Source organism: Homo sapiens, chromosome 16 (assembly GCF_000001405.40).
Source record: "Homo sapiens chromosome 16, GRCh38.p14 Primary Assembly".
NCBI lineage: Eukaryota > Metazoa > Chordata > Mammalia > Primates > Hominidae > Homo > Homo sapiens.
Genome location: NC_000016.10, coordinates 86,209,989 through 86,350,809, shown reverse-complemented (window position 1 = coordinate 86,350,809; position 140,821 = coordinate 86,209,989). Strand labels below are relative to the sequence as shown.

The 140,821-nt window shown below is 47.8% G+C and overlaps 5 long non-coding RNA genes across 5 annotated transcripts, besides 15 other annotated features; 4 read left to right on the top strand and 1 right to left on the bottom strand.

Moving 5' to 3' along the window:
• The first annotated feature begins 5,130 nt into the window (after nucleotides 1–5,130).
• Nucleotides 5,131–18,960, top strand: LINC00917 (long intergenic non-protein coding RNA 917). The gene is made up of 7 exons (NR_024406.1): nucleotides 5,131–5,318; nucleotides 11,978–12,060; nucleotides 12,149–13,128; nucleotides 13,218–13,449; nucleotides 16,903–17,122; nucleotides 17,766–17,851; nucleotides 18,132–18,960. It is a non-coding gene; the product is annotated as a long intergenic non-protein coding RNA 917 (long non-coding RNA).
• Nucleotides 12,537–13,468: an enhancer, noted in NCBI's record as "H3K4me1 hESC enhancer chr16:86370948-86371879 (GRCh37/hg19 assembly coordinates)". NCBI's record gives its function as "activates a minimal SCP1, AML or CMV promoter by ChIP-STARR-seq in naive H9 embryonic stem cells {active_cell/tissue: H9 hESC(naive)}" and the evidence as "EXISTENCE:reporter gene assay evidence [ECO:0000049][PMID:30033119]".
• Nucleotides 12,537–13,587: a biological region, named in NCBI's record as "Sharpr-MPRA regulatory region 8769".
• Nucleotides 13,293–13,587: a silencer, noted in NCBI's record as "tiled region #8769; K562 Repressive non-DNase unmatched - State 22:ReprW". NCBI's record gives its function as "represses a minimal TATA promoter and a strong SV40 promoter by Sharpr-MPRA in K562 cells {active_cell/tissue: K562}" and the evidence as "EXISTENCE:reporter gene assay evidence [ECO:0000049][PMID:27701403]".
• Nucleotides 18,961–32,274: 13,314 nt separating the features above from the next.
• LOC124903745 (uncharacterized) lies at nucleotides 32,275–33,261 on the top strand. The gene is made up of 2 exons (XR_007065166.1): nucleotides 32,275–32,519; nucleotides 32,755–33,261. It is a non-coding gene; the product is annotated as an uncharacterized LOC124903745 (long non-coding RNA).
• Nucleotides 41,693–42,210: an enhancer, noted in NCBI's record as "H3K4me1 hESC enhancer chr16:86342206-86342723 (GRCh37/hg19 assembly coordinates)". NCBI's record gives its function as "activates a minimal SCP1, AML or CMV promoter by ChIP-STARR-seq in naive H9 embryonic stem cells {active_cell/tissue: H9 hESC(naive)}" and the evidence as "EXISTENCE:reporter gene assay evidence [ECO:0000049][PMID:30033119]".
• Nucleotides 42,270–43,469: an enhancer, noted in NCBI's record as "BRD4-independent group 4 enhancer chr16:86340947-86342146 (GRCh37/hg19 assembly coordinates)". NCBI's record gives its function as "activates an origin of replication core promoter dependent on BRD2, P300/CBP, MED14 and CDK7 cofactors, and independent of BRD4, by STARR-seq in HCT116 cells {active_cell/tissue: HCT116}" and the evidence as "EXISTENCE:reporter gene assay evidence [ECO:0000049][PMID:35650434]".
• Nucleotides 49,090–49,641: an enhancer, noted in NCBI's record as "H3K27ac-H3K4me1 hESC enhancer chr16:86334775-86335326 (GRCh37/hg19 assembly coordinates)". NCBI's record gives its function as "activates a minimal SCP1, AML or CMV promoter by ChIP-STARR-seq in naive H9 embryonic stem cells {active_cell/tissue: H9 hESC(naive)}" and the evidence as "EXISTENCE:reporter gene assay evidence [ECO:0000049][PMID:30033119]".
• Nucleotides 49,090–49,787: a biological region, named in NCBI's record as "Sharpr-MPRA regulatory region 7763".
• Nucleotides 49,493–49,787: a silencer, noted in NCBI's record as "tiled region #7763; K562 Repressive non-DNase unmatched - State 20:ReprD". NCBI's record gives its function as "represses a minimal TATA promoter and a strong SV40 promoter by Sharpr-MPRA in K562 cells {active_cell/tissue: K562}" and the evidence as "EXISTENCE:reporter gene assay evidence [ECO:0000049][PMID:27701403]".
• Nucleotides 51,846–52,419: an enhancer, noted in NCBI's record as "H3K27ac-H3K4me1 hESC enhancer chr16:86331997-86332570 (GRCh37/hg19 assembly coordinates)". NCBI's record gives its function as "activates a minimal SCP1, AML or CMV promoter by ChIP-STARR-seq in primed H9 embryonic stem cells {active_cell/tissue: H9 hESC(primed)}" and the evidence as "EXISTENCE:reporter gene assay evidence [ECO:0000049][PMID:30033119]".
• Nucleotides 54,368–54,869: an enhancer, noted in NCBI's record as "H3K4me1 hESC enhancer chr16:86329547-86330048 (GRCh37/hg19 assembly coordinates)". NCBI's record gives its function as "activates a minimal SCP1, AML or CMV promoter by ChIP-STARR-seq in primed H9 embryonic stem cells {active_cell/tissue: H9 hESC(primed)}" and the evidence as "EXISTENCE:reporter gene assay evidence [ECO:0000049][PMID:30033119]".
• On the bottom strand, nucleotides 57,421–64,379 carry LINC02135 (long intergenic non-protein coding RNA 2135). The gene is made up of 3 exons (NR_038438.1): nucleotides 64,261–64,379; nucleotides 60,066–60,145; nucleotides 57,421–59,282 (listed from the first exon to the last, which is right to left on the bottom strand). It is a non-coding gene; the product is annotated as a long intergenic non-protein coding RNA 2135 (long non-coding RNA).
• A 183-nt stretch (nucleotides 64,380–64,562) lies between these two features.
• LINC01081 (long intergenic non-protein coding RNA 1081) lies at nucleotides 64,563–125,230 on the top strand. Its single transcript, NR_104139.1, has 6 exons — nucleotides 64,563–64,756; nucleotides 74,988–75,107; nucleotides 81,727–81,806; nucleotides 124,033–124,170; nucleotides 124,848–124,963; nucleotides 125,143–125,230. It is a non-coding gene; the product is annotated as a long intergenic non-protein coding RNA 1081 (long non-coding RNA).
• Nucleotides 64,974–65,659: an enhancer, noted in NCBI's record as "H3K4me1 hESC enhancer chr16:86318757-86319442 (GRCh37/hg19 assembly coordinates)". NCBI's record gives its function as "activates a minimal SCP1, AML or CMV promoter by ChIP-STARR-seq in primed H9 embryonic stem cells {active_cell/tissue: H9 hESC(primed)}" and the evidence as "EXISTENCE:reporter gene assay evidence [ECO:0000049][PMID:30033119]".
• Nucleotides 68,663–69,163: an enhancer, noted in NCBI's record as "H3K4me1 hESC enhancer chr16:86315253-86315753 (GRCh37/hg19 assembly coordinates)". NCBI's record gives its function as "activates a minimal SCP1, AML or CMV promoter by ChIP-STARR-seq in primed H9 embryonic stem cells {active_cell/tissue: H9 hESC(primed)}" and the evidence as "EXISTENCE:reporter gene assay evidence [ECO:0000049][PMID:30033119]".
• Nucleotides 69,164–69,664: an enhancer, noted in NCBI's record as "H3K4me1 hESC enhancer chr16:86314752-86315252 (GRCh37/hg19 assembly coordinates)". NCBI's record gives its function as "activates a minimal SCP1, AML or CMV promoter by ChIP-STARR-seq in primed H9 embryonic stem cells {active_cell/tissue: H9 hESC(primed)}" and the evidence as "EXISTENCE:reporter gene assay evidence [ECO:0000049][PMID:30033119]".
• Nucleotides 87,866–88,425: an enhancer, noted in NCBI's record as "NANOG-H3K27ac-H3K4me1 hESC enhancer chr16:86295991-86296550 (GRCh37/hg19 assembly coordinates)". NCBI's record gives its function as "activates a minimal SCP1, AML or CMV promoter by ChIP-STARR-seq in naive H9 embryonic stem cells {active_cell/tissue: H9 hESC(naive)}" and the evidence as "EXISTENCE:reporter gene assay evidence [ECO:0000049][PMID:30033119]".
• Nucleotides 116,686–117,185: an enhancer, noted in NCBI's record as "NANOG-H3K4me1 hESC enhancer chr16:86267231-86267730 (GRCh37/hg19 assembly coordinates)". NCBI's record gives its function as "activates a minimal SCP1, AML or CMV promoter by ChIP-STARR-seq in naive H9 embryonic stem cells {active_cell/tissue: H9 hESC(naive)}" and the evidence as "EXISTENCE:reporter gene assay evidence [ECO:0000049][PMID:30033119]".
• Nucleotides 125,231–127,737: 2,507 nt separating the features above from the next.
• On the top strand, nucleotides 127,738–132,451 carry LOC124903744 (uncharacterized). Its single transcript, XR_007065165.1, has 3 exons — nucleotides 127,738–127,876; nucleotides 127,953–128,293; nucleotides 129,037–132,451. It is a non-coding gene; the product is annotated as an uncharacterized LOC124903744 (long non-coding RNA).
• Nucleotides 132,452–140,821: the final 8,370 nt, after the last annotated feature.

Here is a 140,821-nt window from a genome sequence, read left to right as displayed (position 1 = left end):
GAGCTGGTGGGCTTGATTTCACGTTTGTCCCTGGGAAGCTGATTGAGGCAGCGTCGGCAGTGAGGGCAGGGGTAGGTTGCGTAGAAAGTAAATGGCCGCAGATCAGATCCAATCCTTATCCCACAGAATGAACCTTGTTTCCTTGATTAAAAATAATAATAATAACAAAATGAATGTTGGGGTTAAGTAAATGTGAGTTAATTACTAAGTTGTGACCACGTTCACAGTTTCTGAGGCTAAACACTTCAACGCTCCTTGTCAGTTTATGTTAGGCAATAATTTGAATGACTACTGGTTAGCTGTTTCACTTCATTCATATTAAGAAACAATATACAAAGGGTATAAAGTGATCAGCTCTGTTTACGCTGAGGAGGAGGGTTATAAAATCAGCTAACAGGGAGCAGGGCAGAGGGGAGAGTGCTCAGGGTTTTTGATGTGCTTCTGATGATCGTTTACGAAGGAAAATCTTTGGAGAAACTTTTAAATGTAGACACTCTGGGAACAGTGAAATGATGCAAAGCCCTCAACGGCATTTTCAGCATGGACCAGGGAGAGAGGAGAGAGTTTCCCTGGAACACACAGCTTGTCGATAAGAAAGAGCCTACAAAATACTCCAGGTCAAAAGGAGCGAGATCCAGGATCAGTTGAACTCCTGCAAGACCTGCCAGTGCCGAATTACAGCAATCTTGGTGCCTGCTGAGGTGGGAGTCAGGGAGGCTGTGGAATTCTGAGCTTCCTGGTTGGCTGAGGAGAGAGGGCTCAGGGGAGAGGTCTTCCTCCCACCACTGCCTTAGAGAAACCCCAAAACCTCATAGCTTCGAACCCCAGAATTCTCTGGTCTTCTGCAAAAATGCAGACATGCTGGTGTCAGGAATCAGCCTGGAGTCCCAGGAGCAGCATCTCACATCTTTACGGCAACACAAAACAAAGCAACACAAAAACAACAAATGCAAAGATATCTTCTTGAGGAGAGGCCTCAACTGAATGAGCAGGGAGGGGCGTGTTCCTTAAACCAGTGGTTCTCAAAAGGTGGTATCTGGACCAGCAGCAGCAGCAGTGCCACCTGGGTGCAGACCAGAGGATTCCAGAGCCCTGAGGGCTCCTAGAAGGAACACAGTGACATCACAGAGTCATTGTGGGGGAGGGGTTGGGCCAGCCAGGGCAGGCAGGGACAGCCCCTCTGATGAGGAGGCCACTGGGCTGAGACCAATGAATGAGATGGAGCCAGCCACGTGGTGAGCCAGAAGAGGGCATCACAGGTAGTGGGTCCAGCATGTGCAAAGGTCCTGGGGCAGGACAGTTCTTGGGGGTATTTGAGGTACAGGATGATCCCTGGATGAGCGCCTGGGTGCATGAAGCATGTGTGGAGAGTGTCAGCTCCCAGCGTGGCTGCAGGAGGGAGTTGTTTAATGAGTACTGAGTTTCAGCTCTGCAGGATGAAAGGAGTTTGTGTGTTAGAAATGCACATTCTCAGCCCCACCCCGGCCCCGTCACAGACCCTCCAGGGAACCCTCATGCAAGCCCAAGTCTGAGATCTGCTGCTCTCAACAACTGGGTGTTTCCCCAAGGGCCCCTCTGGGTGAATCTCAGATGTAGCGTGGGGAGAGAGGATACAGAGGCTGACCCCTGGCAAACTCTTCCCTCTGATACTCAGTGTTCAGGTCCATGAAATGGGCTCCCGAAGTCCAACCTCACAGACCCCATAGGAAAGCAGATGGAATCTCCAAGGGCACCAGCTATACATGGTGGTGGAAGGACCAACGCATGCTCTGAATGCCACTGCGGACCACAGGCCAGTGCCCTCCATGAGCCTGACCTCAGGCCTCAGTAATCGCTCCTTCTCTGTCCAACACGGGCCCTTTTTCTGTCCTCCTCTTTCTTTAGGCCTTTCTCTGTCCCTCACGACTGGCCTCACCCCGTCCTGGGCTCTGCAGAACTGGTGCATGGCTCTGCCAGGGGGTGAACCCTGGCTCTGCCCCTTTTCTGACTGAGGAAGCTGCTTGGCCTTTCTGTGTCTCAGCTGATCTCTAAAATGGGAGTGAAAATCTCTAAACTCATTGGCCGCAGTGAGAATTAGAGAAGACGCAGCACCCTGCTATATGCCTGGCATGGTTGCCGTCCGCCAACAGTGCCTACCAGTTATTATCAACCAGTCATGCTCTGAAACTCTCCACCCACCTAAACATGTGAGACCTCTGTGACACCCCCATCCTAGAGCTCCTTACGACCTCATTGGTTGAGCCCATGGATTCCTCTGTTTCTTAGATATCACCATTTTCCTTTCATGCGTGACTGTATAGAACCAGGTACCTGTAAACAGGAGCGTCTGCTCTGGAGCATCCTCTATTCTAATTTCTTAGCATCTCCCATTTGTGGTTTGCCATGAGAAATGAGCTTGTGGCTGTGGGCAGCCTCCCTGGGCTGTCTTCTTCCTGCTCATGTGGGATCAGGCTCGGAGCTGGAGGTCACTGCCTGCAGGGCTCCCCGGGAGAAGCACTGCACAGGATGCTCTGGGGTGATGAAAAGTTCCAGATTGGGCCATCCAGGGTTCCAGTCAGCAGCCATTAGCCACGAGTGGCTGTGCTCTTGAAGGGTGGCTCAGAAGCCTAAGAGCTGCATGTGTATCTTATGTGATCTGAATTGAAGTGTAAGCAGACACCTGTGGTGAGCAGCTTCCGAGGTGGACTGCAGCCCTGGGGAGTATCCCCCTGCTTCCAGGCTGTGCTCCCTGAGCCCCAAAGGTTCCAGCAGGTGCTTTCGGGGTTGCACCTTAGAGGCAGAAGGCAGGAAAGGTCGGTCGGCAGGGCTTTGTGGCCCCACCTTCTACAGAGCACGTGTGTCCTCATCCACGCACCATGCTGTTTGAAGAAAGCTTAGGAAAGGAATGATGAGACCCGTGACTTCAGTCAAGCCTTTGCTGAACATATAAGGAAACAGAGAGGGTCATGAAGTGGAAGGACTCACACAGCCACCCCTCCTTCAGTGGGGAAAGCGAGCCTGGGAACATGCTCAAGCCCCTTTGGGGTGGGGGGTGGGAAGATGGCGACAAGCAGTTCCTTGTGGACCCCGGTCCCTGACCCCACAGAGTGGGGACCCCAAGGGCAGTGAGGGGCAGAGTGAGTTTGTACCAGGCACTGGGACCCCAAGCTCCCTCTCTCTGGCCATGGCTGTGGGGGTCCCCAAGTGGAAGTGGAAGAGGGAAACTGAGGAAAACAAAATGGTCCTGCTTGAGAGAGGGAACATGGGCTGCTTTCTCCTCCCCCACCAGCTAGTCCAGTGAGCCTCATCTGTTCTCACGCTACTAATAAAGACATACCTGAGAATGGGGAATTTATAAAGAAGGAGGTTTAATGGACTCACAGTTCCACATGGCTGGGGAGGCCTCACACTCATGGCAGAGGACAAAGGAGAGGCAAAGGCAGGTCTTACATGGTGGCAGGCAGGAGAGCTTGTGACAGGGAATTCCCATTTAAAAAACCATCAAATCACGTGAGACTTACTCACTACCATGAGAACAGCATGGGGGAAACCACCTCCATGATTCAATGATCTCCACTTGGCCCTGCCCTTGACATGCTGGGATTATTACAATTCAAGGTGAAATTTGGGTGGGGACACAGCCAAACCGTATCAGAGCCTTTGAGATGTGTCGAGGCTGCCACCCCAGCTGAATTCATCAGCAGGACAGGAAGGGGGCTGGGAAGGGCTGTAACTTTCTTGCTCTGTGATCCAAGCTGAGACAGAAATGTTTGTTGAAAGGGGCTGGGGTCAAACAAGCCTGGGTTCAAATCCTGTCCCACCCTTGCTTGTTCTGTGACCTCGGAAGTCAGTTCCCCTCTCTGAGCTTCCTTTGTCTCATCTGTAAAATGGGGACAAAATATAAAATGTAAAAATACAAACCAGGAAGTTGGAAGTCATACACTTTCTGATTTCAAAAGTTACTAGAAAACTATGACAATCAAAACACTGTGGTCCTGACCTACATACAGACAGATAGACCAATGGGACAGAACACAGAGCCCAGAAAGAAGCCCTTTGACTTATTTGACATTCAAGTGTCTTGAGCCAAGACCCTTCAGTGGGGAAAGGGCAGTCTTTTCAAAAAATGGTATTTGGAAAACCAAATACCACACGCAGAAGAATGAAGTTGAGCCCTTCTCTTACACCAGATACAAAAAATTAACTCAAAAAGGATCAAAGGCATTACCATAATAACTAAATGTAAAAAAACTACAAAACTCTTAGAAGAAAACATAGGGGGAAAGCTTCACAATGTTGGACTCGGCAGTGGCTTCTTGGCCACGACACCCAAGAACAGGCAAGAAAAGGAAAAACAATTAAATCCATGCAAACACGTGTGCACAAATGTCCTCAGAGCGCTATTCCTAACAGCCAAATGCTGAGAGCAACGAAAATGTTCATTGACAGGAGAATGGATAAACAAAACGTGGTCCATCCATACAGTGGAATATTATTCAGCCTTAAAAAGGAAGGAAGTTCTGACACCTGCTATGACATGAGTGAGCCTTGAGGATATGGTGCCGAGTGAAACAAACCACTCATAAAAGGACAAACATTGTATAATTCCACAGACATGACTTGCCTAATGTCAGCAAATTCTCAGAGATAGAAAATAGCAGGTGGCGGAGGGCTGCTCAGGGTTACGGGGATGGGGGTGGTGTTTAACAGGGACCTTCCTGAGCTATTTCCTGATAGCAGCTGGGAGCCTTTTGAACAGCCTGCAGCGGGATTCTGGAACAATCTAAACTGGCCATGGCAGTTCCAGGGGCAGGGCTGACTTTGAACTCCAGCAGGAAGTGCAGTGCGAGGCCAGCTCACCCACTTCAGCGTCTCTTTCCTTTGTGTTGTTTAGACCCCCAAAAACACCCCCAAGTCCTGTCTCCCCTTGTGGAGGAAAGGCTGGTGGGAGGAAAGAAGGCTTGTTGAGTATCTACTGCACACCCGGCCCTGGGGCTACGGCTGGAAGCTGGACAGGCCGGGTCCTTGCCCTCCTGAGACCTGCCTTCTAGTGGGGAGAGAGATAGAGACGGAGGAAACAAAACACAGACCAGAGGATTTCAGAGGGTCTGAGGGCTCCGAGGAGAAGGAACACGATGATGTCATAGAGTCATTGTGGGGGAGGGGCCGGCCAGCCAGGGCAGGCAGGGGCGGCCTCTCTGACGAGAAGGAGGCCACTGGGCTGAGGCCAATGAATGGGAAAGAGCCAGCCATGTGGTGAGCTGGGAGAGGGCATCCCAGGCCGTGCGACCTGCGCTTGCAAAGGCCCTGGGGCCGGACAGTTCTTGGCAGAGTCTGAGGTACAGGATGATCCCTGGATGAGCGCCTGAGTGCACGAAGCATGGGTGGAGAGGGTCAGCTCCCAGCGTGGCTGCAGGAGGGGGTCGTGTAATGAATACTAAGTGCCAGTTCTGCAGGATGGAAACAGTTTTGAAATTGGACGGTGGCGATGGTGGTGCGATAATGCGAATGGACCCAATGCCACTGAAATATTCACTTTAAAAAAGTTAAAATGGCAAGGTTTACATTAACTAGACTTTGCCATAATAAAAGAAAAAGGAAAAAATATAATAACTGTGTGAAGTTGAGATGAAATGATGCAACTAATAATTTAGTTTGGTTAGCAAAGAGTAGGCACTCACATAGTTCAATATAACCATCATTATGACGGTACCCTGTCAGTGCTGGGGGATGCTTTATGAGGGAGGTGGAAGACGAGGAGGAGGCGGAGAGAGAAAGAGAATCAGCTTCTGTTATCCACAGCAGGATGCCTCTGGAGTTGTTTGAAGTAGAAAGGTAGTCCATGTGATCCCGTTTATATTGTAATATTGCTTGAGTAGGTCTTTAAAATTACAAAGTACTAGATAGAGCTAACTCAGCCCAGTCCTAATAATCACGACTCCTTGAGTATCTGTGAGGCTTCTGGTACGTTCTCTACAGTCCCAACATTGGGACCGACTGAACCATGTGTTGCACATTAAATCCAGGGTCCGGGACACCTCCCAGGCCACCTCTGTCATTTCACAAGTGCCAGGCCATCTTCTCAGTGCTTGTGAGCATCCCTTCACACTCAATCCTTCCCACACACCTGCCAAAGGGAAGGAGGCAGGAACCACCTACGGATGCCAAGAAACAGGCGGCATGGTCCTCCCGCCCTCGAGGCTGTTACCACCTGGAACACCCCACCCCAAAAGTAAGACCACCTACCATCTGGGCTTCTGTCTCACACAGGATATAGCCTCTCAGTGGCCAACTGTTTTTAATAAGGGTCTGCCAGTTCTAATGATATTGCACAGACACGGGGAAGGGGAGAGAGGAGACAGGACTTTGTCATGAGCTGTTCATCCCTCCAACAGCAGTGCTGGTGTCACGGCTGATGGGCAAAATTCCTACAGATGCCTTCTCTTAGAAACTCACTTCCCTCTGGAACCAGACGCAGGCTTCTCCAGGAAACAGCTCACTACCTGACACAATCCCCAACCCCCCTCTGTCTTCTTTTCCCTTTTGCTTGGGAGAGCGTTTTGGGCCACTGCCAAGAGAGAGAGACCTTAGGCTGCGCACCGAGTCCAGGCATCTATGTTTACTAAGGAACCAAGAGTCCCTCTCTTGAAAAAGAAAGAGAAGAGAATTTTTTTTTCTTTCCTGTGAAAGCCATTGCTGTGGCTAGGGCCATCAGAAGCGTACTCGCTTTATCTAAAGCCCCCAGAGGGCCTGCATAGCCCACTTTGCTTCTCCATGGCATAAGGGAACTCCTCAGGCACCCTGGGCTTTTCCTCTGGCCTGAAACAAACTCCTGCTGTCCATGCAGATCTGGACTGTCACCCAATCCCCTGTCTGCTGAGACCCCTAATAGGATATCTGGCAGTGAGAGACGGCATCTGATCTTATCAGCTTCTTCTCTGGCAAGCCTGGCTCCACCAAAATAACTTTTATCTGGAAATAAAATAATGCAATTAATGTCCTGACTGTCTGATACCCTCTCGAGTGATCTCAGCTCTGATGATTTCATGGGGGGCCCCCTGTCTGCTAATTGCCCAGAGCATTTATTAAGTCAAAGGCATTTGGTTGGAAAACAAAGCCAGTGAGTGAACAAGGATCTTATGCAATGAAATGAATACACAGCACAGGGTTTTTTTTTTTTTTTCGTTTTCTCTTTCTCTATTTGGATCTAAAATGGCTCCGTTCCCCGCACCCCACCCCTTCCCGGGGCAGGAAAAGTGCATGCCCCTCGCAAGCGTCGTGACTGCATTTACGTCACCTAGGAATTTTCTTTTTCTGGCTTACTCTCTGGCATCACCCGGCCGAGAGGCTCCAGGAAAATCGTAAACCCTGTTGAATGGCACCGCAGTAACGGCCAGTCCCATCGCAACATGCTGTGCTTTTTGTCTTGTAATGTCAAAATGAACTTGGCCGGGAACCTGAAGCCGCCAGCTGTGTGCCAGCTTGGCTTTCCGTGTTTCTGATGGGGGGTGGGCTCCAAAGTGGGGAGGACTGAGCAGGCCCCAGCAAGCTCGCTCCGGGACCTTGGGGGGCTCAAATCAGGCTGCCCGGCATGGGATTGTCTCGACGGCTCCGAGAGCCCATCCAGAACCTTCTTATACTCACGTAGGGCTGGTGCAGCGCACACAGGAAGCCCTGGATCCAGATGAACTCAGTCTGCCTGCCTCTGCCAGGAATAGCTGTGTGACCTTCAGGGAAGCAGTTTGTCTCTCTGGGCTTTAGTTTCCTTGTCTGTAAAATGAGGAGAGACTGGAATGGGTTAGGAGTTTTTAGCTCATCTCATCCTGGGACCTTATTTTCTAAGGAAACCTTCCCAAGATGTGTCCTTTGTAAAATAGAAAACAGTTGAGATCTTCTGCTTGAAGCAGACGGCTGGTACCTCAGTCCCAACTGCTAAGTGCTCCTGGCTTCTTTTCCAGGAAGATTCTGGGGGTCAGACCACCAAATGCTCTCTGAGGGGAATTTCAAGCTTGTGCTTCTGTGTTCTACGATTTGCCAAAACCAGCTTCATTCAATCAGTCAATCTGTATCTATTGATCCACCTATATCAAGCTTGTCCAACCCAAGGCTCTAGGGCCACATGTGGCCAAGGAGAGCTTTGAATGTGGCCCAACAGAAATTCCTAAACTTTCTTAAAACATTATGAAATTTTTTGTCATTTTCTTTTTTTAGCTCATCAGCTATGGTGAGTGTTAGTGTATTTTAGGTATGGCCCAAGACAATTCTTCTCCTTTCCATGTGGCCCAGCCAGAGAAGCCAAAAGAGGACACCCCTGATGTATATCTCCTACCTAGATATCAACTAGGCTTGCCCTTATTTATCGCCAAACTTCAACATGTCTGAGAGTCCCCCAGAGACTTGTTCAAACATGGACTTCCGGGCCCCACCTCTGCAGTTTCTGATTGATTGGGGTCTGGGCTGTGGATTTCTAGCAAACTCCCAGATGAGACCGATGCTGTGGTTCCAGCTCACCCCCTGGGGATCCCCAAATCCTCTTCCATATTTGCTCACAGAGAGGGTTTCTTCACCTTGATTTTAGATATTTGAGCAGAAACTAAAGTGTGAAGGACAAGAACGGTGCTCTCTATTTCCGACATGCACAGAGAGGAATAGTCAGAAGGGATTGTGTCCAGTTTTGAAGGCTCTGTGCTGCCCTTTGGGGCCCAAAAGCATTTGCGTCATGGGATACTTGCATTTACTAAACTAATCTTTTCTCTTACAATTAGGGCATAAAAGTCTGACTAGTTGTAGTTAATCTGATTAACACACCCTACAGCCCAGTTCCATCCCATCCTGGGTGAGCAGCTAGTGGAATTCTCACACATCCATAAGGGACATGTGCCTCCATGTCCCTCATGGTGTCGTTTATGATGGTGAGAGCTGAGGAGCTTACCACTGGGACAGTGGACAGTACAGCGTGGGGCGCCCCCCATGGAGTGAGGGGTGCCAGCTAGGGACAGTGCATATGGACCCAATACAGTGGGTGTGTCTTAATACCTTGCTGAGGGTTGGGGTGGGGTGGGGAGGGGAGAAAAATAGAACGAAATATCTAACACAAGACCATTTATGCAAATTGTTTCCACACTAAGAGCACCCTTTAGACCCGTTGGAACCGTTGCCCACAGGCAGAGAAGGAATGGGAGTAGGAAACCCTCAGGAGGGGGCTGGAGAAATAAAACGAGAGAGGGGTTCCGTCGGGCCAGGGACGAAAATGGTGCACCAGCAGCCGAGGGCTGCCGTTTGTTGGCCGTCTGCACCTGAGGTAAGAAACCAGCACAGAAAAAGTGGAAAAATTAAAATGTGCGTCTTGGGCATCCACAGACAGCACTAACGACTTCTTTCCCTCCAGCCTCTTTACCTTTGTTAACCTCACATTGCCTGTTCTCATCACAGCAGGACAACTAAGCCCTGGCTCCGTCCTGGCGCCCGCGCTCCCTGTGTGTCCACAGTGGCCGGGGAACTTGGGGGCATGGCCAGTGGAAAATTAGAGAAAAGAATGACTCATCTAGGTTCCTTTTTCCTTTGTTCTCATTCCCCTCATGATCAGGGATGACTGTGGCTAATTTCCTTTGTGCGGTTTTAGGGCAAAGTCGGTTTGTAGTGAACTCACGCACGGTTCACGGACCTGGCTACATCAGTTGCAATCAAGGCACTTGTTTAAAAAACCAACACAACCACTAAATTCCCAGGGTCCACTCCATACCAGATTCTCTGGGACGGGGGTTAAAGAATCTGCAGGTGTGTGTGTGTGTGTGTGTGTGTGTGTGTGTGTGTGTGTGTGTGTGAAGTTTCCTTAAGTTTTCCAGGTGTTGGGGATGAAACCCAAGTGGGAGCTGGGCTTGTGCCCCCAACCTGTGCACTCTGCAGGTGCTGAGATGGGGCTCCCCTGCGCCCCCTGGTGGTGAGGACGAGGGGCGCGCCGCTCTCCCGGATGGGAGAGCCCAGCCTGGGGGCAGGTAGGAGCCCCACAGAAACCAGGTCTGCCATGACACCAGCTGGATGGGGCGAAACCACCACTCCACTGCAAGAACATTCGAGACCTTGTTTTTTTTTTATGCCGCCGTGTATTTCACTGCCACAGGCATTATCTCCTTCAATCTCATTTGTCTTCCACTGGTGCCTTTCCAGAGTCCCGAGGAGTGATTTTTATGGTGGAATTTAAGCCCCGTGTCAGGATATTAGGGAGATGCTTTGCGGGAGACACTGTTTCTCCCTTTCCCTCACATCTGTTCAAGCCTATGCTCAGGCCAAGTTCCCTGATCCCACATCACTGCGCAGAGGCCTCCCTGGTGAGGCCTAAGAAACAGGACAGTGATTGTGCCGACATCTTGGCTAATGGGAAGGCACCAGTGCTCCATGGGAGAGAGGCTTCTAAACGTCTTGTCGCAGGGGCTAGATCACTACTACGTTGTTTGTTATGTCCAAAAATATGCAGAGACTCCACATGAGCCAGGGCAGTGCTGGGGGCAGGTATTCACCCATGGGTGAGCAGACATGGCCCTGCCCTCCGGAAGCTTAGAGTCTACTGGGGAAATGGTCAAATAACCACACAAACAGATCATTAGAATTGGAAGGTCTGATGAAGTTTAATCTGAGACCTGAAGGTGAGGAGCTGGCTACAGTGATAGCTGGGAAAAGAGCACCTGGGAGGGAATAGCATATTTGAAGGCCCTGTGGCAGGCCTTCAAGTGGAGTGTGGCTGCAGCAGAGGCTGGAGAGGGAGGTGGGGCCAGGCCAGCATGGCTCAGAGTCCACAAGGAGGACCGGAGATCTGCTCTGTGAGCCCCAGGGTCATTGGAGGGGACTCAGTGGGGAGTGGCGTAATCCCATTTGTACTATTCTTTTTCCTGATCTAATAAATGCACGTGGTTAAGAAAGATCAAATAATCCTCAACAGCCTTTCATGGAAAACACACTGTCGATGGGAATGTAAATTAGTGCAGCCGCTGTGGAAAGCAGTTTGGAGATTTCTCAGAGAACTCAGAACTTCCATGTGAACCAGCAATTCCATCACTGGGTATAGACAGGAATAGACACACATGCATGTGTGTGTTCATCGTGGCACTATTGACAATAACAAAGACGTGGAATCAACCTAAACGCCTATTGACAGTAGACTACAGAAAATGTGGTATACACGCACTGTGGAATACTATGCCACCATAACAAGAATGAGATCATGTCCTTTGCTGCAACACGGGTGCAGGTGGAGGCCATTAGCCTCAGCAAAGTAACACAGGAACGGAAAATTAAATACAGCATGTTCTCACGTATAAGCGGGAGTTAATGATGAGAACATATGGACCCACAGAGGGGAACAACAGACACTGGGCCTCCTCAAGGGTGGCGGGTAGGAGGAGGGTGAGGATGGACACACTGCCTAGCAGGTACTATGCTGATTACCTGGGTGAAGAAATAATCGCACACCAGCCCCCTGCGACATGCACTTCACCCACATAACAAACCTGCACATGCACCCTCTGAACCTAAAATAAAAGTTGGGAAGAAAATGAAAACACCGGCTTCCTGCTTTACTCCTCCCCATGCCCAGTGCCACTCTCCAGAGCAACTATTTTGGGTTTTTTTGTTTTTGTCTGTTGGTCCTCAACTGTGTATTTTCACTCTCCTCATTAAAGTAGAGAATATTTGTCATCATTAAATGAATGAATGAATGGACTCCCACCCAAAACCCACCTGGGCAAGCTCAGGAAGAATGTCTGGAGGCCTGGAAGACTGGGGGCAGCCAGCAGCCTCCCTGCTGAGCGGTTCCAAGCACTGCCCATTGGCATGTGGGAAAGGGCACCTGGTGTATAAGTAGGAGCGCTGCCACCTCTTGGGGGCTGAATGCCAGAGGGGCAGAGGGAGCTGTGGGTCCCATGAGGTCTGGTGTCTGAAGCCCATGCTGGGACAGGTGGGCTGTGCCAGGTGAGGTGGTTCAGGTCCTACCCTCTCTTTGCAGGGCTTGAGTCTGGGGGAGCCTGGCTGCCCAGAGGTGGCAGATGACATGAAGAAATAACCATGTAAGGGCTGGCTGTGTATGAGGTAAGGAGAAAGGAGATGGGGTTGGGGAGGAGGGGGACTCAGAGGAGGGAGGGAATGGAAGAGCAAACATCATGGCTTCCTCGTCTAGAGCAAGCATTGGGAAGGATGAATGCCAACTATGTTCCAGGAACTTCCACTGTTCTCACACACCCAGGTGAGTGGTGTTCAGGTGGGTGGCACCCAGGTGAGTGACATCCCAGTTGAGTGGCACCCAGGTGAGTAGCATCCAGGTGAGTGACACCTAGGTGAGTGACATTCAGGTTAGTGGCGTCTGTGTGAGTGGCATCATCCAGGTGAGTAGCTTCCAGGTGAGTGGCACCCAGGTGAGTGGCATTCGGGTGAGTGGCATTATCCAGGTGACACCTGGGTGAGTGGCATCCAGGTGAGTGATATCATCCAGGTAAGTGGCACCTAGGTGACATCCAGGTGAGTGACGACATCCAGGTGAGTGACATCATCCAGGTAAATGGCACCCAGGTGAGTAGCATTCAGGTGAGTGACACCCAGGCGAGTGGCATCCACGTGACTAGCATTGTCCAGGTGCATAACACCCAGGTGAGTGGCACCCAGTTGAGTGGTGCCCAAGTGAGTCACATCCAGGTAAGTGGGGTCCAGGTGGTGGCACCCAGGCGAGTGGTGCCCAGGTGAGTGACAGCCAGGTGAATGGTGTCCAGGTGAGTGGCATCACCCAGGTGAATGGTGTCCAGGTGAGTGGCATCCAGGTAAGTGGTGTCCAGGTGGTGGCACCCAGGTGAGTGGTGTCCAGGTGAGGGGCATCACCCAGGTGAATGGTGTCCAGGTGAGTGGCATCCAGGTGGGTGGTACCGTCGACGTGACAATAGCTAAAAATTATTGGGCTCATTGTGGACAGGCACTGTGCCGAGCTTGACATCACTGAACTCAGTTCATCCTCGCCAGGAGCTTGTGGGCCGTCCCTAGATCAGAATCCGAGGAGAAAGGACTTCCACACGGCAGCCAGCGAGCTGGAGGGCGGCCTCCTGCCACCACCAGGCTCCCTAACCCAGTCCTGGATATCTGTGAAAGAATGAGTGGATCCCCACAGGCCAGGTGGGCGGGGACGGAGGGCTATTGTTTCCTGGGACAAACGTGTGTGGGGAGCTGAGTGTTTCTCCTTTCTCAGCCCTGACTTCCCACAGCTATCCCCAAACACACTCGTTTACACTGAAGCACCAGGAGATCAGAACCTTCTGGAATCTTAATATGCGAGGACTCGGTGGAGAAGGCGGCACTGAAGAAGAGTCGTCCCTAGGCCAGGCTGGAGGGAAACTCAAGACGGCGGCCTGGCCCTCCTGGGTGGCGGAAGTGGGAGCAGCAGGAGCCCTGGCGGATCCGGGAGGCCAGAAGAGCGGAAGCTTCCTCCCCTCTCAGGTGCGTCTCAGCCTCTGCTGGCAGCGCTGTGCCCCACTCCCCGCCCCTGCATCTCCTAGCTCAGGAAATGAGCCCCCGGGTGTCACCCCCTGAATCTCCCAGCACGGCCTTAAGGCCCGCACAACCTTCAGTGTCTGGGGTCAGCCTGCAGCGGGTCAGGGGTTTGCTTCCTGCAGCCCAGGCTGAACCCCCTCTGCGTGGGGATGAGGAGGCTGAGCCCCCTCTGCGTGGGGATGAGGAGGCTGAGCCCTCTCTGCGTGGGGATGAGGAGGCTGAACCCTCTCTGCGTGGGGATGAGGAGGCTGAACCCTCTCTGCGTAGGGATCAAGGGGCTGAACCCTCTCTGCGTGGGACTGAGGAGGCTGAGCCCTCTCTGCGTGCGGATGAGGAGGCTGAGCCCTCTCTGCGTGGGGATGAGGAGGCTGAACCCCCTCTGCGTGGGGATGAGGAGGCTGAACCCCCTCTGCGTGGGGATGAGGAGGCTGAACCCCCTCTGCGTGGGGATGAGGAGGCTGAGCCCTCTCTGCGTGGGGATGAGGAGGCTGAGCCCTCTCTGCGTGGGGATGAGGAGGCTGAACCCCCTCTGCGTGGGGATGAGGAGGCTGAGCCCTCTCTGCGTGGGGATGAGGAGGCTGAGCCCCCTCTGCGTAGGGATCAAGGGGCTGAACCCTCTCTGCGTGGGACTGAGGAGGCTGAGCCCTCTCTGCGTGCGGATGAGGAGGTTGAACCCCCTCTGCGTGGGGATGAGGAGGCCGACCCCTCTCTGCGTGGGGATGAGGAGACCGAACCCTCTCTGCGTGGGGATGAAGGGGCTGAGCCCTCTCTGCGTGGGGATGAAGGGGCTGAGCACTCTTTGCGTGGGGATGAGGAGGCTGACTCCCCTGTTGCTGTTCCCTGTGGCTTGGGGGCCCAGGCTCCCCATGGAGGCCGAGGGCTTCCAGCCCAGCGGAGACTGGAATAGGTTCTGCTGTCCCCACAGGAGGAAGCAGACAGAAGATGAAAAGGGGTGGGAGACAGGCAGGGGAAGGGAAGGGAGAGAAAGAGGGAAAGCACAGAGCAGAAGGAGACCGGGAGGGAGGGACCCTGTGCTCAGATCCTACTCAAAGTTTGCAGACAACTCACTGCCGTCCACCCTTCCCTGAAAAGCTTTGCAAAGATGAGGGGGTTGGCTGGTTTCAGAGTAGAGGTTTATGAGGAAAGGGTGATAAAGGCTTTAACAGTCACCAGGTCCCAGGGTGTTCGCCCTTCATAAGCCTGTGTGCTGGGAGGGATGGCAAGTGGGCCAGAGGCCCTTTTGTCTCGGGAACACAGGCCCTTGGAAGTCTAGCAGGAAAAGGCGGCTCCCAGGAGACCATCTATTCACATTCATCGGAAATGGCAGCCACTGGCCCAGAGGCCGGGGAGGGTGGGTGGAGGGAGCAAGGGGCGGGGCAAGGATGAATCATTCATTCATTCATTCATTCATTAGGCCAGCAAATATTTCTTTAGCAGCTACAGTGCATTCCAGGCCCTGGTCTCTATGCGGGAGAAGCCAGCAAAGACCCTGTCCTCAGGAAGCTTCCATTTCAGTGCGGGAGGACCCACAATCCATGAGGCCCCGGGCCTGCGGGTGTCAAGTCCTGCGAAGGAAAATAAGGCAGGGAAACAGGCTGGAGACTGCGGGTGCTGCGTGATGTTGTTTAGGTAGGGCCTGAAGGGAGGGAGGGGTGGCCACTACTGGATCCCCAGATCTCCGCACTCCTGCAGAGACAAGAGGAGCCAGTGCAGAGATGGTGCCGTGGCCAGAGGTGCAGGGGCCATCCAGGGGCAGGCAGGAGGCCGGAGTGGACGCAGCGAGGGGGAGGGGCAGGTGGGATTGGCTCGGGGAGGCCTTGGGCCCTGTTAAGAGCCTCAGATTACACCTGGCTGAGTTGGAAGCTGTTGGAGGGTTCGGAGCAGGGCCGAGATGGGACCCAACTCAGGTGTTAAAGAATCACATTGGCTGCTGTGTTAGAACTGACCAGTGGCAGGCCAGGCGCTAGCAGGGAGGCGCGTTCTGGGCTACTGTGATGACCCAGGTGACAGAGGGTGGCACCAGGACCTGCACAGAAAGTAGAGAAGGTGGTAAAAAATAAATATACAAAGTATGCAAATATATGTATAGATATGTAATTACATATTAATTATATATAAAATCTAACATATGTATATTAATTATATAAAAAATTATATATGTAATTTGCAGAGAAACTTATTTTGTATTCCTTCCTAGACAGGGATCCTTGGGAGATACAGGTTTGTCCATTTTGGCCGAGAAAGAACAGCCCCTGACCCATAGCAATCCTCTTTCAGTAACTGTTGAAGAAACAAAAGCCATTTCTTAGCAGGAAGCTGAGACCCCAGAGGCTGAAATTTCACTCAGACCCAGGAGAGCCAGAGTCCGGAGAATCCCCCTGGTCTCCGCCCCTCAATCCCAAAGTGAGGGTCTTTCTCAGGGTCCCTGGAAGAGCTGGTGGGAAAGCGGTTTATGAGTTTCTGAGTGCCGTCCCTTGCTCTGGGCAATGTCCTCTGAGATAAGAGACTCTTAAAATGGAAAGGACAAGCCACTCAAGGCTCTCCTCCCGAAGAGATGGGAACCATCCCTTCCCCATCCCCGTCTTCCCTCCTCCCAGGCCCCCTCTGACCCAGGCCCCCTCTGTACCGGTTCCCCCGCTGTGTGCACCCAGCCTCCTCACAGTGGCCTTCACTGAGCCCCACCCTGGGTTAGGGGCAGTCAGGCCCTGGGAATTCACAGAAGATAAGGCGGTCCCTGCCCTGCTCATCCCAGCCCAGGAGTCTGGCAGACTCATCAAGTGAAACCATTTTCTGTGCCTTCTGCCTCTGTTTTGGGAACTTAATATGCATCATGATAAAAGTGACTGTGATAGCAAAACACCCTTTAAAACACCCTTTAAAGATTGCATGTTGAAATACAACAAAAATACAGACAAGTATGCAAATCACAGGCATGCAGCTTAGTGAATTTTTGTGAAATCATCCCTGCCCTGGAGCCAGCCCCTCAGCCCAGAGGCTCCGGTGCCCCTCCTGGCTGCCACTCCCACCTCCTGATAACGCCTGTGACGCCCCAGCCAATGAGGGAGGCAGAACTACTACGAGTGGTGTGGAATAACAGATTTATGACAGGGATTTAGACCCTCCGCAATTGTGGGAGGAACTAGGGGGGTTCAGAAGCAAGTTCCTCCCCAAGGAGGCTTCCAGAAACATCAGTGAGTGCAGCTTGCAGGGAAATCCAGAAAGCCGGCTGGCACGTGGAGAATGGGGACGGGAGGCAGTGGAGGGGTCTGCGGGGCACAGCTGCTTCTGTGACTGGTGGTCCCTGGGTCACTGGTGGTCAGTGAGGCTTACAGTTGGGGAGACAGGGAGAACAAGAGCAAGTTGTCATCAATCAGCACCTCCTTGCCTGTCTCTCCCCAGGACAGCCACAAGGACTTTCGGGGGTCGTGGCAGCTGCTCCACTTCCAACTTCCAGATCCCTCTCACTTTCCTCTTCCCACCAACTCCAACCTGGGACCAAGCAGGGGAAAGCAGCTGCAGCCCAGCTTGACGCCCCTGCAAATGGAGACCTGTGCACCTGGTTGTGAGCATTTTAAAGGGTGTCACACAGGGCATACCCTTCGGTGCCTGGATTCCTTTGGTAAGTGTTATATTAGGGAGACGCACCCTTGCTGTTGTGTGTGGCAAGATTTGTGCATTCTCATTTTTCCATGATATTCCTCTGCATACCTATCCCATAATTCACTGATCCATCCTAGTGTTGAAAAGCATTGAAGGAGTTTCTGGTCATTGGCTGTTACAAACAGTGATGCCCGAATGCTCTGGTGATGGTCCTTTTGTGGACGTGGACACATTTTTCTTGCAATTGTGCCTAAATGTGGAATCTCCAGGTGGGAGGCTGTGCTCATATTCAGCTTCAGTAGAGAGTTCGTGTCCCATGGGAGCTGCACCCCCGATTATGTTTCCTGTTGCAAGCCCTTTTTACTCCTGGTCTTGGGTTCAAATGTTGATTCCCTTCCTTTCTAGCCATTTGACCTGGAACCATCTAGGTAACCATGCAGAGCAACAATTTCCTGCTTATCTGTAAAATAGGGATAAGAATAGTACCTCCCACCCGGGTCCCTGTAAGGAAATGCGGCAGTCCAGGAAAATTGCTTAGAATAGTGACTGTCACGTACAAATTCTCAACATATTAGGTGTTATTACTCTTTTTATTTATAATAATAATGATGGCCTTATCAAATTATTTGGAGGCAATCTGACTTTATCTGTAATTTGCATAGATGAAAGGGCAAAGCCTTGAACCTAAGTCATCTTCGAGTCCTCAGCACTTCACCCAGAGCCTGGCACACAGTAGGAGCACAGAAAGGTTTGTTGCATGGAATTAAGCACTCACGCTGGAGAGTGGATGTTCTTTGCTCAGTGCACTCAATCCCTCCCACAGCACAGCACACACCACAAGGATCGTGCCCCACAGACACATGGGGAAGACTGGGTGCAGAGTCTTAATCTTGACTCCCGTTTGCTGAGGCTCTCAATGTCTCAGGAAACCCTTAGATAACCTCATTTAATCCTCACAACAACCCGGCAAGGTGGGCTATGGACCCCCGGTTGATGGATGACGAACCCCCCCATCCCCTGTCCCCCAGGTTTACATCCAGCAGGAGTTGGCCCTGAGCTCTGAGTCCAGATCATTGCTCTTGGCTGAAGCAGCCTGTCTACTCACAAAGATGAGCATGGTCCCTGCCACGAGGAAACTCGTGGTCCTGTGGACTGCGGTGTGGAGGGAAAGCTTGGGATTCTGAGCCTGATAATGCACCATTACATCCCCACTCACTCGGGCTGTGTGAACCCAGCAAGTCACAGGATCACTGGGTGGTGAAAGAAAGAAACACTCACAGAAGCGTCTGTGCTTGGAGAGCCATCTGGTCCGTCATTGTGACTGCTGCTCTCATTGCTATCATGGGTGTCACCATTGCCATCACTCAAGGACTTCTCTCCAGGCCCCGAAGCCAAGCTGGTGCCTGGTTCCTCTGGGTTGGGAGAGGGGCTGGGCATGGACAGGAGGAGGGAAAAGGGACCTGTGCTAGCAGGTGATGCCATCCAAGACATCTGCATCCTAATCCCTGGAACCTGGGATTCCACTAGGTGCCATGGCAAAGAGGGATTAAGGTGGCAGGTGGAGTGAAGGTTGCTAATCAGCCGACCTTAAAGTAGGGAGATGATCCTGAATGAGACAAAAGAGAGAACCAGTCATGGTGTCATGAGAAGGACTCAAAATGCAACTGCTGACTTTGAAGATTAAGGGGCTACAAACCAAGGAACGTGGTAGTCTCTGGAAAAGACAAGGAATAGACGCTGCGTTGGGGCCACCAGAAGGAACCAGCCCTGTCAACACCCTAATTTTAGCCCAGTGAGGCCTGTGCTGGACTTCTGACCTCCAGAACTGTAAACTAATAAATGTGTGTTGTTTCTGCCACTAGATTTGTGGGAATTTGTTAGGGCAGGCATAAGAAACTGATACTGTGGTATTCCCTGCTGTGTCCCCAGGACCTCGTGGCCAGTAGGCTCACAAAAAATATCTATTTAATGGACAAACATCGTGAAGGAAATGCTTTTCTGTGAGCCTACCGTGTGCCAGTTTTTTGACACTGTGTGAGTTGTCAGATTCAGCAAATAAAAATACAGAATGCCCAGGTAGAGTTGAATTTTAGATAAACAACACACCACATTTATAAAAGTATGTTTCATGCTATTGTAAGAAACGTTTATTATTACTTGAAATGCAGATGTACCTGGGCGTCCTTATTTCGTCAGGCAACCCGTGCGGTCCCTTCCCAGATAACCCAGCAAGCCTCAATCCGTAGCCAGAAGGGAGAGCGGAAGTTCGACAGCAGACCCCATGCCCTTGCTTCCGCCCTGATGCACCCTGCAACTTCCCAAAGTGGTGGGTAATGAGCCAAACACCTCATCAAAGGGTCCTCCATGGGACAGGCAGGATGCACCACCTCCCATCAGGTCCCTAGATGCTTGGAGGAAGCACATTTGAGGGGCATCTTCCTTGAGCTAAAGCTGAGACCATCCGATCTCTGATGATTCTACGGGGCAAAGCCCTCTCCGCTCCTTCCAGAGGAACGGAAAGGATTCAAGTGGGATCCACGGTCAGATAGCGAGGGCCTGGGGCAGGCCTTGGTCGCGGGTGTCTTCCTGCGGAGTCGGCATTCCCCTGAGCGAGGGCCTGAGGAAATCTGCTAAGGAAGCAAGAGGCCAAGGGAAGTCCTTCCTTCAGAGGGTGGGAGTGCTCGCGGGAGGGAAAGCCACCAGCATGCAACATGAGACAGAATCTTGCCTTCCTATTTCAGGGAAAATGCTACAAAAATAGGGTCCATGTGGAATTCTCTTTCCCCTACGGCACTCTGCTGGAGGAGGGGCTGGTCAGTTCCTGAGGTTCAGCGACCCCCTGGCTTGGATGGACTTTCGCAAACACCTCCAGGAAATACCTTATCAAATATGGTCGCATGCATGCACTGGCACACAAAAATAACCTCGGAAAAAAGCACCGAGAATGGGATTGAACTTGCTTTGGCAAAGGTCTTTACGTGTATTGTTATTAGTGGAGTCTCCAACCCACCTCAGATTTTTTCCAAGGAAATTAAAATGCAAGATATCAAGGGATTTGCCCAAGGTCACGGCGCACAATAGACACTGCCCCAGTCTTCCAGTTTCCAGGCAATTGCTCGCTCTGAGAAGTGGGTTGGCCTCTCCTTCCAAACTTTATTTTTTTGTACTATTTGTATTATTCTTATTTTTTGAGAATTATTAATTTTTGAGAATATTATTATATTCTATTGCCCAGGCTGGAGTGCAATGGCACGATCTCAGCTCACTGCAACCTCCGCCTCCCAAGTTCAAGTGATTCTCCTGCCTCAGCCTCCCAAGTAGCTGGAATTACAAGCACCCACCACCATGCCTGGCTAATTTTTGTATTTTGGGTAGAGACAGGGTTTCACTATGTTGGCCAGGCTGGTCTCGAACTCGTGACCTCAAGAGATCCACCTGCCTCAACCTCCCAAAGTGCTGGGATTACAGATGTGAGCCACCGCCCCCGACCCAAACTTTAAATATAGTAAACATTTGAAGCCCCCTCCTCCCAGCCTTCCATTCAGGTCACCTGACCCAGGCACAATGATTCTGACATGATGCCAATTTCAAACACTATTTTGCTTTTTGTGAGCTCTACTGCACATATGATCTTCTTGGAGTTGGACAAGTTAAATTTGAATCTTTGCCCAATGAGCAAGGTGAGGGCCAGCAGCGAACTGTCTAGCTTCTGGACAGAAATGGCATGGTGGTGAAGTCAAATTGGGAAATTTGAAGAGAGTTGGACAAAAGACCGTGTACAAAGTTGTGAGTGAGGTATGTGAATGGTAATGCCCAGTTCAGCCCCTTACAGGTGGCATATGGGGACGGGTTCTACCACTGGGCATGAAGAAGGGAAAGAAGGAAGGACTGAAGCTTAGCAGGAGGGACTGCTGAGCCAGAGATGGGGCACAGATGGGGGACTCCACAGGGAGGGGGCTGGGAAGATGGTGCCACAGACAGCTCTACTCCTGCCTCGAATGATCCCCTAATCACTGCTCTTAAGTTACAGAGTAGGTTGCAAGCGGAGAATACCCATCACATTGGTCTTCCCCAGAAACCATTCTTTGTCCCATTTATTCAGCAAACATTTCCTGAGCATCTATCTATAAAGTGCCTGCCAAGATAAAGTTGGAACTTTCACCTTGACCTTCACCTGAAATGATGTTCCAAAACTATAAACCACAGTGCCATTTGTGACATTTTCCCATTATATTGAAATGAGGGAAATCATGGTCCTATGGGGCAATATTTTCACAAAAGCTAATGAAATTCAAATGCACAAGAAGGGCTCAGGGCAAGAAATCCAGGGCGAGGAGAATGAGAGCCTAAAGAATTTTACATTCAGAGGGAGATTGAATTTTATCTATGGAGCTGTAATTATTTTAAGCATCGAAGAGAATTGATCCAGAAGTAAGAAATTTACCTAATGTAGGATCTTGGCTCTTCCATCTGTTAGTCTATTCCAGGATGCCTTTGCTTTGGATAATTTTATTACCCATCTCACAGACATTGCTTCCTGAGAAGATGTCCTATTTCTATTAGATACTCATGCTCTCGGTTTGCTATGGGTGTACTCATTTCAATAACAAGAACAACGAAACAAAATGGAACAAATGTCTGTATTCATCAAACTGTCTTTCTCTTTTACTTTCAAAATTACTGAAAATTTATTCTGTATTTTCTGAGTCAAGTTCTCCGCATTGCATTTACCCTCCTACTTTATGAGAACACTGGAGGCAACTTCTGTAGGGACCACGGGGACAATAATAATATCTGGATGATGGACACCCATAGATCAAATGCAGTGAGTGGTTTTCCATGCTACAAACACCCTGACGGCATAGAATAATATTACAGAGTTCAACTGAGGCAAATGTAATACTGGTTTCCTCAGGACCTTCCTGAATTACGGCTGCGGTCCCGGCACACTCATCACAGTGGGCCCTTTACTTGAAAAATGTCTCACTTTGATGATAAATTATAAGATAACCTTAGCTATACATTGCTTATTTTACTAAATCACGTATTTTAAAGTAAATACTATGTCACTTATTTTATTTATTTATTTAATGAGATGGAGTTTTACTCTTGTTGCCCAGGCTGAAGTGCGGTGGCATGATCTTGGCTCACTGCAGCCTCATGCCCCAAATCCCCACAACATGCTTTCAATGCTTGCTTTCAATTTGGAAACCTCCATCAACAAAAAGAGGTAGAAACCACACAAAGACAGGGGGCTTACCAGCCAGTGATCTAAGCCGGCTGCCAGTAGCCCCTATGGCATCTTTGTGCAAATTAGAAAAAGGTGCTTTTTCTCCTGACATATCTAGCCCTGAGCCAGGTGCAAGGCCTGGGGAGTGCAGGATGGGCTGGCCTTCAACCCCCACGTGTCTCCTTGGCCAGGCACCTTGGGCAGTAAACAACCTGCACAACCAAACCCAGCAGCCCAGAGTCCAAGAGAGTCCTGGATGTTTTCTTACTGCCTTTCACAAAGAGTTTTACTGTCAGTTCACAAAGAATAATGAAAGGCAATTGCAGGGCCAACTGGTAGCATTTGGCTGTGTGTCTGATGTCGGTTCCTTGACATCCTGGCTTTCATGAATTGGTATCACTTGGGCGGGCTCACCCTTTTGCTACAGAAGAACCAAGTTAAAAGGCGGGCCATGGTGGCTCACGCCTGTAATCCCAGCACTTTGGGAGGCAGAGGCGGGTGGATCATGAGGTCAGGAGTTCAAGACCAGCCTGGCCAAGATGGTGAAACACTGTTTCTACTAAAAATACAAAAATCAGCCAGGCGTAGTGACAGGCACCGATAATCCCAGCTATTCAGGAGGCTGAGGCAGGAAATTGCTGGAATCTGGGAGGCAGAGGTTGCAGTGAGCCAAAATTGTGGCACTGCACTCCAGCCTGGGTGAAAGAGCGAGACTCTGTCTCAAAAGAAAAAAAAAAAAGAAAAGAAAAGAGGCCTCTTGTTGGTTCCTTCCCTTTCTTTGCATTGCTGAGGGAGTGGAAAGAGTAAAGAACGGCCCCATCTGAAACCCACTCTCAGTGGGAAGCTCTGGCATGGATGCTGGTGTTTGTGGGGCTGCTGTGATGACTCCATGGCCAGGGCGTTGGTCAGGTGCAACTCCGGGAATGGGGAGTGTTCTGGCCTCAGGCCGTGAACGTCTGGGAATGTGGGAGGCACCATGGAACCTTAGACGGCAGAGACAAGCTGCGAGGAAAAGCATGGAGGAGGTGGGCGTGCGCAGAGGCAGCTTGGACTCCAGGCAAGGAGGTGGCCCCACTGTCTCATGCACGTTCATTTTTAACTCTGTTTCACAGAAGAAGAAACTGAGGCTCAGGAGGTGATGAGGCAGCTTGGCTAAAGTCCCATGGAAGTGGCCACACAGCAAGTAAGTGGCCAGGATTTGAATCCAGAGCCAGCACATTTAGCCCTTGGCTGCCGTCCTCTGGCCGTGGCATTGCTGTGAGCCCTCTTAGGATTCTTTTCACCAGTTAGAGCTGTGGCCCCGCATCTTTGGTTTATCTTGAGTAACAAAGTCGGAAATAGACAAATGTGATCTTTGAAGTCCTGGGGACAACATTCAGCATGGCATCTACTATGTCAAGGGCTTCCTCTCGGATTGCAGTGTCGGGCATGAGGGTACATTGCATGTATGCCAAGCAACATTTTTGTTTTCTATATTTAAACTTTGCGCCCCCCCGCCCCCCACAGACACACACACTGAAATCCTGGAAGAAGCTACCTTATTTCTCTTGTGTTTTGGCTCTTAGGAAACTCAGAGGCGAATTTATGACCATTTGGAAATTGTATATAACTTTAAATTAGGAACTTCTATGTCTACATTATCCCAAACTTCATTCTACTATTCAATTCTCATCTCCCTTATTTCCACAGTGCTTATTTCTCATAGATTGATAGATAGATAGATGATTGATAGATAGATAATGATATGAAAGTGAATGGTGTATTTTTAAGTATTCAAATAACAGATAAAGTGATAGACTAAAATTTCCTACAAATAAAAACAATTTTAATCCTACTGTGCACTAGGGTAAGGTTACAATTTAAATAGCACAGCCAGGCACGGTGGCTCATGCCTGTAATCCCAGTACTTTGTGGGGCCGAGGCAGGTGGATCGCTTGAGGTCAGGAGTTCAAGACCAGCCTGACCAACATGATGAAACCTCGTCTCTACTAAAAATACAAAAATCAGCCAGGCGTAGTGGTGGGTGCCTGTAATCCCAGCCACTTGGGAGGCTGAGGCAGGAGAATTGCTTGAACCCAAGAGGCGGAGGTTGCAGTGAGCTGAGAACATGTCACTGCACTCCAGCTCCAGGTGACAGAGCGAGACATTATCTCAAAAAAAAAAAAATAATTAAATAACACAAGAACCCTGTCACTGAGAAAAAAAGACATAATTAAATAAGAAAGAGAAGCATGTGAGCAATGTAACAGAGTGCAGAAGCTCTGGCATAGGCTGTATTTGGCTGCTGCTATGTACTGTATGCTTTACATGTATCATCACACCTCACTTTACACGTGTCATCCTGCCTCACTTTATACGTGTCATCCCATCTCACTTTACACGTGTCATCCCAACTCACTTTACACGTGTCATCCTGCCTCACGTTACACGTGTCACCCTGCCTCATTTTACATGTATCATCCAGCATCACTTTACATGTATTATCCTGCCTCACTTTACACATATCATCCTGCTTCACTTTAGATGTATTATCATGCCTCACTTTACATATATCATACCACCTCAGTTAATTGTTGCAGGGTTCCTACTTTTTTATGGATAAGGAATTTAGTTGGTAGCACTAGGTGCCAATACATTTAATAAAAAAACCAAAATAATGGTGGTTTTAAAAACTATAGTTTTCTTTATTATTTTATATATTGAGTCTAGGGTCACTACAGTGGCCGCACAGCCACAGGGACTCAAACTTCTTCCTTCTCTTGCTTTAACATCCCTAACACCTCATGGCTGAAGATGGTTGCTGAAACTCCAGCCATCATATCTACATCCCAGGCAGCAGGAGGGAAAAGGGATTGAGCTAACACTTGTCGGTTTTTTTCTCAGGAAGGTTTGTTAGAGGTCTTCCCAGCAATGTTAACTCACATGCCATTGACCAACCCTAGCTGCAAGGGAGGCTGTCACATTATCATCCCCTAGCTGAAAATGTTAGCTTCTGAGATAAACGTGGGGTTCAGCTCCTAAGTGCATGAGTCAGAGTAGGCCAAGTGCTAAACAAGTGCTAAACATCCAAGTCTCAACATTAAATATACCTAACCTAATCTGAATGACTTAACTAAATAATGTTACCTTGTGCTCACATAGCCTATAACACAGGTTGGGGTGCTGTGGTTATCTGCACTCCCCAGAGTCACCTGGGGCCAGGCTTCCTCCATCCTGTACCCCTGCCCCCTGCTCCTGGAATCCTTCCAATTTGGTGGCAAGTGGGGAAAGATGCTGAGGATTGGTCACAGGGGCTTCTATGGGCCAGGCCCAGAGGTGACACACCCCTGGCTCACAGGCCATGACCAGAACTGGGTTACATGGTCACCCAACTGCAAAGGAGGCTGGGAAATGTGGGCTCCTCATGGGCATGGCAGGCCCGGGGAGCCTGGGTATTGGGGACCATAGCCGACCCTAGAGAGCACCGCCCTGGGGTAGACAGTGAGCACTGGCCAAGCTGCAGACAAGACACCCTAGAATTCAGACCCAGGGCCCAAGAAAGGATGTTTCCATCCTCAGGTGCCCAGAGAGCCAGAAGCCTGGACCTCACTGAGAAGGATGCCCAGGATACGGTGCCATCCTTTCCCCTGGGGGCACATGGCACAAAGGGTCTCCCTCGAAACTTCACCCTGTGCAAACCTCTGCCAAACTGCGCCTAAAGGATACAATTAGTGGAACTCTCCAGACAGGGGCTGCACAGGCAGCCTCCCCTCCGTGACCTGAATGGATCATTTGTGGCTCCAGTGACAGACGAATGCAATAATTAGGCCTATTTAGTAGAGAGGAGGTGAAAGGTCAAATGCGAGGCCACCGTCTCCCGTTTCCAGCCTGGTCACCGCGCCAGAGACTTGCAAAGGCTGCCGCTTCTGCAACCACCCAACACTGGCCAGCGCCGCCCAATGGGCCTCACTGCTGGTCGCTTCCCCGGGCTTTCAGAGTCCGTGGGGCTTCCAGGAGGCCGACACCACAGCCTACGGGTCCAGCTTTCAGTCTCCCTTGCAGGATTTCAGCCCTGAGCAGGCGAGGGCCGGGAGGTGGATCTCTCTGAAAGTGACCGTAGTGGTGCCATGAAGAGTGGGGCCAGGAAAAACAAGCTCGGGCCATCCCCAAGAGATGGGCTCGGCCCCCACCCTGCACGCCATGTCCCTAGCTTACCTCTTTCTTTCCCTCCCTAAAATTCTGATTTTGTTTTATTTTAACCCAAAGCAGATAATCTAGCTCCTCTCAGCCTGTCAGCATTCGCTGCCTGGGAGGTTTTCCTGGGGTCCATGGGGCCTGAGGGGTGGGAAGGGCAGGAGCTGCTGGGAATGAGTTGCAATCAGGCCTGAAACCCATATCCTGGAAGCAGGTGGCCCTAGACTCGCCTGCCTTCCCTGCACATGCCCGGGAGTCGGTTCTTCCAGTAGCCCCTCCTTCTGCACTTCCCCTTCCCTTCCCTCCATCCTGGAGCCTTTCAGATGACAAAGCCAGTAGAGTCCTCAGTGCCCCGCCTCTGCCACTCGCTCCTGAACCTGTAGGGTCCCAGAGAAGGGTTGTTTGATGGGCCTAGAAAAGGGATTCTCAGTAGCACCTTGGCAAGGTGAAAACGATCCTTAGAAAACTGAATTTAGCATCTTAGGCCAGAGGACAGGAAGATGGGGCACCCAGGATCCAGCCCCATCCTTTGACAGCCAGCAGCAAGCCCCCTCTCCTCTTCCCGCCTCTCCTCCCTGGCTTTCCCAGGGTCCACACAAGCTGGGGTGGAGGAAATCCCATGTTAGAGAAGAAAGGAGCACACCCAATGCTAGAGGGCATTCCTCGTCAACCTGGCAGATAGGGGTGCTCTAAATGCAATTGCAATTTCCCGCTTAGAGCCAGGAACTCAGAGGCTTGGTAGACAGCGCTTCTAAGAATAAACCAGACATGATCTTCCTCTCAAGCCCTCCTCTGGGACGGTGGGTCATTGGCAGAATCCCTCATTCCGCGATTGGATCCACACGCCCAGCGGGGTCCCCATGCATAGCACTGAGGGGCTCATGGCTCTGGGGTCAGACTCTCAGTAGCAGGTAGTGGGCAGGTCTCCCAACTCTCTGGGTCTCAGTTTCCCCCTCTGTGAAATGGGGATGAATGCAGAACTCAGGTCCCAGCGTGGATGTCAGGGTCAAAGGCAGGCCATGACCCCCCAGCCCCTGGATTCACAGGAGCTCTGATTCTCTTTGAATGATGGTGCGAAACATTCCCAGGACGAGGCTTGTTCCTTCTTGCTTTAGGGCACCTCCTTTGAAAACTCCGTGGCCTTCTCTCCCCTTTCCTACCTGCTCATTCCTACCTACAAAGGTGAGCTCAGCTGGGGAGTGGGCAGGGGAGAGGTCGCCATCCCTGAGGGGAGGGCTTCTCAGGCCTGGTCACTCAGGAAGAGTGGCTGAGAGCAGAGGGGCGAGTGCCTGACATTTCAGCCTCTCAGCAGCCAGGAGACAGAAGGCGCCGGCCAGAGCTGGGCTCCGTCCAGTTTGGCAGATTCTGCTTCTGAACGTGGAGTCTTTGGGGGATCCAGTACATTTGCCATTGGACGAGTGCAACATCCTGGTTCACAAAACAAAATGCTTTAAACATAGATATGTATATTTGAAAGTCTCAACCCCCTTCTTGCCTGTCACCGTCCAAAGCAGTGGAGGGTGAGGGGTGAATTAACGGTACAGAGATCAGAAATCAATGGACATATTTTCCTTTAGGATGATGGGGGTGGGGGTGCTGGGCACACCAGATGTCTTTTCTTGGAGTATGGGAGACCCACAGGCACTGAGAAAATAGTTGCGGGATGGGCTGAGATGTTTGCCAGACAGTCCAGGCAAACCTCCCGCTGAGACTGGTAGAAGCTGCGGGAGCCTCCAACGCCCTGGCCAGGGAGGCTGGCACTGTTTATGCACCGTTGTTGGAAGGAGAACCGGAAGGAGGCCTGATTTATTTGTTTGTTTGTGGAGGAGGTCATTGTGTGCCCTCCAAAGCTTGACTCCAGGGGAACTTCTGGGACAAGCCTGGTCCCTTGGGAGGGATTCTTTTGTTTTATTGTGCAATTAGAGCCCTAGTGTTGAAGCCACCAAAATATATAGCCCTTGAGAATGAAAACACTGGAGATAAATTGGGCTAAGGGGGAAAAGACAAACTTGTCCCCCACTCCACCCCCCAAAAAATGAAACCCAAGTGAAGAGATGGCTGACAGGAGCTCCAGAACAGTCTGGGCTGAACATAGCAAGTCTCCCCATCAAAGAAAAGAAAAGGGAAGAGAGGAGACAAGAAGAAAAGAAAAGAAAAGGGAAAAGAAGGAAGGAGAGAGAAAGAGAGACAGATGAAAGAAAGAAAGAGACAGAGAGAAGAAGGAAGCAAGGGAGGAAGGAAGAAGGGAAGGAAGGAAGAAAGTTGTTCTAAAAAATAAAGTTTAGAAATTAAAATAAAAGCGACAGCTGAGACCCTCCTCAAATGAGTGAGGGTTTGCCCTCCTGCAGAAAATAAAAATCATCTCAGTAAATATTTCTGTCATGCAAAAATGCAAGATTATTTTTATACCTGGCAACCAAATTAGCTTCTCGTATTCAGGGACTCGCCTTTGATCCTTGTGTAACACCAGGGACTTAAATCACCTCAGAAAGTATCGAGGAACTCAGGTGTTTGGGTGTTGGCTGATCAACATGGTCAGGCCAAGGGGAAGGGAAGTCCTCAGGCCCCAGCTCCACGAATCTGAAGGACAGAGGCAGCTGCGTGTGGTGAAGGGGGCTGGAAGGTTTATCTGAGCAGCATGCTCCTTGGCTGGAAGGAGTGGAGAGATGTCGAGCAAGCCACCGGCATGGTGTCCTCTGGTCTCGGAACTGTTGTGGGCTTGCTGGCTCCTGTAGCACTGGGTGACATCCTAAGTTCTGCACCTCCACCACCACTTCTTTCACTCATCACACCCTCCCCATGACACCGGTGCCCCTGTTACCTCCATTTCACAGATGGGGAAACTGAGGCACGGTGACTCAAGGTCACATGCTGAAGGCTACAAGGTAAGTTTTTTGGTTTTTGGTTTTTGGTTTTTTTTGAGACGGAGTCTCGCTCTGTCGCCCAGGCTGGAGTGCAGTGGTGCGATCTCGGCTCATTGCAAGCTCCGCCTCCCGGGTTCACACCATTCTCCTGCCTCAGCCTCCCAAGTAGCTGGGACTACAGGCGCCCACCACCACGCCCGGCTAATTTTTTGTATTTTTATTTCGCAGTGTTGACCAGGATGGTCTTGATCTCCTGATCTTGTGATCCGCCCGTCTCGGCTTCCCAAAGTGCTGGGATTACAGGTGTGAGCCACCGCACCCGGCCTACAAGGTAAGTTTTAAGCCGGGCATCAAAGCACATCATAACCTGAGTGCCAAACCGTCTTTTGGAAACACATAGGCTCTTCTTTCTGTGCCTGGCACCCATTTGTTTGAACCCTACAATACTGCCAACCTCCAACTGCTTTTGACCAACAAAAAATGGCAATTTCGTGTAGTCCGACCTAATAGCAAGCATCCGGTAAATGGAACCTCTAACAGAGGAACAGGCTGTGGGCTATTCTCCAGATAGCTATTCTCCAAACTGGGTGTGGGCTATGTCCAAAAAGTGCCGGGCCAGCTGGTGGCCCAGCATATACTGAGGGTGTGGGCAGGAATATCAGAGGAATTATGGCAGATGACGGAGGAACACAGTGACCCTGGAGAAAGAGGGTCATTAGCAGAGAAAAGGAATCAGCTGGGGCTATAGGTGACTAAGCCCCTTTTTGAGCTAACAATTTGAAAAGACAACCTCATCTTGGAATTTGCAGGTCTTTTATTTTGCTTAATCTATAGCATTAAGAAAGCAGACTCTTAGGGGGAGTTAAAAGATATTAATACTTATTAAGCAAGCTACATATATTTTGATTTTGGTTCCTTGCATCTTACATGAGTGTTATATGATCAAAGTCTTTGCAGCTTTGAGGAAATAATTGGATATTTCTGTCACAGTTTTAAAGATGATGACATTGAGAGGCGGAAGATGTCTGATCTCTCATTCCAATGAGTCATAACCGCTTTCTTTTCTGCTATTAATTTTTCCTAAAAAGTTGTTTCTGGCACAAGGTCACCGAAATCAATTAAAACCCTTAAGCTGATACCTCACTCTGAGCCTACTGCAAATCAGATTTAGCAATAATCTGATCCCAGCTCTCCTGTCATGGGTAAAAAAGAAAACCCTCCTTACTGTGAGATTTTGTTTTCGGTGCCTAATTAGCTTGGTTCCACCATTATTGCATTTTAAAAGTAAAACATGATTTCATAATGAACAGTGAAACCACAGACGAGATGGTGTTGCAATTGGAATCATTCAGATAAGCAAGAAAGTCAAACCAGATGCTCACATGCCGAAGGTGGGAGGGGGCGGGTGCCAGATGCAGCAGATGCTCCGATGACAGGGTTGTCCCCAGAACTCCATGTTTCAATGGCTGGCCCCTCCCTCGATGTTTCATTCTATTTGAGAAGAACGTTGGAATTGGGAGGGCAAGGATGGGTCCAATTAATCAGAATCCTCTCCAGAATCCAGCTCTGGTTGCGTCTTTCTTTTCCAACTTAAGCTCACTGGGCTCGTTCTCGGCGGCTCTCATCCCCACCTTCCCCATGGCCCCTGGATTTCGCCCTGGTGCAGACGCTTCTGCAAAGGTCCTCAAAGAATTGAACTCTGCTCCTCACTGGGAGAAAGTTGCACAGCAGCTGCTTTGCATGGAGGACCTTCTGCTCAGACCTGCAGCCTGGATGGGGCAGTGTCTCAGTTATGGGATTTCTGTAAGGTGGAATTTCCTGGAACCTAGGAATGTGCACACCTCCAGAGCTCACTTTGCTTTGAGAACACAGGAAAATTTGACCTGAGAGCTATGATGAGAGTGGAGGTGAATGCAGCTGGTAAGAAAGCCAGCTCTACCTAGGGCAGGAGGAGGTGGAAGGGAGGGTGACCACAGTGGGAGTCAGATTTAAAATTTCCTCACGCATGTGAATGTAACAATTTAAAATATACTACAGCAACCACCCTTTTCTCACTCTTTTCCTGCTTCTGGATTAGAACTTTACGCCCAAAGGTGTAAAGTCTCCAGAAAAGGAGTTCTTTAGAATAAAGAACTTTCCAAATAAAATGCATTAATTTATTATTATTAATTATATAAATAATAATATTTATATATTTATATATTATTTATATATTATTATTATATATATTATATAATATATCATTATTATATATTATATATATTATATTATATATTATATAATATATTATTATATATATTATATTATATATTATATAATATATAATTATTATATATTATTTATATATAATATATACATATTATATATAATATGTGTATATTATTAATTATTAATATTAATATTATTAAATTATTAATAATATTAAATATCATTAAATTATTAATATTAATATCATTAAATTATTAATATTAATGTCATTAAATTATTAATAATATTAATATCATTAAATTATTAATAATATTAAATATCATTAAATTATTAATAATATTAAATATCATTAAATTAATAATATTAAATATCATTAAATTAATAATATTAAATACCATTAAATTATTAATAATATTAAATACCATTAAATTATTAATAATATTAAATATCATTAAATTATTAATAATATTAAATATCATTAAATTATTAATAATATTAAATATCATTAAATTATTAATAATATTAAATATCATTAAATTATTAATAATATTAAATATTATTAAATTATTAATAATATTAAATATTATTATTCATTGCAAGTTGATTTAACAATTACCTTGTAGATACACTATGATACGATGTAACAACAGCCTAGCTAATCTTTTGTTTATTTCCCAGTCATTTATTGTGCATCTACCATGTGCCGGACACTGCACTGGGCACTGGAGATACAGGAGAGGATAAAACAGACAAAAGTCCCCGTCCTTGCGGAAATCTCCTTGCAGGGATGGATGGACAGGAGGAGATTATAAAGAGATAAATACGATGAGGCTGGATGGTAATGCCTGGAGAAGAAGGAAGTAAATAGAGGAGGGGCAGGAGACACAGTTGGAGATAGGGTGCTTGGAGAATGTGTACGGATGCCTGGCATGTGCTCTGAGGTGAGGGTAGTTATTTCTGCCCATTTTACAAGTGAGGGAACTGATGTTCAGCTGTTAGTTGAATGAATAGCCTAAGGTCACCCAGATCGTGGCAGGATTCAGATTGTAATAATTTAGATTTGCCTGATGCAGTATTTAAGCTCTCAACTGTTTGTATTTGGCACATTATGTTTTTACCTAATACTTTAACTTGCTTTCTCACATCGTGGCTGCCCCACCCCAACCCCCCCGGCAGAAATGATTGTCCCTTTTATGGATGAGGAGATGGAGGCCCAGGAAGTAATCTGCCAACAGCCCTACCAAGCCCAGGCAGCCGGCTGGACCTCCGTGTCTGCATGTGAGGTCAGAGATGGTCCCACTGACTCCGTCCTGCTGGGGCCACTGGGGACATCTGATAGGGAGGGATCCGTCCACAGCTCTGCCCAGAGTGACCTCTGACATGGTTCAGTCTGCAAAGCTCCAGCATGGGCAGCCATAAAGCTGAGAGAGTGCAGATTCCAGGGAAGATTGAGCCGTTTATCGCAGGAAAGCCTCCATCATTGTTGTCAACCTAAACCTCTGGCACCGTGCGTGACCCGCAGCTCCAGATTCTGATCTGAGCCTCTAGGCTCCGGGATGGAGAAAGGGGACCCGATCCTCCCAGGCAGAGGCGAGAGGAGACCAGCGGTGAGCACTTGGTGTCTCTGCCACTCGCCTCTTGGTTTGTTTTTGATTTTTCTATTAAAAAAAAAAAAAAAAGAAACAGTCTTAAATTGGGCCTGTTGTGCTCAGGTCACCAGCGCCTACTTTCAGGGGCAGGGCTGGTTTAGGGGAGCCAAAGGCAGCCTCCTCCTTTGCAGCCTTTTTCAGCGTCTCATGCAGCAGAAGGGCCCTGCCCTTTGCACTTGGCCGTGGGAAGCCTGAAGCCCTTCTCGGGGTGGCTCACCAAGGCCTAACCCACCTCCACTCTGAGAAGTGTCTCGGGGGAAGCTTTCTTCCCCTCGTATATACTGTTTGCAGGTGTATTTCCCCTGTTTGATTTTTTTTTTCTAATTAGGAAAGGAAGAGATGTCTGAACAAATTGACCAGTAGAGATGAATACAAGGAAAAGGTCCAGGCCTCCTCCCCGAAGCTACGCCCTGCAGGGAGCGCTGCTGTTGGCAGGCTGGGGAGCAGCCATTTGGAATTGTTCTCCAGGTGCTCAAAACTTTTTATTTTGTGCTTTCAAGGAGGGGATTACCTTACATGTTGTTCTTCAACTTACTTTTTTCACTTATTTATTATGGAAAACTCTCAAAATCACTACGAGAACATCATTTTTTTTTTTTTGCAGTCGGAGTATTTGATCAATTTAGTGAACCAGTCAGTTTATGCAATTTCTTAAAGTCCAGTCATTTTCTTTGAGCAATGAGAATTATAAAACCCAACCCAACCCATTTCATCTTTTCCTTGGGCTGCCAGGAAGCTCAAAGTTAAATTTCATTAAGAGCTGAAGTTATGAATTCCCTTCTCTGTTCTCTCGTGGAATTAGATAGGTAGCCCGACCCAGCCCTTCCATGTTATAACAACAGATTTATTTTTAAATGCTTCTCCTTCCCACTCTGGATTATCAGTGTCTCACCAAGAAGAGACATGTTTCTTTGTTTATTTTATAGTTGTACTTTCTCCATCCAGTGCCCAGCATTTGCCCAGTGGGTTTTGCTTAATGATTAATGCTGGTGCCCAGGAAGCCCAGAGTCACTGCTCCTTTCTGCTTTTTCACTGGCTTTGGGTCTGGCAGAACTTTCCAATTATCCTGATTTCTATTCTGCTTTGTTTTAAAGGATGTGCAAAATTATTCTTGGCACCAGATGGGACATAAAACTTAAATATATTTAAAAGCAAAGAAAGAGCCATCAAAATGATGGAATGAACTGATAGATCAATTTTAAATCATCCCGGAGGGCTGGGCACTCCTGCTTCTGCATTTTTTTTTTCAATTTAGAGAATTATGTCACAAGAAAGCAAGCAATGACATTTATAAACCCTTAATTTTTCTATACTAAAGAGCTATACCAAGAAAGTAGAAAGCAGAGGAGAGTTTCCACTGGGCAAAAACAGGTTGAAGGTTGACTAAATGCAGTAAAATGAAGGAAGGAAATAATCATAGAAATTGCTCCCCAAATGGTGATATGATCCCGATACCAGGCCAGCCTGAGCAGACAGGGGCCCAGTCATGCTCTGTCATTTATTCAAGAGACAAGATGGCCCGGCACAGTGGCTCATACCTGCAATTCTAGTATTTTGGGAGGCTGAGGAGGGGGGATCACTTGAGGCCAGGAGTTCAAGACCAGACTGGCCAACATGGTGAAACCCCATCTGTACTAAAAAAAAAAAAAAAAAAAAAAAAAAAAAGCTGGATGCACAATCCCAGCTACTCAGAGGCTGAGGCACAAGAATTGCCTGAACTTGGGAGATGGAGGTTGCAGTGAGTCGAGATTGTGCCACTACACGCCAGCCCAGGCGACAACCAGACAGATTCATGGTCTCTGGTGGATGGGCCCCTCCCTCTCAACCAACTTATCTCTACAGAGAAGGCCTGGGGCATTGTCAGCCCAGGACCACACTCCCAACCACTTTTCCGTCACCACCCCTTACAGTCGCCTGCCCCTGTGCACGTCTCCTCACTGTAAGCATCAATGACCCAACTGTATTGAAAAGTCAAAGCCGGGTCAGAGGATTCCTCCTCCTGGGCAGGTCTCCAGCTTCTCACAGCCTTGACGCACCCGTCAATGACGCAAGGTCCAGTGATGCTCAATGATACCCAGAGATATCCAGATGCCCAGTGAAGCCCAGTGATGCCCAGTAAAACCCAGTGATACCCAGATGTCTAGTAAAGCCCCGTGATATACAGTGATGCCCGGTGATGCCCAGTGACACCCAGTGATGCCCTAATGATGCCCTAGGGATGCCCAGTGGTGCCCGGAGATATCCAGATGCCCACTAAAGCCCAGTGATGTCCAGTGATCACCAATGATACCCAGCAACATCCAGTGGTGCCCAGTAAGACCCAGTGATATGTAGTGGTGCCCAGTGATGTCCAGAGATGCCCAGTGATGCCCTAGTGATGCCCAGTGGTGCCCAGTAAGACCCAATGATATGTAGTGGTGCCCAGTGGTGTCCAGTGATGCCAGGTGATGGACATGTCCAGTGATACACAGAGATGTCCAGAGATATCCAGATGCCCAGGAAAGCCCAGTGATGTGCAGTGATGCCCAGAAATATCCAGTGATGCCCGGTAGAGCCCAGTGGTATCTAGTGAGGCCCAGTGATATCTAGTAAAGTGCAGTGATACCCAGAGTTGCCCAGTGTTGTTCAGTGATGTCCAGTGATGCCCAGTGATGCCCAGCAAAGCCCAATGATGCCTGTGACGGCCGGTGGGAATGGTTCTTCCACAGTCCCAGTGCCAGCCCATTCTGAGCACACTTCCCTTCCTCTACAGCCAGGAAGCTGCTGGTCTGTCCTGCGAGCTTCCCTGGGGTCTTCTCCATGCGAGCGCAGCAGTGCCCCTCCCGTGCTCCGGTGCCCAACCCCTGTCCTACTTGCAGACTGTTGTCATCACTGCAAGCCTCGTGTTTAGCTTTCATAAAGCCATCCTGACAAATCCGTTCCGCTCTTTCCTTAATCATTCCTGCTGCGATTCTCTAAACAACGCCCGATTTGTTGACATCTCCAGGGATGTTCAGCTAAGAGCTGTACATAGAATCCAGGTGCAGTTTCAACAGCCCCAGATAAAGAGGGATCAAGGCAGCCTCTCTCCTCGGAGGCCAGGGGGCTCCATGGCCCATGTCCACACCCTGAAAGCTGGGTGGGTGGAGCCAAGCTATCACAGACATTTTTTGTTTTATAATTTTTTTTTTTTTTTAGACGGAGTCTCGCTTTGTCACCCAGGCTGGAGTGCAGTGGCATGATCTCGGCTCACTGCAACCTCTGCCTCCCAAGTTCAAGTGATTCTCCTGCCTCAGCCTCCCCAGTAGCTGGGATTACAGGTGCCCACCATCACGCCCGGCTAATTTTTGTATTTTTAGCAGAGACGAGGTTTCACCATGTTGGCCAGGATGATCTCGATCTCCTGACCTCGTATCACAGTAATTTCTACCAGTGTGACAGCACTGTGGATAATGCTGGCCAAGGAGGCTTCACTTGCCCTCAGTGCTTAGATCGTTTTATTGTTTCTTTGCTTATTATTCTGTTGGTGTATGCTCACCATTAAAAAAAAAAAAGAGTACATATATACAAAAAGAAAAAGGGAAAAAACACCATCTGTAATCCCAACCCCCGGGGACAACAACTTATCTTAGCAAATAGCGCCTGTCATCTGATCAAGGGTAGGGCTAAGCACGTAGATTCTGGAGTTAACCACAGGAGTCCAGGTCATTTAATCTCTCTCTGCCTCAGTTTTCTCATTTCAAACAAGATGCTAATAATAGTACCCACTGCTGTGAAAGTAAACAGTTCCTACTATAGATACGACAGGAAGACCCCAAGATAACAAGATAAACGGCGTTCAGAGGCTCCTACGGGTGGTCAGGAATCAATGCTTTCCTCCTTCCAAGAGGCTTTCTCTGTGCATTTGTCACTTAAAAAATTGGATTACACTGTTTGTAGTTTCTTGCTCAACCTGGCTTTCGTTTTCTTTTTTTTCTTTTTCTTTTTTTTTTATCTTTATGCCACATTGTGGGAGCTGGTGCTGTGAGTCTAGGCACTTAATGCAATCCGCAAAGATTCCGCCATCAGGCGGATCATGAGGTCAGGAGTTCAAGACCAGCCTGTCCAGCCTGATGAAATCCCATCTCTACGAAAAATACAAAAAATTAGCCGGGCATGGTGGCGCACGCTTGTAATCCCAGCTACTCAGGAGGCTGAGGCAGGAGAATTGCTTGAACCCAGCAGGTGGAGGTTGCAGTGAGCCGAGATCATCGCACCATTGCACTCCAGACTGGGCGACAAGAGTGAAACTCCATCCCAAAAAAAGAAAAAAAATCTGCCACCAGCTGCCAAGCGGTCATGCTCCCGAGACACCCTCACTGTTAGACCCTGCACGCTTGTGCATGGCAAGGAGAGGCTCCAGAAATGTTAACTTTTTCTTTAGAATTTTCCTCAGTTGACTTCTCCTCCAAACATTAAACACAACAAGCCCACATATCTGAGCTTCAGCTGCAAGTGCACAATGCATCCCTTGGTTGATGCAGGAGACACGTTTTGCTAGAAGAAAGTCCAGTGTTGGCCTGGCGTGGCGGCTCACGCCTGTAATCCCAGCACTTTGGGAGGCCGAGGCGGGCAGATCGCCTGAGGTCGAGAGTTCAAGACAAGCCTGACCAACATGGAGAAACCCCGTCTCTACTAAAAATACAAAAATTAGCTGGATGTGGTGATGCATGCCTGTAATCCCAGCTACTCAGGAGGCTGAGGCGGGAGGATCGCTTGAACCCGGGAGGCGGAGGTTTTGGTAAGCCGAGATCGCGACATTGCACTCCAGCCTGGGCAACAAGAGCGAAACTCTGTCTCAAAAAAAAAAAAAAAAAAAAAAGCAAAAGAAAGAAAAGAAAGTCCAGTGTTAACAGAGACACATGAGTTTATTTCTTTTTTCTGTAATGTATTATTCTCCTGTGAGTGAGTGGTTTGTGCATTTTTGGACTGGATGGAGTTGGCCAGAGCCAAGGCGAGAGCTGTCCAAACTTCACTCATTTCCACATGAAGCCTCCTGTATTAGTGTAGGCAGCTGTGGGGCTCCAGGGACTCATATGCTGGCGGCCAGGATAGAGTGTGTTGAAGAAGTCAGGGGACTCTAGATCTGAAGTTTGATGCATGGTATCAGAGGGTGGAACAGACTGTCAGAGAGACGGGAGAGAGGCTCAGGGAGACGGATAGGTGCGGGGAAGGAGAAAGCAGGGTGGGGAAGAGGAAAGGAAAGACAAGGGACAAAAAAGAGATAGAGGCTGAGCACGGTGGCTCACGCCTGTAATCCCAACGCTTTGGGAGGCCAAGGCAGGCGGATCACGAGGTCAAGAGATCGAGACCATCCTGGCCAATATGGTGAAATCCCATCTCTACTAAAAATACAAAAATTAGCCGGGTGTGGTGGCGGGCACCTGTAATCCCAGCTACTCTGGAGTCTGAGGCAGGAGAATCGCTTGAACCTCGGAGGCAGAGGTTGCAGTGAGCCGAGATCACGCCACTGCATTCCAGCCTGGGCAACAAGAGCAAAACTCCGTCTTAAAAAAAAAAATAGGGAGAGAGAAGTGCACACATGCAGACAGAGAGACAGACAGAAAGAAAGAGATGGAGAGCGACCAAGACAGCCAAAGAGAAAGCCCCAGAGTGAACACGTATCGCATTTTCATGGTCTTCAATCCATGAGCACAATAAGTTCTCCTCTCCAGTGTCCTGCCTTCGTGTGTAGTGTGTCCGTGAACTGTAGCCCCGATCATTTAAAACAGAATTGTAGGTGTGGCCTTGGAGAAGCACCACTCTGTGGATCCCTGCAATCCGCGGAAGCTGTGGATCCCTGCAATCTGCGGAAACTGTTTCCAATGGCAGCTCCATCCAATTAGGTTTCAGCTTGCCTGTCTGTACTGACTTAAAAACTGAGGTGCCACCCCTGGATTCACCCACACAACTTTTGGGGATCCAGGGCACTGGCTCCCTACCCCAGAGCCCTGGGCCTGGGAAGAGAACCCAGTGTCCAAGTGCCCAGTGGGTGCCCAGTGGCATCACCCGTGGCAGACTAGAGATGGCTAAAACCCCTCACATCAGGGGGTCCTGTAGCCAGCTCCCAGAACAGGGGCTCAGTAGGGCTTTAGGATGTTTTTTGTATATTAGGACTCTTTTGGAGTCTTCTTGGAGGCGACAACCAAAGATAAAGCCACCTCTTACATTTGGTCATCTTTGCAGACAGGTAAAGTGGAGTCAAAAGGTAAGTAACTTTCAATTACTTGAAGGTAAAACCATCATCTGATAGGAAAACCAAGGACATGGCTCTGGGTGTCTACCCTGAGGCCCACGCCTGCTGCCACCCTCCCCAAGTGCTTCCAGAGGTTCAGCCACAAGGAATGCCAGGTTAGAACAGGTACCGGATGTCCCAAGAAGGCTGGGCAAGCTGACTTAGCTAGAAGACTGAGGTTGCATATGGGCAGTAGGGCATTCACCATAAGTGGGTTGGGATGTTTAGGAGGAGAGGAGGAGGGAGAGGAGAAAAAAGGAGAAGAAGGAAGAAGAGGAAGAAAAGGAAGAATGAGGAGAAACAGAAGGAAGAGGAAGGACCAGGAAGATGAAGGAAGAGGAGGAGGAGGAGAAAGAGAAGGAAGAAGAGAAGAAGAAAAGAGGAAGAAGGGAGAAAGGGAGGGAAGGAGGGAGGGAAGAGCAAAACTGGATATCCAGCTACCTGGAAACACTTCCATTCAATGTTTCCTGGAACCTCCCAGAAGTTTACAGCTAGGTGCTTCTAGGTCCATGAACAACTCTACAAACCCCTGGTGACATCTCTGAAGTGAAGAAGTGGGGCTTGACCTGACTTCCATACCTTCCAGCTCTGGGATTCCAGAATTCCATGAAATCGTCACCATATCAGGTCGTACTCAGGGTCGCATTGGAACTCCTGTGCACACTGCATTTGCAGTAAAGGAATATTATTTCATTACAAGAACAAATTATTATTATTGCCAAGTGGAGGGCAAGTGGGGCCCTGGGCTAATGAAACCATACCTCCTGAGGACCAGCAGCTCCTGTATGAAGACATTGATCTCTCCTCCTGGGCAGCTAAGCCTGAAAAAAATCCGCTTTTAATTACCAATTGGCATTGACTTAAAGTGCCATAGCTGTCTTATCACATTTAGAGTACTTGTCTACTTAAGATGGTTAATTTAAAGTGATATCCTTAATTTCCTCATGATTTCCAGTTTATGTTAACTTTAACCTGCTAGTTTGTAAATGCATTCTCTCTTTGATGACCTCAAAGCAAATCCCACACTTTGGTCTCCAATTACTTCAGAGGTAATACCCAAGCTTAGGTTTATCATCACTGCTCTGTCTGCATTGAATACAAATGATAATGGTCTTTCCCATTCCCATGACACTATGATTCGGAACAGGCTTCAAACACATGATCATGACAAGCCGGCTGGTGCTGGCTGCTGCAAGTTTGCCACATGCCAGGCATGGGGAAGTATTCTAAGGGCATCATCTCATGGCATGGACCCAACACCTAGTGGGCAGGTATCATTATATGCCCTTTTTACAGAGGAGGGAAGTGGAGCCCTGGTCACACAGCTGGGGGGGCAATAAGACAAGGAGCCCAGCCTCTGTCTGCTTCCTCAAGTTGCCCTTTTCAACTTTGTACTCGTCAGGTTAGACACTGTACCATGAACCCAACTGCCAGCGAATTAATGGTGGACACCCAGGGCACGCAGGAGAATGCCAAGTCCTGGGAAAGCATTGGCCAATTCCTCCCATGCTCTGAAACTCTGGGGTGTCCAGAGCAAGCAACATCCACTGCCCACTTAGCAGATGCATGCCCGTGCCCAGGACAAGTGGCTTTGCCAAGGTCACTTGGGTAGAAGGTGAGGGTGATGGGAGCCCTCCTATGCCCCTCTTCCTTGTTGTGCTCTCTGCCTTAAACAGAACCCCAAGTTGCTAAAAGGGATGTCCCTGGGGTCCGCAGTGCCTGTGTCTCACCCCAGCTAGGGGGGGCTCATTTGAAGAATTAAAGTTGGAGGACAGGACCAGTTGCTCTCAGCAGGGACCACTTGAGGGCCGGGGTACTCACTGCAAAAAGGGAAATATTACGTGCTTTTTAGAGCTGCTCTGGGGCTGAGGAGAGGGCCGTGTAAAAGGGTAGAACTGGCACAAGGCCTGGTCCATAGTAAATGCTCCATAAATACTCCAACCTCTCCTCTTCCATGTTCTTCCTTTCTGTTGCCAAAGCCCAGTGGTCTTTGACTACACAACACCATGACAGTGATAACATTTGTTCTGAGTTCCCTAGTGGCCCAGGGAAGGGAGAAATTATTATTGCATAATTTTCAATTTTACTAAAAGGAAAAAAAATCATACACTTACAGAAACGCAACTTTTATTAGCTCCACTTTTTTTTTTTTTTTTTTTTTTTTTTTTGTTTGAGACCAGCCCTTGCTCTGTTGCCCAGGCCGGAGTGTAGTGGTCTGATCACGGTTCCCCACAGCCTCCATTTCCCGGGCACAAATGATCCTGTCACCTCAGCCTCCTGAGTAGATAGGACTACAGGTGTGTGCCACCATGCCAACTAATTTTAAATTTTTTACAGAGATGAGGTCTTGCGGTGTTGCCCAGGCTGGTCTTAAACTCCTGAGCTCAAGAGATCCTCCTGCCTTAGCCTCTCAAAGTGCTTGCATTACAGAGTGAGCCACCGCACCCAGCCCCAAATTTTTAAAAACATTTCCCAGATGGGGACAGGCCTCTTGATAGAGTGGGTGAGTGGTCAGGCCTCTCCCTAGACCTGGGGTTCAAGACTGGAGTTCATTAGAATAACGAGGGTTGCAACTACACAGGGGGTGGTTACTCCGCTGGGCGGGGACCATGATCCATTTGCGTTGATTAGCTCACCATCATCATGGCACAACCTTAGGCAGGGGGTACCACTGGCCCGGTCTGGAGGGGAGGAAATTGGCTTGGGAGCTCACAGAGGTTGCGCAGCACAGCACAGAAAGGGCAGGGCCAGGGTTGACCTGCAGAGTCTGACCGGGGAGTTTGAGGGCTCGAGCCCCCGTGCTGCTGCTTGCTGCTAGACAGCACCTTCCATCCATTTCTAGAGAAGTCTGAAGACGGAGAAGCAACCATCAGCCTGAGTTCTGCCTGTGCCTCATGGATGAGTTGATTTGAATATCTTTCCCCAAAGAAGGTGTGAATTGTGTAAACTCATCACAGTTTATCCACCTCTTCATAATCAGCACATTCTACCCAGTCCTCTAGCTTCCTGCATTCCACAGGAGGAGTTACCTCTTTTGAATTTTATAAGTGTTTGTCAATAGTTATTTTTTTTTACAGTTTAGAAGAGAAAAGTTAGAACACATTAGGATTCCAACAGAGCTCCTGAGGGCTTGGGCTGTGGAGCTGAACTTCTGGGTTTGATCCCTCCATCCACTGCTCACAAGCCACATCACCCGGGATGAGCTGTTGAGCCTCTCTGGGCCTCTGTTTCCCCATCTGCCTGGAGGGGAGGACAATACGGTTACCTGTTAGGGTTGTTGTGAAGATGAAGTGAGTTATGATACACAGAGTGTTTAGTACACTCCCTGACACTAGGCAATTGTCATTTAAGTATGAGAATTTTTAAAATAATTTGGATTAATCAACAAGCATACTGCTTTGTGCCAGGTATTTGATCGAAAGCAAACTCAAAATTTGGAACCCTCATACATTGCCAGTAAGGTTATAAAATGGTACAGACTCTTTGGGAAACATTTGGGCAGTTATTCGAAATGTTAAACCTAGAGTGACCCTATGACTCAGCAATTTTACTCCTAGGTATTTACGTAAGAGAAACGAAGACACATGCCCATACAAAAACATGGGCACAGACGTTCACAGCAGCCTTACTCATAATAGCCAAGAGATGGAGACAATCCAAATGCCCATTGATTGATACGTAGATAAAAGGCAGTCTCTCCTTACAATGGAGTATTGTGCAACCGTAAAAAAGGAATGAAGGGCTGATACATGCTGTGGCAGGATGAACTCTGGAAATATGGTGCTCAGTGAAACAGGCCAGACACAAAAGACCACAGGGTGTGTGATTCCATTTCTATGAAAAGTCCATAGAACAGGGAAATCCTTAGAGATAGAAAGTAGATGCGTGGTTGCCAGGGGTTGTGGAGGGAGGAGTGGAGGAGTGACTATTAGTGAGTACTGGCTTCCTTTCGAAGTGATAAAATGTTCTAAAATTGATTGTGGTGATGGGTTGTACAACTCTGGGAATGTACTAAAACCATCAAATTGTGCATTTTTTAATGGGTGGATTGTATGGTATGTGAATTACTTCTCAACAAAACTGTTGAGCAATCTCAAAGCCTCACCGGAACTTGACTGTGAGGCATCTGCTACCTGGCACTGTGTCAAAGATTGTGTGTACACGTGGTGATATTTTTAAATGTGTCCCTTGATCCTCGTCTCCATTTGTGATTCGAAGGGGATGTTTGGGATCATTCTCGAGTTCAGCCTTTTCCAAAGTAGGAATCCTTTTCCCAAACTGGATTTAACAGAGCCCCGTCAGTTTCTTCACTGCAGGACTTCTCAGAGCCTTTACTATGCCCAGGTGCACAAAGACTCTCCAAGATGAGGGAAGAGTGAGCAACATTCCCAAACTGATCTCTCCAGAGAAACTCCTTGACATTCCTTCAAGGGGCATCTGATGGGACTAGTGCTTTGTGAAACCCATCTTGAGAAAGTTTCTACCCCCCAATTTTTAACTGTCTCGTATATGTGAATGTGGATGGTTTCTCATTTGTTTGTTTGTTTGTTTGTTTTTTCTGTCTCTCTTCTGGACAACTCATTCAACGTATAATAGGAAATTGTAGCATAATTAGCCCCAAACTTTTAGTAATGCAAATGTGGTCATTATTTCACCCACTCTTCCTGAAGCCTTCAGGCACTGATCTTTATTTCGACCTTCTGTTTGCATCTCTGGATGTTCGGGTGAGAACTAACAAATAATCCTAATTAAGGCAGAGAATGTTCTTCGCATGTCAGCCCATGTGCTAAGTGGTTTACATGTCTTATTTCCTTTAATGTTCACAAGAGTTCCATGAGGCAGGTGCCCCATTGTGTAGATGAAGAAACTGAGGCTTTGGGGAGCTTGGTAAATTTTCCCACGTCACACACAAGTGTGTGGTGAGCCAGTGTGCCGCCCACAGAGCCTGAACACTAAAATGCAACATTACATTCGAAAGGAATGAAGAAACAAATGAACAGCTCAAGACCACAAGTATCAGAGGACATGCTGCACTAATGTTTTTATGGAGAGTAAAAGGAACCATGTCATTCCTAATTCCATCAAATAGCTTATAATACATCAAACCACATGGAATAAACATGTGTAACTATTTTAGTTCTTGACAGGCTGAAGCAATACTCCTTTTGGAATTCTTCTGAGGGTGCTAAACATATGCTTGTGGCAGATTTGCAAAACTCATAAAATTACCTAAAAGTTTCACTTTTTTGTAACTCTTGCCTTGGTGATATGCTCGAAGTCTCAGGTTTCAGGAAGAATTTTATAGTTTCTCAACTTCTGCAAAAACAAAAGTTTTCTCTGTTAAATGTTAACATTCAGTGCTCAAAAAAAAAAGTGTTTTATGATCTTCCCAGAGTTATGGACTAAAGGAATCCAGGGATGCTTTTGGAGCTGGTCACAGAGGGTCCCCAGTAATTAAACCCTGGGTCCTGGAGATCTCAAAAGGCCTCCATAAGGGGTCAAGGGTTGAGAACCCCTGAAATTTTGTGTGGACTCTGGGAACAGACTCTTCTAGACAGGCTCCATGGCTTCCTGTCATCTTGTTCTCAGTGGAGCTCATGATTCATAAACACCTAAGAACAGGGGCCCCAATTCCTTCCTCCCTTGAGGGGTGACTTGGCTTGCCACCTTCACACAAGGACATCGTCCTAGAGTCAGCTCCGGGCCCACCTCGCTTCTCCCAAGGCAAAGGTCTAGGTGCTCCCCTCCCCTGGTCTTCATCAGGTCAATGTTTGGAATCCGCCAGGAAGTAGGTACTTGGGTTAACAAAAAATGTCTAATGGTTTTTGACCTAACTTCAGGAAATCACAAATAACCATTCCAGATCAGACCAGCGATTCCATTTTCCCCCACTGGGAAAGGAAGTTCGTACACTTTAAAACATTTTTTATAATGGGAGAATAGTGGAGGAAACTATGGCACATCCACAGGTCGGTGTATTAGGCAATCATCAAAATGATGTTTATAAGGAAACTTTAATGACTTGGCAAAGTATTTATGACATATTGACAGGTGAGAACAGCACAATATAAATTCCTGATACTGGTTTTATAAAGGATGCATTGTAGAAAACACACAGACACACACACACATATCTACATACACACACAAATTTACACATATACATACAAACATACACACATACACTCCCCACATATACACATACATATACACACACCCACATATGCACATGCATACACACGTACATACATACACACACATAAACACATATCTGCACACACATACACGTGTACACACCCACATATACACACATATACACATGTACACACCTATATACACTTATTTACACACAAATACACACACATATATATGCATATATACACATATATATACATACACACACACACACATATATATATTTTAAAACAGGTTGAAATCTACTGCAATGTTAACCAAGGTTAATTCTGAGTGGTGAAATTTCATGTCACTGTTATTTTTCTTTTCATTGTCTCCTACATTTTCCCCAAAGAAAGTGTATTATGTTCCTAACAGAAACCAAAGCATTCTAAAAAAACACTGTCTCTCTAAAAGAAAAGAGTGTTGAATGAGGGTAGAAAGAGAAAATGAGTAGTGATCCTGTTTTCAGTTAGAAAGGTTTCAAAACCATCTTTAAAAAGTTAAATCCAAGTCTTCAAGTTTTATTCATGCTCTTGAAAAATAGCAGATACCATTACATGTGCTTATTTATTTCACATTTAAGATCCAAGTGGAGAAATCGGATTATAGTTTCCTTGTCTGCCGTAAACTATGTGGATGGTTTCGTTTCAGACGGTTATAGGGTGAGTTCTGAATGCTTCTCAGTTTAACTTTTATCCCCATTTTCTCCTCTGTGTAACTCGGTGTGAAAGTCCGGGGGATGGAGATCCGTATCCGATTTGTGGCAGGGCCCACAAGGAGAGAGGAGTACCCCATGCAGGCGAATCGCCTCGTTTTGTCTGCAGAGCCAAGAGAGGCTGAAGTTGGCTGCAGGACAGTTTTCAGCGTCCGAGGATGGGGTGGCCGGTCAGGCAGACCTGCCCCGCAGGATGTTCCCGGGAGCAAGCAGTGAGCCCGCCCGCCCCCACGCTCCCTGCCCGGGCGCCCAGCGTGGAGGCTCCCCTGGTCTCCCCACACGGCCGGGGCCTCGCCCCAGCCCCAGCGCAGCCCCTCACCAGCTCCCAGAAACCGGTGAGTTTGGGTTGCAGGCCCCGCAGGGTCAGTGCCAAGGCCCGGCGCAGACTTCGTGGAGCTCACGCAAGGGCCCTGGGCCTGCGGCTGCAGTAAACAGACTCCCCTTAAAGGTCACCTCTTCAGGCTCCAGCTCTGCGGCCAGAGGAAGCTGCAATCATTTTTCAGGGCTGTAAATGCCAAAAGAAAACGCAGCGAGTCCCAGCTTTCCTCCATGCCCCTGGTCAGCCAAGCGCCTCGTCACAAGGCATTTCCTTGCCAAGTCAAGCTTCTTTTTTCCGCCTGAACCCGGAATAGACCTCGAGTAACCTTTGCTCAAGGGTCTTGGGGTGCAAGCTTTTAAATTTAGTTTGCAAGCTGCGGTGGCTCCCAGCCAGCAGTCCCCAGCCCCAGAGGAAGCCCATGCAGCACCTTCATCCTCCCTTGCACGCTGGACTCATGATGAGAAAGATTCGGACCACAGGGCAGGTTCTTTACATTAAAAGGCATCGTTGTGTCCCCCCCGCCCCGCCCCCCTTTTTTTCTTTTGGTTGAGTTTTGTGTGTTTTGCTTTGAAACCTAACGAAAGATTTCATTTCTGTGGCCTAACCTTCCACAGGTGAGAAGCAGCCCATAGCTTGTTACCTGTTTATCCGAAGGACAGATCGGTGCTCAAGAAAGGTAAGTTGTACAGAAAGGGAGGGTGAGATGAAATTTAAGGATTAATTTGAGGGAAGCTGAGAAGCCTCCTGTCCAAATCACAGACATCCATCTCATGAATAAATGAACCCACTTAAAAAAATTCATGTGTTCATCATAGAGTCCAGCTATTTAAATTATTGGGCTGATTCATACTAAAGTGTGAATGACTGATGCCAGAGCCTTTCTTCCAGAGCCCTGAGGATGGGACACTCCGAAAATGATGTTTTCAAGTGGCAGGACATTAGGATAGGAGGGCCGAGTGGGGTCATTGCAAATTGGGCCTCTGACTTGCCTAAGGGCATTTCTGCACCTAGAAAATCTAATCTCTGAAACCAGACCCAGTTGGAAAAAATAGAGGTGAATGCTTTGAACTAATCTGAGACCTCTATCAATTAAGGTAGGCTTTTTTTTTTTTTTTTTGGCCTGGTAATCTGTGAGCCATAAGCACATGGGCCGGTGACACCCGAGTCTACTGGAACATCTTCGAGGCCAGGCCTTCTTGCCTTCTGGTAGCTGCAGAGACTAGCACAGATCTCACACAAAGCCCAGACCCCATGGGTGTCTGATAGTTGCTCTGTATCCTTGGGCAGCTGAAGATAAAGTGCCTGAAGGATAGGAAGTCTTTAAAGAAATCTGTACTTTGAGAAATTATTTTATTTTTGTTAGATCTCTCACCAGCTTAAAGTTTCCTCTGTGAGCCTTTCAAGTGGTGCACGGTTTCCTCACATTCAATTATTTGTTCTGCTCCTTTAAAGCTGTGTGACCCTTGGCAAGTTACTTAACCTCTCTGCATCTCGCGACCCTGATGGAACAAAGAAGGAAATAGCGATACATGTTTTCAGCACTGTTTGAGGCTGGAGACACTGTTCAGCAAAGGGCTTCCCGTCGTTCCTGGCCCAGCATGGTTATTCCATATGTACTGGCTTTTATAGGTTAATAAATTAGAGCTGGGAACACAGTGGACCATCTCAGGCAGCGATGAGCTCCCGTGGATGGGAGTGTTCAAACAGACCAGAGGCAAGGCCAGGTCTTTGGAGAGAAACAGTTGAGATGATCCAAGTATGTGGATGGTGGGTGGATGGAGGTTTGGGAGTGGGGTTGGATCTGTTGACCATTAAAGCTCTTGCAGCATGAGGATCTAATTTTAAGTAGCTGGGCTAGTTCACAGGTGCATAAATGCCTGATAAATATGTGCAATGTAATTTTTTAAAGACCAAAGAGCAACAATGAGATGCTACTTTCTACTGCTGGAAGTAGCTAAGTGAAAGAATTGGGCACTTGGTATGATGCAGGGCTGAGAACTGGGACCCAGTGTAGATTGTTTGTGTGAGGAAAATTGGCACTTCCTTGCTTGTAGTTTGCTCAGATGGTCACTGTACGTGTGAATGCCCCATGCTCCAGTTACCCCAACTCTAGGCGTCGATCCCAAGGAAATATTTACACAAATGTGCAAAACATGTTCATTGTGGTGGTGTTTATAACATATCATAGCAAAAAAAAAGAAAAAAAAAAGAAAAAGTCTAAATGCCACACCTGGAGAATGCTATACAACTATTTATAGATGATGTAAATCTGTATTTATTGACATGGAGACACATCCGTGCCATATTGTGGCATCAAAAAGAAAAGCAGGTCAACAGCAGCATGGGAAATCTGATTCCATTTTTGAAACATACGCATGAATCTCTCTGGATATAATTTGCATAGACAGAGGTTTAATGAAACGTTACCAGCATATTATTTTGGAGTGATGAGGTTTTGGGTGACCATTCCTTTTTTCTTTACGCTCTGATGATTTTTTGGAAAATTTTCATAAGAACTTGTTATGAGATTTTTAAAAGACTGTATGCCTCTTAATTTTGAAAAAATAAAATAACTAGCTGAGCCCTGCAGAAACTCTCCAGTTAACACGTCAAGGCCTGATCCACCTAATAAGATGACATTCCAGGACAGAGAACTTTCAATTACATCAGAAGACAGTTGACAGATGGCAGAGCCCGCCAGCCTATCTCGGCTGATAGGATGATAACCCCTTGAGCCTGGCTGGCTTCGGACCACAGGGCTGGCTGCAGACCCCACAATCGCAGCTACTTGCAGAAGTAAACAGGAAGCAGAGCCAGTGCTGAGAGCTGGCGGAGGACGTGCCCTCCTGGGCTCAGAGCAGGAGACTGGCCTCTTGCTCCACATGGACTGAAATTCCCAGGAAACAGGCTGCAGGCATGGACGCTGGACGTTGTGGGAGCGTGAGTGGTGAGCTGGGCCCCTAAGCCCCCATTGAGGGGGAGGGACAGGCAGCTGGAGGGGAGCACAGACAGAGACCGAGCGACTGGCAGAGACGGAGGGAAGGAGGAGGTTGGACCCACCATTGCAGGGTCCTTTTTCAGGAAGTAATCATCAGAATTAAAACTACGGAGTTACTTTCCTCACGGCCTCACTCAGGGCCACCGCTGAGCTGATCAATTGACAAACACAGACCTACCTTCCTTTGGAGGAAGCCACAACTCCCCCGCCGGGATTTGTCAGCGTTTGTGACTTTGTCAAGTCATCCCATCTGGCTGCACTCAGCCTGGACGTCGGGGAAACAAAATCCTATTTGCTGTACTTAGCACATGGGGTTTTAAAGGAGATGAACATGGATGTAAAATCACTTAAAAATATAAAATGTTGCCCCAATACCTATTACATTTATATTAATATATACATATATATTTTGTATACATATGTATACAATAATATACATATATATTACTTTAAGTAAATTAAATTCCAGATTACTTCGAGTTAAAAAAAAAAAACTCTTAAGAAATGTTCTAGCCAAAAAGGTACTCTGTAAAAAACTCACAGAAAGTACCCTATTCATAAGGTTTATTTCAGTCTTCATTCTTTTGTTGTTGCATTCATAAATTCACGATTATTTGTGGAGCTCCTCCTAAGTTCCCCCGCTGTGTCCTAGCACAGAGGATGTTGCCGTACACAAAAGATCAAATCCCTGCCTGCACAGGGTCACATTCCACAAGGAACAACGGCCATGAACGATACATTCGTAGATGTGGTCCCACAGAGCCCGCGGCAGCCAATGATTAGGTCGGTGCAAAAGTAATTGAGGTTTTGCAATCACTTTTCATTTAAATATTTCGTGAATGATCAATTCTGAGCAAGTGACGATTACAGGTCATCACTATCCCAGGAGAGAAGGAGGAATAAAGGCTTGAGAATACATGACATTGAAAACCAAAATCCTGAAGTGATGCTGTAATGTTGAGTTTCTGAGTCCACGCAACACTGTCACGGACTCACAGATGGACACCCAATCATCTGCGGTGCCCAGGGCATGGGTGCGAGGTGTCCCACGCAGAAGAGAACAGCCCAGCCCAAGCCACACGCAGCATATTTTCTAAGCTGGTATTTGTCCACATGAACAGCTCCAGAAGCTATTTTGTGGCAAAAGATACAAAAACTTCTGCAAATTCCAAAAACACCTTAAAACAAGATTTATTAGAACGGATTTTTTAAATTATCAGGAGTTTTTACACACTATTGTTTGTGCAATAAATATTTTTAAATGAGTTTAAATCGAGGGCTTAGAAAATAAACATTCTCCCTAAAATGATGACAAGAATAGCTGATGTTAAAGCCACGAAAACATCAACATATTACAAAAATATCTTAAAATAAGATGGAAGTTTTTAGTTTTCTTTTTCTTTTTATTGTTTTCATGTCTGCTGGGCTATTTTGTGTGCAATAAATATTTTTAAATAATTTTAAATCAAACACTCCAGAATAGCAGCTCTCCCTGTAATGGCAATAATGACCAACTAGCTATGAGCCAGTTGGCCAGTAAATGCAAGACAAACCTTGCATTTATGAATGAGTTTGATCTTCACAGCCATTATTATCCCAGTACTGCAGATGAGGAAGCCAACCAAGACACACAGAGAGGTTAAGTAATCCACCCCAAGTCACACAGCTGACAAAGGGCAGAGCTGGGATTTGAACCCAGGCCACTGAGCTCTGTCTTCTGCGTGTTCAACTCTGTTGCCACATGGCCTTCAACTGGAGATGAGAATGAAGAAGATGACAGGCACCAGTCCATAAAGCCTGCTCTGGGGCAGAGTCCATGCGGGGATATCTGCACCCTCATCTCTAATGGGCCCCCACTGTATAGGGCCAAGTCCTATTCTGGTCCCATTTTTCTAGTGAGGGACCGTCAAGCAACCTACCCAAATCACAGACCTAGTATATGGTGAGGCCAGGAGTCACACCCAGGTCTGTGTGATGCTCTGGTGAGGTCTGTCCATGACTGTTCATTGTGTCCTTTCAACAAAACATAGAAAAACAAACTAGCGTCTCAGTGTTAAGTAATTGTGACTCTGTGTGTCTTGGTTGAGTCATAAGAGAGGATAAATTTATGGAGAGAAAAAAAATTCCCTTAAAAAATGCAACTTAACTTTGCTCCCAGGAAGAGCCAGTTTCTTAGCTCTTCCTTGGAAGTATTGTGGTGTGCTACAAATGATCGGACATCATCACGCCCACAGAAATGCCGGCTCCAGGGAGCCAGTACAGCCCAGTCTGCACAACTCCCGGAAGAGAATTAATCCAGGAATGTTCCCTGAGTGCCTGCTAACGATGCTACCCTGTGAAAATACGCCTTGAACCCAGCAGAGCCTGGGTAAATATTTGTTGGTTTGCTCAAGTTTGCATCCAGGAAGAGCCACCTCGGAGGCTCCCTGCTGCAGAAAGCCACCATCCTGTCCTCCCCGTACCAGTCTGATGTCAGGCTCAACACGCAGCCAGTGAAACCGGGTTCTGAGGAGCCAGGCACCCCTCCTTTCTCCCTCTTTCTGCAATGTGCCAATGGCCTCTGGATTGCATTAAGCTGCATAAATAACAGGGCTGTTGTCAGATATCCCCTGGTGAGGAAAGGGCAGATGGGGAAGCCAGTGGGTCACGACCTTCATGTTTCTCAGCGGGGGTCAAAACGCCTTCCACGCTGGGCGAGGGGAGAGGAGGTCTGTGTTATGCTTGCACTGGGCCCTGACAGGCGAATATAATTCCTGCGCGGCTGCAGGGAACGCTGGGATTTGTTTTACAGCCTGGCGTGGCTCACTCTGTTCAACTAACATCTGGTGGGAAATGGAAAAGTCCCATGCTGGACCTTCCGGGCTGGGATGACTGGTGGATTTTGGCAGCAGCCTATCCTTGGAATGGGGCTTCGTTTCTTCTCTGTGCCTTGGTTTCTCCGGCAGTGAAAGAGGGGTGTGGGTGGTCCCCGAGTCCTACTGACGGGAGGGATCCGTGCACTGGAGCCCGCACAGCTCAAGGGGCTTGCCAGGCAGTAAGTGCTCGATTGTTCAGTGGATGATAACGGTCCCCGCCCCTTGATACCAAAGACAGAGGGGCTCTACTTTCTGAAGCCGCTCAGCTCAGGGGCCTGGCTTTGGGAGGGCGTGGAGCACAGGCACCCGCAAGACTGGATGTAAAATGCAACGTTCGGAGCTTATATTTCAGACTTCCCGTCGTAACCCCAATCTGCTTCTGCAGACAGAGGAGACAAACTCTGACCCTCACTTTGAAGTCGTTGCTTTCCCTGTCCTTGCTGGTCACGTCTAGCAGTTTTTGAGTGCCTCTGCAATATATTTTAGTGATTTAAGAAAAAAGGAGGGGTGAGCCACAGGAGAAGGAAGGGAGGGAAAAGGGAAAGGGAAAACAGAAAGCAGACTGACAGCGTGCCCGCGACGTGCCGGGCACATGCTTCCCTTCTTTTAATTCAATCTTTGTAAGCCCCCTGTGTGCAGGGCGACTGGGCCCTTTTTACGGGTGACTGCATTGAGGTTCAGGGAGATAGGTAACTTGTCTTGTCTCACCCTCATGTGGGATCGAGCCAGGATTCTAACCCCGGAAGTCTAGTGATGCGAGTCACTAGAATTAAAACAATAGTCATCACCCGGCATGTCAGCGGATTCCCTGTTTCTCTAGCTGCAGCCTCTCTCCAGGACATCGCTGTGGGTTTGTTCTCCTCTTGGTGACTCTGGGAGGCCTTGCCAAAGAGGAAAATGATGCTAGGGTCCCTACTCCAAGGAAAGGCTTTCTTCCACTTGGAATCATCCACTAGTAATATCATGCTATCCCAAGGAACAGGACAAAGGGGTCCTGACTTTCCTCCCTGCCCAAGACAGCAGAGCTTCTCTCCCGTTGGCGTGTCCTCACCCACAGATTAAATGTGGAGATTCTCACACAGTCATGGTAACTGCAGCTGGCATTTCCCCGGGTCTCGCCGTGGGCCACATGCTGGGCATGCTTGATCTCACTCAACCCTCCAAGCACCTCTAGGAGTTAGGTGTATTTATCGTGCCTATTTTGCAAACAAGGAAACTGAGGCTGGTGGTTCAGGCAGAGGCCTCAGAGGCAAGAAAGGCTGGGGCTTGAAGGCTGACTCAGAGTGACAGACACACGGATTCTCACGTAATGCTATCTCTCCAGGAGTTTCTGAGATCTGAATTCAAATGGGGCCCCCAAAGAGGGCTGCCCTGACTGCTGGCCCTGAAGTCCCACTGTCTGTCCCACGATCCTGCTTCATTGTCCTTGGTGTTCTCCTCCCACTCTGGGAATCCAGGGATTTTTTTCAGACTTCGTTCCTCCCCCCAGATTAGGAGACTCCCCAGGGTTCTGCCCTCAGTGCCTGGGTTGTACCTTTCCATAGTAGGTGCTCAATACAAATGAACCAGGTGGAAGGAGACGAGTGAGCAGAGGGCAGTGTCCGAGTCCACACCCGACTCCCCCAGGGAGGAGTTCTCCCTGGAGCCCCAGGACTAGAAATCCCCCATTGTGTAGGAAGGTGCCTGGGACTGCATCCGCGTGCTGTGGTCTGCAGAGCTGCAACCTTGAGGAGGCTTCAAAGCACCTCTGCCAATAGATCAGCCTTCCTCAGCCGTGACAGCCCCCAGTGCTCACCTCCTCCAAACAAACCCATGTAATGAAGACAGATGGCCCTGGTCAGCCACTGACCGTGCTGGGAGTGTCACATTCCTCACAGATGGCGCAGTGGGCGGCCAGGGGCCATAGAGCCCATCCTGGAACGTTGTTCGGGGTGTCCCCCGGGTGGGAATTTCCTCACCCAGCCCATGTTCCCCCATCACCCTGATAAGCAGAGTGAGTCTGGGGAGATGCGCTTCCTTCCTCCAGCCAACAGCACACCAGCCCCACCTTGGCCAGCAGGCAGGGGCTTTATTTGGCTCCCTTCTCGTTAGGCAGGTGTTGGAACCTGGGAGCCCTCTCAGAGACATGGACTACTTGGGGGTGGGAATTGGATTAGGGGAGTGTTTAAGAAGAGGAGTAGAACAGTGAGAAGCAACCAGTTCTTAAGTCTCTTTCCTCGGCCGCCTGCCCATCTGTGCCAACAGAGGTGGGCATTGTATTGGGGGGGTGTCTTCTAACATGCTGGGCAGGATACAACCGTTAGCACACCTCCGTCAGATACCTTCCCCCTTGGTGACTCTTTCAGGGCACGCGGCAGACAGGACATAAACTCCCAGCCTCCTAGGAGGGGTGCGGATTTTGAGAGAAGGACAATGGGAAAAGGTCTAAGGGAGTCACTGTCCGGGTGGGAGTCCAGGCTGTCTTTGCACAGAATAGTGGCAGCCTATAAACAGCTGTGGCTGGCATCTGTGGGCTGGCATTTGTGGCCAGCATTTTGTGTCTGGCATCTGTGGCCAGCATCTGTGGGCTGGCATTTGTGGCCAGCATTTTGTGACTGGCATCTTTGGCCAGCATTTCTGACTGGCATTGGTGGCCAGCATCTGTGGGCCAGTATCCATGCCCAGCATTTGTGGCTGGCATCCATGGCCAGCATCTGTGGGCTGGCATTTGTGGCCAGCATTTTGTAACTGGCATCCATGGCCAGCATCTGTGGCCAGCATCTGTGGGCCAGTATCCATGTCCAGCATTTGTGGCTGGCATCTCTGGCCAGCATCTGTGGGCTGGCATTTGTGGCCAGCATTTTGTGACTGGCATCCGTGGCCAGCATCTGTGGCCAGCATCTGTGGGCCAGTATCCATGCCCAGCATTTGTGGCTGGCACCAGTGGTCTACCTTAGTCCATCTGCCAGGTTGCCTGTTGCTCTCCCTGCTCCAGAGTTGCTGAAGCTGAGGCATAGAGCAGTGGAGGGGCCTGCCCCGGGTGACCAGGTGGTGCAGAGCCAAGGCATGTGAGCTGGGGCCCTGCCCCCCAGGCCTTGGGAGGGGTGCAGACCGCTTGTTTGAGGTGAAATCATGACAAGGCTGGAGTCCACACAGGGAGTGAAGGGCACGGGAGGCAGCCGTCCATACCCCTGCACAGCAGCCACTGTGATCACCCCAGCCCCACAGATGGGGAGACAGAGGTCCTAAAGGGTGAAGGGACATGCCCCTGGTACCCACAGAGCACGTGACTGGGAGGCCCCTGGCCCTTTGCTTCTTCGAGGGGATCTGGCTCAGTGTGGGGGCTCTGGCAAGGCCAGCATGGGCCTGTAACTTGTGAGTGTTGAGAAGACACCTCTCCAACTGTCCCATGGCAAAGAAGAGCTGCGCTGGCATGGGAAGGGCATCCTGTGTGTGACTCCAAGCATGTGCGTGTGCGTAGGCAGGGCGGGCAGGCACACGCCTGTGTGGTCCGAGGGGGCTTTGCGTGTGTGGTCCTCCACCAGCCCAGCACTGATCATCTGTCCAAATGCTGCTAACTGCCTGCCCGATGACCAGCATGTTTACTTTAGTCCTGTCTGCACGGACTGAACTCGGAGCCCTGTCTCCTTCCAGCTGGGCCTCCTCACGGGGAGAGGGAGAGACAGAAGGGGAGAGGAGGGAGAGGGAAAGACAGGAGGGAGGAGGGAGACACATGGGATTCTAAAAGAAAGAGATAAAAAAGAAGATGATGTTCACGTGAAGCTCCGCAATGGACGGGCTGTAAATGTGGTTCTGTATAAATCAAGATGACCATTTTCACACCCATCCTCTCTCCAGCACCCTCCAGCCTCCCTCTGTGTGCTCCTGCCCCACCCTACCCCACCCAGCAGCACACAAGCACTCAGACGCTCCAGGTCCATAAATCGCCCCTGTGGAGTCCTGGCGGAAACAGTGCTCCTGTTCCTACCCACTGAAATAAAAATATGCATGCTTGTCTGGTCTGGATGTGTGTCGTCTGTGTGTGTGTAAGGACCCCATTGTGTGTGTCTGTGTGCGTGCATGTGTGTGAGAGACAGGCCATACCCGTTGCAGTGGCACGTGCGAGTCTGCTGTATGTGGGTGAAGAAACGACTTGGTCGGTTTGGAGGGTTTTGGTAAGGGCTGGCGGGGGCCGCAGGGCCCTCAGTGTCCGTCTGTCACACGCAGAGTTCTTCAGCCTCTGTCCACCTCCCGGGAAACTCTTGAGGGTAAAATGAGTGAATGTCCTCCAGAGGTAAACACGCTATATAAATATAGCGGGGGGTTGAATGCATGGCCCGCCACAGCAGCTGTGCGTAATTTCAGAGCTTCAGAGGATGAGTTCTAAGTATTTCCTCTCTAAATCTTGATATTCAACTCCAATTTATATTTTCCCGTAGTTGTATTCTTGCATTGATGATTTACTCCTTTTTAACACTGATTTCCTATAAGCTATCTCAAATATTGTATGCAATGAAGAGGAATGGAAGAGAGAGAGAGAGAATGTTTTACTGAAAAGAAAGTTCTAGAAGTTCTGGTTTCAATGGATGTCAGACTAGAACTTTGTGTGAAGGAGAAATTAAGAGCGACGGTGACTATAAGAAAATGATCAGATGTTATACATGGAGAGGTTTCATTCTTCTGAATACTCTTATTTTTGTGAACCGAAAGGAATCTTGGAAATTATTTCCCTGCCTCCCATTCATTAGAGAGTCAGTGCCTCTGGGTTCCACAAAAGCAGGCTGAGAAATCGGGTTCCAGCCTCAGGACAGACCGGTCCTCTGGAGCACCCACACCAGCGCGCTCCAAATCAGGTAAATTATTACATATAAAACTAGAAGACACACAGATAACTTGATTAGGTGACTTGTTTTACTAGAGAATCTGGCACTTTTTATTGAGGTAAAATTCACATAACAGGAAATTAACCGTCTCCAAGTGTCCAATTCGGGGGCATTTAGTAAATGCAGAACGTTCGGTGCAATCACAACGCGCATCAGCCCTCTCTAGTTCCCTAACATTTCATCACCCCAAAAGGAAACCCTACGCAACTAAGCAGTGTCCCCTCTTGTCACTTCCTCCCAGCCCCGGCACCCATGGTTTGCATATTCCATTTACCTGGAAAACCCAGCACTTCTCATTTACCAAAAATGCTCCATGGAAGCTTATAAATCACCTAGCTGGTTTTCTTTTTTTTTTTTTTTTTTCCTTTTCCTTCTTATGAAGACAATGCATACCCATGTCAAAAATTCAACCACTGAAAAAAAATGTTTTTTAAATAAAGAAGACAGTTTTTAAAATTGAACCCTCCTGGTGTCTCACTGTCAGCAACTGCTGGGAATATTTGGTGGCCCCCAGGCCTCTCTCTCCTGCCCCAGACATCTCTGTATAAACACTCACCCAACACGACCGTTTCAAAAGCTACTGCAATCATACTCATCTGCTGCTTTGGAGCCTAAGTTTTTTAAACTTAGCAATATATGTCACGGACATATTTCCAATCAACATGTACCGTTCTCCTTGATGTTTTCAGGTCCATAGAGGGCTCCTTCCTGCCGTCCTACAGTTGCTCTAACCGGTCCCCTAGGGAAGGACGATTAGGTGCAAGCTTATAGCTTTCCTGCAAATGGATCCACTTTCTGGGCTGTGTTAATTGATTGGATTTAGGAGGCTTGCTCGTGGGCTGTGGGGATTGAGGAAGGATTTAAGGGTTCTATGGAAGAATTCAGAGCTTACTGACAACCACTAACGAGACCTGAGTGAAGCACAGACACACCTGCTCAGCGCCCCTTGACAGATGCACGTAAGGAGTAGATGCGAGGGAGGGCAGAGGAGAGGACTGGTGGCAGGAGCTGCCCCGGGGCACGGGACCTGCCAGCAACGGGTACAGGAAGGAGCCATGGGCTGGCCACCTATGCCCAGCAGCGAGCACATGCTGCACGTCAGCTTCATGGCAGTTCTAGGAGACATGGGATGAGGGAGGAGGCAGAAAGGCTAACGGCACCCTGGGATGTTATATGGAGATGCCAGGTGGGGTGTGTGTGTGTGTGTGTGTTTACAAGTGTATCAGCCAGCAAGAAAAGACAATTCCTTTAAACGCAGGGCTGTGTCCATTTTCCAAAATTCTCGTTAGTACCTAGTAACTCAAATCCACACTTTGCTTTAGTGACGTAAGGTGTCACACATGGAGATTTTTTTTTAAGCTAGTCATTTTTTTTTTTCAGTTATCCCAGATACGGGCTCACTCTCACTCTCCTCTCCGAATTCTTTGAGGTCTGGACAGAGTCTCGGCTCCCCTGGGGAACCTTCCTATATGCCTCTCTGTCTCTGGCCAGGGTGAGTCCCCATGCACTCTTGTGATCACTCCTGTCACTGTGCACACAGCCTGGGACCTCCCATCCTGTGGGTTAACTTTTCCTGTCATATTCCTGCCTCCCGGTTACATTGTGTGGCCCCTGGAGCAAGGATTTCACAGGATTCAGCTCCGGGGCCTGGCAGCAGAATGCACGTGGTGACCGTGTGTCAGAGAGACAGGGACGGATGGGCTGGGAATCGAACCTTGCTCGCAGGTCCCAGTCCCCCAGAATTGCTGTGTGGGTCAGATGGCCTCTCTGTCTGGGTTCACAGTGGGTGGCAGGTGGACTGCCAGCTTCCTCATGCACTCCCTGTGGTCCTGGAGTCATGTCAAACAGTCCCAGGGAGTGGCAGTTATTACCTTGCCTTTTAGACAAAGAAACTAAGGTTCAGAAATGTGAGATTATTCGCAGGGTGAGGACAAGGGTGAGGCAAGAGAGAGACCCTCACCTTGGGGGCACTGTTGAAGGGGGCACCAAAACATTCAGTCATCAGGACCAAAAAAAAAAAGTCTAAATCCGTGCAAAAATAAATCCATGAGGAACAAAACGTGAAATTTTAAATCAAGATGGAATACAGGGTCGGGGTCAGGGTAAGGCAAGCAAGGGAGCACGGGCAGGTGCCGAGATGGAGCCCATCTTTATTTTTTAAATGCTGATATTTTGTGCATCGTAGATTTTTTGTGTTCGTTTTGATTTTTTAAGATACTGCATTAAAATATTATTTATCTCGATGGCTGAGTGTTTCAGTGCTGCCTGTAATGTTGTACCCAAGATAAGAGCCTCATTCACTTTCCCTAGTCCTGGCCCTGCTGGGATCATCTTACCAGTGACTGGTGGAGCGGAGATTTGCACCCAGGGCTTTGGGCTGCCAGAGCTTTTTTTCCCATTGGTGGTGCAGAACTGCAGCTTCTAGCTGGACGCCTGACTCTCACTACAGCATCAATCTCGATTTCTGGGCACCTTGGGTTTCTGAGTTGAGTGGCTGGAGGGAGGGGATGGATGGTGCAGGGGGCAGACTGCACCCAAGGCACTGGCATGCAGTCACTTCTTAAGCTTTCTGTCTGTCCAGCCCTTTCCCCCTCTATTCCCAATGCCTGTCACAAGATTTAATTTGATATCCGAGGTCAGCAAGGAACTTAATATTTACCGGAATCACATTTCTGTCAATGCAGGGTGTTTGATGCTGGCATAACAGTGCTTCCATTCGAAACTCACGTACTCATACTCCTGGAACACAGAGTTTTGTGGAGAGGAGTCGTGTCTTTTGTGTGAAATATATACTTCAATATATATGCTTCACCAAAATATGAACAACAAAACAACATTTTCTACCTTTTTACTTAACATACAATTTTTTAAAACAAAATATTTCCAAAACCCAGATTCCCAGAATCTGGTGAGGAAAAAGTTTATAGGATGCTTGGAAGAGTCATTTATAAATTGATTTCGCTGTTGACCAGATAGTTTTGTCTATCTTTTTTTTTTTTTTTTTTTTTTACAAAATGATGACTTTCTTAAACCAAGATGCTCATGTATGTGTGCACAGGCGCGTACACACACAAATATACACACACAAACACACACACACACAAATATACACACACAAACACACACACACACAGTGCATATGCACACATACACCAAGATGGAACTCTGTGTTACTAAGGGTATGGCTTGAAGTATCAGCACAGCCCTGGCCATGAGGGGCTTATCAGCCTGCCTGCTTTAATTAAACTGATTGACCAATTCAGTTAAAACAACAACAGTGCAATTGTTTGGCAGAATTGAGCAATTCCTTGAGCCGAACTCATCTACCATTAAGATAGATGGGAAAGGGAACAGCAACAGCAAAAGGGAAGGGAGGACCTGAGACCAGTCCCCCCACTGTAAGCTCCAAGGGGATCCCTGCCCTCCTTCCAGAAGGTTCAGCTCAGATGGGATGGCCTTCCTCCTCGCCACCTTCCATCACAACAGATATGGTGCAGAGAGGTGAAATCACTCCTGAGGAAGAGAAAAGCCACCTGCCTGAGGGAGAAAGGTTTTTGCTGGGCTTTGATGTGGCTGGGGAGGTTGATTAAAACATCATTTTGGAGAAGTCTTATTTACTATTATGTATAGATCATCTACAGTAGGCTAAGGCCTCTGCTAAGTTACTACAGAAAATCCCAAGATGAATCCCTTCCAGTCCTGCAGCAATGACAGACGGAATTCTGAGAAACCGGTCCTGAGGGAGAAAGGAAACTCGGTGCGGAGCCCGTTAAGGGCTGCAGCTTCCAATACCAGCGCCTCCACTTTAAAAGGGTGCTAGAAATGGACTTTACGTGATCTTTTAAAAATTCACCGCAATGGTTTACAAAGTAAGATGTGTTTCTTGTAGAATACCTGGACCATATGCAACTACACAAGGGGAGAGGAACATGACAAAGCCACCACCAAGAGAACCACTTGCCACAGTTTGGTGTTTTGGTGTGTAAGTTACACACACACACACACACACAGGGAAGCGTGCACGCTTAGTCAGCACCCAGTAAGCATTAGCTGTTGTTATTCCTATTAGTTATTTTACCGTGTCCTTATAAGAATGGGATCACATGGTGCACGTGCTGTTTTGCAAATTACTTTCCTCATTTATTTGCCTGAACATCTCCCTTCACCCTTCAATATTTTTCGACGACGCAATCCTTCATGGCAGTAGAGCAGAAAGCCGCGTTAAAACCTTCAGCCTCCAGCCTTGCTGGGATCTGGAGGGGTGTGAGCGTCCCGCGGGTGGGCCGGCATTTCAGGGCTCCATGCGTGGGCTTTGGAGAGGCGGCAAGCCTGAGGTATTCTGGCAAACTGGACATCAATCTGTGCAATTCAGTGAATGCGGTTGTTTGTGTGAAGCCATGTCATGTTCTGCTCCCCACAAGAGCAGAGCAGTGGGGACCTGGAGCGGCTTGGATTTTTGCGGCTGAGGTTGGGCTAACAGCAAAGACTGGGGAGCTGCCTCCCTTAGGGGAGACTCCAGATGGAATTGTCAGCTGTGGCAGACCCAGGGCAGGCAGGCTGAGTTCTAGGGGAGGGAGCAGTTACAGCAGAGGGAGCACCGCTTCCTGCTCAGGCACCCCCACCTCTATAGGTAGACCGAGCAGCAGCTTACGACCAAACACAGTCCCCAGTGAGAGGCAAGAAAATCGAATTTCAGTTCACTTCTCCATCATAGCCAAGTGGTGAATACTATAACAAGAATGACACCGACCAACCCTGCCTATGAACCAAGCAGTGTTCTAAACTCTCCCGCGTGAACTCAATTTGCAACCACTCTTTGGGGCAGGGAGGCATGGCAGGGGCTCTTCTGTACAGCACAGAGACTGCCTGCAGATTCTATATCATCTGAGGTTGCACATAATTCCATTCCACCCCCAGGCATCCATCCTTGTTCATTTTATTTGAGAAAAAAAAAAGTCCAAAATATTACTCTTTTGTCCCCTCTTTTTACAAAACGATGAATGCTCAGTGCCCACGTTTCAGGCATCACAAAGAAATGACTTAAGTTCAAGGTCAAGAGACAGTTCTGTCCCCGCTGACCCAGAGATGTCCTTTGCTGATGCTCTGGGACGCCTTTTCAAGATGCTGTCTGGGGAGGGATGAAGTCAGAGTTTTGATCTCTTTAAAGTTTGATTTCTTTACCAAAGTACCACGTTTCTATACCATCTGTCCTGAAAGTGTCTTTGGCTGGGCTCACCATGTTCCCTGGCCTGTGGTCCTCTGATTGGAAATGGGTTTTCATGAAACAAACGGAAGGGGAGGGTGGGCAGACTGGAGAAGTTTGTAGCCTGTTTCTGGTTTTCTGCGACTTTCATTCTGGCCCCTCCTGGCTCTGTCATCCCCGGTCCCATCAGCACCGTCCAGACCAGACCTAGCGTAGCAGGTCCACACACCCGGGATGGCTCAGCACTGACCCTGCCTTCTCTTGCTCCCCAGGGAGGGCTCCCGGAGTAAAGCCTGAGGAACTCCACCTTTACAAGGTGATCTTCAGCGTTCAACAAACTTTGCTTCTCTGGCCACCTCCTTAATCAACTGCAGCCTTTTTCTATTTCTAGCCTGAAACAAACTCCACAAACACTGGCTCTTTCTTCATCTTCCTCCCTTTCCAATGATAATACTGGACAAAAATGGGACAATCTGTAATTTTTGCCCATTTTCTTAGGAATTTTTCCCCTCTAGTTAAAAATCAATCAATCAATCACACACACACACACACACACACACACACGCACGCACGCACGCACGCACACCATGAATTGAGTCAGGGTTCCCTCTGATCATCCCCACCGCGCTCTTCCTTTTGTCTGAAAGGGGCTGGGCAATGATAATTGTGCTTCTGGGGTGAGAGGTGTGGTGTGGGGGGATTCGCAGCAGAGGCTGCGGCAGCTGGTGGGGGGTCCTCCTTCCTGGTCCTCCGATGACTCCGACGACGACGAGGAGCTCTGAAGGGAGACCAGGAGGCGTCTCCACTGACCATGGGGCCCAGCAGCGCGGGGCCCGGGGCCAGCCCCGACCTTCCCCTCCACCAGCGGACGGACCCACAGCCTGAAGGCGGCTGGCACCAGAGGGGCCCCGGCAGGAGCCGATGGGCTGCGAGCGCGCTGGCGAGGGGCGCAGGAGAATGGAACGGGGACAGGGGAGAGGCAGAAGGAGGAGGAGAGGGAAGCCTGGAGAAGAGGAGAGCGCAGAACTGAGGAGCGGGGCAGAAAACAGAGGGAGAGTTGCAGACCGGGCTGAGCTGCAGCGGAGCGCGGGAGTGAGCGGCGGCGGGAAAGCTGGGGTTAGGGGGCCAGGACGTCGCGGGCGAGGGGCGGTGGTGAGTGCAGCCCAAGGGCGCACCGTCCCTGCAACAGCTTCGCGGGCGGGAACAGCAGGAAGGAGTGAGCCTTGGGCGGGCGGTGGGTTTCAGAGGAGGGAGGGCCGAGCAGCTGCAGGGGACAGAGGGGCAGAAAGACAGGGAGGCGGGGAGAAGGTAGGGAGCGGTTCTGGGTAACTACTTCGCTTCGGAAACCGCCCGGGTCTCAGGCCCCAAGGGCATCCCCCTCCTCCCAGATCCCCGTCTTGGGTCCCTGGACCCAAGTCCCGTGGAAGGCGACACCCGCGTCCCAGACCGCCGCGGCGGCTGCTGCCCCCACACGTCTGGTTCGGCTGGCTCTCCCCTGCGAGGGTCGGGGTTTCTGGAGCCCTGCGCACTGGGCTCCCCTTGCCCGCAGCGCCCCTGCGGCCCCTCCTCCCGCTGGCCTGGGATCCCGGAGACGCAGGACGACCTCGGTGCGCGAAGGGGCGGGGGGCGCGTGGGGTCCCTGGGGGCACACCTGCTCACTCATCCCTTCCCGTCTGAGGTCTTCGCTGATGCCAGCTTCACAGGCACGGGCATCAAGGCCCTGAGACGGGAGAAAGGGTAGGCCTCGCAGGTGCACGTGGGAGAGGCTGCACCTAAGCCCCCGCACCAGCCCTGGACCACCAGGGCGCAGGGCCCGAGGTGCGTGACAAAGGGGTGACCTCACCTGTAACAAGTGAACAAGCGTTGACACCCGCGCAGGCTCCAGTGTTCCAACGGCGGAGTCATATGAATCATCCTGATGCTTAATAAACAGATCCCAGAAGGAGCCTGGACATATTAGATCAGAACTTCCCAGGGAGCGGCCCAGGGATCTGGATTTCCAGTGCATGCCCTGCGGTGACCCTCACTCCAGAAAGCTCAGGCCCCACTGAGCTCCAGTGTTCTATCTCCAGACATGGATTACACCCGGGGCTACACAGCGAGACAGCGAACCTGTGCTGGGTCACCAGGTTGAGGGTGGTGGTGAGGTTAGTCTCAAAGCCCAGCCTAGTGGGGCTTCATGGCTCTGTTTTAGCCAAGGGGCTCTTGGATTGTCCCCGGAGGGGTCAAGGGTCTTTCCGCTGTCCTATTCAAAGTGTTTTAGGGTGAAATAATCATGATAATAGTCACAGCACCTGCTACGAATGAAGCAGGCGCTTATAGTCTAGAGAGCTACGGACTTTTGTGAATATTCTGTTTTAATCCTCACAATTGACCTTGGGAGGAAGGTACTATTTATCATCGCACTTCACTGATATGCAAACTGAGGTGCGACCAGGTTATTTTATTTTCTCCAAGTCCTGAAATGGTGCGCTGGGGCTCCCCAGCTCTACCCACAGGTACCTGCCTCCCTCCGGAAGGTGTGGACAGCACAGTGGTGGGCGGCCCAGCCCGGAGGGGGGACTTTGTGCTTCCATAGGAAGGGGTCTCAGAGCCTAGCATCTGGGTGTCCACCCAGGAAGGTGGGTGGGGCACAAGGTGGTCTCTGTTGTCCCTGCAGCTTCTGGGAACCCAGATGAAAGGCAGGAGTGTGGAGCACAGACCTGGGGTCTCTGTAGAATGTGCTGGAGGGTACCAGGAGCTAAAACTATGTGGAGCTGGGTGGGCCCAATAGAGGAGAAGGGAATAGGGGAGGGAGATTCATGAACTAAGTCCAGAGGTGGGGGATGGGAAGGGGAGGAAAGAGCTGATGGCTTTGGAACAGTGCTACTGAGAGAGGCAGGCACTGGGTCTCGGCACCACAGCGTGCCTTTGGTGGTCTCAGGTTCCATACAGGAACCCTGAAACGAAACAGGGAATGCCCTAAAGTGGCACCTCATATACTCTCCAGGTTTCTGGCAGCTCAGCAGTTGGGCTGGGGGTGCTTTCCTGTGCCCAATCCCTGGCACCCTTCCCACACCACCCCCACCCCCATAATGCAGCAGCAGAGAACCTCCATCTCACCGATGGGGGAACTGAGGCCCAAAGAGGTTGAACAGGGAGCCGATGGCCTGGAGCTTGCCTCCTTCCAAGGTTGTGAGTTGAATGGAATGGTCCGAAAGCCGGAGGTGTCCGCTATGGATCACCACCCTAACACTAAAACAGCAGCGGTATGACATTTATCAGATTCCTCCGAAATGCCAAGAACTGTGCTGGCAACTTTGCATTTTTATCTCATTAAATTGTCATGACAATCCTATGAAGTACTCTTAGTCTCCCTGTTTCACAGAGGGGGAAACTGAGGCTCCACCTGGAGGACATTTCTTGCGCTGGCTCTTTAAGAGTCTATGCCGGTGCTTCCAGCAGATGTCCAGGTTCTCCTCTTGGCATCTTACCCTGCCTCCCCCATGACCAGCTGAGTTCTAGTTGGCCAACTTTCATGAGACAGGGTAGCAGATGGGCATCTGGTACCCAGATCTCAAAGCTAGTCATGCCTGCCTCAGGGGTCTCGCCATACCCCAGAGTTTCTGCACCTGGGACCTCTGGCTCCTACTCTTTAATTTCCTCCACAGCCTCTTACCCAGATATTTTTAAATGGGGAGATTTAAAAAAATTTTTTAATGGGAAGAGTTAAAAATTTTAAAATGGGGCCATTTAAAGATGGGGAGAGGAGACAGAAGAGGATTCCGCCTTCTCCTCTTACAAGAACTGTTTCGTATCTTGCTCTCCTTTGTTAAGAGAGTTAAATAGCAGTTTGTAAATAGTACCTGGAGACCCTAGGATGCCAAATTAGTTGATGTGTGTTAATTAGCTCCTTGGGAAAAACCCAACACAAGAACATTTAAAGTCAGTGAAATCAGCATTATGTAGCTGATAGGGACACAGACTCTGAGCTCCTCCTGGCCTGCATGCCTGCATATGGCACTTCAGTCTCTGTGACCTTCGAGGTCATGGCCGCTGCCAGCAGTGGGGCTGGGAATCTGGCACGTGGAAGTCTCCTTGGGACCTCCCTGGCTTTGGGTGCAATCGGGGCTGAGGTTGGCACTGCTCAACATTGTGTAGAGCTCACCAGAGGTTCCGTGAACATTCAGAAGAAACAAATGCTGTCAAAGGTATTTCCCTTGGCCTGGGGCAGTGCCTCACCCTGTAATCCCAGCACTTTGGGAGACCAAGGTGGGTGGATCTCGAGGTCAAGAGATCGAGACCATCCTGGCCAACATGGTGAAACCCCGTCTCTATTAAAAATACAAAAATTAGTTGGGCGTGGTGGTGCACACCTGTAATCCCAGCTACTCAGGAGGCTGAGGCAGAAGAATCGCTTGAACCTGGGAGGCGGAGGTTGCAGTGAGCCGAGATCACGCCACTGCACTCCAGCCTGAAGACAGAGCAAGACTCTGTCTCAAGATAAAAAAATAAATAAATAAAAAATATTTCCCTTGAAATGCAGATGACTTTTCCCAAGTCTTTGCTTGGGAAAAGACAGAAGTGAGAATTCAGTTTTCTTGAAGATTCAGTGTAATTACTGTGAGCCTAGGGTAATGGAATGTCCTCAGAGAGCATAAAACATTTTCATCAATAACATACTGAGTGTTATGGAGGATTCCTTCTGTTCTAGTTGTTATTGTTATGGGAAAATTACCCAAAAACTTAGTGGCTAGAACTATATGATGTTGCTCATGGTTTTGTGGATTAGAAATCCAGGAAGATCTCGGCTCGGTGGTTCTCACTAGGGGTGTCTCATTTGACTGTGGTCAGATGTTGACTGGGTTGGATGTTCTAGATGACACATGTTTATAGCTGCTAGTAAATGCTGGTTGGTGTCTGGGAGCCCGGCTGGAGTATGGATTGGGGTGCCCACACATGGACCCCCAGCATGACCGCCTCAGGGCTGTCGGACTTCTTATGTGGCAGTGGCTTCCCCCAGAACGAGTGCCCCAGAGGACCAGGCAAAGCTGTGTAGTGTTTCACAAACTGGCCTGAGAAGTCACACAGTGGCATTTTCACTGCGTGCAATTGAATTCGGGGTCATAGGGCCACCAGATTCAGGGGAGGGGCACAGACCCAACCTCTCAATGGGAAGAGAACATGTGGGATAGGGGATGGGGTTTTGACCGTCTCGAATCTGTCCCCTCACATTTATGTAAAACAAGTGAAGGCTATTCATACGGCCTCAAGACTGGGACATCAATGCAATAGAGGATGTAGGTCTAGACTTTTCATGAGCTGCCATTCTTTCTGTTTGAAAGCCTTGAAAAGAAGTACCCACTGAAAATCCAGTCCAGGACAACAGAACACATTCATCTTGGGAGAAGCCTGGGTTACTTAGGGTTGGCGTCTCTTTCCAGGAAACAGAAATCAGGAAATATGCTAGACCAGGGAAGGGTATGAACAGTCAAATACCATTTTTCCTGCATCCCTTTGTCGGATCACTAGGATAATCCAGTGAGGTTGGGCACCCACCAGATTGGTAAATTGCATAGAAAATCTAACTAATAAGAGGTTCTAACTAACAAGCCTTTTGTCTGTTCCAACAGGAATCTGGAGGTAGGGAGTTCAAGGGAGTTCACAGAGGGTGCAACTGCTTAGCCACGTGATCAGGGCCCTGCACTTTTTCTCTGCTGCGTTCTGGTGTGTGTGTCCTCACAGTTACAAAAGGGCTGCTTCCCCTCCAGAAACATAACAAGGGCCAACCCCCTGACAGCCTTCCTATTTGCTGGCATTGCTTCAAGGGCTTTGCATGTGTTAATTCATTTAACCCTCCCTAACAACCTACAAGGAAGGTGCTTTTTTATAGCAAGAATACTGAGGCCCACGGCAATTAAGGCACTTGCTGGGGTCATAGGACCTGCAAGTGGCAATTCTGAGTATCAAACCAGGGAGATGGACTCCAGACACTTGGATTTAACCACCACACCAGCAGTATTTCAGGCAAAAAAATCACCTCTATCACCTCTGTCCAACAGTATTGCAGGCAAAAGAAGGGCAGAGGGAGGAGGATTCAGGGTTCTCCGAAACCGGCAGTTTATGCCTCATTGGCCAGAACTATGTCACAGAGTCACTTGTAATTTGGAGGAATCTGGTGGCGTTCGTGTGCTCAGCTGGGCTTATTGCTCCCCTCAAACAAAACTAGGGTTCTGTTAGAAAAAGAAGAGTGAAGAGTATTGTGGGGCAGTGAAGAGTGGCTGAAATGTAGCCCATTTATATTTCTGGGTCTCATTTTCCCTAGGTTCACCTTATAGTAGTTCTCGGAGCCCAGAACTCAGGGCTTCAGAAGAGATTTGGCTCATACAGAGGGGGATGGGTTGGCTCAGTGGCCAGCCGGAAATGTGGGTGACTGAGGGTCGTGGCCCAGTCTTAGCCATCAGTTAAATGTGTGAGCAGCGTCAGGTGTTCTCAACAGCTCCCATTCCTATGAGCACATGGCACCTGGACCCGTCATGAAAAGGGCCAGGCAGACAGCCCGGTCACCCTTGGCTGAAGCATGGGAATTGGCGTGCAGAGCTGTGCGCTGGCTCGGGCAGGCATCTGCAGCAGTGACAATGCTATGTGAGCCAGGCGGTCCTTCTAGCCTCCTTCCAGCTGGCCCGGAGCACCCCATGCCTGGGACATGCCACCCCTACGTGAGCAATGCTCTGTAGCCTCCTTCTGGTAATTTTTTAACGGCTCTACTTCAGAACTATGTTGAGCTCATTGTGTTTTGACATTCTAGGGAGAAAAAACCACTTAATTATCTGATCTATAAAGCAGCTCTTCCTTTCAAAAGGATTAAGGTCTTTAAAGCTGACATCCCATGCAGGCTGGCTGGGTCTGAGAAGTGGTTGGAGTCAGAAAGTCCTCTGTCATTTTCATGCGCGTCCGTGTGAAGAGCCCACCAAACAGGCTTTGTGTGAGCAACATGGCTGTTTATTTCACCTGGGCGCAGGCGGGCTGCGTCCGAAAAGAGAGTCAGGGAAGGGAGATAGGGGTTGGGCCGTTTTATAGGATTTGGGAAGGTAATGGAAAATTACAGTCAAAGGGGGTTGTTCTCTGCTGGGCAGGGGTGGATCTCACAAAGTACATTCTCAAGGGTGGGGAGAATTACAAAGAACCTTCTTAAGGGTGGGGGAGATTACAAAGTACATTGATCAGTTAGGGTGGGGCAGGAACAAATCACAATGGTGGAATGTCATCAGTTAAGGCTGTTTTTACTTCTTTTGTGGATCTTCAGTTACTTCAGGCCATCTGGATGTATGCGTGCAAGTCACGGGATGTGATGGCCTGGCCTGGGCTCAGAGGCCTGACATTCCTGCCTTCTTATATTAATAAGACAAATAAAACAAAATAGCGTTGAAGTGTTGGAGCGGCGGAAATTTTTGGGGGGTGGTATGGAGAGAGAACGGGTGATGTTTCTCAGGGCTGCTTCGAGCGGGATTAGGGGCGGCGTGGGAACCTAGAGTGGGAGAGATTAAGCTGAAGGGAGGTCTTGTGGTAAGGGGTGATATTGTGGGGATGTTAGAAGAAACATTTGTCGTATAGAATGATTGGTGATGGCCTGGATACGGTTTTGGATGAATTGAGAAGCTAAACGGAAGATACAAGGTCCGAATAAAAGGAGGAGAAAAATGGGTATTAAAGGACTAAGAATTGGGAGGACCCAGGACATCCAATTAGAGAGTGCCCAAGGGGGTTCAGCGTAATTACTTGCTTGGTTGGCAAGTTTTTGGGCTCTATCCTTGAGTTTTTTTATGTTGTCATACACCAGGCCAGATGCATTTAGGTAAAAACAACACTCCTCATTTAAGAATATGCAGAGTCCTCCTTTTTCAGCAGTAAGTCAGTCAAGGCCTTGGCGGTTTTGGAGGACAACTGCAGCTGAAGAGTCAACTTGGGCCTGGAGGACTGATAAAGTTTGTGATTTTGAGGGCCTCTAAAAGTATTAAAGCAGCGGCAGCCGCTGCACGCAGACATGAGGGCTAGGTTAAAACAGTAAGGTCAAGTTGTTTGGACAGAAAGGCTACAGGGTGTGGTCCTGGCTCTTGTGTAAGAATTACGACCACGCTAACCATGCCTAGGAAGGAAAGGAGTTATTGTTTTGTAGAAAGGTGCCGGGGTTTGAGAGATCAGTCGGACACGATTGGCAGGGAGAGCACGTGTGTTTTTATGAGAATTATGCCGAGATAGGTAACAGATGAGGAAGAAATTTGGGCTTGATTGAAGTAATGGGGGCTGTCTGTGAAGCCTTGCGGCAGTACAGCCTAGGTAATTTGCTGAGCCTAATGGGTGTCAGGGTCAGTCCAAGTGAAAGCAAAGAGAGGCTGGGATGAAGGGTGCAAAGGAATAGTAAAGAAAGCATGTTTGAGATCCAGAACAGAATAATGGGTTGTAGAGGCAGGTATTGAGGATAGGAGAGTATATGGGTTTGGCACCACGGGGTGGATAGGCAAAACAATTTGGTTGATAAGGCACAGATTCTGAACTAACCTGTAAGCCCTGTCTGGTTTTAGGACAGGTAAAATGGGGGAATGGTAAGGAGAGTTTATAGGTTTTAGAAGCCCATGCTGTAGCAGGCGAGTGATAACAGGCTTTAATCCTTTTAAAGCATGCTGTGGGATGGGATACTGGCGTTGAGTGGGGTAAGGGTGATTAGGTTTTAACGGGATGGTAATGGGCATGTGATCAGTTGCCAGGGAAGGAGTAGAGATGTCCCATACTTGTGGGTTAAGGTGGGGGGATATGAAAGAAAGACGCGAAGGAGGCTTTGGGTTAGCGAGAAGGGCAGCAATGAGTTGCAGCTGTAGTCCAGGAATAGTCAGGGAAGCAGATAATTTGGTTAAAATATCTCGGCCTAATAAGGGAACTGGGCAGGTGGGGATAACTAAAAAAGAGTGCATAAAAGAGTGTCGTCCAAGTTGGCACCAGAGTGGGGGAGTTTTAAGAGGTTTAGAAGCCTGGCTGTCAATACCCACAACAGTTATGGAGGCAAGGGAAACAGGCCCTTGAAAAGCAGGTAATGTGGAGAAGGGGTTCAGGGGTACTTGTCCCTACCCCAGGAAAGCGGCAAGTCCTGCCCCAGGAAAGCGGGACTTGCCGCTGAGGGTGAAGGAGAAAGGGTCGAGGGGTACCTGCCCCTGCCCCAGGAAAGCGGGACTTGCCGCTGAGGGTGAAGGAGAAGGGGTCGAGGGGCACCTGCCCCTGCCCCAGGAAAGCGGGACTTGCCGCTGAGGGTGAAGGAGAAGGGGTTGAGGGGCACCTGCCCCTGCCCCAGGAAAGCGGGACTTGCCGCTGAGGGTGAAGGAGAAGGGGTCGAGGGGCACCTGCCCCTGCCCCAGGAAAGCGGGACTTGCCGCTGAGGGTGAAGGAGAAGGGGTTGAGGGGTACCTGCCCCTGCCCCAGGAAAGCGGGACTTGCCGCTAAGGGTATAGTGAGGGAGGTTGGAGAAGAGAGTAAAAAGAGGCCGCTTACCGGATTTGAAATTGGTGAGATGTTTCTTGGGCTGGTCGGTCTGAGGACCTGAGGTCATAGGTGGATCTTTCCCACGGAGCAAAGAGCAGGAGGACAGGGGATTGATCTCCCAAGGGAGGTCCCCCGATCCGAGTCACGGCACCAAATTGCATACGTGTCCGTGTGAAGAGCCCACCAAACAGGCTTTGTGTGAGCAACATGGCTGTGTATTTCACCTGGGCGCAGGCGGGCTGCGTCCGAAAAGAGAGTCAGGGAAGGGAGATAGGGGTGGGGCCGTTTTATAGGATTTGGGAAGGTAATGGAAAATTACAGTCAAAGGGGGTTGTTCTCTGCTGGGCAGGGGTGGATCTCACAAAGTACATTCTCAAGGGTGGGGAGAATTACAAAGAACCTTCTTAAGGGTGGGGGAGATTACAAAGTACATTGATCAGCTAGGGTGGGGCAGGAACAAATCACAATGGTGGAATGTCATCAGTTAAGGCTGTTTTTACTTCTTTTGTGGATCTTCAGTTACTTCAGGCCATCTGGATGTATGCGTGCAAGTCACAGGGGATGCGATGGCCTGGCCTGGGCTCAGAGGCCTGACAGTCGTCTCAAGAGAGCCACTTAACCTTGGGGAGTCTTCATTTCAGCATCTGTAAAATGGGTATAGGACGCCTTCTTAAATTTAGTGCCAACCCAAGGGGGCTGGTGGCACTTGTGTGCTCCTTTCCCAGCAGGCATGATTGTCTCCTGTCCTGGAGACCATTTGATCTGGGGACATGAGCTTGAAGTTAATTTCTGCAACTGGCAATTTAGGGAGAGCCTGAATGTGCAAATAGAGCAATGGAACTCTCAGATGGAGCTCTGGCCCCTCATGTTCTGGTCAAGTGGCCCTGGTCATTTGACTTCTCAGTCTCTGTTTGGAGCCTTCAGTGGCTGTTCTGGGCTTCTCTATGGGGAGACATGGCCTTACTGGGGAGAGCAGCTGGGGATCTGGTCTCCAGGCTGGGGACGTAGAGGCAACACCCTGTCTCCACTTACATATTTACTTATTTGAATAGCTGCTATCTGAGCATGAAATGAAACAGCAATAAGATCTTACAAAAAAGTGAAATGAAAAGCAATCACTGCACCCCAACCCCTGTTCTGAATGAGCCAGTTTCTGGAGCTTGGAATGCCATGCGCCTGCAGCTGGCAACCCTCTGCTTGGTTCACCAGCTATGAAATCTGTTTCACACCGAAGCAGGTGCACGTGGCTGGTGGAATGTGCATTCAGCTCTCTTTTGCATCTGAACAGAATTCAACTGCCTCTGAATGTTGCTCTGAGCAGATCAGCAGTGATGATTGTTTTTCAAATTCACTCTCCTCACCTCCCCACCCATGCACACAGATACTCACCAAAGTCTCCTGTTGCTGTGGTTTGGCTCTGTGTCCCCACCCAAATCTCATCTCAAATGGTAATCCCCACATGTCAAGGGAGGGACCTGGTGAGAGGCAATTGGATCATGGGTGCTGTTTCCCCCATGCCGTTCTTGTTACAGTGAGGGAGTTCTCATGAGATCTGATGTTTTAAAAAGTGGCAGTTTTGTCCAGGTGCAGTGGCTGACGCCTGTAATCCCAGCACTTTGGGAGGCCGAGGTGGGCAGATCACCTGAGGTCCAGAGTTCGAGACCAGCCTGACTAACATGGAGAAACCCCATCTCTACTAAAAATACAAAATTAGCCAGGCATGCTGGTGCATGCGAGTAATCCCAGCTACTCAGGAGACTGAGGCAGGAAAACTGCTTGAACCCAGGAGGTGAAGGTTGCGGTGAGCCGAAATCACATCATTGAACTCCAGCCTGGGCAACAAGAAACTGTTGCCTGTCTCAAAAAACAAACTCTGTCTCAAAAAACAAACAAACAAAAGTGGCAGTTTTTCCTGCACTTTCTCTCTCTCCTGCCACCATGTAAGATGTGCCTTGCTTCCCCTTTGCCCTTCATGATTGTAAGTTTCCTGAGACCTCCCAGCCATGCAGAACTGTGAATCAAGTAAACCTCTTTTCTTTATAAATTACCCAGTCTCAGGTATTTTTTTAGAGCAATGTGAAAATGGACTAATACACCTTCTCCCTGATGCCAGTGACCATCAGGGGAGTAAGCCACTTTACATCAGTGCTGTTGAACATTTGATGCCAGTTCTTCATCAGCCAGCTGTCTCCTTTATTCTCTTTCAGTGGCCAGTACCAAGCTACTGTTTGAACTAGTGCATAGAAATATGCACATATTAGGGAATTAGGCCAAGTTAGAGGATGATGGAAACATGTTTTCTCTAATGAATAAATAAATAAGGATGATATCCAGATCCGTCCACAATGAGCTCCGTGTCAAATCCTTTCTGACTCAACGATCACCAAGGTCACTCCTGGTTTTTAAGTTCTGCAATTCTATATTTTGCCAAATTAATTGCAGCACATTTAATCATTATTAAGAAAGTATACTTTCCGAAGGGGAAAAAAGCATGTTTAAGTAATTAATATACATGGCGAATATGTTGGAAGATTATATGAGAAAAATACTTTCAGTTCTTTGAAAAGCCTGAATATGATTATTTTAATAGGAAAATAATTAACAAAGGATAAGGATGTTATGAAAATCCTGTACATCAACTAACATTGTTATGCATAGTGCATATATTATACTGTATCTCATATGCATTATAATGCATATAATATGCAATAATTATTATAACACATTGACTAATTATGTCACAATATTAATTATAACTTACATTGATTGGTTCCCTATTAAATGCTACGCACTTTACTTCTGTCTCCATATATAAGACTTCTCTAGCCCTATGTATTGGATGCTAATATTATCATCTCCATTTTATAGGTGGCGACACGGAGGCCCAGAGTGAGGAAGTCATGTATTCAAGGTGGCAGAGCTGGGATTTGTATATCATCTCTGTACCTGAGCCCCTAACCTGCAAGTCATAATAGGCAACGGATCAATGTAAGTTATAATTAATATTGTCGCATATATCTATTATTAAGTTACAATAATTATTACATATTCATTATAATGTATATGAGATGCATGATAATACGTGCACTATGCATAACAATGTTTGTCGATGTACAGGTACATCTGTAGGATGCTGTCATTAGACAGTCATTTAAAACTGTATTCCTGGCTGGTCCAGTGGCAGTAGATTTCAGAATTTATTAACATTAGTGTCACTAAAGTTGGTATACAATCCTTCACTGCTAAATTTGACTGGCTAAAAAATACTTCAAAAAAATAGAACTGTATTCCTGTTTCATAGATTTTCATGTAGACATTTCTCATATATACTCAGCTATACTTGGTCCTAATGTTAATGCAAACAAACATCAGATAATTCAATTCAGGAAAAACCTAGCAAGGATCCCCAGACGCCAGGCAAGTTTCCTCATCCACTCAAGGCAGTCTGAAATGGACCAAGTAATGTTCCCACCCTCTGGGTTCTCAGCATCTTGTTCTGCAGAGGGCCCACCTGAGGATATGAATCTAAGGTGCACACGTGCTTCATTCATTCATTCGTTCATTTATGCCAGAAACTGGTATTGCCTGCATTGTCCATTGGCAGCATTGCACCTGCCACTGCTTATACAGAGAGAGATCAAGTCTCTGCCTCCTCCCTCTGGGAGGATCCACACAGCCAACTAAAGAGACAGGACTGTGGCCAAACAACCCCAGAACGGGCACAGGCATAGAACATACACAGAGAGGGGACATGGCCTTTTCCAGGGGAAAAAGATGCCAGATTACGTCTTTGAAAGAGAGGAGCATGGGAGGTGCTGTGCGGCGGGAACAGAATTGTGGGCTGGAAGGGAATGCTCAACCACCTGGAGCTCTGGGTTCCAGACTTTGGGATTTTACAAATCATGACAAGTTCCCTTCAAATTGAAAAAGAAATAACTTGGGGGAGCTGACTAGAGTTGTCAGACTTTTGCTTTTGTTTTTGCCAACTGTGGACCTTAAATTTACCCACTGCTGTTGCTGTAGTTTCATAAAATGGCAGGCTAGCGCTTCCAAATTAGAATGTGCAGGTCTCATGGTGCCTCCCTACGCACCTGCCCTCTGTAAGGCTGGGCTTCTCTGTGGGAGAGATGTGGCCTTGCTTGGGAGATCAGCTGGGGACCTGGTCAGAGGTAAGAACAGAGGGCAGGGGGTAAGGGACCACCGCAGCCTCACTGTGACAGTTGGCCTGCCCAGCTCAAATGGCCAGCACCTGCTTTTCTTTGCATGGGGCTGCCTCTGGATTTTGCCACCTGCACAGCAAGCTTGAGTTCCTGGGAGTTCACGCATGCACACATGCATGCACATGCACACGTAGGCACCAGCAATCTTTGAGCAACGACCACCCAGAGTTGGTGTATTGCAGCTGTGTCTCCTGGGGAACTCTGAGCATCTGTCTACACTGGCTCCCAGGGTTTCAAGCAGGGTTGAGCTCAGTGCCCACTTGGTAAGTAGGCCAATGACTGCTCACTATCAATTGCCCTCTGTCCTCATTTCTCTTCCTCACCCATTCACTGACTTTCCTGGGATCGTCAGCTAAACAAACTCGGTTCCTCTGCATCTCTTGGGAGAGGACCGAAATTAAAACAGTCCCCAAAAAATCTGGCCACCTATCTCAGGCACAAAGGCTTCCCTCAGACCAGCCTTCCATGTAAGATGCTCCTAAGAAGTAAGCAAAAATGAAGTACCTACAGCCTCCTGGCGACTTTCACAGTTACAACCATCCCATGTGAAACTCAGGGAATGTCGTGGAAATAACCTTCCCTGGAATTTGCCCAGCTCCAGGTCCTGGAGTCTTCGGGAGGGTTTTGTTCTTAGCAAAAGGAGACCTGCCCAGCTGGCCAGGATGCTTGGCTGTGAGGAATAAATGCAGGGATTTTGTGAGAAGTCACTTTTAGCTGACATTGGAAAGGGGGTTCTGGTAGGGGCCAACTGTTTGTCTCAGGTGGGGGCTCTCCATGCTGGGGAGTGTGGAGACCCTGCTCAGCCAGGCTGGGCATTGTAAGGAACTCATCTCACCAGACATCTACAAGCAAGTCTCCATGCTTGGGCACTGTGGAAGGACCTATGGGCAATGGACACTCTCATCCTGATGATGACAGAGGCAAGATTCCTCCTCTTGGTCTCACAGTCCTGATAGGCTGCAGTGACACAGAGCCAGCAGTCCAGCTTAGGGCTGTGCTGGGTAGGGTCTGTGTGCATCATTAACACTGGGAAATGGAATTTACTGCACTGGATAGCTCAACAACCAACCACAAAGATGGAAAACCAGGCTCAGAACAAAACACAATGAAGCAGAGATGTGTCAGAGTCTAAGAGAAAAGAGCTATCTGATGGTCTCTGCAGGTCCCCACTGCGGGTGTTTGTTGTATTTAGTTTAATAAGTATGTATATAGTGCTTTTTATTACTTATACATGTGTGTGTTTAATTCTCATAACAACCACATAAGGTTAGTAATATTTTTATCTTCATATTATAGAGAAGGAAACTGAGATGCAGGAGAGTTTACAATACTTGCCTAAGGTTACCAGCAACTGGTGTAAGAGGTAGCAGACTCAGGATTTAAACTCAAGCTGTTTGTCTCTGGAACACCATTTCTTTTTCCATATTAAAATAACATAAGAAATGAGGGATCTGGATTTAGCTCCATGAAGGCCTCGTGAAGTCTTTCTGTTCCACTTTGCAAGCTTCTTTCTTTAAGATCTCATGGTCCAAGAAGGCTGCTGGAGCTCCATCCATTGCATCCACATTCCAGGCAGAAAAAAAGTGGTAATGGGAGGAGAAAGATAAAAGTCAGGCTTATCAGATGAGTCAACTCTTTGAGATATTTTCTTGGAAGACCTACACAATAAATAGTTTCTGCTTATATCTCAACAACAATAACACATAAGATAAGGAAAGTATGTAATAATAATAAATAGAAACCCTTACACCTACCTTTTTCCTCTTTCTGGAGCCAGGTAGTAAGAACCACATGAAATTATAATAAAATTTGCCATAGTCTTGTTCATACTTACATTCCTATATTTCAAAATGCTTTGCGTAACTGGCCACCATAATCGCTCTAATTACGGAGGCAAGGAGCACAATTCCTGGGATGCTGGTGGATGTTAAATAATTAGAGTGAGCTGGTGGAAACTTTCTAGTTTCTGTATTGAGGTTAAATCGGCATTTGCAGTTCTCTGGGGCAAGGCTTGCTTTCAAGTTCTCATCGGTGTAATTAAGCCAGTGACTTTACAAAGCAAAACACCCCCGTTTACATTTACAACCAGGATACCCAGCAATCACCTCCTCCAGCCCTGGGAAGGTGTGAGAGCCACATACACAGCCCCTTGCTTTGCAACTGGGTCAAACAGACATGCCCTCGTCAGCTGGGAGAGAGGATTCTAAATGAGTACACAGAAAGAGAAAAACTTTCAGCTCCACCCAAGCTAGATCTTCACAGAGAGCTTTAATTCTGTTCTCGTTTTGTTTAAAAAGACTGTGAGTTTGCAGAACACAGCATACAACCAAACGTAACTTTAAGCACCAAATCATTTCAAGTGGATGCCTGGCATTTGTTCATTGGGACCACTTCACCCAGTGTCTCTGGGACCTTCAGGGACTTGGGGTAAGCAGGATGCTGGGGCTGTTTGGCACCAAGTCCAGGGTAGGCTACAGCCTAGCTGACTCCCCGCTGACCCTGGGGGAATGAGACCCTTGCTAGCCATCCGTGCACAACATTCAGCAGTTAAATCTGAATCTCGATACTGCCTCTAGCTAGCTGTGTCCTCTTGGGGCAAGGTGGTTTAACCTTTCCAGGCCTCAGTTTCTTCATCTGTTCAGTGGAAATGATCGTGGGCTCTTGTGACCTGCTGTAAGCCAGAGCTGTTACCAGCCATTGTATTTCGATGAGCTACGAAGCTGTGTAAAAACAATGCATAAAACAGAATTGCCTGGGAGCAAAGAGCAGTCCCTCTCCCCACAAACACTTCCTTCATCCTTGCATTTTCCAGTTCCCCATTTTGAGCTGTCTCCTCTCCCCCAGGATGTGCCTTCTAGATGGGAGTATGGAGAGTTGACTGAGATGGATACCGCCCCCACCCATGCTGGACAGCCTTACATATTTCCAGTTGGGTCCAGCTTAAGGAGGGGACTGTGACATCACTAAGGGTGCACACACCATGCTGTGTAGGAAGGCTCAAATGCCTGGGTGAAAAGTGCTTAAAGCAAAAGAAGTTGGAGTGTTGTCGAATAGAGTAATTTTAGAGAGAGTATTAAAGAGTCTTGTCAATGCCTATGTATTGACTTCCCCTGGGGTTTTAAAATTTGATTTCCTTGGCTGAGAATTCAGTTCTTGGCTTAACCACAACCTCATGAAATATTAACAGTTTCTCCACTGGAAATGGCGTGTGTGTGTGTGTGTGTGTGTGTCAGAGAAAAAGAGACAGAGCGTATGCATACGCATGCTTACATAGTTTTGTTCTAGAAAATTCTAGGAAAATTAACAATTTTCCCGATGAAAATTGTGTGTATGTGTGTGCATGTGCGTGTGTGAGTGCACATGCATGTGCACCCATTAAATTATTCTGGAAAATTCTAAGAACACCACGTTAATGAGGCCTAAGAATGCTGTTGCTGTGTGCCAGTACCCCAGCTACGTCCCCTGAATCTTCGTGACACCCTCTCAGGTTGGGATTTTCTTTATTGTTGTTACAGAGATGAAGAAAGTGAGGTCAGACAGGAACTCTGAGGCTCACCAGGGTCACGTGGCTGGATCCTGTCCCAGGGTCTGTGCTGCCTTCTAGTACCAGGGCAGTAACAGGGTAGAGTTTTACCCGGAAAGATAGTGCCCCAGTTCTGGAACTTCCCCCAGGAGGCTCATCCCTGTCTGGGACGGGCCTACACCTTCCTCTATAGTAAACAAGGGCAAGCCCACACTCCCACATTTCCCTGACTGGCCCCCAAAGCCCACCGCAGCTGCCTTTCAGCACCAGGGAGCTCAGGGCACTTGCATTCTTAGGCAATGTGCCACAGTCCTTCATCTCTGACCCTCTTCTGACACCAGAAAACTCAGGGCAGTCCCTTGCTCTCTTGCCTCTGTCAGCAGTTATGGGGCAAGTCTGGCTTTGGTGTACGAGCATCACCACTGTCTCAGGCACAGAGCACAGCAGGGGCACTCCCTGGGTACTCTTCTCCTGGCACGTTTGTGTGCCTGGACATGCTCTGACAATCTCTTCCCCCATCAGATCCTTAGGCTGGAAAGAACTTCCAATCCTGCAGAGTTCATTCACTCCAGGGCAGGAGAAGTCACTCAAGACTTCTCCTGCCCTGACCCCAAGATGGAATCAGGGTCATTTTATGGGTATTTGCTGTAGGAATGCACTTCTTTTCCTTCCTAAATCACTCAGAGCCCGAGTGTGAATCCCAGTTCTGCCACTTACTACTGAGTGACCTTGGGCAAGTAACTCAACCTTTCTGGGCCTCATTTGCCTCATGTAAAATGAGACGAATAATATCTGCCACATAGGATTATTGTGGAGGCTGTGTTGCTTACTGCACACAGGCTTAGAGCAGCACCTGTTACACAGGAAGCACCTACTACTGGGTGATGCTTTCCTTCTTTGTTTCCAGCACATAGTCAGTGTTTAAGAAACCTGAATGCCTCTTTGCGAATAAAAGTGATGCAGTAACTTCATAGTTTTCATGGCTCTTCAAAGTCAAGTTTCAGCATATCTGAAGTAAACCCTAGATAGAGACCTCCTTTGAAAAAGCAAATTAACCCAAAGGACTATAAATCATGCTGCTATGAAGACACATGCACACGTATGTTTATTGCGGCACTATTCACAATAGCAAAGACTTGGAACCAACCCAAGTGTCCAACAATGATAGACTGGATTAAGAAAATGTGGCACATATACACCATGGAATACTATGCAGCCACAAAAAATGAGTTCATGTCCTTTGTAGGGACATGGATGAAATTGGAAATCATCATTCTCAGTAAACTATCGCAAAGACAAAAAACCAAACACTGCATGTTCTCACTTATAGGTGGGAATTGAACAATGAGAACACATGGACACAGGAAGGGGAACATCACACTCTGGGGACTGTTGTGGAGTGGGGGGAGAGGGGAGGGATAGCATTAGGAGATATACCTAATGCTAAATGATGAGTTAATGGGTGCAGCACACCAGCATGGCACATGTATACATATGTAACTAACCTGCACATTGTGCACATGTACCCTAAAACTTAAAGTATAATAATAATAAAAGAAAAGAAAAGAAAAAGCAAATTATACAGAAACTTGCTGCTATGGTTTGAATATGTCCTCAGAATGTCTATGTTAGAAGTTTGGCCCCTCACGTAGCAATGTTGGGAGGTGGGGCCTTTAAGAGGTGATTAGGTCATTAAGAGGGATTAATGCCCCTCCTTCAAAACAGGATTAATTCTCAAAGGAGTGAGTTATGGCTTTTGCAGGACTAGATTGGTCACCACAAAGGCAGGTTGTTATAAAGTGAGGACATCTCTCATCTTTGCCCCTTCTATAAGCACCCACTTCCTCTTCTGCTTCTCCTCCAGGTTATGATGCAGTGGAGGCCCTTACCAGAAGCCAACCAGATGCCAGCACCATGCTCTTGGATTTCCCAGTCTCCAGAATGGTGAGCTAAATAAACCCCTATTCTTCATAAATTACTCAATCTGGGGTATACAGCTATTGCAACAGAAAATGGACTAAGACACCTGTCTTCTCACATCCCTTCATTATGCAGTGCTCTACTATAGGAAAGATGGTACCAAATCATATTTTTTATTCAGTCAATTTAAATACCAGTCATTAAAGGAAATATGGGGATTTTCTGGCATTAAAATGCTATGGCTCTAAATAAACCAGAGAATGTGAATATTACAGAGTTACATTGTGTTAAGGTTTCAGGATAGACCTTGAAAGGCTGTTTGCTGGGGTCACCAGACTCAGCTGAACTAGGTTTCAAACAGTTCCCCAGTTTCCACCAAGACACTTTCCCTTGATACCACAGCTGGAGAAAATTCCATGCCCTTTGGTTCCCCAGACACATTCCTAGAACCAAGCAGGCGCTGCTGATGTTTGGAAATGAACTGGATCTTTGAATATATGCACGGAAGAGGAACAGGAGCACTGTAGCAGCAGCTATAAAAATGCTATGAAATGACCACACCAGGAAATGGAATTCATGGGAACAGTTGTAAACATACAAGCAACACTGAAAGAAACAGAGAGGGACCCTAATTATTGAAACACACACCACAAAAATTCAATGAAGGAATATTAGGACCTAAGAGCTGGACACCCATCCATTAACATTGTTTCCCCAAGAGTGAGATGCATGTCAGCGGGGCACAGGATGATTTTAGGTGGTAACAGACACAGGAGTTATTGAATCAAGTAGAAAGTCTTTTTTTCTAATTCTTTTTCTTTTTCTTTTTCTTTTTCTTTTTTATTATACTTTAAGTTTTAGGGTACATGTGCACATTGTGCAGGTTAGTTACATATGTATATATGTGCCATGCTGGTGCGCTGCACCCAGTAACTCGTCATCTAGCATTAGGTATACCTCCCAATGCTATCCCTCCCCCCTCCCCCAACCCCACCACAGTCCCCAGAGTGTGATATTCCCCTTTCTGTGTCCATGTGATCTCATTGTTCAATTCCCACCTATGAGTGAGAATATGCGGTGTTTGGTTTTTTGTTCTTGTGATAGTTTACTGAGAATGATGGTTTCCAATTTCATCCATGTCCCTACAAAGGACATGAACTCATCCTTTTTCATGGCTGCATAGTATTCCATGGTGTATGTGTGCCACATTTTCTTAATCGAGTCTATCATTGTTGGCCATTTGGGTTGGTTCCAAGTCTTTGCTGTTGTGAATAATGCCGCAATAAACATAAGTGTGCATGTGTCTTTATAGCAGCATGATTTATAGTCCTTTGGGTATATACACAGTAATGGGATGGCTGGGTCAAATGGTATTTCTAGTTCTAGATCCCTGAGGAATCGCCACACTGACTTCCACAATGGTTGAACTAGTTTACAGTCCCACCAACAGTGTAAAAGTGTTCCTGTTTCCCCACATCCTCTCCAGCACCTGTTGTTTCCTGACTTTTTAATGATTGCCATTCTAACTGGTGTGAGATGGTATCTCATTGTGGTTTTGATTTGCATTTCTCTGATGGCCAGTGATGATGAGCATTTTTTCATTTGTTTTTTGGCTGCATAAATGTCTTCTTTTGAGAAGTGTCTGTTCATGTCCTTTGCCCACTTTTTGATGGGGTTGTTTGTTTTTTTCTTGTAAATTTGTTGGAGTTCATTGTAGATTCTGAATATTAGCCCTTTGTCAGATGAGTAAGTTGCAAAAATTTTCTCCCATTTTGTAGGTTGCCTGTTCACTCTGATGGTAGTTTCTTTTGTTGTGCAGAAGCTCTTTCGTTTAATTAGATCCCATTTGTCAATTTTGTCTTTTGTTGCCATTGCTTTTGGTGTTTTAGACATGAAGTCCTTGCCCATGCCTATGTCCTGAATGGTAATGCCTAGGTTTTCTTCTAGGGTTTTTATGGTTTTAGGTCTAAGGTTTAAGTCTTTAATCCATCTTGAATTGATTTTTGTATAAAGTGTAAGGAAGGGATCCAGTTTCAGCTTTCTACATATGGCTAGCCAGTTTTCCCAGCACCATTTATTAAACAGGGAATCCTTTCCCCATTGTTTGTTTTTCTCAGTTTGTCAAAGATCAGATAGTTGTAGATATGTGGCGTTATTTCTGAGGGCTCTGTTCTGTTCCATTGATCTATATCTCTGTTTTGGTACCAGTACCATGCTGTTTTGGTTACTGCAGCCTTGTAGTATAGTTTGAAGTCAGGTAGTGTGATGCCTCCAGCTTTGTTCTTTTGGCTTAGGATTGACTTGGCGATGCAGGCTCTTTTTTGGTTCCATATGAACTTTAAAGTAGTTTTTTCCAATTCTGTGAAGAAAGGCATTGGTAGCTTGATGGGGATGGCATTGAATCTGTAAATTACCTTGGGCAGTATGGCCATTTTCACGATATTGATTCTTCCTACCCATGAGCATGGAATGTTCTTCCATTTGTTTGTATCCTCTTTTATTTCCTTGAGCAGTGGTTTGTAGTACTCCTTGAAGAGGTCCTTCACATCCCTTGTAAGTTGGATTCCTAGGTATTTTATTCTCTTTGAAGCAATTGTGAATGGGAGTTCACTCATGATTTGGCTCTCTGTTTGTCTGTTGTTGGTGTATAAGAGTGCTTGTGATTTTTGTACATTGATTTTGTATCCTGAGACTTTGCTGAAGTTGCTTATCAGCTTAAGGAGATTTTGGGCTGAGACGATGGGGTTTTCTAGATATACAATCATGTCATCTGCAAACAGGGACAATTTGACTTCCTCTTTTCCTAATTGAATACCATTTATTTCCTTCTCCTGCCTAATTGCCTTGGCCAGAAATTCCAACACTATGTTGAATAGGAGTGGTGAGAGAGGGCATCCCTGTCTTGTGCCAGTTTTCAAAGGGAATGCTTCCAGGTTTTGCCCATTCAGTATGATATTGGCTGTGGGTTTGTCATAGATAGCTCTTATTATTTTGAAATATGTCCCATCAATACCTGATTTATTGAGAGTTTTTAGCATGAAGGGTTGTTGAATTTTGTCAAAGGCCTTTTCTGCATCTATTGAGATAATCATGTGGTTTTTGTCTTTGGCTCTGTTTATATGCTGGATTACATTTATTGATTTGCGTATATTGAACCAGCCTTGCATCCCAGGGATGAAGCCCACTTGATCATGGTGGATAAGCTTTTTGATGTGCTGCTGGATTCGGTTTGCCAGTATTTTATTGAGGATTTTTGCATCAGTGTTCATCAAGGATATTGGTCTAAAATTCTCTTTTTTGGTTGTGTCTCTGCCCGGCTTTGGTATCAGAATGATGCTGGCCTCATAACATGAGTTAGGGAGGATTCCCTCTTTTTCTATTGATTGGAATAGTTTCAGAAGGAATGGTACCAGTTCCTCCTTGTACCTCTGGTAGAATTCGGCTGTGAATCCATCTGGTCCTGGACTCTTTTTGGTTGGTAAGCTATTGATTATTGCCACAATTTCAGCTCCTGTTATTGGTCTATTCAGAGATTCAACTTCTTCCTGCTTTAGTCTTGGGAGAGTGTATGTGTCCAGGAATTTATCTATTTCTTCTAGATTTTCTAGTTTATTTGCATAGAGGTGTTTGTAGTATTCTCTGATGGTAGTTTGTATTTCTGTGGGATCGGTGGTGATATCCCCTTTATCATTTTTTATTGCGTCTATTTGATTCTTCTCTGTTTTTTTCTTTATTAGTCTTGCTAGCGGTCTACCAATTTTGTTGATCCTTTCAAAAAACCAGCTCCTGGATTCATTAATTTTTTGAAGGGTTTTTTTGTGTCTCTATTTCCTTCAGTTCTGCTCTGATTTTAGTTATTTCTTGCCTTCTGCTAGCTTTTGAATGTGTTTGCTCTTGCTTTTCTAGTTCTTTTAATTGTGATGTTAGGGTGTCAATTTTGGATCTTTCCTGCTTTCTCTTGTGGGCATTTAGTGCTATAAATTTCCCTCTGCACACTGCTTTGAATGTGTCCCAGAGATTCTGGTATGTTGTGTCTTTGTTCTCGTTGGTTTCAAAGAACATCTTTATTTCTGCCTTCATTTTGTTATGTACCTAGTAGTAATTCAGGAGCAGGTTGTTGAGTTTCCATGTAGTTGAGTGGTTTTGAGTGAGATTCTTAATCCTGAGTTCTAGTTTGATTGCACTGTGGTCTGAGAGATAGTTTGTTATAATCTCTGTTCTTTTACATTTGCTGAGGAGAGCTTTACTTCCAAGTATGTGGTCAATTTTGGAATAGGTGTGGTGTGGTGCTGAAAAAAATGTATATTCTGTTGATTTGGGGTGGAGAGTTCTGTAGATGTCTATTAGGTCCGCTTGGTGCAGAGCTGGGTTCAATTCCTGGGTATCCTTGTTGACTGTCTGTCTCGTTGATCTGTCTAATGTTGACAGTGGGGTGTTAAAGTCTCCCATTATTAATGTGTGGGAGTCTAAGTCTCTTTGTAGGTCACTCAGGACTTGCTTTAGGAATCTGGGTGCTCCTGTGTTGGGTGCATATATATTTAGGATAGTTAGCTCTTCTTGTTGAATTGATCCCTTTACCATTATGTAATGGCCTTCTTTGTCTCTTTTGATCTTTGTTGGTTTAAAGTCTGTTTTATCAGAGACTAGGATTGCAACCCCTGCCTTTTTTTGTTTTCCATTTGCTTGGTAGATCTTCCTCCATCCTTTTATTTTGAGCCTATGTGTGTCTCTGCACGTGAGATGGGTTTCTTGAATACAGCACACTGATGGGTCTTGACTCTTTATCCAATTTGCCAGTCTGTATCTTTTAATTGGAGAATTTAGTCCATTTACATTTAAAGTTAATATTGTTATGTGTGAATTTGATCCTGTCATTATGATGTTAGCTGGTGATTTTGCTCGTTAGTTGATGCAGTTTCTTCCTAGTCTCGATGGTCTTTACATTTTGGCATGATTTTGCAGCGGCTGGTACTGGTTGTTCCTTTCCATGTTTAGCGCTTTCTTCAGGAGCTCTTTTAGGGCAGGCCTGGTGGTGACAAAATCTCTCAGCATTTGCTTGTCTGTAAAGTATTTTATTTCTCCTTCACTTATGAAGCTTAGTTTGGCTGGATACGAAATTCTGGGTTGAAAACACTTTTCTTCAAGAATGTTGAATATTGGCCCCCACTCTCTTCTGGCTTGTAGGGTTTCTGCCGAGAGATCCGCTGTTAGTCTGATGGGCTTCCCTTTGAGGGTAACCCGACCTTTCTCTCTGGCTGTCCTTAACATTTTTTCCTCATTTCAACTTTGCTGAATCTGACAATTACGTGTCTTGGAGTTGCTCTTCTCAAGGAGTATTGTTGTGGCATTCTCTGTATTTCCTGAATCTGAACGTTGGCCTGCCTTGCTAGATTGGGGAAGTTCTCCTGGATAATATCCTGCAGAGTGTTTTCCAACTTGGTTCCATTCTCCCCATCACTTTCAGGTACACCAATCAGACGTAGATTTGGTCTTTTCACATAGTCCCATATTTCTTGGAGGCTTTGCTCATTTCTTTTAATTCTTTTTTCTCTAGACTTCCCTTCTCGCTTCATTTCATTCATTTCGTCTTCCATCGCTGATACCCTTTCTTCCAGTTGATCGCATCGGCTCCTGAGGCTTCTGCATTCTTCACGTAGTTCTGGAGCCTTGGTTTTCAGCTCCATCAGCTCCTTTAAGCACTTCTCTGTATTGGTTATTCTAGTTATACATTCTTCTAAATTTTTTTCAAAGTTTTCAACTTCTTTGCCTTTGGTTTGAATGTCCTCCCGTAGCTCAGAGTAATTTGATCGTCTGAAGCCTTCTTCTCTCAGCTTGTCAAAGTCATTCCCCATCCAGCTTTGTTCCATTGCTGGTGAGGAACTGCCTCCCTTTGGAGGAGGAGAGGCACTCTGCTTTTTAGAGTTTCCAGTTTTTTGTTCTGTTTTTTCCCCATCTTTGTGGTTTTATCTACTTTTGGTCTTTGATGATGGTGATGTACAGATGGGTTTTTGGTGTGGATGTCCTTTCTGTTTGTTAGTTTTCCTTCTAACAGAGAGGACCCTGAGCTGCAGGTCTGTTGGAGTACCCTGCCGTGTGAGGTGTCAGTGTGCCCCTGCTGGGGGGTGCCTCCCAGTTAGGCTGCTCGGGGGTCAGGGGTCAGGGACCCACTTGAGGAGGCAGTCTGCCCGTTCTCAGATCTCCAGCTGTGTGCTGGGAGAACCACTGCTCTCTTCAAAGCTGTCAGACAGGGACATTTAAGTCTGCAGAGGTTACTGCTGTCTTTTTGTTTGTCTGTGCCCTGCCCCCAGAGGTGGAGCCTACAGAGGCAGGCAGGCCTCCTTGAGCTGTGGTGGGCTCCACCCAGTTCGAGCTTCCCGGCTGCTTTGTTTACCTAAGCAAGCCTGGGCAATGGCGGGCGCCCCTCCCCCAGCCTCGCTGCTGCCTTGCAGTTTGATGTCAGACTGCTGTGCTAGCAATTAGTGAGACTCCCTGGGCGTAGGACCCTCCGAGCCAGGTGCGGGATATAATCTCGTGGTGCGCCGTTTTTTTTAAGCCCGTCGGAAAAGCGCAGTATTCGGGTGGGAGTGACCCGATTTTCCAGGTGCCATCTGTCACCCCTTTCTTTGACTCAGACAGGGAACTCCCTGACCCCTTGCGCTTCCCAAGTGAGGCAATGCCTTGCCCTGCTTCGGCTCGCACACGGTGCGCGCACCCACTGACCTGCGCCCACTGTCTGGCACTCCGTAGTGAGATGAACCCGGTACCTCAGATGGAAATGCAGAAATCACCCGTCTTCTGCGTCGCTCACGCTGGGAGCTGTAGACTGGAGCTCTTCCTATTCGGCCATCTTGGCTCCTCCCCAATTCTTTTTCAATACATCTGTTTAACTCCAGAATGAAGTCTCGGTTTGGAGCTAATATATCTTTCACACTTCTATTTACCTGTCTCCCTTCATAACAAGGTGAGGTGATCTCAGGGAGGAGGCAACATCTAGCAAGAATGTAACAACATTGCTTTGTTTGTATTATTTATTTTTAAGAGACATTGGTTTTCTGTTCACAGTAGTTGTATCAAGTTTATTAAGTTTATTTAAGTAGAAATGTCAGTTAGTTAAAGAGAAATGTTCACTGAGTAAAAGCAGAGATTAAAAGTGGGTAGTATTATTCTGCAGTTATCCCCCAACATTTTAGTGACTGAACACAACGAAGGTTTATTTTGCTGTGTGGGTCTGGTCAACTCTCCAAGTCATCACTCCTGTGTGGAGACAGCATTCTAGGCTGCTTCCATCTTGAAGTGATAGCTTCATCTTGAGTGCTAGCTCAGAATTAAGTGTCAAGGTTTGCCACAATACAGGGAAAGTGGCTCCGAAGTTCTTTCATAAGCAATTAAATCCTTTGACTAGGAAGTGAAGCATTGACCAGGAAGTGACACATCACCTTTCCACAAACCCCATTGGCCAGAACTAGTCACGTGGCCCAGGTCACCTGCAAAGAGTACTGGGAAATGAAGTCTTTCATATGTCCAGAAAAGAATAGAAATATTGATCAGCTCAAATAATATCTATCACAGGAGGTATATAGATAAGAAAGCATCTGAAAGGTGGAAACTGAATGACTAAAATGTTGGAAATACTAGGTTATTCCACAGTACACTGACATCACTTAAGAAGCCTTAGGCTGATTGGCCTCAGTTAGCTTAAACAATAAGGAAATGTATAATGTCATACAAGGCAAGTCCAGAAGTGGTGCGGGTTCTCAAGTTGGCTCAGGTTTCTGGTGGATTGCAGCATTCTACAATATCATCAAGGAACCATGTTCTTTCCATCTTTCCACCTCTTCACTCTTGGCTCCATCCTCAGGTTGGTCACAACGGCTGCAGCAGTTCCAGGACAGGGAGCAAGAAGGAAACCTCCTTCTCTTATATCACCTTCATTCAATAAGAGAATCATGTCCCATGTCTCGTTGGCCAGAAGTAGGTCACATGGCCATTGCTAAACCATTGATTGGGGGAGTGGACCTACATGGTTGGCTTGGACTAATGAGGATTTGTTTCCGTGGTGGTGTTGGAGTCACCTCTGTGAGGGATACTTAAGGAAATTTGTTTTTGTTTTTGGTTTTTAGCAAGACAGAGATGGAGGAGCTTCATCTGGTTTATAGAGATGATAGATAGGTAGATAGATAGACAGATAGATAGATTGATATAGATAGACAGATAATAGATACATTAGATAGCTGGATAGCTCCTCCTACATCCTCAGATTCCAGAGCTGCTAGCTAGATAGAGCTAGCTAGCTAGATGGATGGTTGGGTGGGTGGATAGATGGCTAGATAATACACACATAGACAGAGATTCAAACATCTGGGTAATTTAAACTTACATTTATTGATATCCAGAAAAAGGATGGTTGTTGGTCATTTGCTCCCCCTTAACATATCCAAAGATGTTGCTTATTCTGAGATTTTTTACATAATTGTTGAATCTCTCCCTCACTTTGTCTGCATAGAAATAACTGACTTTCACCTACATCACCTATTAGCAAAATAATTGAGTAATTGACTGTAGGGTGTGCCATGGGCCCTATAGTCTCCAGTTGTCTAAGGTAACAATGTCCCTTGAGTGAATGAAGCAATCTTCCCAGCACCCTAGTTTAGTAATTCCCTGAAACAGATTTATCTACATTTCAGAAGGTGCCCTGTACCACCTGACTCAGCTGGGTGCATTTGACCAGTTTTGCCCCCATCTGTAAATATCCCTCAGTCCCCATGGAGCTGTAGAGGTGAGTGATGAAGCAGTGACAGCTCTGGGTAGGAACTCAGCTTAATTTCAAGTTCCAGACCCTCTCCATCCTCAGGTTCTTCTTCTGTAAAATGAAGATCCCTTTGCGGTGAAACGTTTTGCAGCTCTGGAATCTGAGGGTGTAGGAGGAGCTACAGAAGAGGGGTATAGGACTCACCTGAATAAAGGTGGCATCTGTGATTACTGTGGGCGAGGGTGAGAGGGAAGAGGATACTGACACTAAGCCTTGCCTTCTTAGTCCAAATTTTGGTTGTGCATTAAATATGTCTTAATTTTTTTTATAACTTAACCTCACCCCAAATTTGAGCTTCTGTTTCACTAAATCACAATCACTTCTGGGGTCTTCCATTCACCTTTGCTAGGGTAATATCTGAGAGCTGTTAGATTCATGTGGCACTAAGTGTCAGAGGGAATTCCACCTGCCCTTGAAGTTGATGTGCACTGAGATGCCCATTCTTCCTGTCCATTTGGCCCTTCAGGTGTGGTGACCATTTGCATGCCAAGCTTGAGGACACTGGAATTCTGCGAAGTCATCTGTTCCCTTGCCCACGTAGGTCAACTCACGGCCATTTCCTCTCTCGGTCTTATTGTTTGCTAGCAGGGAACAGGCTCTCATTTGTAATATTCAGGAAGAAGCTTCTGCTTAATAACAGAGACCCAAATTAACAGTGGCTTAGACCAGACAAAGGTTGATTCCACACTCTCATATCACACACAGGCAACCCAACCTAAACTTAAATACTAGGCAAAGAGTACCAGAATTGGGATGGCCAGGTCCTTGGGAGGCCCACAAATTGGAAGGCTTATCCATGGGTGCTGGAGATGGGGTGAAGAGGAAGATGATGGGACCAGGGTTAAAGGCCCTCTTGCTGGTAGAGGAAAAATAGTGGAATCCATCCATTGTGGTGACATACAATAGCAGCAAGACTTCCAAGAGATAGTCAAGATGGAATACAGAGATTTGGAAGTGGCCACGATGGAAGAGGAACGTGAATAGCCAAATATTTCTCTTTCTGTGCAATCACTAAAAGGGATAGAACTGGCATTCCCCACTCACAGGAGGCCTCAGGGAAGCTGTATAATCACAAGCACAGTTTCAGTTCATAAAAATTTCCAACTTCTTCAGTTAAGTTCAGGCATTTTTCAGGTCCTTAAGAACCTCCTTCCTTTTCACACCAGACCATTCTCGGACAAAATCCAAAGCTGCCTTAGGGGTGAGCTAAAAGATGCTTTGAATATTTCCCTGGCTGTACCAATGTCTTAAGCCCAATTTCAAATACTAACTAGGAGAAAATCAAGTCTTGGTTTCCAGATTTGTATAATTTTACCTCCTTTGGCCTCTATTGTTGATGACTGGGAGGCCTCGGTTACTGGAAGAGACAATCCCTCGTGTAAACAATGCTGCCACATCCTGATGTCATGGCTCAGGATTTTATAACTTCCAGTTTCTGGTCTTCCATGGGACTTTCCAAATGCTGCCCCTTTTCCCAAATTTAATGTGGAAAAATGAATTTGAAGTCATAGGGATTTAGAACTGAAAGAAACTGTACAAAGACTCTCATCTGTATTTGAAAAAAATTGTTCTGTAATAGCTTTGATGGATGACCAAAAGGAAAACTGGTAGAATGAAAGACTAAGGGGCCGGGCGTGGTGGCTCATGACTGTAATCCCACCACTTTGGGAGGCCGAGGCGGGCAGATCACCTGAGGTCAGGAGTTCGAGACCAGTCTGGCCAACAAGGGGAAACTCCATCTCTATTAGAAATACAAAAATTAGCCAGGCATCATGGTGCATGCCTCTAATACCAGCTACTCAGGAGGCTAAGGCAAGAGAATCACTTGAACCTGGAGGCAGAGGTTGCAGTGAGTCAAGATTGCACCACTGCACTCCAGCCTGGGTGACAGAGTGAGACTGTCTCAAAAAAAATAAAAATAAAAATAAAAAAAAGATTAAGGAAACAGTAATTCTAAATATAAGGATGATTATTATGTGAAGTTTACTACTAGGCCAGGCACTAGGCACATCAGTTCATACACGTGATGCCATCTAACCACAATAGTGCTGTGAGGTGGGTGCTGTTATTATCTCCATATTACAAATGGGGGTGGTTGGGGAGCTCTTATCAATTTTTAGTTGTATTCATTGATGTAACACTCAATTTCTCTGCAGAACATATAGCTTTTGTATGGAAAAATCAGGCAGAAAGAGACGTCTTGTGCCTGTTACCGTCTATTTCTGTAATTTACTACCAAATAGCAAGCCACCAGAGAAGTGACCTTGACCTTTGGCTCTTGTTACCTCTCCTGCTACCTCCTGGCCTCTTGAGACCTGGGTGCGCCTGGAGCTACTCTCTTCCACATGTTTGTTCTCTTCCTGAATGAGGAGATTGAGGGTTTTTAGTATGTGCTGATCTATTTTCCTTGGGCCACCCAAGAAGTCATAGAGCAAAGAGGGATTAAAATGCCTCTCTCCTGAGTGTCTCTTCAGGAGAGGACTAAATAATGGAAAATGAACGTGAAGTGTCGTGTGAAGAAACCTTGGGTCAGATGGCTGCTGAGGCCTCCTGAGTTAGTGGTTAGATGGCCCACGCTTTGAGTCAACCTTCAGTTGGGAAAAGACTTGGAGGTTATTCCCCAGAAGAATGTGAGATAATACACTAGCGGCCCAGTGAGTCTTCTCAACCATGATTAACTGAGGAAGGCTGGGGAGAAGGTCAACATATCTTATGCTAGAAGGTCCCAAGTGCAGCTGTGAATTTGACACTGAGGGTCATGTTGGCGAATGTTCCTACAGCAAAGATAATGGAGGCAGCTGGGTGGGGAAGCAAGGTTGAAAAGGCAGGGGTTATGAAAGTAGGATAGGCTTGAGTTCGACTTTTCCCTCTGAGGAGACTTGGTTCCTGCCAAGATGGAGTAGCTCCATTCCTCCAATCCCTACCTCTTATAACTAAAAACCCTGAACATAGCACAACAAACATGCAAAGACTCTGAAATGTGGATTGGAGACGGCAGGCTGCTTAGGAATCTCGGGACTTAAGGGATGACTCAGCACAAAGTTTCCTGAGTTTCCATATTGAGTCCCATCTGTCTCATACAGGGTGCTGGAGAAGCCCAGAGCCCCAAACCATCAACAGGCCCAGACAAAAAAATCATCCTAAGAAAGCCTGTTTTCTCCAGTCAACATACCAGGAAAAGTGTGGATTAACAGAACTGAAAACCTTGATGACCATAGCCACCATGCTCCAGCCAACCAAAACCAACGGAAACGCTCCTTCTTTCTCTACAACCTTCCAGGTCTCCCACCCAGTGGTGTCAACTGAGCCAAACAGTGACCTAACCTTTCATTTCCTATCCAGCAGAAGCAGGCATGCTCTGATTCCTCTGTTGGGGTGGTATTGGTGGGCTGAGTGGCGAGCTAAACCTCCATTCCCATCTGGAAGGAAATAGACTGAATTCAACAGTGTAAGGTGGAGCTAGTGGGCATTCCTCACTCCTCACTTCACCCTATATATCAGCAAAGCACAGTAGGAGCTGAGCCTTGAATCCTGCCCAGCATCAATGAGGCTGAATGAAGTGGTATGAAAATGAGGAAGGGCTAGTCCACACTCTAGTTTCTCCTGCCCTCCCCCTGCTGACAATGAGGCCCAATGGGTAGCTGAGCCTCTACCCCATCAACAAGGCTGAATGAGGACAAATGAGGCAGAGCTAGCCAGCACTCTGTTTCCCCCACTCCCTAGTATCAGTGAGGGTACAGCAGGGAACTGAGCTTACTACTCAATTTGGAAGCAATGAAGCAGTGTGAGTTGGTGTCAGTGGTACTGAGTTGGGGGTGAATTTCTAGCCCACCCATATGCAGTGAGTTAGTGTGAGTCATCACCACTCCACTTAGAGTGCATAGGTCAATGGAGCCCAGTGGAGCAGTGAACAACCACCCCTACCCTGGATCTACAGGATGCATCTGAACATGGTGACTGCCTGATAAAAAAGAAAATTAAACAGGGTCCTTAGTCTTATGACACAATCCCCCAAAGATCCAGGATCCAAACAAAATCTGCTAATCATCACAAGCACCATGACAATAACAACTTGAAAGAGAAAAGACCACCACCAACACAAAAAATGAGATGATTTGGAATGATATGACAAGGATTATAAACAGCAATCACAAAAATCCTTCAGCAAGTAATCATGACTATACTTGAAAAAAAGAAAGTCTCAACAAAGAAGGGCAAGATATGAAAAAGAATCAAAAGGAAATTATAGAACTGAAAAATACAATAACCAAAATAAAAACACTGGTTGAGTGTAACAGCAGAATAAATATGACAGATGAAATAATGAGTTTGCTTGAAGATAGAACAAAAGAAATTATTCAATTTAAACAACAGAAAGAAAATAGATTTTAAAAAACAACAAACAGAGCTCCAGGGACCTGTGGTATAATATTTTAGAAATCTAATATTTACATTGTCAGAATGTCAGAAAATGAAGAAAAAGCGTGTTGGTCTGAAAAAATGTATAAGAAAGTAGTGGCTGAAAATTTCCCAAATATGGTGAAAGGCATAACCCTAAGAGATTCAAGAAGCTGACTAAAACTCAGAGTAAACCCAGATAAATCTGCACTAAGACACATTGTAAGCAAACTTCTGAAAAGTAAAGACAAGTAAAAAATCTTGAAAGAAGCTAAAGAGAAATAACATTTTACCTGTTGGAGAACATCAATTCAATTGCCTGTGGATTTTTTATCTGAAACCAGAGAGGACAGAAAAGAGTAGCACAATATTTTTCAAGTGATTGAGAGAAAAGAAGTGTCAACCACAAATTTTATATCCAGTAAAAATATCCTTCCAAATTGAAGGGGAAATAGATTCTCAGGTGAAGAAAAACTGAGAGAATCCATCTCTCAACAGGCTCACTCTTAAAAAATGACTTTGGGAAGTTGTCTAAGGAACTTAAGAAGGGAAAGAAGAATGGATAAACGTAGGAGTAAATATAACAGATATTACTTCTCTTCTTGACTTTCTTAAATCTTATTTGATAGTTAAAGCAAAAATCATAGCACTATCTGAGGTGGTATTCAATGTATATACAGGAAGTAGCTAAGACAATTTTATCTTAAAAGTGGGGAGCATAAGGGGACCCAAATGGAAGTAAGTTTTCTAAACTTCACTCAAAGCGGTAAAACCTCAATACTAATAGACTTTAATAAGTTAGTTGATATAGTATCTGAAGCAGCCACTAATAAAAATAAAAAAGTCATAAGCTAAAAAACATTTTTAAGTAAATAAAAATGGAACTCAAAAAATGTTTATGGCAAAAAGAAAGAAACAGGAATTAGAAACAGATATAACAAACAGAAAACAAGAAAATGGCAGACTTAAGCTATATCAATAATTACTTTAAATATTTGAAGTAAAATAATGAAAAAACAAAGATTGGCAGAAGGATTTTTAAAAACCTCACCACCTAACGATATGCTTTTTATAAGAAACTCACTTGCACCAGCCTGACCAACATGGTGAAACCCCATCCCTACTAAAAATACAAAAATTAACTGGGTGTGGTAGCAGGTGCCTGTAATCCCAGCTACTCGGGAGGCTGAGGCAGGAGAATCGCTTGAACTCGGGAGGTGGAGGTTACAGTGAGCCAAGATTGTGCCATTGCACTCCAGCCTGGGCAACAGAGCAAGACTCTGTCTCAAAAAAAAAAAAAAAAAGAAAGAAATCACTTGCAACATAACGACAGAGGTTAACAATAAAAAGATGGGAAAAGATATATCATGCAAATATTAATTTTAAAAAGAAGAGGCTATATTAATATCAGGTAAAGTCAACTTTAGAACAAAGGAAATTACTAAAGACAAATATGTATATCACATAACGATAAGAAGATCAGTCCAGGCTGGGTGTGGTGGCTCATGCCTGTAATCCCAGCACCGGGAGGCTGAGGAGGGAGGAATGCTTTACCAGGGTAGGCAACATGGCAAAACCCCGTTTCTAAAAAAAAAAAAAAAAAAAAAAAAAATTAGCCAGGCATGGTGGCACATGCCTATAGTCCCAGCTACTTGGGTGGCTGAGGTGGAAGGATCTTTTGAGCTCAGGAGGTTGAGACTGCAGTGAATCATGATCGTGCGACTGCACTCGACAGAGCTAGACCCTGTCTAAAAATAAAAAATAAATTTTGTTAAAAATCAGTCCAATAAATTTGATTTCTACCCTTTGCTATCTTTAATACCAAGCAACATAACCACTTTGAGGCTCAGCTTCTCCATCACTAAAATAGACACCATAGAATAGTTAGTAAAATATTATGATGATTAAATACTTAGTACAGGTTAGCACATGGGAAAGGTTCAAAGTGATAGCTGTCATTATCATCATAAGGAGTGTTTATTTCATCCTCACTATTTAAATAATGTACATCAGTCAGGAAAATAGAAACAACACCAGCCTTGTGTTGGGGGACGGGGCTGAGGGGTAAAAGTCGTCATCACATAAAATTTGCTATTTTCTGGCTGGGCGTGGTGGCTCATGCCTGTAATCCAAGCTCCTTGGGAGGCCAAGATGGGCAGATCACCTGAGGTCAGGAGTTTGAGACCAGTCTGGCCAATGTGGTGAAACCCAGTCTCGACTAAAGATAAAAAAATTAGCCAGGCGTGGTGGCACATGCCTGTAATCCCAGCTACTTGGGAGGCTGAGGCAGGAGAATCGCTTGAACCCGGGAGGCGGAGGTTGACATGACCAGAGATTGCTCCATTGCACTCCAGCCTGGGCGACAGAGTGAGACTCCATCTCAAAAAAAAAAAAAAAGAAAAAAAAAAAAAATTTACTATTTTCACCATTTTTAACTACAATTTGGTGGCATTAAGTACATTCACATTATTGTGCACCCATCACCATTATTCATCGCTATAGCTTTTTCATCTTCCCAAACTGAAGCTCGATACTCATTAAACATATCAGTTATTTTAACACAGAGAATTTAATATAAATATGTTTTAAAATCTAGTTATTGGAACACTGAAAAGAGGCAAAAGGGAACTTTAAGATACTGCAGAGGCAAGAATTACAGATGGACTCAGCTAACACCTCCAGGGCTAGGACGACAAAGGGAAGAGGTTGAGGTTAGGAGAATTTGGGAGCTTGGAGGAGGGGTCCTATGGAGGTAAGACCCAGACCCTCGAGGAAACAAAGCTAAGCAGCTGAGGCTGGCGTCTCTGAAGGGTGGGGGTGGAGGGGTGCAGCATGGATGGGGGAAGAGATTCTGGAAAGTGGAACCAGCTGCTTCTGACAAGGTGAAACCCATTGATGCTGGGATGCTGATGGGAGGGGAAGGAGCTCGGCTCTCCTGCCTTCTCCTGCGTTGCCCTCTAGCGCCCCCTATTTGTGTAACCAAACAGGGAGCAGCTGGCAATGGTGAAGTGGGGTTGCCCAGCCCCACTGGAGCATCACTATGCAAAGAACAGAAGGACAGTGTATGAGGGCCCGGGGACTGCCGTAACAAAATACCATGACCTGGGTGACTCACAGCAACAGAAACGTATTCCCCCACATTCTAGAGGCCAGAAGTCCAAAGTCAATGTGTCAGCTCCCTCTGAGTGCTCTAGGGGAGAATCCTTCCTGCCTCTTCCAGCTCCTGGTGGCTCCAGGCTGTCCTTGTCTTGCGGCTGCAGTGCTCCAATCTCTGTCTCCATCCTCTTGTGGCCTGTCCCCTCCCTGTGCATCTCTTCTTCTTTTAAGGACTCCAGTATTCCCCAATACTGAATTGGGGCCCATTCTAATTCCCACTGCAGATGGTTCTGGAGCTGAGAGACAAGAGCTTTATAACCAGCACAGGCATTGTTCTGAAACTCAGGTGATAGGGCCCACATCTACTTACACAAGGCACGCAGGACTTTCAGTGCCTCTGTTTCCCCGTCTGTAAAATAGGGGATTGGATTAGCAAACAAGTGAAGATCAACTATGTGCAAAGGCTCCAGGCCACATGTGCCAAATATGAGAGAGCAAGGCCCAGTTCCTGCTCTCCAGGTGCTTCGGGTGAACAATGGCAGCTCCGAGTGAGCAGTGCAGGTGACCTCAAGGGAAGGGAGCTTGGGGAAGGTCCACGCCATGTGGGCATTGCAGGATGCCTGGGTGAAAACCCCTGTTTGTTTGACCTAGTGGAGGACAAGAGCCACCCAGCTGGGTGTGGATGGATGTGTGGATTTATAGGATCGCCATGCCTTTCCCGAAGCTTTTTGATGGAATTGAGGGATCCCAGACGGGGCACAGAACTCACACGCACAGTGCTTGAAGTGGTTTTCAAAGGACAGGCTGCAGCTTCCATATTCATCTGACTGAGAGTAATGTAAACTGCCTCCCTCACTAGAGCTACAGTTTATTTGTACAGTTTGGGCCATTTCTGTAAACATTTGACCCATTTCGAAATCCAATCCAAAAGGAAAGCAAATGAGGGCTTTTATATTGTGCAATGGAATTCACGATCGACGGCGGTAACATTTTACCTATTGCAATGTATTGAATGCTGCATTCAAGAAGTAAGATAAAGGAATTTTTAAACATCTCAAAACTCAGGGAGAAAAAAAATGCATGTATTCATGAAGAGTAAAGAGGTATGAGACTAAACGTCCCCCACAGGTGGGGGAATGGGGTTCTCTTTACCATCACGGCCCCACGAAGACAGCACAGGGCTCAGTAAATCTTGGATGGATGGGAAACCCCAGCGACAGAGTCAGGAACCTTCATTGGAGTCAGAGTAAGGGGCACCCAGATGAGCAGGTCTCCAGATGAGAAACACAGCTCTGCTTCATTTCAAAACACGGATGAATCCTTTCTAGTTGTGCCTCCTGCTTTTCTTGTCCACTAAATCATGCTGTCACTATGCCAGGGACCTTGTTAAGGAAAAGCAATGCAATTTTCAAATGAAATAAGTAATTGCTACCAACTTATGTTTTTTAAGAAATATATAGATTTTTTATAAAGCGGGACTTGCTACAGCTAATATAGGGAGAGAGAGAAAAGGAGAGGGAGGAAGATAGAGGAGGGAGAGAGAGCAGGGGAGGGAGGGAGCAGTCACACTGTAAGCATATGCATAACAGATTACTGGTTTTGAAATTATTATTGTGTTGTTACAATATGGAGGGATTGGCGATACATTGCAAAGAGCAGAAAATTATAAGTGGAGAAAAATGAACACATCAGCTAGTTCTTAAGAATTCAGGAGGCCGGGCGCGGTGGCTCACGCCTGTAATCCCAGCACTTTGGGAGGCCGAGGCGGGCGGATCACGAGGTCAGGAGATCGAGACCATTCTGGCTAACACGGTGAAACCCCGTCTCTACTAAAAATACAAAAAATTAGCCGGGCGTGGTAGCGGGCGCCTGTAGTCCCAGCTACTCGGGAGGCTGAGGCAGGAGAATGGCGTGAACCCGGGAGGCGGAGCTTGCAGTGAGCCGAGATCACGCCACTGCACTCCAGCCTGGGCGACAGAGCGAGACTCCGTCTCAAAAAAAAAAAAAAAAAGAATTCAGGAGTGATCTTCTAAATCCTTAACCTCTGATGCGGATGGCTTGGACACTGGGCACTCTACTGGTTGCTGACCAGTTGGGCAGACTGTGTCCATGATGCCAGTGCTGTGCTTGCCAGGCAGGTCCCTCTTCTGCTTAGTGTAAGGTGTTACAAAGCATCATGAGCCACTGCACTGGCAGCTTTGAGCTTGGCCTATTGAGAACCCCTGAGAATTCTGTTAAAAATTGCAGACTCTGGGGTCCTTTCCCCAGAGTTTGCGATTCTCTGGGGCTAGGGCAGGGCTCATGAATCTCCACATTTACCAAGGCCCCAGATGCTGCCCTGGACCATAGAGACAGGGCAGGACCTCATGGGAACAGAGACACTACCAGGATTGCTCCCTGCACAGTACCTGGAACACACTTCTAGAAACACAGTACATATCTGTAAAATGACTCAAGACTTCTGAGAAGTGAATGTGAAGTTTGTTCTCAGTTGGGCTCCCAATAGGAAGGAGATGAACCACTCAATTAGGAGAATTCTGGGAGGATGAGTTTGCCGAGAGACTTACCATACAGGTGGAGATGGGTATAAGGGAGGCCTGAGGGGTGAAGCAAGAAACCGGGGCCAGTAGCATTGTAGCTGTTACCACTCCTAGGTCCTGGGGTCAAGGGAAGAGAGGGGAGCAGGACTCAGAAGGAGAGAAAATCGTGGAGAAGTGGCCACCATGAGAGAAGTGGTGGACTTTGGTTGAGGAACATGGCAGCCTGAGATGATCTCCCAAGGAGGACCTCCCAGGAGGGAGAAGAGTAAATATTCCCAATGGCAGCCTCCCTGTCCCACCTCCCATAGATCGTCTGTGCTCCCCAGTGGCTGAGCTCAACTGGAAGCAGAGGGGAGAGGACCCAGAGGATTGCTCCCTGACCCCAGGGCAGAGAGAGGGTGGAAAATGGAGGGATGGCCCGGGAGGGTCATGGAAGGTCACATCCTGTATGTCTTCCTAAGTCCACATTGCATCTACCCTGTGATGCTCATCGCCACTGCTACCATCGCCCTCATCACCATTGCCACCATTGGTCTCAACGCTTCATTGCTTTGTGTCTGATTTATTGTCATAACTTCTAGCCTGGTCTCCTGCCACAGCCTCACTCCCTTTCCAGTTCACCTTCCAGAGGCCAAGAGACCAAGATTTCTAACACCCACACCCAGGCATGGCACCGTCCCTTTTCATGCTGCTGATAACGACATACCAGAGACTGGGTCATTCATAAAGAAAAAGAGGTTTAATGGACTCACCGTTCCATGTGGCTGGGGAGGCCTCACAATCATGGTGGAAGGTGAAAGGCACGTCTTACATAGCAGCAGGCAAGAGAGAATGAGAGCCAAGCGGAAGGGGAAACCCCTTGTAAAGTCATCAGATCTCGTGAGATTTATTTACTACCATGAGAACAGTATGGGGGGGAAACCGCCCTCCTGATTCAATTATCTCCCACCAGGTCCCTCGTGTAACACTTGGGAATTACGGGAGCTACAATTTAAGATGAGATTTGGGTGGGGACACAGCCAAACCATATCAGGCACCAACCTTCAAAAGCCCTCCGGGGCTCCCCTCAACTCCCGACTGGCCCTTTCAGCCTCCTGCCAACTGTGTGGACATCACCCTGGGAAATGGAATTTCCATGAGACTCCTGGCGGTTTCCCACCTTTGCACACATGATCCTTCTGGCTGGACCCCCATCCCTGGTCTTGAAGGGTTCCTATGCTTCCTTGAGGATTCTGCCCCGGTATCACCTCCTCCAGAAGTGTCTCTTGACCTCTTCATCTGCATCAGCCCCCTTCCTCTGAGCGCCCACAGGGTCTCATGGCCGATGATCTCACATAAATGAAGTTTGTGCAGTGTAGTGGCCGTGTATTGGCTTGTGTGTTGGTTTGGACGTGGACATTCACAGTAGGGGCATAAAGGGAGGTTCCTCTTTTCTAAATGCCAGAGAGAAATGAAACCCGGTCAAATTCATCACATCTGCAGTCCCAGGTCCTTCGAATGTGTCATTAGGGTTATTATCACTGATAATAAACATGCCTCGTGTCTACTAGGAGACAGGCCTGGTGCACACTGACTCACTTGGGGGCCCAGGTGGGCACCTTGCAGGGGGCATTGGCCAGGCCCAGGTCTACTCACAAGGACTGTTTAATCAGTTACCTAGATGGTGTCAGTAAATGCATTGTCCTTCAGCTGGGTCCCCCTCTGCCCAACCCCAGAGCCCTTAACCCTGGGACACACAGTGACCTGGGTGGCTGCCAGGGGCCCCCATCAGCTGGATGGTGGCTGGAGATGGGGGAGGGGAGGCTATTGAGTGTCCTCAGCCTCAGGATCTGTATCCCAGACCCCTACACGGGCAGTGGGACATCCAGATCGGGTTTGGACTGCGTCCTGATTTGGAGCACAGTGAAGTCTATTCTTCTCAGGCTGCAAACCAGCCCATTCCGGGGCATTCACATTTCAGCTGGGTTTGCGGTCACATGCACGTTGTTCAATTTCACCGAAATCAGCAGCACTCGGGGTGTCGATCTCAGCCCTGTGGGTTCAGTGACCATCAGTGCCAATTACATGAAATGCCAGTTGCCACGCAATTCTACCTTCGCACAGGCCAGCCAAAGAAAAAAATGTGTTCCTAAAGTTAATTAAAACCAAACCAAGACCACATGGCTCCTTTTGGGGGAACTGACCCCGGCTCCTTTCCCATCTCCATTTCCCTCTCGTGGTGTTGAAGCTGATCCCACCCAGGGCTCATTTTGATTTTTGCACAATTCACCTTTGTTGGGATCTAGGCTCAATTTGTTTGAGTAGTTGGTTGAACCAACAGCCCACTTGGATATTTGCATTTAATAGGCAAATGGGATCATATATCTGCTGGACGAAGTGTCTCTACTGTGGGGATTTTCACCTTTGCAGAGGCACGTGTAAGTTCCAGGATTATGAAGTATCAAGTTATATTAACCAGGACAAAGGGAGGAGGGAGGATGGAGGGACACAGACCGTGGGATATTGGGTTACTTTCGAGGCCAGTTGATTTCTACAGCCTGTCTGAGCTTCCTGCATGTCTGTGGAGATAAAATTGATTGTGAATCAATTGGCCAGAAGTTTCTCCTGTGAGATTCTGAGCTTGGCTCATTCCCTGGTGTACCTTTGATTTTCTGTTGAGCAAAGCCTTGGTTAACAGAACAATAATTAGTCATTAAGAGCACACCATGCATTTCGGAAACGTCCCTGATGGTTGATAGAGTTTAATCTTACCATTCTGGGCTATAATTTTTTAAAATGTTTTCAAAGTAGCTTTTTAAAATTTTATTGATTTATTTTTAAGCAGCTTTATTGAGATATAAATTCAGATACCGTGCAAGTCACTCATTTAAAGCATGACATTTAATGATCTGCGGTGTGTCACATTATTCACTTTCTAAGAACTGTGGTAAAATATGTATAACGTAAAACTTAATATGGTAACCATTTTAGGTGTACCTAAATGGTGGTGTTAATTGCCTTCACAATATTATGCAACCATCACCACCATCTATCCCTAAAGCTTTTACCTCACCCCAAATAGACATGTTTCTACCATTTAGCCTCCCCACAGAGTGTGAGAATATCCAGGTGAAAAATGAAGCGATACTGTCAAGTTTCCTAAAGGAGTTACCTCCCAAGTGGCTCATGGGTTCCTGGAAGCTTCCGGGTCTTGAGCTTGAGCTCCGTGAGGAAGGGAATGTGGCGCGGTGCTGCCAAGATCTGCAACGGTGCTTGGCACATGTAGGTGTACAGTGCATACGAGTGAGATTTGTTGTCGGGAATATCTTAAAATTGGAGTGGCTGTGTTGGAACAGCCGTGGTTAGGTGTGAAGGGTGCCCGCTCCCTCCCAAGGGGCTCTGTGGCAGGACAGGAGCCTGTGGGGGATTGTCAGCCATGGAGGCATTGGGTCTCTGTGGCACTATGGGGGGCTGATGGGAACTGGGTCCATCTCGTGTGTTCTGGGAACTCCCAGGGCTTTGAGCCAGCTGCCCCCTACCTGCTTTCCCCATCTCAGGCAACAGTCATGTGGCTTACATCTGCCACGACACTTGATATTTTTCTAAGATGTCTTCCAAAATAAGTAGAAAGAGAGGTTATTGCCCCATTTCACAGATGAACTAACTGTGGTCCCCAGGCAATCTCAGGGCGAGATACCCCTGGGAGCCAAGAAGAGGAGCCTGCCTTTTCTCCTTTGATCAATCATCAAGGTTACAAATAGTCACCCAGATGTCACGAAAGCCCTCACCTGTGGCCTGCTTGGAATCAGCATGTTTCCAGACGGTGTGGCGGTTTTACCTGAAACATGGCTGCTTACCCTGTGACTCTTCTCCCTTCTAAAGGTGGTTGCTGGTCTCCTTCCCTGTGGACATTGACTTGCTCCGGTGCATACAATGAGGTAGAAATGAGCCAGTGTGGTTTCCAGGATGGAGTATAAATGTGATGCAGCTCCTGCCTCGCCCTGTCTGTCTTAGGTGCCCACCGTTAGAGCCCAGTCACCATGTACAGGAACCAGGCCACACAAGAGGCCACACGTCCTCTGGCCACAGCCCCTGCTGTGGTCCCGGCCACGCTTGTGTGTCAGTGCACAGCTGTATGGGGGACCCAGCCCCAGCCTTTGAGCCTGCCCAGTAGATGCCATCAGTGGAGGAACAAGTAAAGGAAACATCAGTGTTGTAAGCCAGCAAGCTTTGGGCTTCTTTGCTGTGCAGGGGTGGAACCTAGGAGTGATGATATCACCCCTTGTGATGTGTGAGTTCCAGGTTCCTCCTGGGGCTCCCTTCAACTTCCCTTCAAACCCTCTCTGCCTGGCTTCTATCTGTCTGTCCTCCTCCTGGTACTTTATGGATTTAACGAAGAAAAGTTAATCATCATTTGCCACATATAGGACAAAACTTTAACCCTCGTGTATTAAATGGGGGATGATAATGTGCTGCTTCTGGGAGGAAATTAAACTTACACAGCAGAAGCGTCCACTGTTCAGCATACCCATGGACACCACCATGGTAGACAGACCCGTAGGCGGACCCAGGACCCCACACCCTGGTGTGCACACCCTGTGGGAACCCCTTCCCTGAGAGCAGCCAGGGCCTGTGACTGCTTCTGATCCATAGGGTCTGGCAAAGGTGACAGACGTGTCTGGTTCCATACACGTGGTTATGGGGTGGCGCTGCCTAAGGCTGTGGCCCTCAGTCGGCTGGAATCCACCCACCATGCTGGCTGTGAAGAAGCTGGGCACACTGCTGAGCCCTGTATGGTGGGGAACTGTAGTTGACCTCTAGTTGTGGAAGGCAGCCTCCAGCTGATGGCTAACAAATGAAACAAAATGAAATGAAGCACTCCAAAACTGTAGCTTTCAGTCCAACAGCCCTACAGACCTGAAGTCTTGCAAAAGCCTGAGCAAGCAAGAAACTGGATGTTTCCCCACTCAGGCGTTCAGATGAGACCAGCCCCAGCCAATATGTTAATCAAAGCCCTGCAGAGGCCGCAACTGAGCTGGGCCCAGATGCCTGACTGTTTTTGCCAGCTGCTATGTGTATTGAAATGTGTCATGCAGCAGAGACCACCTTAATCCACATCGTCACCATGCCATGTCCAGCAGCTGTACAGGTCTCCTCTCTAGCCTCCTGTCCTCCACCCACCTGCAGCCCCCTCAGCCTTTTCTCAACCCTTCATTGTGGTGACCCTGTAAAAATGTAGGTCAGTCTGTGGCTCTGGCAGTGACAAGATAATTGTCATCAAGCTCATGGTTCACCGTCTACCTCCACCTGCCCCTCTGGCCATGTCTCCTGCTTCTCCCCATCCCTCCCAATAATGACAACTCCAGCCATGTGGGCCTTCTGTCTATTCCCCAAGCTCATCAAGCTCACTTGTACTTGGCACTAGCCATTCCCTCTTTCTGGAATGTTCTTCCCCCAAATCTCCACATGGCCGGCTCCTACTTGGCTGGGATGGCCCCTGTAGCCCACCCCTCCCCACGTACTCCCCTCCCCATCTCCTTTCATTTTCATCTCAGCTCCCACCACGACCTGGCATGCCTGGCTTTTTTTGTTTATTTTCTGGCCCCCACCCCAGTTATACTGTGTGCTTCCTGAGTTAGGAACTCTGTGCTATTTGTACCTGCAGCCCTGAGGATTAGGACACTCCTTGGCATGTGGTAGGAGCTCAGCTAGTATTTGCGGACTGTTCTGAAGTCCCCAGTGAGCCAGTGGTGGATAAAGTTATTGCCCGTCACCCCCATGACGTCTCTGCTCCCGTGCCAGCTGCCTTCCTCACAGCCGCCTTCCTTCCCCAGTGGGGAACACAATTCCATGGGCGGATGCTTGGGGCATTTTTATTTTAACAAAGAAACCAATGCAATGACTGTCTCTGTGGGGAGTTTTGGCTCTCCAGAGGCCGGGTAAGGGAGCGATTTATTTTGCGGCTGGTCTGTAAACCTCTCACCAGAGAGTACCTCTGAAGCTCCAGGGTGGCCAGCTCCACTCCAGGACAGGGGCCATTCATAAGTCTGTGGCTCCGACAGTGACAAGATAATGGTCTCCAAGCTCGTGGTTCTGGCTCCTCCTGTTTTCTTCCAGCCTGGCTGCCCGGAGCCTCTGGGTGATGGAGAGAGGCACATCTCTCAGGGCTGGTGCCAGCCACTGGACGGAAAGCTGCCTGCCAGGCAGCAGAATCAGAACATATGTTAAGTGGCTTTCAAGGACAGTGGGCAGGGCAGCAGCCTAGTTATTCGGCAATGTGCGTCAGGTCCAGATGGGCGATGGTGCCCTTACAGTTTTCGAGAAAGATGAGAATCCTGAAACACCAGGCACTCGCCTGCCATCCCCAGCCCAGCAGGCAGTGGCTGCGGAAAGCTGGTTCTGTGGGGCTCACACTCTCAGCCAGGTGCCCTCTGAGCCCGTGCCTCCTCAGGAACCTGGGGCTCCCCAGGGCCTGGGAAAGTGGGGAAGCCGCTGACTCAGCTCACTGTTCAGCAGGGGATGGTCTGCATGTGCCTCACAAAAGCTGAGCACAAAACTCACTGTGAGGAACTTTACACGAGAGATGCAGCTGTCAGGGCCTTGCCCGTGCTTCAGTGTGTTCTCTGCGCTCCTCACTGGGCCTGGGGATAAGTTTGCGCCCCTAGAAGCAGAGGCTACATCTAGTAATAACAATAGAATAATAATAATAATACAAACACTGATATTTGTGCATTTTACATCTTAACCCCCACAGCCTGCCCTATTCAGATGCACGCAGGTGCCCACAGTCCACCTGCCAAGGCAGTGCCCTCGGTGCCTGCATGAGAATCAGTGGCCCACTCCTCCCCTTGAGGAGCTGAGCTTGGAAATTAGAGAGAGAGAGGGGCATGGGCCGAACAATTGCACAAATATCAGGCCTCACCGTAAGGCAAGCACTGGGAGGGAAAGTCCTGCCCCTGGCATGTGACTTTCAAGCTCATTTTGTGGATGAGGGGTCTGAGGCCCAGGCAAATGATCCTGGGCGGGGAGAGCAGACAAGGGGGGACGTGTGGATGCCAAATCCAGGGATTCCTGAATGGATTCCCAACACTTGTTCTCAGGATGGGTCCCACAAAGGGCTCAGTGAAGGGTGGTTGGAAGGACAGTGAGCTGCTGAGTTCCACACTGTCATTGGGATTGAAACCGCACATGGATTGGAAGGACTTCTCTTCCCCATGTGATTATCCCAAGGGACTCCCGCTGCCCATGTGGTAGGTGCTCGGTGAGGATGGCATATCCCCAACACTGTGCCAGGCAGGCTTGTGGGATGTGATGGGGCTCTGGGCCGCAGGGGCCTGGAGACTGGGGTTGTAAAGAGAGGCATCATCCAGGAAAGCACTGGAGAAGTGAAGCAGCATTTGAAACCCGTGTCAGGTCTATTGCTTGGGCCGAGATGGAAGCAGTTCCCACGACGAAGAGGGGAGAGTGTGCCTGGAGGCCACCTCCACGCTGGTGCGGCCAGGCACCCTACTGGTCTCCTGCCAGCACGTCTCTCTCCTGCACACACGTGTGTAGGCAGCTAAGGCTCAGCAACAGCAGACCTCCTTCTGTTCAGGGGTTGGGGGCAAGGGTGGTCGGACTCACCCCCTCATCACATGGGAGCGCCAAGGGTGGTTTGCTGACAGTGCAAGGTACAGGAAAGTGTGTGAGAGCATGGGTGAGTGTGAGAGCGTGTGAGGGTGTCTGAATGTGTGAGTGTGTCAGAGTGTGGGTGAGTGTGAGAGCATGTGAGAGTGTGTGGGAGTGTGTGTCAGAGTGTGAGTGAGTCTGAGCATGGGGGGGTTTCTGAATGTGTGTGTGTGTCAGAGCATGGGTGTGAGAGCCTGTGAGGATGTTTGTGTGTGTCTGTGTGAGCATGGGTGAGTGTGAGACCGTCTGAGGGTGTCTGAGTGTGAGTGTGAGTGTGTGTGTGGATGTCAGAACATCGGTGAGTGAGCATGAGGTGTGTGTGTGTCAGAGCATGGGTGAGTGTGAGAGCCTGTGAGGGTGTTTGAGTGTGTCTATGTAAGTGTAGGGGTGAGCAGGGGTGAGTGTGGGAGCACGTGAGGGTGTCTGAGTGTGCGTGCAAGAGCATGAACTTGTGTGAAAGTATGGGTGAGTGTGCACAAGTGTGTGTGAGTGTGTGTGTGTGATAAAAGAGGTTAAATACAGATTTGCCCAATGCACTCCCGTGCCCTGGGACCGCTCCCTTCTGGACATGCCATCAGCCAGGGAATTTCTGGAATACCAAGAACAATGTCAGGACACTTCCAGAAGGAAGCTCCTTCCTGTCAGAGGGAAGAAAACAGCCCCGCAACTGGGAGGGGATCTGGCTGCAGAAATACAATTCTGTGCCTCACCCTGGCTCCCGGAGCACAGCGGTTCCCAGTCACTCCACAAGAAAAATAGGGCTGTGCCGCCGGTGACCTGTGATGAGGACAATATCAGTTCTCCTTTTACATTCAGAGAGATCATACAACTCCTTAAATATCATAAATATCTTTTCTGTTTCCTATTTTTTTCTCTTCTCATTGTCACAATGAGTTCCAGGGAGTGGGCTAGACGGGGGAAATTATCCTCATATTTTGATGCAGAATTTAAAATGACTTGTCCATGCCACAGTCAGTGGAAATGACAGAGTTGGGTAAGATCCCAGGGGTTTGCTATTCTACCTAGTATCTCCCCTGAGGCACAGCAACGGGAATGAGACGGAATTTCCTATTAAAAGTATGAGGTGCATATCAATGGGTCATGCAGCTCTGGAAAATAATTATCTCCTTCTGCTTCTTAACTCTTTTCACATCCTTTCCATGTGACCAGTGTCGTTGCCACTTTTACTTGTTGCTTCATTGTATTAGTTCTGTCCTTGTTTATTCCAAATATTTGCATCCTTGTTTGAGGTGGAAGTTTGGGAAAATGCTTTGTGATGAATATTCCCCCCCGCCTCTCAGCTACCTTCCATCGCGACTATTTGGGAGAAATCTAGGCAGCTCGGCCATTTGGATGGCCCATCTGTGGGTCCCCAAAACCAAGACGCATGGGGTCTTCCCTCTGCCTTCAGAGGCTTGAGGTCTTGTGGAAGAGGCAGCTGTATGGGAGAACCGGCTGGCGATTTATTTATTGCCATCCTTGGGGTTTTACTGGGGTCTCCATAAAATCTGCTTGTTGAGTCAGAAAGGTTTATAGTCTGGGATGTGTTTGGGGATTTTTAGATTCTGCATGTTTAGTTTGTCATTTTGAGAAAAGCCACAAGTTTTGTTTTGTTTCGTTTTGTTTTAAACAAAGGAATTTCAGGATTGGTGGAGAAGCTAAAGAGAAGCCTGCATCCTATAAAAGGGAAGAAAACATTCTCTGGGGCATTTTCAAGGACATAGAGGCTACAAAGATTCGGGACAATTCATCTGGTACTTTTTTTCAATCCTTAGTTACAAATTTTTAAATCTCTGTCTCTCTTTCTGTGTGTCACACACACACAGATGAAATAGCTAAATGAGATTTTTTTAAAAAAAGCTTCAGGGGAAAATAAAAGTCATTGCCACAAAGTTTCCAAAGAATTCATAGTTCTCATACTTAGACACAATTAAACTGTGCTTGCCAAGGTAAGAAGCAAATATTTGTATTTCTACAGAATGGCACATATGTCTTATAAAGGCATGCCTTGTTTCTTTCATAAAGAATGTAAATTTTAAAACAAATATTTTTGCCTCAGTTCAATTTCTCTTAAAAGATTTAGAAAGAAATCAAAGATGTCTTTTTGACATGAATAATATGCAATCATCAATTTCTCTCCAGCAGACATTTGGGGGTGTGTGCGTGTGTGTGTGTATTACAAGCAAGCATTCTAATATTGCACAAAATAATTTACTCTCTTTGCCTACTTTGTTGCAAATTCTGAAGGTACCTAGGAGTCATGTAGAAAAGCCCATCTTGTTTCTTTCAAACCTCTCTTAAATATTCCTTCTGCATGAACTTTGCCTTCAATTATTTCAATTATTTTCATGCAAATGTCACTCAAGAAATATTTACATATTTATGTGTATAAAATGTACGAAGTCATCTTAGGTACCCAGTTTTTGCAGTAGATCACACTGACAGTAATATGCATTGCTAGGTTTACTGTGAATTCAGACAGAACACAAACTGTGTTACAGTAGTTTCCATAGGAGCTCAAACTTAGACACAATATAAACCAAACTAAATTAAAAGAATTTTTATAATAGCTAAAATCTAATAACTAATTTTAATAGGGTTTATAGATCCTCATTCAGGGTCTTAGGAATAAAACATCCTTTATTTTGGCAATGAAGTAATTGGTTCATTAAATAAAAACTACAAAATATGCAGCTCCCTTCGCGTTGACAAAACGTGAGAGGGGCATTAATTGATCACAAAGAACACGTTCACTCCCCAACAGCAGCAAACATTTCAAACAACCCCCAGGATAAATTACAGCAGGCTGTCTTCCGGTGAGGACAGCTGTCCCCAGGCCTGGGGACGGATTGACCATCCCAAGCCGCATCCACTTAACTGCTGGAAAGGAAAATCTCCTTCCAGCACCTTCCTGAGAGAAGGGAAGAGAGAGCTGGATTCGTCTCTGCCCAGTGACTCGGCTGCTTTCACAGGGGAAACGCTGCTTCCCTCCACGTCCGGTGAGGCCAGCACTTTCAATGGCAAGGGGGAAATTCAGTGGACTCTGGTTGTTTCAATGTCAGAATTTTTAAAATCCACCTAAGGCAGAAAATGTATCTCGCAGGTGGCTTATTTTTTATGCCTTAAATCTAGACTTCAGGTGTCATAGATGCAATCCGAAATCTGTCTGCATTTTGTCAAGAAATACTTTTAGTTTTTATTTTTTTATTATTATTTATTTTTGTTTGTTCTTTTTTTTTTTTATACTTTAAGTTTTAGGGTACATGTGCACATTGTGCAGGTTAGTTACATATGTATACATGTGCCATGCTGGTGTGCTGCACCCACTAACTTGTCATCTAGCATTAGGTATATCTCCCAATGCTATCCCTCCCCCCTCCCCCCACCCCACAACAGTCCCCAGAGTGTGATGTTCCCCTTCCTGTGTCCATGTGATCTCATTGTTCACTTCCCACCTATGAGTGAGAATATGCGGTGTTTGGTTTTTTGTTCTTGTGATAGTTTACTGAGAATGATGATTTCCAATTTCATCCATGTCCCTACAAAGGACATGAACTCATCATTTTTTATGGCTGCATAGTATTCCATGGTGTATATGTGCCACATTTTCTTAATCCAGTCTATCATTGTTGGACACTTGGGTTGGTTCCAAGTCTTTGCTATTGTAAATAGTGCCGCAATAAACATACGTGTGCATGTGTCTTTATAGCAGCATGATTTATAGTCCTTTGGGTATATACCCAGTAATGGGATGGCTGGGTCAAATGGTATTTCTAGTTCTAGATCCCTGAGGAATCGCCACACTGACTTCCACAATGGTTGAACTAGTTTACAGTCCCACCAACAGTGTAAAAGTGTTCCTATTTCTCCACATCCTCTCCAGCACCTGTTGTTTCCTGACTTTTTAATGATTGCCATTCTAACTGGTGTGAGATGGTATCTCATTGTGGTTTTGATTTGCATTTCTCTGATGGCCAGTGATGGTGAGCATTTTTTCATGTGTTTTTTGGCTGCATAAATGTCTTCTTTTGAGAAGTGTCTGTTCATGTCCTTTGCCCAATTTTTGATGGGGTTGTTTGCTTTTTTCTTGTAAATTTGTTGGAGTTCATTGTAGATTCTGGATATTAGCCCTTTGTCAGATGAGTAAGTTGCGAAAATTTTCTCCCATTTTGTAGGTTGCCTGTTCACTCTGATGGTAGTTTCTTTTGCTGTGCAGAAGCTCTTTAGTTTAATTAGATCCCATTTGTCAATTCTGGCTTTTGTTGCCATTGCTTTTGGTGTTTTAGACATGAAGTCCTTGCCCATGCCTATGTCCTGAATGGTAATGCCTAGGTTTTCTTCTAGGGTTTTTATGGTTTTAGGTCTAACATTTAAGTCTTTAATCCATCTTGAATTGATTTTTGTATAAGGTGGAAGGAAGGGATCCAGTTTCAGCTTTCTACATATGGCTAGCCAGTTTTCCCAGCACCATTTATTAAATAGGGAATCCTTTCCCCATTTCTTGTTTTTCTCAGGTTTGTCAAAGATCAGATAGTTGTAGATATGTGGCGTTATTTCTGAGGGCTCTGTTCTGTTCCATTATCTCTGTTTTGGTACCAGTACCATGCTGTTTTGGTTACTGTAGCCTTGTAGTATAGTTTGAAGTCAGGTAGTGTGATGCCTCCAGCTTTGTTCTTTTGGCTTAGGATTGACTTGGCGATGCGGGCTCTTTTTTGGTTCCATATGAACTTTAAAGTAGTTTTTTCCAGTTCTGTGAAGAAAGGCATTGGTAGCTTGATGGGGATGGCATTGAATCTGTAAATTACCTTGGGCAGTATGGCCATTTTCACGATATTGATTCTTCCTACCCGTGAGCATGGAATGTTCTTCCATTTGTCTGTATCCTCTTTTATTTCCTTGAGCAGTGGTTTGTAGTTCTTCTTGAAGAGGTCCTTCACATCCCTTGTAAGTTGGATTCCTAGGTATTTTATTCTCTTTGAAGCAATTGTGAATGGGAGTTCACTCATGATTTGGCTCTCTGTTTGTCTGTTGTTGGTGTATAAGAGTGCTTGTGATTTTTGCACATTGATTTTGTATCCTGAGACTTTGCTGAAGTTGCTTATCAGCTTAAGGAGATTTTGGGCTGAGACAGTGGGGTTTTCTAGATATACAATCATGTCATCTGCAAACAGGGACAATTTGACTTCCTCTTTTCCTAATTGAATACCCTTTATTTCCTTCTCCTGCCTAATTGCCCTGGCCAGAACTTCCAACACTATGTTGAATAGGAGTGGTGAGAGAGGGCATCCCTGTCTTGTGCCAGTTTTCAAAGGGAATGCTTCCAGGTTTTGCCCATTCAGTATGATATTGGCTGTGGGTTTGTCATAGATAGCTCTTATTATTTTGAAATATGTCCCATCAATACCTGATTTATTGAGAGTTTTTAGCATGAAGGGTTGTTGAATTTTGTCAAAGGCCTTTTCTGCATCTATTGAGATAATCATGTGGTTTTTGTCTTTGGCTCTGTTTATATGCTGGATTACATTTATTGATTTGCGTATATTGAACCAGCCTTGCATCCCAGGGATGAAGCCCACTTGATCATGGTGGATAAGCTTTTTGATGTGCTGCCGGATTCGTTTTGCCAGGATTTTATTGAGGATTTTTGTATCAATGTTCATCAAGGATATTGGTCTAAAATTCTCTTTTTTTGGTTGTGTCTCTGCCCGGCTTTGGTATCAGAATGATGCTGGCCTCATAACATGAGTTAGGGAGGATTCCCTCTTTTTCTATTGATTGGAATAGTTTCAGAAGGAATGGTACCAGTTCCTCCTTGTACCTCTGGTAGAATTCGGCTGTGAATCCATCTGGTCGTGGACTCTTTTTGGTTGGTAAGCTATTGATTATTGCCACAATTTGAGATCCTGTTATTGGTCTATTCAGAGATTCAACTTCTTCCTGGTTTAGTCTTGGGAGAGTGTATGTGTCAAGGAATTTATCCGTTTCTTCTAGATTTTCTAGTTTATTTGCGTAGAGGTGTTTGTAGTATTCCCTGATGGTAGTTTGTATTTCTGTGGGATCGGTGGTGATATCCCCTTTATCATTTTTTATTGCCTTTATTAGATTCTTCTCTCTTTTTTTCTTTATTAGTCTTGCTAGCGGTCTATCAATTTTGTTGATCCTTTCAAAAAACCAGCTCCTGGATTCATTAATTTTTTGAAGGGTTTTTTGTGTCTCTATTTCCTTCAGTTCTGCTCTGATTTTAGTTATTTCTTGCCTTCTGCTAGCTTTTGAATGTGTTTGCTCTTGCTTTTCTAGTTCTTTTAATTGTGATGTTAGGGTGTCAATTTTGGATCTTTCCTGCTTTCTCTTGTGGGCATTTAGTGCTATAAATTTCCCTCTACACACTGCTTTGAATGTGTCCCAGAGATTCTGGTATGTTGTGTCTTTGTTCTCGTTGGTTTCAAAGAACATCTTTATTTCTGCCTTCATTTCGTTATGTACCCAGTAGTCATTCAGGAGCAGGTTGTTGAGTTTCCATGTAGTTGAGTGGTTTTGAGTGAGATTCTTAATCCTGAGTTCTAGTTTGATTGCACTGTGGTCTGAGAGATAGTTTGTTATAATTTCTGTTTTTTACATTTGCTGAGGAGAGCTTTACTTCCAAGTATGTGGTCAATTTTGGAATAGGTGTGGTGTGGTGCTGAAAAAAATGTATATTCTGTTGATTTGGGGTGGAGAGTTCTGTAGATGTCTATTAGGTCCGCTTGGTGCAGAGCTGAGTTCAATTCCTGGGTATCCTTGTTGACTTTCTGTCTCATTGATCTGTCTAATGTTGACAGTGGGGTGTTAAAGTCTCCCATTATTACTGTGTGGGAGTCTAAGTCTCTTTGTAGGTCACTCAGGACTTGCTTTAGGAATCTGGGTGCTCCTGTGTTGGGTGCATATATATTTAGGATAGTTAGCTCTTCTTGTTGAATTGATCCCTTTACCATTATGTAATGGCCTTCTTTGTCTCTTTTGATCTTTGTTGGTTTAAAGTCTGTTTTATCAGAGACTAGGATTGCAACCCCTTTTTTTGTTTTCCATTTACTTGGTAGATCTTCCTCCATCCTTTTATTTTGAGCCTATGTGTGTCTCTGCACGTGAGATGGGTTTCTTGAATACAGCACACTGATGGGTCTTGACTCTTTATCCAATTTGCCAGTCTGTGTCTTTTAATTGGAGCATTTAGTCCATTTACATTTAAAGTTAATAGTGTTATGTGTGAATTTGATCCTGTCATTATGATGTTAGCTGGTGATTTTGCTCGTTAGTTGCAGTTTCTTCCTAGTCTCGATGGTCTTTACATTTTGGCATGATTTTGCAGCGGCTGGTACTGGTTGTTCCTTTCCATGTTTAGCGCTTTCTTCAGGAGCTCTTTTAGGGCAGGCCTGGTGGTGACAAAATCTCTCAGCATTTGCTTGTCTGTAAAGTATTTTATTTCTCCTTCACTTATGAAGCTTAGTTTGGCTGGATATGAAATTCTGGGTTGAAAATTCTTTTCTTTAAGAATGTTGAATATTGGCCCCCACTCTCTTCTGGCTTGTAGGGTTTCTGCCGAGAGATCCGCTGTTAGTCTGATGGGCTTCCCTTTGAGGGTAACCCGACCTTTCTCTCTGGCTGCCCTTAACATTTTTTCCTTCATTTCAACTTTGCTGAATCTGACAATTACGTGTCTTGGAGTTGCTCTTCTCGAGGAGTATCTTTGTGGCGTTCTCTGTATTTCCTGAATCTGAACGTTGGCCTGCCTTGCTAGATTGGGGAAGTTCTCCTGGATAATATCCTGCAGAGTGTTTTCCAACTTGGTTCCATTCTCCCCATCACTTTCAGGTACAGCAATCAGACGTAGATTTGGTCTTTTCACATAGTCCCATATTTCTTGGAGGCTTTGCTCATTTCTTTTGATTGTTTTTTCTCTAGACTTCCCTTCTCGCTTCATTTCATTCATTTCATCTTCCATTGCTGATACCCTTTCTTCCAGTTGATCGCATCGGCTCCTGAGGCTTCTGCATTCTTCACGTAGTTCTGGAGCCTTGGTTTTCAGCTCCATCAGCTCCTTTAAGCACTTCTCTGTATTGGTTATTCTAGTTATACATTCTTCTAAATTTTTTTCAAAGTTTTCAACTTCTTTGCCTTTGGTTTGAATGTCCTCCCGTAGCTCAGAGTAATTTGATCGTCTGAAGCCTTCTTCTCTCAGCTCGTCAAAGTCATTCCCCATCCAGCTTTGTTCCATTGCTGGTGAGGAGCTGCCTTCCTTTGGAGGAGGAGAGGTGCTCTGATTTTTAGAGTTTGCAGTTTTTCTGTTCTGTTTTTTCCCCATCTTTGTGGTTTTATCTACTTTTGGTCTTTGATGATGGTGATGTACAGATGGGTTTTTGGTGTGGATGTCCTTTCTGTTTGTTAGTTTTCCTTCTAACAGACAGGACCCTCAGCTGCAGGTCTGTTGGAGTACCCTGCCGTGTGAGGTGTCAGTGTGCCCCTGCTGGAGGGTGCCTCCCAGTTAGGCTGCTCGGGGGTCAGGGGTCAGGGACCCACTTGAGGAGGCAGTCTGCCAGTTCTCAGATCTCCAGCTGTGTACTGGGAGAACCACTGCTCTGTTCAAAGCTGTCAGACAGGGACATTTAAGTCTGCAGAGGTTACTGCTGTCTTTTTGTTTGTCTGTGCCCTGCCCCCAGAGGTGGAGCCTACAGAGGCAGGCAGGCCTCCTTGAGCTGTGGTGGGCTCCACCCAGTTCGAGCTTCCCGGCTGCTTTGTTTACCTAAGCAAGCCTGGGCAATGGGGGGCGCCCCTCCCCCAGCCTGGCTGCTGCCTTGCAGTTTGATCTCAGACTGCTGTGCTAGCAATCAGCGAGACTCCGTGGGGTAGGACCCTCCGAGCCAGGTTCGGGATATAATCTAGTGGTGCACCGTTTTTTAAGCCCGTCGGAAAAGCGCAGTATTCGGGTGGGAGTGACCCGATTTTCCAGGTGCCGTCCGTCTCCCCTTTCTTTGATTAAGAAAGGGAACTCCCTGACCCCTTGCGCTTCCCAAGCGAGGCAATGCCTCTCCATGCTTCGGCTCGTGCATGGTGCGCGCACCCACTGACCTGCGCCCACTGTCTGGCACTCCCTAGTGAGATGAACCCGGTACCTCAGATGGAAATGCAGAAATCACCCGTCTTCTGCGTCGCTCAGGCTGGGAGCTGTAGACCGGAGCTGTTCCTATTCGGCCATCTTGGCTCCTTCCTTGTTTTGTTTTCTTTTCTTTTCTTTGTGGTGAAAACACTTGAGATCTGTCCTCTTAGCAAATTTCAAGAATACAATACAATTGTTACCTAGAGTCACATTGCTGGACATTAGATCTCCAGAAATTATTCCTCTTGCATAACTGAAACTGTAACATCCTCCCATTCCCCATCCCCAGCCTCCGGCAACTGCCATTCTACTCTCTGCTTCTGTGAGTTCCACTTCTTAGACAGCTCCTCGGGTCCACATACAGTTTTGAGTCCACATACGTCTCTGAATAGGGAAGAGCAGTGTATTCTTGGAGTTAAGCTCCAGGTAGGCGCAACAGAGAGGGACAGTAACTGTATTAGGTCCTAAAGTGCAGAATAAGGGTCTTGTTTAGGGGTTGGGCATGACAGAGACCCTCTGGTTTGAACCAGGAATATTTTTTCTATCATCTGGTTGGGGTTGGGGAAGAGACAGTCCCAATGCCTGGGAGCCAAGAGGGAGCGGTGAGGGGCTGGAGCTCACGGACTGGGGCCCTCCCGCTGTCTCAGAGCAGCTGTGGCCAGGTACCCAATCTTCAGGCGGCTGGGCCTGCTGCTTCCCTCTTGCCCCACCTCCCCCCAGATGTGGGTGGCCTGGGGGGGAATCTTCACACCAGGCCACCCAAGGAGAGGGCTGCTCCTCCTGTGTGAGCCATTTTCTGTTCTTAATGGACACAAGGCTGGCAGGGATCATTTGTAAGGTCGAGTTCCGATGAAATTCCCAAGCGGGGACAGGTATGGACCACCACGGTCTCCATTACGCTTCCACTGGCTCCTGGGAGCTCTGGGCGAGGGCAGCCCGTGCCCAGCAACATGGGATTCACTCAACCCTGATAACCCAGTTATTACAGCCGGGAAGTACATGGGGTAAAAGCTAAACCCCATAAGTTGCCTTAGAACCGTTAGGGACCACCACCCAGGGCCTCAACGAAATCAAATTGCCAAGGAGGCCTGGCAGGCTCAGTTAAACCAACGGCCTCCCACACAAAAGTTTATGGGATCAAAATCGGCACAGGATCACCCGTCAGGGTCTACCCGGCATAGCCTCAGAAGAAGGGAGTGGGACGGGGGAAGATTCCTGGACTCCTTCTGGGTTCACCCAGCCCCTCCTCCTCTGACGCTCCCATGAGGACCATGGTTCCTGGGTCAGCCCTTCACCAGAGCCCTTCACCAGCAACCCCTGCCTGCGTGTGTGTGTCATGGGGCTGCAGGATGAGAGTGACTGAGAAAAATGCCTTCAAGGTAGGAGAAAACGCAAGAGCTGGAAGGTTGTTTGATTTTTTAAAAATATGCATAATGCCTTCGCCCACCAGCACAGCTAAAATTAAACGCTGGCAAGGATGTGAGCAGCTGCTTGTGGGAGTGTGAATTTCCCTTCTGGAAAAAGATTTGGCGGCATCTTCTCATGCCGGACATCATGCCTGCTGGATGACCCGGCAATTCCGCTCCCAGTGACACACACAACAGGAAGGCCAGCACATGTGCACCAGGCATGTGCAAGCATGCTTTTGTCACACAGCCCCCAGCTGGGCCTCCCCGCTGCCCCAGCAAGAGGATAGACATATGAGGATCAGTTTGTTGACGCAGCAGGATACTATAAAGCAGTGAAGATGAACCAATGCCAAAAATACCACAGCTCTCCCATGCTGCGGACATGGGAGAGATGCCCTGCCTGATCCCAGCACATCACGTGCCAACCAGGCTCTCAGAAGCCAGGAAAGCAATTGCTCTTGGGGAATTGGGATTGTGACAGGCAGAGGGTTTCTAGGGTGCTGGTACCATTTTCCCTCTGGTTGTGGGTGGAGAGTTACCCAGGAGTCTTCACTTTGTAGTCATGCATTGAGCTGCACACTTTGGATCTGAGCAGTTTTCTGTCTGTGCTTTACACAGAATAAAAAGATTTAGTGAAAATGATCTGAAAATATATTCATGCACTGGACAAGAGTAGCGAAAGGGGTGGACTGGATCTGGGGGTACAAGGTCAAATCTCCATCTAGCCTGCTGGGTAACCATAGCAATGCATCGGCCTCTGCCCTTCCTCCTCCACAAAATGAGGGCCACAGAAGGTACCCCTTTTGTGAGGATGTGAACTCCTTTGAAACACTCTGCATTCCCACCCAGAAAAATGTACACATGCATGACATTTTGTGTGCAAATTCCAGGTGGGGGCTCACAGGCCTCCCTAAAGTTCACACCCAGGGATGCCCAATCAGATCCCAGGTGATGGAGCTCTGGAGGGGGTGGGTGTGGGGTGTGCACCTTAAGAAGCAGGTTCTACAGCCTGACAGCCCTGGGGCTGAGTCCTGGCTCAACACTTTCTAATCATGGGGTCTTTCTTGGGCAAGCAGGTTGATGTTCAGGCCTCAGATTCCTCATCTGTAGAATGGGGAAAATAAGGTCCAGGGAGTGGAGGGGAGCTTTGTAGAGATCAGGCATGGCCAGCACTTGGCACAGAGCCTGTCACACAGTAAGCATGCTGGAAATGTCAGCAACTGTTCTGAGGTGGCCTCCAAGCCTCCTTCCAGCCCTGACGTTCCAGGATCTATTATGAATGAAAAAACCCACCCCGAAATTAGAATTGAGTAACACGAGGCTGCGTGTGTCCTTCGTGTCAACGTCAAATTTCCTCAGAGAGACGTGGTTTTGGCACTTGGACTCTCTGGAAACCAAAGTTAGCTTGCAAATGAGATGTCACATGTGTCCAGTGATGGCGTCTTGGGCCTTTTGTGTGCAAAGAAGTTTCCAGAAGGACATCCGCTCCGGCCCAGAAACCACTGGATAGCCCTTCGTGGTCTTGGGCTGCATGACTCTGGTTTTATTAGTAATCAACTGTCATCCAGAAGACTGCTTGGGGCCTTGGCCAGAGTCTCCTTCATGCCGTTGGGCGGCGCCATGGCACATGCCCAGAGTCTCCGGGGGGCTGGGAAGGAAGCGGTTCCCGGTGGCAGCCGTGGCTCTTCCACGGTCCTAGCTTATCTCCTGGCATGCCAATAAAACAGAAATGTTTGCAGCAATAATGAAATAGGTCCCCAGATTAAATATGCTGCTCTCTTCGTTATTAGAAAAACTGTTTGCCTGACGGGGCAGTGGCCTGGGATGAGGAAGCTCCCAGCAGGAGACATGTGGCTGAGAAGGAGGGAGAAGGAAGCCCGGGGAGGCTGCCCATCCACAGGCCCACGTTTGAGGGCACTGCTCCACGTGTCAGAGCCAGGCCCCATGCCATCATCACGGGGTGTCACTGTCACTCCGCTAACACCTGTGCTTTGAGCCCCACCATCTGGGGGTGTGCTGTTTCCAAGAAAAAGCCACATCTACTCCAAGCTTCCCACCGTCAAAGGGCACAAAAGCCCTCCCAAGCCTTCATGGTGAAGATTGTCTGTGCTTGGCATTCCTAACATCAAGAGCAACAGGCAGTCTTTGCTGAGGGCTCACTATCCACAGAGTTGCATTAATCCCCACAGCACCTTCTAATAAAACAGTTTTATGCCCATTTTGCAGAGGAGGAAACTGAGGCATAAGGAAACCAAGTGTGTTGACCACAGTCACCACTAGTGAATGCTGGAGCTGGGATTCAAGTCCAGGCAGGTGACCCAGAACCCATGCCCCTCCCCATTGTGTCACAACCCCTCTGTGGTGTGGGTATGGTCTCATTTTCTCCATTTTCTACTGGACAAAAAGGGTGCATAGGGTGACTAGGAAATTCATCAGAAAATAACACGGAGCCCTGTCTAACCATGAGCACACAGCAGCCCAATCCCAGCTGAGGAACATTCTGAAAACACCTGAGTGGCCTCCTTCACACTGTCAAGGTCGTCAGAAACAAGGGGAGGCCAACAGGCTCCCAGCACAAAGGAGCTGAAGGAAACCTGATGGTTAATGCCATGTGGGCTCCTGGACAGGATCCTGGGGCAGAAAGAGGACATTATGTAAAAACAAAGGAAATCTGAATAAAGTATGGACTTTAATTAATAATGAAATAATAACATATTAATATGGGTTCATTAACTGTAATCAATATAATTGGTTTCTTAAATGTACTAGACTAATGTAAGAAGTTAGCAATAACCAGAGTGGGTGTGAGGTATATGGGGACTCTCTGTACTATTTTCTCAATTTAGTGTGTTCTTAAAAAAGTAAAATCAGTTAAAAAGAATAAGATGGCAGGAAAGATGGATAGCGAGAGGAAGTGATATGGTTTGGCTCTGTGTCCCCACCCAAATCTCATCTCAAATTGTAATCCCCTTCATCTCTACGTGTTGAGGGAAGGACCTGGTGGGAGGTGATTGGATCATGGCAGCAGTTTCCCCCATGCTGTTCTCATGATAGTGAGTTCTCACGAGGACTGATGGTTTTATAAGTGTTTGACAGTTCCTCCTTCACTTTCTCTCTCTCACCTGCCAGCATGTAAGACATGCTTGCTTCCCCTTCCGCTATGATTGTCAGTTTCCTGAGGCCTCCTCAGCCTCTTTATAACAATGTGAGAATGAACTAATATGGGAGGGAGGGAGGGAGGGAGAGAGGGAGGGAAGGAGGGAAGGAAGGAAGGAAGGAAGGTAGGTAGGGAGGGAGGGAGGGAGGGATTATACAAGAATCACAGGATCGTGACAGTTGCAGAATCTTGGTGTGGATACATGTGTACTATTTGTGTAATTTTTCTGTATGTTTGAAATATTTTATAATACAATGTTGGGAAGATAAAAAGGTATCAGAGGCTAAGGGCAGTATTCAAGTCTCACCCAAACCAAGTTTCCTTATTCCTTTGTGTGTGGGTGCATCCTCCCTGGAGGAGGAAAAGCACTACTCACTAATCATGAAAGCTTCATCACCAGCACACAACGGCAGGACACGGCATCTCTGCAGTGTATGATGTGGCCGCTGACACCAGGATCCCTTTTTCTTCCCAAGTAGATCCAAATCTTGACAGGGCCAGCATCCAAGTCTCTGAATGCCAAGGAAACAGGGCTAAAGAACAGACCCAGGGGATGTGTAACTCATCCTTCCCTCCTCATAAGCCACAGTCAGTGCCAGTCAGGGCATCAGCACACGTTACAGGCACGAGCTTTGCACTCAGCACCCCCTGGGCCACAGAAGGGGAAGAACCTCACACCCCAGGACCAAAGAACCTGTCGAGATTCAGCAAAAGTCCTGCAAAGAGAAAAACACACATCTGGTGGCAGGAGGAGGGCGCGGGGGCGGGACGGGCATGCTGCCGCTCCCAAGGCCCCTCCTCTGGCTGATTGAGGACGGGACGCACAAACAACCCCAAATGCTTCCAGTCTGGTCCTCGAGGAGAAAGGATATTTGTGGTAACGGAGAAATTTGCCACCCAGCGCTGTTGCTTTGGTGTCATGTTTCTGCGGTCACAAGTTATTCATCCAAAATTGGTCTCTGCTAAGAAACAACAAGAAAAAAAGTCCATGCAACAAAATGGGATTTGAAGTGATCTTCCATTCTGGGGTTGATATTGGGGAAATGAAGAGAAAAAACAAAAGCAGAAGAAAAGAGAGAATAGTATATTGGACTGAAGTCCTTCCACCTCACTCCATCCTCCGACACGGGGAACCAGGCTTCCTCCCACAGAGTCAGGATGGGCTTCCTGCCTGCCAGGGAAGGTCTAGACTCTGCGACACAGATGCTGGGGTGTGCTCTCAAAAGGCCAATGGCTAAGGCACACCCAAGTGGGGATCCCAATTCAGAATGCCTGGGACACAGTGGAGAATTCCCTTAAGACAGCAGAACCGGATTTCAGGATCCCATGAACCACCTTCCTTGCCCTCCTCTTGCCTGTTGGAGGAATATTTTCTCAGTCAGCCTCTGGGTTGGTCGCTGGAAAATAGTTATCCAGGCAGCAGCAGCAGCAGCCTACTAGGACATAGCACATAGGTCATCTGGCTGAGGTCCCCCTGCCCACAGGCACGACCCAGCTCTCCATCTGCAGGATAGGTGGCTGGGCCACCCACCCCAGGCCCAGGGAGGCTTCAGCATTTCACAAGCTCATCAACTTCAGCTCCACAGCACCGGCCACTCCCGGGTGCTGTGGACCCCTTCCAAGTGCTCAGAGATGCTCAGGGTCAGACCAGGGTGGAGTCCTGGCCCTGCCGTGTGAGAGGTCAAGTTGCTTGGATCTTGCTGAGCCTTGGGAGCTCAAGGTACAAAATGACAATGGCGATGACGCCCACCCCGCGAGGTTTTGGGAAGTCAACCATTCAAAGTGCTTCACCTGGCATTGGACCAAGGTGAGCGCTCAAAATATGTTACCATAATTATCAGGTGGACACAGCAAACAGCTTGGGTCTAATCCCTCTCCTGGGATCTGGGCCTCACCTGCCTGCAGCTAAGCAGTAAAGGAGCTGAGATTCGAAAGCAGGGAGTCTGGGCTCCTACAGGAGTGGTGAGAAAGGGTGGCATGATGGGAAGGCTGGGTCACCCACTACAGATAGAGCCAAACATGCCTAGAGTGTGCCCACCCCTTTCCATCCCTACCCCATTGCAGGTGCAGGTGGAGACGGAACCCTAGACACTGCTCATCCCAATCAGGCCCTTTCCAGGCCTGTCCCATTCCAATCGGGCATCAGATGTGGCATTGATCATCATCTACTTAACAAACGAGGCTCCCCTTTCAATGCACTTGGTGAGTTCACAGGCTACAGGTGGGCAATCCACAGGACCCCCTTGCCTCCCCTCCTGGCCTTCCCCCCTACCACCCCCAATATCAAGTGCAGCTGTGGGTTTTTGTGCTAATGAGCATTACAATGTGGTCAGCTTTTCATCTTATTGTTTCTTCTGATGACTGGAGATTTACCTCATGCAGAAGAGAGTGGAATACTGAGGGTGGGTGCCCCAACTCCCTAAAGCCCTGCTCTGCACTGATGGCCGGAGGTGGGCTAGAAACCAACTGGTTCGGCTGGAGAAGAGGAAGCAACTCATGGACAAGGGTCCCCTTGGGGGGTGGGTCCTTTGGAGAAGGGCCCACAAGGTGTAGAAAGAGCACAGTCCCCAGTCACTGAGCAGCACCATGTGCCCTGGGAAGACACCTCTCAACCCGCCAGCCCCAGGGCTTGCCCTCCTCCTGGGAGAGACTGACAAGTGCTGAAGCTGCCAAGCAATCACAGACAGAGCCAAAGAGCCAAGATATCAGAGGCCTGAGATGATAATGGAGTTGGATTCCTGGAACTAGTCTATCCCAACACCACTTATTGTTTCACCAATCCATTCATTTACTCAAAGAATTACTCATTCAAAATATAAAAGCATTCCATTTTGGTTTCAGAAGAAAAATTACTCATTCATTCAACAAACATTCCACAGGGTCTCCTCTGGGCCAACCTTGGTTCTGAGATAGCAGGTGCTGAAATACTGCTGAATCCTCAAAGCCAGACTAGCCAGTGCCTGGCACCTGATGGGAATATGATTTCAACGAACAGGTGGGTGGATGAATGGATGGATGGATGGACAAATGGGTGGAAGGGTGGATGAATAAATGGGTGAATGGGTGGTGGTGGGTGGGTGGATGACCCTCACCTCCTCACAGAAAGTAATCTTTGCTGTGTTCACATAAAATCCACACAACAATCTCTCTCTCTTTTTCTCTCTCTCTGGAAAGAAATGAAGAGACCACCCAGAAATACAGACCCAGCCTTTCATTCTCTTATATTCCTTATGTCCAACATTTATTGGGCCCTTACCATGTGCTCCATATGGTGCTGGGTCCTGGGAGTTGGAGTTACAAACAACTAAGATGACAGACTTTGCTCCAAGTAGGGATTCTTGGCTCTCAGCCCCATGGAGAAAGTCTCCTTATCACCTTTCTGCACAGGGGAGGAAATCGAGATCAAAAAAGTTAAGAGACTGAGTTAAGGCCACTCCATCAGCTGCCCCAAAGCCCCTGTGTCTGCTCTGGCTGGCACTCTGAGGTCCCACTGCTGACAAGAGTGGAGTAAGAGGAAAAAGAGGTGATGTGCAATTGTGTGAGGAGTTCTTACCACTCAGGGATTCAGAGGCTGAAGGAAGGTGAGGGCTGGAAGGTCCAGGGAAGGCTTTAAGGAGAAAGAGAGAGGCAGGTAGTGGGAATGAGGTGGGGTGCTGTAAGCTCTAAAGGTCAGAGAGGATGAAAGGGAGTGACCCTTGGTCAGACCAGAGGCTGAGCCACCTTCAAATGCGATTGGCCCTAGCATCAGGTCTGCATTCCCCTCCCCTGCCCTTTATCCTTACCACCATTACCACCACCACCAACATCATCATCATCAACAACACCAATAACAACACCATCACCACCAACACCAACAACTTTATCACTACTAACTACAATAATATCAACATCATTAATATCAACATCATCATCACCAACATTGCCATCATCAACACCAATACAACACCATCACCAACACCAATAACACCATCACCCTCAACACCAACAACACCATCACTACCAATAACATCACCAGCACCAACACCAGCACAACAACACTATCATCACCAACAGCAACACCGTCACTACCAAAAACAACAGCAACACCAACACCATCACCATCACTACCAACACACCAACAGTACCAACAACACTAACACACCAACACCATCACCATCACCAACAACAGCAACACCAATGGTAACAGCAACAATAACAGTCATAAGAGCTAAATACATTTGACCCTGACCATGTGTAGAGCACTGAGCTGAGAGTTTTAAGTGCATTATTTTGTTTGAGTCTCCCGAAGGAGAACCGTGAGAGGGGTACTGCTGTGACAGACACCCCCATTTTGGAGATGAGGAACTGAGTTGTAGAACACTCCTGTTAATCTTTCCGGGCTAGACCCGAGAAAGGCCTTGAACACAGACGTTGGACTCTGAAATCAGTGCCTTCAACATCCCCGCCCCATGGCTTTCTGTTCAGAGAAATGGGTCACATTTGTTGTGTGCCCACAATGTGCAGTGTGCAGGGTGTCCTGAAGGTGTCCCACATGCAGAAAGTCATTGCATCCTTTTCCTTCCCCCAGGGCAGGGCCTGTGACTCTCCTGGTTGGGTCCAAAAGGACAGGCTCCTTAGGGAGACTGAGAATTGCAACCTGATTGCCCAGGAATGGAGTGGAGGGTCTGGGCTTTGGTCCTGACACCCTGATTTGCCACTGCTCCGTGCCACCTCCTCCCCTGTACTTTGCTCCTGGGTCTCACTCGAGCTTACCCTCTCTGAAACTCAGTTTCCTCATCTGCGAAACACACAGATTCATCAAGAGCTGTGGTTCTCACTAAAGGGTGATTTTGCCCCCAGGGACATTCAGTGGTGTCATCACCATGAGGGGGGTGCTACTGGCACCTGGTGAGTGGAGGCCAGGGATGCTGCCCAACATCCTGCAGCGCACAGGACAGCCCAGATTCTCCATCAGCAGTGCCCAGGTGGAGAAGCCCTGACCTCGATGATCCCAAGCTCCCAGAAATTGTAACTAAACTCCCAAAGCTTGTCAGAAAACGAATTCTCTGTCAAAATCCCTAAAAGGAAAGAAAAAAAAATCCTTTCTCTGCTTTCCCAACTCCAGCCCAGTCTCACACACATGAACCTCTGCAAAGATGGAGCCAGGGAGGCTTGAACACAGTTGTGTTCCAGACAGAAAATGACTTAATTCTCCAGAATGGACCCCTATTTTATGCTATTTAATATCTGCACACGATTCCAGACCCTTTCTTACTGCTGTTCAGAGCAAGACAGTAATTTCATTCTTTTTCTTTTTCCTTTTTTTTTCCTGCTCCCTGCTGCCCTCACATTGAAACTCCGTGAACTCTGGCGTCGGTTGTAAGAACGTCTTTATAAAGGGTTGCACGAGATTTCTTACTATATCAGAGTTCCTGAGGATGATGTATCACGTTACTAATTCCCTTAATTGCATGTCTGGGCTAAAAACAGACTCTCTTAGTTTTTCTAAGAAGTTACATTCTTAATGACATTAAAACACGATGGTAAATGAAGCTAAATGCTAACTGATGTACTTAAATCATGAATCAGTCTATAGAGTGTTTACCTAAACTTGTTTATCCTTCTTGGTCACTCATTTTGTAGGTTTTGCCAACACTGAGTCAGATTCGGTATCTGGAAATGGCTCAAGAATTTTTGTTTTCTTTCGATTTTTTAGCCCCAGACTGAGTGGATGCTGCAATCATGCAGTAATCAAAGAATTAGAAAAAGCAAGAGGCTGGAGGCTGATTCATTTCCCCGGCTTTTTGCAGGGTGGGGAGGACAGAGAAGCTGCAGGGAGAGATGAAGTTTTTTCCTTGAGGATGAAAAGCTCTTAACCTTGCACGTTTGGCTTCTTCTATTCAATTTTTTTAAAAGCAGAGATAGGGAGGTATGTGATTAATAGCAAAAGACAGCATTTAAGGACCGCCAGGTGCCAGGTGTTCTAAACGTGCCATGTATTTTAGCTCACAGAATCCTCCCCACAAAGCCGAGAAGCAGGAAGCAGCAACCCTCCCAGATGAAGAAGCGAAGGCTCGGAAAAGCTAAGTAACTTCTCCAAGCTGACGCAGCTCGTGAGAGGAGGGACTGGGATTCAAATCCCTGCAGGGGGAGACCAGCAGCCCCGACTTCAGCCGCCATGCCTCCTGCCTGAGAAGCTAGCTGCGAAGGTTCCAGAAGGAGACTGCCCTCCGGGAACAGAAACAGCGCATGACTGCGACCTGTCTGCAAAAATCTTGATCACTTGTAAATCCTTCTCCACCTGATAAGTTATCACATTGGCTCATGATGTTTTTTTTCATTCTCAGTGAGTTCAAAATACTATTTTGGTTTGTCTCAGTTTCTTCCTCTCTCTCTCTCTCTCTCTCTCTCTCTCTCGTATAAAGGTATCCACATGTCACATGTCATTTGTTGATAATTAAATTTTGAATAGACAATTCATTGTCAAAACCATCAAACAGTATACTACATGTCTGCATTTGACTCTATATACATTTTACCTAACAAGGAAAGCCCATAAACAAATACGAAAGTCTGGCTAATGATCCACATACAGAAGTGTTTGGGAGGATGGGCTCTGAGATCTACAGCTTACTTTGAAAGGCATCAAAGTGTATTGACGGACGTCTGGATGGATGGAGGGATAGACGTGTGTTAAACTAAACAGACCAACATGGCAATTACAGAAACTAGATGATAAGTACATCGATGCTCACTGTACAATTCTTCATGTTGCTAATTTTCATTAACATGTTCAAAAATTCTGAATACAGACACTAGGTAGAAACTCCAAAGACACAAGTTAAATGTAAGTAAGTCTTCCTCCACCTCATCCTGTCTGTCAGTCTTTCGGGTTCCCTAACAATGGCAATGGCAATCCCTAGTACCTGTGGCTCTGGGGTATCATTCCAGGGATATTCTATGCCTGTTTTAACACATAGATGATTTATTTTCAGTGATGATAATGATAACTAATAATTATGCCGCACTTGCTACATGCCAAGCACTGTCCTGTTTAACATACATTGATTTATGAAATCTCTTCAACAGCCCTATGGCGTGGATGCTGTTACTACCCCATTTTACAAAGGAGTAAAGTGAGGCCCAGAGAGAACAGTTAAATCACTTCCCCAGCTTCACTCAACTCATCTACGGTGAGTCGACGGTACACATGCCCTTCCACAACACAAAGGTCTCCACTTTGCCACGTGTCACTCTGATGGTTCCAGGTGCAGATTTTGCGTCTGCTTCTTGACTTCTAATGGCTGCACCATTTTGCATTGGATGGTTATACCATCATTTATTTGACTCATCTCCTGTGCACAAGCATCTAGTTTATCTGCAAACTTTTGCTACCAAAAACAATGCTGCAATGAATAAATAAGCTGATGCCTGCTTCTAAGCGTGCGTGCATGCTGTAATGTGAGATGAATTCCCAGAAGTGGAGTGGCTGAGTCCAAGAGTAAATGCATTTTTCATTTTGATAGTATCGCCAAATGTCTTTCCAAAGGGGTTGTGCTGGATCCCACTCCAGCTAGCAATGTGTGAGAGCACCAATCCCACCGCCCACTGCAGCACACATATTGACGTCGGCTAGTCCAATACCAGCACAGGCAGCTGGGCCCCCTCGGGTGATGCAGTGGGCAAAGTGCGCACTCAGCTCTGAGGTATTGAGGAAACTGTCTCATTGTGGTTGGGATTCATGTTTTCTTCCATAAATGGGACAGAGCATCTTTTTATATGTCTGAATTCATTTCAACTGCTGTTCCTTCAACTAGACCATTTTCTTACAAATTGTGGGTTTAAGGGCTAGACAAGCAGGTTTATTCCTCTCTCCCAATGTTCTAACTGAAGGTAGAGTGGAAAATTATCTTCTCTAGGAAGAAATGTACCACCACTCTGAAGAATGAAAGAAAGCAAGCTAAAAAGGAGAGAGAGCATGAAGAAGGAAGACAAAACTGAAGTTAGGTCATGGAAACCAGAAGAGATCCTGGGGCCACATTGTGCACTTGAATCTCATTATGGTCAAACCCTGTTGCAACATTTCCCAAAAGACCAAGAAGGGGAAAACTCTGGAAGCTGGGGAAGGGAAAGTACTGACAGCCTGTGCCTGAGTGTGTGAGCATGTGTGTGTGTGTGTGTGAGTGTGTGTGTATCTTAGACTTGGACTACAAAATTTAGAGAAAAAAGAGTAAGAAAGAAAAGAAAGAAAAAATACAACACTTAAACATTCCATACATAGAGGTCACATATGAAGGGACAATGAAATGGTGTCTTAGAAGAATTTGGGGTCTTTGCAGGTGTGCCCCCTAGAACACCGCATCGGTCTACATCTGTGTTCTAGTCTCTGAAGAAATCATGTGGTTCTTCTGGTGCCCGCCGAGGAATTTACTGGTATTTATGAAAAGAACATGGCTTAGTTGCGTCTCTTCTGATCTAACCCATTTGGAACGTAACTTAGAAGGACAGTCCTGCGCATCTTCTTGCGAAACTGTTCCATAGTCCTCCCCTAGGAAGTCGTGCAGTTCTTGGAGACATTTGGGCAACTCTTTAATCTGCCTCATCAGGGAGGGAGGGCACACAGGCCTGGGGTAGAAAAGGCCAGCCTCATTTTTTTTTTTTTATTGTGATGAAATTGCAAACTTACATCCTGAGACTAAAATTAAATGGAGGAAAGCTCTGCCCGTCGTGGGTGGTCTTCCTCGGGCCCTTCGGAAGGAGGGGTCGGATGGAGCAGGAGAGCACATTTAGCAACATTTCCAATAGGGTAATGACAGCAATCATGATAGCTGTCCCCCTTGGGAGGGAGAAATCACAAAAACCTACACAGTGACAAAAATAAACAAGCGTGTAACGCCAGCAGAGGAGGCCTGGCCCGCTCTGAACTTGGAGAACATCAAAGTGAAGCCAGTTATCAGGCCGTCCAGGCTCCAGGCTCCTTCGCGTCCTGCTCAGTGCTTTTATCAGCCGTTTGGACTTTGGAGGAGCCCAGAGGACGCTCGCTGAGCACAGCTGCGAGGAACAGACGTGCTGGACTGCAGAGTCTGAACAGAAAGGATGCTCAGGCTGTGGCTGATAAATGGGAGGCACAGGAGGAAATTTCACAGGGATGAACAACCCTCCTCCATTTAGATTCCAAAAATTCCAACCCATGAAAAGAGCAGAGAGAGCCCGGACTGAAGTCAGGCAGATCCGGGAAGGAATCCATACCTGCGCGTCCCCTGGGCAGCACAGGGTGGGAGGCCCCAGATCCCTGGCTTCCTCACCTGCGGAAAGGATGAGACTCGCCCAGCGTTCACCCAGTGAATATGCTTTCAGCCTCTGCTGGGTACCAGGCATAGTTTTGGGCACTGGGAATAAAGGGGTGAGGAAATAGAATTTTTAAATTCCTAAAGAAATCAGATTTTTAAAAATCCTTGTGGTGATGGAAATGTTCCGTATCATGATAGTGGGGATGATACAGGAACCTACACATGTAATAAATTGCATAGAAACACACACACACACGCACGCACACACACACACCCCTGCAGGTTAAAAATAAGAAACCGAGTAAAACGGGTGGATTGAGTCAGTGTCATTATCCTGGTTGTAACATTCTGTAGTTCTGCAAAATGTTGCAGTTGGAGGAAACTAAATGAAGTCTGCATTGTATCTCTCTGTATTATGTCTTAGAACCACCTGGGAATCTACAATGACCTCAATACAAATTTCAATTAACAGATAAATACATCAAAACCCCTGCCATCCTGGAGCCCACGTTCCGTTGGGGAATTTCCAAGGTAGACTCCAATGAGACAGCAAGCTTGGGCCTCCCCCCCGCCCCGCTTCACATCACCTGTCAGGGGACAGTGGGAGATCAGTAATGGCCATTATTAGCTACTTCGTGTCAGTCAGGGGCCTGCTCAACTGGAAGTAAATGGCCGTTTAAACTGGGCTTTAAATTGAAGCTGGCATGAGAAGGCAATCTTCCCAAAGGTGTGGCCCAGGTTGAGGGAATGGCAGGAGGGGTAGCTGTGCAGGGAAGGAAGCCCCACGGGTAGGTGGGGTGGGGTGGGGCTGAAGAGGCCACCCAGCAGAGAGGCGACAATTACCATAGGCCAGGTATCTTATGAAACAGAAATGTATTCTGCCACAGGCCTGGAGGCGGGGGTCTGAAATCAAGGTGTGGGCAGGGCTGTGCTCCCTGTGAAGGCACCAGGGGAGAACCCTTCCTGCCTCTTCCAGCTTCCCAAGGTTCCAGGTGTTCCCTGGCTTGTGCCTTCATCCCTCCAACCTCTGCCTCTGTCTCCACATGGCTGCCTTCTCTGTGTCTCTCTGTGTCCATGTTTTCTCCTCTTCTGACTCTCTTGAGGGCACTTGTCATTGGACTTAGGGCCCATGCTAATCCAGGATGATCGCATCGCAAGATCTTTAATTACATCTATGCAGGCCCTTTTCCCCAAATAAAGTCGTATTCACAGGTCCCAGGCTGAGACATGGATGTGTCTTTTGCAGGAGTACCTTTCAACGCCCCCACAGATGGTTCCAGGTGGTCCAGAGCCTGACAGGGAAGGAGAGCCTAGGGTATAGGTCTGGGGGGCAAAGAGAGGCACCGGGGGGCCCGGAAGACAGCACTGGCACAGTCAGTCCCAGGAAAATAGTGATGATGACGATTATGATTACAGCCCAAGATGAAACACCTGGGCTCTGGCAGAGGCCAGCCGCATCCCTTGACTCTCATTCCCTGAGAGGGAATGAGACATTTGGGCAACCTGCTTGGTTTCCCACTGTGGCCGGCTTTGATTCTCTGCCCAGTATTTGCTCCTTTTGATTGATTACCTCATGTTATATAACCTGAGTGGCTACAAGCAGCAATCTGTAATTTGCAACATCCGGAAAGCCACTGTCAGCTTCAGGTATCAGAGTCAGCAGCCCGGGCCTGTGGGAGGAAGAGCTCTCCCAGGCAGGACCCATGACATAATCTGGGGGTCCAGGGCTAGCTGAAAATGCAAGGCGCTGTGCTCAACAGTTACCCATCTTAGGATGGTGTCCGCAGGGCATTAAACCCAGCACAGGCCTTTCTGAGTGCGAGCCCCTGAGTGCCTGTGTAGGCCACTTGTCTGCGGAGCTGGCCTCACTCCCAGGTTACAGCGAGGCAGGCAGACCCAAGCCACACACATGGGGCCGCTGAGTCCAGGCGACACGGGGGGGTCTCAGTCAAATGACGTTCATTTTTGATGAGGATTATGGGGTTGGCAGAAATCAGATGGCGAATGTGTCTTTGCAGGGGAAGCCTTAGCTCAAGCTGCAGGCTGACTTCCGATCCCCAGATGAAAATGAGTGCACATCCAGCTCTCGGCACACTTCAGGAAGGGAAGAACGGGCAGCGGGAGACCCCTCAGATGGGATAGGCCGGTGGTGGCCAGTCCCTCTGCTGTAGCCAGGAGGAGCCCTGGGTGTCCTTAGATCCTGCAAGCCGAGGCTCAGCCCTCCTGCTAACCCTGCTCCGAGGCTCCTCCCTGCCCCCACAGGCTGTAGGGTCGGAACCCAGCACACGCCCCCCCAGGGCAGAGTCCTCACCCTTGGCCTGCACCCTGTTTTCCAGCCAGAGCCTCTGAGAGCGGCCGTCCTGCAGCACAGCCACTACATGTGCCTAGCAGAGCCGGTGCCTGGGGTCTGAGCATCCTGTGGGCTGCTGGGCTGGGCTGGTGCTCGGCATGGGATGGTCCCGAAGGAGGGGCCCGGTGCCTGGAAAGGCCACAGCATGACCCTCGTGGTGGGGGTCTCTTGAGTGCAGACATGTGTGAAGTGCTGTCCGTGCATTTTCTTACTCTAGCCTCATGACAACTCCACGAGGGGCACCGTCATCAGCTCCTGTGGATTGCTGAGAAGGCAGAGGCTCCAAGAGGGCAAGTTACTTGCCCAAGGTCACACAGCCGGTGCTGATGGCGCTGGACTCAGACCTGGGCATCCTGGTTTTGGAGCCCCTCATTCTTACCCAAGGTGCTTCTGTGCCACCCCAGGACAGGGTGTGGTTGCAGAGAGGTCCATGAGCAGGCATGGCCACCCCTGCAGGCACAGAACACAAGTGTTCTCTCCAAATGATGGGCGTCAGAGCCCAGCCAGCCCTGCTCGTTGACGGGGATGGCATTGAGCAGGGTTCAGATATCTGACCTTGGCTTCAGGGTCTCTCCTCCCAGAAATGTCCTCTGCTGACCTCCGTCCGAGGTCAGCATCCTTTTCCAGGCATCCCAAAGTCAGGCGCGTAGCTCATATACACTGCAGGTCAACTCAAAATCACTGTTGATATCCAAGGTGGGGAGCAAAGGCCTCGAATCCCTGTCCACAATAGGACAAAAGCCGTGATGGTATCTGGGGTGGCCCTGCTCAGCTTCCTGTGAGTGGGATCAGGGTGACCATGACAGGGAGGCTATCTGTGCCAACTCTCAGCGTGGCTGCCAGCCAGCTCGCTAGTCCCCTCTGCTTAGCCTCCTTCCCTCTCTGTGGGAGGAAGCTGAGCACAGCAGCTAAGCAAGCACATGCTGGTGGGAGCAGGACTGCCTGGATTCAAATCCCAGCACCACCTCTTGCTGATCATGGGGTGCTGGTCTGCAGTGAGTTCTCTACTTTCCCTGAGCCTCAAGTTCCCCAGTTGCAAAATGGGGATGTGGCCCCACCAGGGATGCTGTGAGTGCCACTGCACTTCCGGCACTCAGAGCCGCATCTGGGATACCCACTGGTCTTTCTTATTGAGAAGTTGAGACATATGGAAGGTGACGTGGGGCCTTTAAGGCTCCTGTCCATTCAGCAACCTCCTTGCAGTTGGCTGAATGATGCCCCTTCTGCCAGACATCCATGTCCTGATCCACAGAACCCATGAATATGTTGCCTGATGTGGCCAAAGGGACTTTGCAGATGGGATTCAGTTAGGGACTTTGAGAGGGGAGAGTTATCACAGATGATCCGGGTGTGTCCAGGGTAATCTCAGGGTGCTCACTGGGGGCAGAGGGAGCTGTGGCAATGGGAGCTGTTCAGAGACACCGTGCGATCGGCTCTGAAGATGGAGGAGGGGCCAATAGCTGAGGAATGCGGGTGGCCTTTGGAAGCCGGAGAAGGCAAGGAACAGATTCTCCCCTGGAGCCTCCAGAAGGAACCAGCCCTCCAGACACCTTGATTTTAGGCCAGTGAGGCGTATGTCAGACTTTTTACCTCCATAGCTGTAAGAGAATAAGTTTGTGTGGTTTTAAGGCACTAAGCTTGTGGTCATTTGTCATGGCAGCCTAGGAAACTAATGAAGTCATAAAGAGGAAAAAGGTTTCCCAAACTTGCTTAACCATAATTAACTGCTGATTATCGATCACCTACCAGGGTCAGTCTGCACTGGGCCTTACAGACGTTATCTCATTCCATTGCTCATTCCGTTGCCCCAACTACCCCAGGACATGGGTGCTATAATCAGCATGTGCAGCTGAGCAAACAGCCTTTGAGAGGCCACGCAGCCTGCCTGAGGCCACCCAGCTGTGAGAGACAAGGGAGAAATTCGAATCCAGGACCATGTGGCCCCCAAGTCTATGCTCTTTCCACTTTACCAAGCTCCTTCCGTTTCAGGGGATCAGACAGGACCCATTGAGCAAAGCACCCCAACATGCCAGGCCAACCATGGCTTTCCTTCCTTTTCAAACCCACATGGAAAGGAAATCCAATCTGTCTGTTTCTGACTCATTTACACATAATTCATCAAAACGTTCTTCAGTTGGAGTCGTCTGAAACCCAAAAAGCCTAATGAGCTATTTTTCCTTTGAACCAGGAAGCTGATCCTGCCAGCTCCGGACAGAACTGAAACTTGGAAAGGTCCAAATTCTGTTCCCAAATTAGAAGTGAGGAAGTTCGCTGAGATCTCCACACGGCAGAGTGTAATTAGGACCAGGCTATCTGTCTCCAGTGGGGTCAGGGCCTGGGGCCGGCCCTGGAGCAGGCAGAGCTTCAGGAAGGCCATGGCTGGCTCTTCTCCACAACCCCTCCCTGGGGTGGACAACTGGGAGAGGCTTGGAGGGGTGTGCCAGCGTCACAAACAAAATAGGGATAATAGATGACGACTACAGGACACCTGCTCTGGCCAGGACAACTCTAAGAACTTTACGTGAACTGCACAGTGGCTTCCTCATTATCCCATTTTACAGATGAGGAAACTGACGTCACACACACATTGATTAAAAGACTCGCCCGAGATGACACAGCCAGAAACCCTGGACCGGGGTCCTCCAACTGCCAGGCACACCGAGTTCCCCAGAGCACTTGTCAAAGTGCAGATTGTGACTCAGCAGGTCTGGGGTGGGGCCTGAGACTCTGCATTTCCAACAGGCTCCCAGGGGACACCTATGCTGCTGGTGTGGGGACCTTACTTCCAGGGCAACAGGTTAGGGCAGAGCTTTTCCACCCAGGCTGCTCTTTAGAATCCCCAGGGATAATACAAAAGCACAAACAGAACAACAGCTCTGATGGCCAGGACCCTGCCAGACCAATGCAGTCAGTGTCTGGGGTGGGGAGCAGACAAGCACGTTTTAAAGCTACCCAGGTGATTCTAACCTGCACCCTGGGAAGAATCGCCATCCCAGGTCAACGAGTCCAGGTCTTTTCCTCCACGTGGAAGCATTCACTCCCACAGAGAGCCGCCTCTCCTTAGCAAGGAGCCAGTTGAGCTGGCATGTCCAGGAAGCATTTGCAGGCCACACCATGCATGCCTGCAGTGGAGCTCAGGCCATGCGCCTCTGTCCTTGCCTATGAAATGGGGCGAACAAGGCAGGGAGCTAATAGGACCATTGGGAGGAGTGAGGAGTTAATCTAAGCGAAATTCTTCAAAGGACACCTGGCTAGTGGCAAGCCTGTCAGTGTCAGCTGCTCTAGCCATTGGGTATTAACTGGGCACCGCCCTGCTAACACAGCCCCGGCACTCCATAAGAATCTGCAAATGCTTGTGAATGAATGAGGCCTGGGTTCAAGAAGCAATGAATGAATGGATTCACGAATGAAGGGCAGACATCTGAGGCAGGGTGCATCCCTGGGCTCCTTCCTGGTTCCCCATTTGGGCATCTCCCTAACAGCAGGGATCAGCTTGAGCCTTTGCCTAAATTAAATAGCCCCCTCTCCTGGGCCCCACCCTCACGCAAATACACACTCACTCCCACAGCCCCAGCACACATGTGTGTTTATTTTCTTTGCCGTTCACACTTCTCCTTTTACGGTCCCTTCCACTCTGATCCTAAAGGCTTGTCTGATTTTGTACAGAGCTCAAAGCATAGCACTGAAGACACACACCTGGTCTTCCTGCGGTAGGTCAGTGAGTGAAATGGAGAGGCTGTCCAACACTGAGCACCCTAGGGGATATTTCCTGAGTGTCCACCATGCTGGGAGCCATGGGGAGGCACAAAAAAGGAAAAGGTGTGTATAAAGCTCACTCTGCAAGGAGACAGCAATGTGGTAAAGAGGAAGGAGCCACGGTCTGTGTGGTGTATGGGGAGGGGCCACAGTCTGTGTGGTGTAGGGGAAGGGACCATGGTCTGTGTAGTATATAGGAAGGATCCATGGTCTGTGTGGTGTAGGGGGAGGGGCCACGGTCTGTGTGGTATGGGGGAAGGAAACATGGTCTGTGTGGTGTAGGGGAAGGAACCATGGTCTGTGTGGTGTAAGGGAAGGGGCCACGGTCTGTGTGGTGTAAGGGAAGGGGCCACGGTCTGTGTGGTGTGGAGAAAGGGACCACAGTCTGTGTGGTGTTGGGGAATGAGCCACGGTCTGTGTGGTGTGAGGAAGGGGCCACGGTCTGTTTGGTGTGGAGGAAGGAGCCATGGTCTGTGTGGTGTGGAGGAAGGAGCCATGGTCTGTGTGGTGTAGGGGAAGGGCCATGGTCTGTGTGCTGTGGAGGAAGTGGCCACGGTCTGTGTGGTGTGGAGGAAGAAGCCATGGTCTGTGTGGTGTACGGTGAGGGGCCATGGTCTGTGTGGTGTCGGGGAAGGGGACACAGTCTCTGTGGTGTGTGGGAAGGAGCCACGGTCTGTGTGGTGTGGAGGAAGGGACCACAGTCTGTGTGGTGTGAGGAAGGGGCCATGGTCTGTGCGGTGTGGAGGAAAGGGCCACAGTCTCTGTGGTGTGGAGGAAGGGACCACGGTCTGTGTGCTCTAGAGGAAGGGACCATGATCTATGTGGTGTGGAGGAAGGAGCTATGGTCTATATGGTGGTGGTCTATGTACTGTAGAGAAAGGAGACCATGGCCTACATGGTAGTAAAGTAGGATCAAATGATCTAGGGCTGCACTATCTGGACTGAAAACCTGGGCACCATCATTCACTAGGAGTATAAGCATAGTTCACATTTGTGTTAGTTACACGCTATAAAAGTGCCTGGCACAAAGCTGATTTCTCAGTCACCCAACAGTTCACTCCTCTGTCCAGGCCATTATCATGGGACATTTACTTGGTTATGTATTTGTCTGCTCTTCTAAATAAAAGCAATGAGTATTCTTATTGCCGAAAGCTGTCACATATCTTATGTATACGCAAATAGATTCTTAAGTTAATCCCTCCCCCAAATGTATAAAATTTTAAAGATATGGAAATAGCAAAGATAACATCAAGGACCTAACTAATCTCCGCCGTTGGACACTGTCTCATCTCAGGAAGTCACTGTCTGGGGCCAGCTAAGGAGCCATACTATGCAGAAACCATACCCAGGACTTTAGGCTGAACCCAAACCCTCCTCACCCAGCCCAGGCAAAACGTAGTGGCTGCCAAACAAAACAGGAAGTCCCGTCCCAGGAAGTTCCACCCCAGGAAGTCCTGGCACAGGAAATCCTGCTGCTAGAGGTGGGCCTTTCCCTGGTAGGCCTATGCGGTCCAATATGGCAGCTCCTCTCCCCACGTGGCTGCTGAGGGCTTGAGATGTGCCTGATTTGAACTGTGAGGTGTGCTGTAAATGTAAAATACCTAACCAATTTTGAACAATTATCAAATCACAATTTAAAAAAGAATTTAAATATATTAATAATTTTTATGTTCATTATAGGTTCAGGTGATATATTTTGGATATATTTGCTTAAAATATTTAAAAAGTTAACTTCTGTTTCTTTTTGATCTCACAATAATCCTGCAGCATTTTCTTGGTGAGATGGGAGAAGGGCCCCCGGCCACAGCTTGTTGAGAACTGCATAGTCCAGAACCTGGCCTCTGTAGGTGGTTTCACTGTCATCCTCAGAGAGTCCATCTGCCTGGACTCCTCTCCGGGGCTCCTTGCATTTTAAAACTGGGGTTGCCAAGGCCTTAAAGCGCACCCAGCTTTTGCATCCTCCGAGTATCTGGACTTCTAGGGGGACAGCTGGCTGTGATCCCATAAGCCTGAGGGAGCTGCAGGACAACTGGGAAAGCGGAAGCAGACTGCCTTCCCTACCCCACAGCCCTCCTGCCCTGAGCCTTCCCTGCCCCACCTCCTGCTGCCCTGTGGTCCCCTATCCCTCCAAGCCCCTCACCGTGCAGGCCCCATGTCCTGAGCCCTCTGCTCCTCCTCACTGCCCAAGGAGAGCAGGACTCCCTGGAAGTAAAGAGTCTGCCATGTCAATTAGGTTGAGTGCTGTTTCCATTAGGGTGACTGTTGACAGGAACGTGTCACAGAAGATGGATGCTCGTTTTGTCCCATGAGTCCTAAGACCTCAGTGCCAGAGGTGGCCCTGAAAGGCCTTTTTTCAGTAAATTAGTGCGTTTGTTTAGTCCTTGAAGGGTTGTATACAGACTCTGCCTGGCTCAGGAGGTGGCCGCAGCCACTTACTCCTGGACGGCTGTTGATTCTGGGTGGGGCTGTCCCTGGACACACTACACTCTCTACCAGAGGCAACGTCAGAGCCAACTTGGCTCAAATCCCCCACCTTTTGGCATTTCCTTAAGCATTAGAAGCCCATTTTGTTATTCTTTTCAGTCTTCATTAGATATAACTTCAGTGGGACATTCCGACTTAGTTACAGCTGCGTGGTGTGCTAAAGAGAACACCATGGAAGATCTGTAAGCTCCCAAATCAGGGAACCACTCACAGCCCCCTTGCACCCTCGCACTTTCTGGGTGAGACCTGAAAGCCATTCTCTGCAGAGTGCCCGCTATGTTCCCGGCTCTGTGCTAAGGAAAGCCCTTCAACTAGGATTTAGTAGCCCCATTTGGAAACTGAGGTGAGGAGAGGCGGAGAGACCGCCAGGAATGGCAGCATCAGAACTTGGAGGGGGGCTGCAGTCCCACGACCCCGTGTAGGGTGCTGACTACATAACTAGTAGGAGGCATCACCATTTCCTGCAGGCCCACACATTGATTTTTACGTCGATCAGTCAGGGCGTCACCTCTCGAGAGATGCTATTGAAATAAGCCTAGGCTGGAGGAACTGGAACGCTCCAGCACTGCTGGGGGGAATGCAAGATGGTGCAGCCGCTGTGGAAAACACCTGGCTGTTTCTCAAAAAGTGAAGCCTAGAGTGACCACTGAAAACAGGTACTAATGCGAAACTGTACACAAATATTCTTAGCAGCCTAGCCATGACAACCAAAAAGTAGAAATAACTCAAGTGTCCATCAGCAGTGAGTGGATAAACAAAATGTGGTCTATCCACATGATGGAATATTATTCAGCAATAAAAGGAAAGTAATTCTGATATATACTGTAACATGAATGAACCTTGAAGAGATTATGTGAAGTAAACTAAGCCAGACACAAAAAGATTCCATATTTTTTGATTCCATTCATACGAAATGTCCAGAATAGACGAATCTGTGGAGACAGAAAGTAGGAGAGCTGGGGGCTGGGGAGAGGTGGGAGAATGAGGGATGACG